Raw genomic sequence first — 141,334 nt, 5'->3', positions numbered from 1 at the left:
ATTCTATTTTTAGACTGGAAGATGGCTATAAATATCTGATTCATGCAATCCTTTTTTTTAATATATTTTTTATGTATGAACACTACCTATTTTCAGGCATGAAATAAGAACACTTTGACCCACTTATTGACCATTTATGAACACTTGACCCAAAGTAGATTCACACTATCTCCATTATCCACCACGTGCAAAATAAATCCTTATTCATGTGAGAATATTCATCTTGTGAGTTTTCTAAAGAGCTATGATAATTTGACTCTTTTTTTTCATACGCTCTCTTCATAGAATTATAGATTTTTTGCTTCGGGATATTCAAGAAAAAGATTTATGGTTCTGTAACTATCAGGTTAGGTAGCGTACAAAGTGCATATGAAAAAAGAGTTAGAAAATCACAATTCTTTTCTTTGAATGTGTAATCGGTGGAACATGAATCCAAATATTACTATATAGAGCGCATCCTGACGTGAAAGTGTGTAGGAATCATATATGCTTTTCATCAAGATACAAGTCAAAAAACATCTATGGTTCTTATAATTTCACGTCAAGATGTGCGATATGAAATACAATCTTGAGGTCACCCCAGCACGATTCTACTTTATATTCTCCTAAAGGTTAAAAAACTTTTTTAAGACCTTACTTTTTTAATTTCATAACATAAGTATTGATGCAAAACTATTTATTTTCAAATGATTGGAGTTCTCCCCACTTTTATTCACTTAAAATGTTACAAAAGATTATTTTAATAATGAATAACAATGATCATAAAATGTTCCACATTGTTAAAGGTTATAAATATCATTTTAGAAATTTGTATCACTATGCATGCAAGAAATAGGGAACAGGTCTTTTCAGCACATTTTTCTTGGAGAGCTATTATTATCACACCAAAATTTACTAATACCATACTAATTCTTATATAAATCATCAATAAATTGCCCATAATTAGTGTGGCGTTAGTAAAAATTGGTGTGAAAATAACAACACTCTTTTCTTGTTAGTGGTTTAGCAAGAAAGTATTTTTCTTAAAAATAGATGTTCTTATAAAAGTATTATTAATATTTTATACTAAGAATATATAGTTGCCTGTAATTCCAATTATGGCCATTTCCGATCTTACCCTTACAAGTCTTTGACTTTCTATTTGACCCATTCTCATTGTTTATGGCGGCAATGACGCTTATGTTGAAAGAAACGCCAGTGAAAGACGTTAAAAGGGGTAGAAGAGTCCAAGTTTGATGCGCTTCCCCACATAAAACGTTAGGACTCCCAACTCGCAAATCTCAATGACAGACGCTTTCTTACTTCTTAAGAGTAAAGATATGTTGTAGTTCCAAATACAAAGAACTTGATGTTAACCTATTTAATATCAATATTAGACTTGATAATAATAATAAAAAATCATAGTTGACTGTTAATGGGTTTTGATCATTTTTCTTTGATTCTTCAGTATTGGCCATTCAACCCAAAAAAAAAAATCCCAAACCCAATGGGTAGAAAATCTTATGATCGGGTGGAATGGAAAATTGTGCTATATATCTAATTTTAGAATTATCTAATTTTTTGGGGGAAACCAGGGAGTATCCCCACCTTTGGTGAGACTAATCTCTCTGTGCCTCACACACCTACTCATCTAATCACGTGTCACGACAAGTAAGTAGTCACATTTATGTGGAGGGACATTTAGAGATTCAAAGTCACGACTAGAAAGTAAATCCAATCGTTTCTTACCATCTTAGCTAACCCTTAGTTGGTCCTCTCCAAATTTTTGTTAATATTAAACCCTTGTGTTTTCAAATTGAAAATATGCCTCTTGACCTACATCTTCTTTGAGAGACTAACCTAAATGATCTAAATACCTTCATCCTCAGCCTCTAGCCCAAAATCTCTCGATTTTCTTTAAAAAATCATTCTCCTTCAACCTTGCGATAAATTTTTTTTAAAACTCTCATCTTCAACTTCATAATTAAAACCTCAAGAGAAAGATAGGATTTTTGGAGAATAAGAAAGTTAAATGATTTTTGGATAAAAAAATCAATGATTTTCTACAAGACAAACTAGATCGAATAGGCTCTTGAGTTTGAATCCCCCCTTTTATCCCAAATTACCGAGTCCATGTAAGGAGATAAATGCACGTGTCCTGAGGATTAGTTAGGTACTCTTAAGAGACCTGGACACCTCGGTTAAAAAAATAAAAAGATTGAATAACTTAAAAATATTTTATCCTAGATGTTATTATCATGAAGATGACAAATTTTTTAAGAAAAAAATAAGTTATTTTGATAATAGGTTAACCCTTAGGGATTGGCTCACTGGCAATTTCGGGCTGATAAGTGGTTAATGCCCGTTGGTTATGAGTTTGATATCCAATATGAACATTAATTCCTTAAGGGCCACCCCGCAAGGGTTGGCCCCTAGGGTGCACCCTCACTTACCTAATGCGTGTGATGTGCGGGCATTGCATGTGCCCGGAACTAATCTTTGGAGAATCGTGTTGCAATCACCTCAACGGGGGGACACCTTAACGTGGTGCAACGTGCATGTCTACATATGTATTTTACTTGTATCTCAAAGAAAATATATCTATAGGCATGTGCGTACCACTACGTCAAGATGTAGGCCTGTCAACGGATATGTATCCGATCGGATAGTACTATATCCGAATTCGAATCCGAAAAAAAATAATACTATCCGAATTCGAATTCGAATCCGAAAAATATATCGAATATCCAATAATATCCGATCCGATAAAAATCGTACAACATACCATCGTCCTCAATCCGTCGGAGTTCACACAGTCGAAATTCGAACCCACATATTTCCTCTTAAAAAATCAGTCTGACTGGTTCAAATCAGATCAGAGAGAGAGAGAGAGTGTGTGTGTGTGTGTGTGTACCTGATGCTCACCGGCCGAAAAAGACAATGGGTATGGAGTTCGATCAAAATCCATCGATTCCGTCAACTGGTTCAGGTTTTAGCGTTTAAGTTGTTTGGAGAAGATAAAGTTCTAAAAATAATATTTTGTTGTATAACATTAATACACATCACCATATATATACATATGTAAAAATTTTGTTGTAAAACATAAATACATAATATATGTATTATATCGGAGCGGATATTATCGAATCGGATATCGCAATATCCGAATTCGTATCCGAAACGCATTCAAATTTTAAAATGACATCCGAATCCGATATCCGAAAATTTTAAATAATATTCAATTTTTCGAATTCGAATTTTAACTATCCATTGACACCCCTATCAAGATGTTCCCTGTGTGTCCTCCAGTAAAGTCACTCCAGCATTAATCTTTCCATTAATACCTAGAAAAAGAATGGGCAGGTAAAAAAAAAAACTAATGAGCAGGTAAACATTGATCAAAACATAATGTCTGTTTCATTAAATTTGTTAACCTGCCACGTGCTCCTTCGAGATTGAATTCGAGAATAAACAGCTAAAAAGAAGAACAGTGAACTGTCTTTCCATTTTTGGCCTGGGGTGGTCTGACCTATTAACTGATAAATAATACCAAAAAAAAGGCAACAAATGGGATGTTTATGAAGGTGGACACGTGTGGGTTAGGTTATAGTGTTGTCCGACTACTCTTTAATAGTTTTGTTTCCTAACAGCTCTCTCTCTCTCTTTTTCTTTTTTTATAATATTAAAAAATTATTTTCCTATTATATACTATTATGAGGAGATCTACTACTATGAAATTTGAAATAACTCGTCATATTGAGGAGTTCGTTATACTCGGAGACAAAAGTATAAATGCGATATATGGAGTTGTTTAATACGACATATCATGTGTAAGTGTAGCCAATTCTTGTTATGTAGTAATGCCAATGAGGTTTTACATTGACGAGTGAAGAAACACTAATCAATATTGTAAAACCTTTGAACAATTGCTGAGGCTATTTTTAAAAGAGAAACACTCTTATTAGTTTGTTGTATTGTACATCTTCCGAAAAAACTTTGAACTTGCAGAGCCGTTTCAAAGTTTTAAAGAAAGTGTCCAAAGATCGTATATTCCCAAGGTGGAGGATTGAAACCCTTCTCCCACATCTTACGAGTGTGGCTTACGTGATACATGTTGAGAGGAAGCAGATCCTCTATAGCACAACTATCTTTTAACACCCATGTAGCAACGCTTGCATGCTTAAAAGAGTGCCACATCAGTGATACAGTAAAATCCCACTCTTAAAAAATTGAGGTTTTCTTTCCTTGTTTTTTTACATGAAAAACAAAATGGAGAAATAAAATTATCAAATAGTTTACAAAATGCCAGTTGTATTATAACCTACTAAACATATGGCCCACGTACATTGATGAATGTTTGTGATTTATTATGTATAAATGACTTAAATAACAATAATGCATCTGAACAGCATGATAATGCCTTTCTTTTAATTATTTTATTTCATTTTTGTAGTCAGGGACTATCCCCACCTCTTGGGAGTCCGACTTTGAAGCGGGCAATTTTACAGTCCGTCGTTATAAGACAATTGGCAATTTATTTCACATCCCCTACATTTTTGCCAAAATTTGAAATACCTCTTTAGCAATGTCACGTGTAATCCAATGGAGAGGGTTCCTTAAAATTTTTGAAACGCACTACCCACTTCAAAGTTTTTCCCCCTTTTGGTGAGACTAATTTCCCTAGGCCTACACGCATGTCCCACTCTATCACGTGTCATGACGGGTAAGCAGTCATATTTTTGTGAAGGGGGATATAGAGACTTGAAGTCACAAGTCACTTCTTACCATCTCAAAGACTAAATTTTGTTTAGAAATAATTAATAAAAAGATTAAGTTCATTCACGAGTGATAGTGAAATAAATCATGTTATCTCATTTTCTCTGATGAGAGAGAAAAAATTTCTCATACATGTGTAAATTTCATGAAAAGAAATATGAAAAGGCTCCCACACTCACCTTCCAGAATGTCTTCATGTCGTTCGCCCTACAAAAAATAAAAATCATCAATGTAGTTGGACTACATTTGTTAGTAGGCCATGCAGATATGTGAATCAAAAAGATAAAGAGGGTAGGTGCCAACTAGCTTAGTTGGTAAAGCCTTCGGATGATGATAATAGAGGGTTTGAGTTCAAATCCCACCATCATCGAGTAAATGAACTCATTAAAAACGTGCTTATCTATAAATAAATAAATAAATAATATATACATATATAGCACGATAATTCATTCAAGCTATCCTACTCATAATTTAAAACTCGTCGGGTCTGGTCAATAAAACCAACCAGTTGAATGTCGAGTCAACCAAGAAATCATTGAGTCAAATCGTTAAATTGATTTAATCAACTCAAAATGTATCAAGTCGTATTAGATTCAAACTTAATCTTATTGAGTTTTCTAATTTTCTTAACTATGATCCTAATATGAAATAAACAATGGAGCGAAAATTCACTCTTTTGCATAAAATGACCTTGGCCATAACAAAATAATAAAATTGGGTAGGGCTGTCACTGAATCAAGATTGATTTGGTATCGATTTTATATAGACTGGATTAGACCCTAAAATAATTTGATAAACATTGGATCAGACTTTTATCTAATCAAATTTTCATTGAATCTCAATAGCAGGATCCAAACCTGATCTAGGAACAATTGGATCAGGTCAAATCCAATTTGATAAAACAAAATCAAAATAAACTTCATAACATAGAATTTATAATTAATTTATAAATAGGTCATGTTGACAAAAAGCCTGAAGCATGAATCACAGACTCACGATTGAGGCTAACAGGCTAATTTTCCAACGAATTATGCTACAATGACCTCAATAAGGACACACAAGCAACACCTTGACATGTCGGTGTGCGCATGTTGTAGATGTGTTTTACTGATATCTCGAGAAAAAAAAAAAAGCATCTAAAGGGATGAGCGTGCCACCATATCAAAATGTCCCCTCACTGAGTTCACTCAAGCATTAATCTTTTCGAAATATATGTATTAAGTTCTATTTTGGTATCATATGAATTGGGGTGGTCTGAGTAAAAATTGAAGTGGCAATAGAATGTCTTTTTTCAAATATGCATCATTTAAGATTTCTTACCAAGAAAATTATCCTATCAGGAACTTTTAAAGCACACCAGATCTAATGCATTGCGATTTAATTTTTTTTTTAATTGGGTAAAATGGTCTGCCACGCATTTAATGCGACATATCTAATCTATCCAAATAAAGTAGACCACAGCCGTACCAATTATGTTTTTTTAATTCTGCTTTGGGTAATTTAAATATTTCCCTCTGGTTTTGATGAATATTTGACATGCCCCTGTGTTTTCAAACTAATGATATTTTTTTTGACAAGAATACCCTCATCTTCAACTTCTAGATAATCCTTTATTTTTCTCTTCAACCTTTGACTTTGACAACAAGAATCTCATTTGTTTTTTTCTTAATAATACTAATAAATGTGAAGAAAATAAATGAATCTTAATGGTCCAACGTTGAAGGTAATAGATTTTTTGAGAATGATAATCCAGATGTGAATTTTATATCAAACACTTGGTGTCACTTAAAACGAATCATATTTCTTTATTTGATTGTGTTCATGGCTAAGTTTTTTTTTTATTGAAAATGAATTCATATCAGTCTTCATTATATCTATTGGATCATATTCTTTTCGAATTTTGTTACACTCTTTTAGGATCTTTAATTTGCATATTTCTTCTATTAGGAATTATAATTAATCATCATTGAACATATTTACATCTTTTTATTTGTCTTTTCCTTTCTTAAAGTGTCGATTTGCTTTCTAATTTCTAAAAAAAAAAAAATTTTAAATGTACAGAAAAAATTCAAACAAGGGATCTGAGCATTCATGAATCTCTTAAAGTCAAGGTCAAACATGACAGCAATCTAAAAGTGTTTGAAAGCCAAGACTTTGTTAGTAGTAATCGAGGGTTAGAAAAGACCCCAATATAAGAAGTACAATCTCATATATATTTTTTCTTTTCTTTTGTCGTCCAAAATTCTTACAAGTTTAACACCTATATGATTTATGTCTATAATACCTCTAAAATTAAGAAGACTAGCCAAGTAATTTGTTGACCTAACGATTTCTCCGTAAATCACCAAGGTAGCAAATTCAACAAATTTATGTGTGAAGCGAATGAACCAGTGGCATGACACGTCATGTGTATTGAAAAAATAATAATAAAATAAAGAACTTAAATGTCTAGTCTAAAATTTTTTCTCTATCAATCAATCACTTTTGCTCATTTACTACACATGGAGTCATGCCATTGGTTCATCGGCTAATCACATAAATTTTGACATAATAAATCTTTATTTAAAAAAAAAAAAAAATAGCATTGAAAGAGTGATCTCCTCTCCTTATCTCCTTCAAGCACTTGATCATTATCTTGACTTAAATGCTCTCATTCGTATATCTCGTCTTTAGGAGAAAAGAAGCTTTCAATGGAGATTGGAGACAATGGTCAAGGGGTATTATTCCATGAGTTTGAAAATATAAGGGTATCTAAACTAATATTCAAAACATAGAGGTTTATGTGTAAATCATCGCTCTCTACTCTTTAGACTCTACCGTAGTACCGTTGCTCTCTGACGCTCATAGCGAATTCATTTACTTCCTCGAGATATGAAACTTTTTAAAAATGTAAAAAATAGCCCAACGGTCTTCGGTATGATCTACGAACCATCTACATGTCTGCAACAACGCCTTTCCTTTATTTCCTCGAATTTCCCCAAACACATCTTCTATACATCCAACGATCTGAAATCATTGAGGACCATAAACGGCCCACAACGGCCGACAAATTTTTTTAAAAGAAAAAATGTCGTAAAATACTTGTCCTCTACAGACCGTGTTCAATTGCCACGTTCTAGCCTCCGTTGCCAAGCTGGATGTGGTCCCCACCTCCTTCATCTCTTTACACAGAAAGTCAGAGAGAGATCAGCTTCTCAGCCTCTCTACATTTTCACGCAATTTTGAATTTTCCAACAAAACAATTTCGTCTTTTTCTCCATAAATTTCTCACAAACAGAGAAATTTCTCACTTTCTCACCTCCTTCATCTCTCACAGATTGAGAGAGAGGGGGAGAGAGAGAGAGAGAGAGAGAGAGAGAGAGATCAGCTCCTCAGCCTCTCTTCATTTTCACACACTTTTCAATTTTCCAACGAAGCAATTTCGTCTTTTTCTCTATAAATTTCTCACTTTCTCTTTCAAAAAAAAAAAAAATTTCTCTTAAAATCCGCACCCAACATTTTGAATTTTATAGTTAAAAAATAAAAAATAAAAATTTTGCTATAATTTTTCCCGCATTACCTTATTAAACCCATACAATTTCTCTCTCTGTCTCTGTCCCTCTCTCTCTGTTTCTGTTTCATTTGGTGATGGATTCCATATGGTGCATGGTAGCATCAGCCACACCTTACATTCTCTCTCTACTGGTTTTTCTTCTTCTCTTAGAACAGATCTCTTACATCAAGAAGAAAAGCTCTCTACCTGGTCCTCCTCTGGTCCTCCCTTTCTTTGGTAACGTTCTCTCTCTTGTTCGAAACCCTACACATTTCTGGGAATCTCAAGCGATTACTGCAAAATCAACCGATTTAGGCGTCTCCGCCAACTACATCATAGGCCGCTTCATCGTTTTCATCCAAAACACAGAGCTTTGTCACAAGGTCTTTGCTAACGTACGCCCTGATGCGTTTCACCTTATCGGACACCCATTTGGGAAAAAGCTGTTTGGAGAGCACAATCTCATCTACAAGTTTGGTCAAGAACACAAAGATCTACGCCGTCGGATCGCTCCTAACTTCACTCCCAAAGCTTTGTCGACCTATACGGCGTTGCAGCAGAAGATCATACTTCAGCACTTGAAGAAATGGGAGACTTTATCTTCAATAAATCGATCTGAACCGTTGGCTCTTCGTTTTCTTTGTCGCGACATGAATCTGGAGACTTCTCAAACAGTCTTCGTTGGTCCTTATTTGAGAGCTCAAGCTCGCGAAGATTTCAACAGAGATTACAACCTGTTTAATGTTGGATTGATGAAATTGCCTATCGATCTACCTGGATTTGCTTTCCGGAAGGCGAGATTAGCTGTGGATGATTTAGTGAAAAATTTAGCAATCTGTGCTGCAGAGAGCAAATCGAAAATGAAATCAGGCAATGAACCGTCTTGTCTGATAGATTTTTGGATGCAAGAGACATTGAGAGAGATCAAAGCGTCGTCAGATTCCGGCGAAAAACTTCCGTCATATCCCACCGAAATTGAGGTCGGAGGACACCTTTTCGATTTCCTTTTCGCCGCGCAAGACGCATCGACGTCGTCTTTGCTTTGGGCGGTGACACTCTTAGATCTCCATCCAGACGTTCTGAAGAAAGTTCGACAAGAGGTGTCAGAGATATGGCAACCGGAATCTGACACACTCATAACGGCTGACCAATTGCGGAAGATGAAGTACACTGAAGCTGTAGCCAGAGAGATTATACGATACCGGGCGCCGGCAACGCTCGTACCACACATCGCCGGTGAAGATTTTCCATTGACGGAATCTTACACTATTCCTAAAGGAACGATCGTTTTCCCATCAGTGTTCGAGTCGTCATTTCAGGGGTTCACTGAACCGGAACGGTTCGACCCGGACCGATTTTCGGAAGAGAGACAAGAAGACCAGCTATACAAAAGGAACTTCTTAGCTTTCGGAGCTGGGGCCCACCAATGCGTAGGACAACGTTACGCACTTAATCACCTCGTGCTTTTCATGGCGATGTTCACATCTTTGCTTGATTTCAAAAGACATAGAACGGACGGCTGTGATGACATCGCTTACGTCCCCACGATCTGCCCAAAAGATGATTGTTTAGTTTACATCTCGAGGAAGTGTTCTCGTTTCCCTTCCTTGACGTAAGTAAAAAAAAAAGCAAGCTTTCCGTTTCGAGATGACGGAAAATTTATTGGTAGATGAAATGACGGAAATGCCCTTGTGTGTGTTGTTGTATAGATTTTGAGGATTCTTTGTCAGTGATTTTGTTGCTTCATTGTATTGTTGGGCGGGAAACAAGGTGGGTTGACTGGGTTCTGAATAAATTGGGTTTTTTTTTTATTTATTATTTATTTATTTAAATTAAATAATATTTTTATTTTTAAAAGTTGGCATTGTTTCCAAGGATTTTTGTCTGTGTATTTGCATGTGGGAGGGGACCGTTAAATATGACGGTAGTCTGACACAATCCAACGGTGACACATAAAGGTACGTATCAATTGAAGATTCGCCGTTATTAGAGATCACGTTAACTTAAATGTCTTAGTTTAACGACAAACGAAGACTAGTGACACGTGGGGACCTCATAGGTGTAAAAAGGAAATTTCTAGTATCCAATGATATTGAACGTTTGAGATTTGATGGATAACTTCTCATCTCAGCCGTCGTTCGTTGGATCTTAGAAAAATCTATATAGAAAAGACGGGATCAGTTTCAAAAAAAATATATATATTTTTAATATAAAGGAACGGTTGAGATGAGAAGAGAACACCTAAAGGAAATGATCTGTAGGACGCCATTATTTTACTATACATCGTGTAAAGCAACCGAAATTCAATTTCAGTGGAAATTCTCTTTCTTTATTTGTTTTGACTAGTCAATGCTGTTAGTTTTGACCTTTGAATGTCGCCTACCAAATGGTCAACGTAGAAAATAGACTTTTTACGATAGTGATTGAAATTTTTTACGGTTTTACCCTTCCAACTTTAGCTCACCATCTGAAACAACAAGATGATGGTGATATTAGCTAAATGAAAAGATGTAACAAAAAAACGTACAATGAAAATGATGATTTTTATAGTATAATGAGAGGTCCCCTACTCGTACCTTTTTATTCTTTTTCATTAAAAAAATTTGAATAAAAAAAAGTATTGAAAGCTCACTCCCAAGTCTCTCTGTCCTTACTTAAAAATAAATAAATATATATTTTCAGTTCTATAAATAATTATTTCCTCTCTAGAGTTAGAGATTAAATTATGGGCACAAGACAAAATTGCCGTCTAAACATGTACATATATACATGGCATGTGTGCTACAAAACTTTTAAGACACAATTTACATTTTATACTAAAAACATTTGATGCAAGAACAATTCAATAGAAATTGAAACTTAACATAAACTCTTTAAATAAGAAACTTTATTTATTTATTATTATTTTTTTCTATAGTGGGGTGATGCAATCAAAAGTCTCACAAGGTAATTGACCTCTTTGAGTATCATATCTCACTCTAATCCTTTAGGAACATACGTCTTTAATTAGTATGGCTGCTTACACCATGAGCTTCTAGTTATCTTTCAAGGTTTATCTTTTACTCTTTTCTATAATTTCTTGCATGTAAAGGTGAGATCTGATTCTAAGGTGATTGTTAAATGTATCGACAACATTTTTTGATCCCCCCTTGAACTGTTCTTAAGAAGTCAAAAAGATCCAACACACTATGCAACAGTTCAGTTCACGGAAGTAGACATTGATTTATGTTTTAGAGAGAGCAACAAGATTGCAGATTTTCCTCCCACATTGCTTTAACACATCTTTGTTGTTTCTTTTATCTTCAAATGATTTCCCTTTTAAACTAAAAGAAAGGATGTTATTGGGCACTCCTATGCTAGAATGTAACCCTTTAGGGCTGTCTGGTTGAGGGTTTGTCCAACCCTCTCTTAATTTATAATAAAAATAATAAATAAATAAAACAATAAACCCACACATACTAGATAAGTAGGGATAACTCTTCACGGGTTTTCGATGTTTTATATATTAATAACAATAAAAATGTGCTTTCTATTTTGAGAACTTCTAACATGGGACCTACTTTGAGGGTTGGGACGTTAGATGTAATTTAAGGTGCCTTAAGATAGAGTCGATCCTTATTGGATGGTCACATGGGCATGGCATTATTCACTTTACATGAACATCCAATTCATTACATACCACATGCACGTATCATCCCCCACGTATTGTTCACAATGCTTAGTGTTCCAAATTATTACATTACAATGGGGAGCTCATCACTCTATCCATACATTAGCTAACAATTTAATTAGTCACACAATTATTAGGATAACCTCATCACCCATGTTTGTGGTCTGACCAGATCCATTCATATTTTTGTAATAAAATCAATTTGATTAATACATAACTAGTTGTTTTTGTGAGTATTTATTTTTATCATTATAAATAAGAATAATTTTGGAAAAAGAATATTTTTAAATTTTTTTTTAATAAATATGCAAATATTATTAGGTATAATAATTGTTTTACGCCCCCTCTGACATACACTCCAATCATAGAATTATAAACCATTTGCCACGGGATACATAAAATAAAAAAAAAAAAAAAAAAAAAAGAGTATCCCAAGACAAATAATCTATAATCCTATGGTGGGGGAGTCAGTTTATCACGACTCTATTATTTACTTCTTACCTATATATCCATTGAGAAAATTTAAGGAAAAAATAACTAATACACTTACATAAAATGAACAAAATAAGCAACCCAATTTGAATGAAAATTCTTCTGTTTTTTTTTTTCTTTATTTTTTTACAATAGTCAATGTCGTGACTTTTGACTTTTGACTTTGAATGTCGCTTCCTAAATGGTCGACTTAAAAATTGACTTTACTAACGTGATTACGGTTTTACCCTCTAATCCTTTCTCGCTGGCTCCATCATAATGAACAAATGATGGTCATCTCGAACACGTAACTACCTAAATGAAGGAGAATTATAAAGAAAAAAGTACTACAATGATAGGCTCAGTTTGAGAGGATCAAAATCTTCATTTTTATCATCAGGTCCAGTACTTTTCAATCTACAATTTTTAAATCATTTTTTTTTTTTTTTTGAAATAAAATTATAAAAATTTTGGTTCCCCCTCTCCCCACCCTTAACCGTACACTGAGATTTTTTTTTTTTTTCTCTTTTTCATTAAAAAATAATATTTTAATTATATAATAAATTTTTAAAAAATTAATTATTTTAATCGAAACTTACAAAATATCAATTGATTCCACTTGATTTTTAAAATATCATTCGAGACATTTTATTTATCTCGTGAGATTATGCGAATGTTAAGACATAGTGTATATCTGTATCATAGCAAGACCAAGATGAAATGATTCGGACAATTCATCTGAGTCTCGAGTGAGATTTAAAACCATGCTCCTAAAGTCGAAAGTTATTAAAGACAGATATTTAATATTTTAAAATTTATAAATAACTGTCTATTTACTCTCCAAAGTGAGAGAGATTAAATTAAGCGTGGACCGTCCACACACATGTACACATGCGTAGGGCATATGCATGTGAGTTACAACGCTTCAAAACTTTCATCGTTGGACCTACTTGTACTGCATCTTTGGTACAACTTAAGCTGCCTTAAAAGGTGGAACCCATATCCTCATTGGATGCTAGATCGTGAAAGGTGCATGGTAGGAGCGTACGACATGGAGACATGATCGTCCAGTCTATTATACATATTTGTACATTTTATCTCCACTGATTTCACACAGTACCTTCTGCTCCAAATGGTTACACAACAATGGAGACATCTCATTAATATGTATCCACACATTATGTCACAATTTAATTATTAGGACAACTCATCACCCACATTATATTACTATACAAATTCCAAACAATTACACTACAGTAACGACACTTTATCACCCATGTTTGTGGATATATTAAAGTTTTATAAAGAGTCGACTTGAAAAATGCCTAGTGCTTATCACTCACTTGATGTGCCATGTACACAAACCCATTTAACTTTTTCTGCGGGATATACAAGAAAAAAAAATCTATGGTTCTGTACACATGCCACATCAAGAGTGGTTTTTTTCGAGTCAATTTACCATTAGTATTTTTAAAATTCAGATCGAACTAGAGTTCTAACGAGGCCCATTTGTATTTTGTAATAAAATTAATTTGGTTAAAGAACCGCCAGTTTTTTTTTTTTTTTTTTGACTTTTATCAAGAAGAACTACTTCTAACCCAAATCTATGGAGCAAACTGAATGAAAGTAGAAGGGGAAAAAAAGAATAGGGAAGGTAACAATTTAGATCTTTGCCTTAGAGAGAAAAAAAAGAGAGGATCTTTGGGAGAAATAAGAGTCTAGAAAAATTAATTAGTGCACAATACCTTCTCCCTTTATAATAGTGAAAGATATGACATGATGAGGATGACAAATAAATGAAGTAAAGAATGAAAGGAAATCTGTTAAACTAAAGTTAAAGAAACCAAAACTAAATTGTTTGTTCTAGTTCATCAATTTACTGGTAGGATGAAAGCAAAGCTTGTCAACCACTAATATTGAACTCTTGAGGATCTTAAAAGTTTGTGAAGAATCACATTTATAGTCAGATAAAGGATTTCCATAGCTCTGAAAATTTATCTTCTCAACTTGCATGATTGTATTATATGTAGTGTGTTTACAACTCACCATAAATTACAAAAAGGATATATACTAGGCCTATGTTACTTCAATTCCTCATCGACCAATTTGGGAAAGACCACATTTCTTGTGGAATACGTGAGATGTAGCCTCGATGTGTTACCCTGTAACAGGTTTTGATGAACATGAACTTTCTTGTCTACCCTATTTATGATTTTCAGTCACCTTAACAAAACTTGCCATGAGCGGGTTAGATTTTTCATGTCAGTTATCTTTCTGACCAACAATGAACTTGGCAATGAAGAAGCCGATCGTATCAAGTGGGGATGATGGATCAAACCTCTGAACTAGTTCTTCCTCTCCGGGTCGTAACCACTCCCTGTGAAATCAACCATTACAATTTATTAATCAATACTACTAAACAAAATAATTAGTTTCTGATGAGAAAAGCATGGGATTGATTCACAAGACGAAAGTTGAAAATTTAATACTTGAAAAAAAAAAAAAAAAATACAGATCACAGCCTAATGCTATTTTGATGCAACACACACTGCTAATAGATAAAGCCCATAAGACAGTTTTTCCTTCCTACTAACCCGAAGAGGACAGGATTTGCCAACCAAGGTTTAAAATCTTGTTTCACTACTATGTTTTTGGTTAGGAGAAAAACCAAGACTCTCAACCGAAACATTCAATATTTTGGGCCCAATCCAAAATATTCCCCAAACGTTCAATGTTTTGGCATCAATGCTCCATTCCGGTCTTGGACAAAACCAGTTGTTCCACCAAAATATTTCAAGACAATTTGAAATATTTCTGAAAATTTCTGTCTCGGGGTCAATATTTTATCCCAGTGTTGGCTGAAAATGGAATGTACTACCAAAATGACATGAAATTTTGAATCATGCTTCCAACTGCACTAGTTATAAAGGAATCAAATAAAGCGAGACCAATTCAATCACACCACATAATGGGAAAGGAAATAACTTCAATTATATATTAATGAATAAGGCTTTTAAGAGAAGGGGTGCACTAGTTGCTACAGGCAAGGACATGGTGACCACAGATTGATGTTCCACAACTTCAAAAGTTAACTCCTAATAAGGAAATACGTGCCCGAGTCGTTTGACAAACAAGGATGCTTAACTATCAAGAACAAGAGAATTTTGTCATCCCAGCCATGAGAGCAAGGATTTCTTCACTGGCATGTAGGAAGTAACGTTCTTCTAGAGTGAAATGCGTATTAATCAGGAACAAATGGTCTCTACAGTTGATTTAAATACAATAGTTACATCAATTTGGGTAGACAGAAGGCAATAGGCATACAAAATAAACCACTCAAATACAGGGAAATATGCATACCAATGCTGATAATTAAAGCATATTTGTGATAGCTGTGCCTGTGCTGCTGATGCTTACTTCAAAGGGTCATAGCTAAATGTTCGCTACTGTCTCTCAAATAGGAAGGGAATCATGGATTATTTTGTTCAAATGGGATTTGCCTTTGCTTTCAAGCAAACTCAGTGCCAATGAAACAGCATATTTTACAAATAAAAACATATATACAACTCTTAATAAATCACCGATGGAAAGAAGAAACAAGGCAACACTTCAGTTAACTGTCAAATAAAACTTAAAATATTCAAGCCCACTAAATGGAGAAATATACTTACTCTGTGTATTTCCCGTCTAACAATTCGCAACAACCAACAAGACCAGGCCCTCCAATTCGCGGGCTCTGGAATGTATCACATATATGCAGTCAACAATTTGAAAGTCAGAATAATTAACATTATAATTGGTAGATTTTTGAAGAGGCTGTCAAAAGTTTTCAAAGGATTTATTGATGGCTGCTTTGGCATCCATGGGCTTTAGAATTTAAAAAAAAAAAGGGTATATGAAGTGCAAGTTTAGTAACAGCACCACAGAGGGGAAGGAACAGTAAAAAAATGATGTCCACGAAATAGCCCGAAGTTACATTAGCTCTATTATCTGTAAGGACGGAAAGATTGAGGATGATGTTAACTATAGAATTAGGAGTTGGATGGTTAAAATGGAGGTGTACTTTTGGAGTGCTATGTATGAGTTATAGAGCTGAATGTTGGGAAATCAATGAAAGCATGTATACATTTTTTTCATAATTGACAACATGTGCATAGATTGAGCGTAGCAGAGATGAGGATGCGAAGATGGATGAGTGGAAAAATAAAGAAAGATAAAACTAGAAATGAAAGTGTTCAGTAAAATGTAGGACTAGCCCGAATAGGTGATAAACTAAGGGAAAGTCGATTCAGATGGTTTTGTCATGTGCAACAACAATGAAGTACAGCCGCGGTTAGAAGGCATGTGCAAGACCAGAATGAACATGGATTGATGCAGTGCAAGTTAATATCAACAAACTATAATTAACAAAGGAGATGGGGCTTCAGATAGAATTGAATGGAGGAACAAGAGTCATTCAGCAGACCTGAAGTTTTTAGATAAGGCCTTGATGATGATTATATTGTCAAAATAGCATTTTAACTTCTTATAATTTTCAACTGAAACAACAATATATTAGACTTCTAATTTCTGATGAACAATTGAGAAATAATGTAGAACATAAACCAACAGTGAGATCTTTACCTGTGGAGCTAATGAGAGGAACTTATATTTATCCAAAGCATAACGAACAAGTGCCTCATTCTCTCCAGGGTTTATTGTACATCTGAAAGCATAAGAATCGTCAATGTCAAAAATTCCACTGAGTTTCTTCCGACTTTTTTATTATTATTAGGAAGACCAATTCCATTAAAGTAAGTGAACAGTCCACCAAAAAATGGGGAAAAGGCATGAAGACCAGGACAATTTCTATAGATGATCCTACATAATCACAATGGTAACATCCCCCTCAATCTATCCATCCTTACGGATTATCAAGATAACATGAATGCTTGTCTTACAGAATTCCTCGCATAAGCAAAAACTAGCTCGCATAAGCAAAAACTAGCCCTACTAACTATAGAAAATAACTAAATTTCTATTTCGGAAGTTAAAAAACTAAGAGTATTAACAGAACCATGAGATAACACATAAAAGGATACATCCACGTCATTTCATTTACATTGGTTGTGACAACATATCATTATAGGGAACTGGCATTCCAGTAATGCTGAATACTTTGTAAAAAAAAATCTTAATCAGAGTAGATGAAAGATCAATAGAAAAGCACTCAAGGCATACTTACGTGGAATACACAAGGACTCCACCAGGGCGAACTAGCTGCACAGCTTGGTCGAACATATTCCTTTGATACTTTCCGTGGCTTCTTAAAGATTGCACTGTTTCCTGGCACAAAACATAACAATGCCATTTCCAGAGAGGAACATAAAATACAAGAAGGCCATGGATGCATGTAAGTAATGGATAAGAAACTACAAAGTACAATCAGTAACTACAGTAAACTGAAGGTCGAAAAAAAATGGCATTAACATTGGAATTTAAGATTTACAAGAGCACAAGGCCAGGTGAACATAGAAACATTAGGCATGATTTTCAAGATGAAAAGAACATAGTAACAATGGCCATTTGCCCATAAATTCACAAGTACACAAAGTGCTTGTATGCAGATGAATGCATGTAACAGAATAGATGCATCAACAACAAAACGATCCAGATATCCTTCTCATTTCTAAATGCCATATTTTACTATGCCCACATAAGAGTGAAGGTAATGAAATAATCCAAGTTTAACAGTGAATAAAGGTGATCCAAGGAGTATGAAATTCAAACATGTATTTAGACAAATGCACCAAGAATGCTACAAACGGCCTTACCTCTCCAGCAAATAGTCGAGGTCTCAAACCAAGAGCAGAACAGGGAGCATCAAGAAGAACACGATCAAAACTATCAGGAGAAAAGCCCTTTGAATTTTCAACCCTACCAGCAATGCAGTGATTTCTTCCTGGTCCATTTCTCAATCTTCGGGTATTTTTCCTGATGTCAGCTTTGCTGAGATAAGTTCTTTGATTTGATTGTTCATTGATAGCTGAAATGATGAGTTTCTTAGACATGAAACACTTCTTGCAAAGGGTGACAACACATCAAAATGACCCTAATAACCATGCAAGAAAACTAACTCCAAAACATAAATTCTTTTATCGCTCCAATAAATAAGAAAAAACAATTTGTTAAATACATTTCTTTCTGCTGAAAAGTTCTCGTTTTGTTTGTAGGATGTTGAAGGGACTGTAATGGCCCTAGAGATCATGGAGATCACTTTCTGAAGGTAAGAAGTTAAGGATAATAGTATTGCATAACTATTTTAATTGAGTTTCTCTTATAACAAATCTCCCACTCCCAATCCCCACCCCAAATTTATGTTCACTTGAGTTGATGCAATCCATCACTCATGAGACAGAAAAAAGAAAAATGACATTCTGCTTATTTATGGATTATTTGTATCCTCCACTCGCGTCAAAATGAAGCTGAGTCAAATACTCATTAAGGCATCATTATACAGGTCTGCTCAAAGACTCTACTAGTAGAATTCAACATAGGCTAAACCTCAGAGGATAGAGGCTCAACGAAATTCAACAATAGATTGGAGATTAATCCAAGACTAGAGTGACAGATCATAATGCCAGCCAAAAGAATAGGATTCAGAAACCTACCAGACATTGGATTACCAAAGTACCACCTTCACCCCCCCCCCCCCCCCTCTTTTTTTTTTGATAGGTAAAGGTATATTTCTATTGAGATCATAAGCAATGTTCAGAAACTTGGAAGAGCCGTTATTGAGATTGTGAGACCCTTTAAATAATACTTCCTTGGCTAGCTCCCCTAACTAGAGTAAAAAAATAAATAATATCCACTAACAGTATCGGTAAGAAGGCCTTTATTACATCTCTTTTGTTTTCTGGACACAAAATTCCTAACCATAGATCATGCTTGATAAAACATCAAATGAAGAGCACTAAAAGGGATACATAGCACTTGCTTGTCATACAAGCATAATCAAGGTTGCCTTGTCGGCACTGCATTACCATCACAGCAAGTAGCTGGCAAGGCAACATCTTTTTCAATATTTAAACAATTTAAGTGCATAAATAGCACTCCAGTTGAGAAGCAAGCTTTACCTACCAGTTTCCTTATAAGGGTGGATCTCTTTTGTAGTAATAGTAGACATATCTGCCAAAGGGAATTTGTTTGAACCCGAACTCTCAAAAGACACACCTAGTGTTTCCTTACTGCAACACTGAGTGTCAAGATCAATTGATTCATTCCTTCGAGAAACTGCCTTAAGAGCATCAAGCTTATATGCAGTTATGCAAGTTAAGCCCATCTCTACAACCAACTTTTTAATATCCAGCACCTAAAATAAATTAAAGATCAAGTAAACTAATCAAAGTCCATATAACAAAACGAAGAAGAAAAGATGCTGAATACAAATTTGATTTTCACATTACAAAAAATCTTTTTTAATGCTTTTGTTACAAAAGCAACCTTACAGGATGGTCTCTAAGATGCTTTGAAGTGGTGTCTAGGTTAAGAATAAACATGAGGATGAGTGTTTTGATAGCTGTGGCCTTGTGGAAGAGGATATGCAAGTATTGTTATGAGTTGGCAAACCTCCTTCTCATGATCTTGGCCTTCCTGTGGAGATCCATTCTGTCTCGAGAAAAATTTGTGATCCGGTATTTGAAATTGAAAGAGGATTTTTCTTTTGTTTGGGGACGAATAACATTGATTAAAAGCACACTAGCAGGTATCGAAATTTGTTCTCTCTTTTCAACATCTCAGCCTCAGTGGCCAACTTGCTATGTATTAGAACTATGTTACCTGGTTGATTAGTTCTGTTCGGTTCAATTCAGTTTTGTGGTTCATAGATCGCCACTCTAGAATGAACCCAGATCATAGGGGTAGGGAGAGAATTCGTTTCCCAATTCACTTAGTTAACTTACATACACCACAATGATAGAATATATATAAACAAAACAAATGTAATGATCCAAATTCTAAGTATAAAATATATAAACAATAATTAAAAATATAATATATATCGCACATTGAAATTCTAAAATGAAAATAAATTATACATATAATCCAAAAATAGAATCACACCTAAAAACATTACTTCATCAAGTCAAAGTGTCATAGTAATAAAACTAACCATCCAGTATTCATGGTTCTAAAAACATGCACAAAGGTAAATGATTTCGGCTTTGGAGATTTTTTTTCGCAGCTAGATGTGGAATACTGGATGTGTTATTCACGATCTATGTTCAATCTATTCGGTATCAGAGGTTGATCAGATCTAAACACCTCATCTTTTTCACATCTTATTCTCATTAATATGATGAGGGGATCTAATGTACCACCATGAAGAATAAATGAAATTTTACAATCAAGCTTCTAGAAATGTTGTGTACCTTGTTGTGAGATCTATCAATTGCAATAATCTCTCCCTCATCCTTCATAAGGATTGCAATTGCAGTTGTTTTCCCTCCTGGAGCAGCACACATGTCCAATATCCGCTCTCCTGGTTGGGGATCTAAAATATGCAATAAATTTAGAAAAGAAAATATATGTTATGCATACAGAAGAATCACGGATGAAGCAACAGCCATAACGGAAAGCACTTGAAAGAACTAACTTATGCAGCAAAATATTCCACTTATCAGACATCTGGTAATGATCACTCGTTCTCAAAAGGTACACAGCTGGTGGTGGATTTTCCCCACGCCAGACTGGTTGAGTGCGAGTAAATAATTTGGTCCAAAAGTATAGGATTCATCTAGCCATTTCAAATGTGGGAGCTTTAACAGGAAAGAACTTAGAGCTAGTGGCTACAAGCTTTGCATGTAAAATGAGTACCAACAAAGGAGATGGCTAACATAAATAGTCCACATGAACTCCAAGTTAGATTATGAGAAACCATTGAAAATTTCAAGACGACATAGATGAACTAATTCAAAGAAGTCCTAACAAAAAGAGGATATTCATAGGAAGAAACTTACATGAAAACATAGGGAGATAGGTAAATAACATGATAAGGTAACACAAAATATTGCTTTAGAGAAAGAAATTATATGGATCTAGAGATCCTTGAATTGGCAATGCCATACTATCTTAAATAAAGGCAAATTGCTGTGTTTGTCTCCGTTATTAGGTATCCTAATCTTGGCGTAAGATACTTTTTCCACTAATTTTGTGTTTGTCTCACAAAAATATTAATTTAACGGATCCAATATAAGAATTGTGTAACTTAAAAATCCTATAAAACTAGGAAAATGGAATTCACCAAAAGATTAGGATTCCCCTTTCCCACGCTTGTCCCTTCTCACATCTCTCAAATTATAACAAAAGCCCTATTATAACTAAAAGGAGAACCATTTTTCTTACAACCTTGGTAAGATCTCAAATCTTTTTAGATTTCATGGAAAACTCAGATTTAAAATCATATTTTAAAAAGAAAACCAATTTTGGGCTTCATCCAAGGTGTTGAAAATGGATAGCTACCAAACTCTCAAATTCATAAGTAAAATTCAATGGTGTAAAATAACTTCTTCTTTTTTTTTTTAATGTATTTTTTCAAAGTTCTTAAAATTTTGTCCTCTCCATCCCTATGCTATTGGATCATGTTTTTGAATGCCAAAATGTGAGCTCACGTTATGATCTAAAATCTTATAGTTTGACTCAACTGAAAATGATAATCTATTATAGCTAAAGTAATTAATCAACATTATATTGGGTTTTATGTTATTTTAGGTTCCTTAAATATGAAATGTAAAAGAAAAAATATACAAAGAGTAAGAATAAAATTGTTTTACAAAACAAAAAAACATTTATTGAGAAAATAATGAAAATCCTGTAACAATTTTAGCTTTTTTTTTAGGCATGTAGAAAAGAGTAAAAAGGGGACCAAAAAAACTTATTTGTTAAAATTTTATTTCATGATATATATTTTGGATTTAAAATTTAATATAAAATACATATTTAAATAATTTATTGCATTAGAGTAGACTTTCATTGATATCCGACAAACAACATGTAGACTAATTCCATGCCAAGATTAATGTTGGACAAACAATTTTGAAGCTAATTTGGCCAAGGTTTACTATCACAGGGTGAAGGAAAATCCAATTCAGGACACATAAAATGTAATTTGACGCAACCAAGCATACCCTATATGATCAGACCAATCCAGGAGGATTTTGCATGGTAACTCATAACAAGGTACCAACTTAGCTAAGTTGGTAAGGCTTGTGGAGTGTTAATGCCATGAGCTAGGTTCAAAACCTATTGAACCCGCCTTCACCTCTGCCGACCAACTAACCCTTGCTTGCTTAGCCAAAAAAAAAAAAAAAAACTCATGAACAATCTACTAACTACAGTTAATTCATCAAAAATAAATGGCCTTTCATCAAGTGGGCTCAGATCTTTTGCAAATGTACAAATATATGTTACAGTTGAAACTCATGGTGACAATATCCATTTTTTTGACTGATTATTTCCACTGGCCTAATGTAATATTATCACACTTTTATCTTATTAATTTCACAACCAATTGTATACAAATTCGGATATTATTTATTAGTTCAATATTTCCCCTTTTCAGATTTTCCCAGCTTATTGTCTAAAGTGTGAAGTGATCTCATATTCTATGCCACTATCTAATCTAGCAATTAAAAAAAAATTCATTATGTCCAATGTTACAGCTACAAAAATGAACGGTAACCCACAACTACAGAGTACAAACTATAAAGTACTACAATGAATGAGGAAAACTAAACAAGCTGCAATAGATACCTAAGGCATGTGCGGTGATAATGCTGGGCAAGTTTTGAAGAAATATTTCTCCCTCAAGCACATCTGGAAACAAAACCATAAAGTAGAACAGTTTATACTTTCACAAGAGTATATATCATACATGGAGTTAAATATTATAAAGTGGACACAAAATGAATATGAGTTGCAAATCCCAAGACAAAAGAACGTAGAGGTGAATAGAAATGGTAACTGGGGGAAATGAAACTCTTATATAACTGCTTTAAAGTACTTAGAACGAATAACAAGAAGGAAAATAACAATGTAACTTCAAACAGTAATAAGACTCAAAAAATCATTACCATCACCACTCAGAATTTTTACTCGATCATTAAAGTTTAAGTAAAAAAGCTACCTCCAACTATTTGTTTATGAGAACTATATAAGGATAATAAACATAAGATACTAATACTCCAGTGAGAAATACTAAAATGGAAATAGTAGATATACGTGGTTAGCTGATTATGCACTCAATCAAACTATCTCAAGGAAATTAAGACATCAAAAAATTAAATTTCCATTTGCCAATTGCAAAGCGGTAGAATAAGATTAAGAAAAGGAAAGAAATATACCATGAAAGGAAGGCAGGTTAAATACTCTGTTTGTCATTTCCACAGCAATCCCGTGAGAAGCACGAAAGATCCCAGCCCTTGACATCATTGAGGTTCCTTGGCCAATATATAAGCCACTTCTTACAAAATAATGAGGATCTGCATTATCATAGCTTCAGTCAGCAGTAAGCATATAAAAAAAATCACAATTACATGGGGGGTGGGGGGGCAGTTAACTATGGTGCTAAAAATTGGATCTCAACAGATGAATCCATAAAAATAAAAGCATATAAAAATTATGTAAAGAACACGTCGTAGGATCATAATTAGTTCAAATAATATATAAGCGACTTCTTGTAATGAACTATGTCTCTCTGCCCAATCAAGATCTCTAGAGGGGCAAAGCAGATCGAGATTAAATAGTTAATACACAAATGAAGTTCATTCATAGAATGTTACACTCCAATCACAAGTCCTCACAATAGGCACTCGGCTCTTTTTAACAAATGAAAGACCTAATTACAAAATGGTCCGAAGATCTAAATTAGTTTACGATAATTGTTGTTAAATGGTTGTAATAAAAATACAACTACTTGCCTGTCTCCAATCCATGTAGAACAATCCCACGTGTTATACCAACACCCCATCCATTATCAAGACCAGGTTGCTCGACAGCAACAGAAACTGCCACTGTGTCCCCTTTCTCAACGTGAGCACTGCAAGCCAATACACCAGGAACAAATACCTACAGACCACCATGGCAAAAAAGAATGTTTTGTCAGCATTATTTCATTTGTCTACATTATGGCCTGCTTCGTATGCCACAAATTATTTGTAAATGCAAATAATTTTCTGAAATCAATATTATTGGTGCTTGGTAACACAATGCAAATGATTTGCATTGCAAAAAATGTGCATGAATCACCTAATTTGCAAAATTACAACGAAAATTTTTATTGCAAAAAGAGATTTTCCAATGGTTACCAAGCAAAGTAGATCATTCATGGCAAACCATTTGCATTGCAAATTATGGAAATTGAAACATTCAAAATAAGTAACATATAATACCTGAGCACCTCGAAGAACTGCCTCGGCACATTTGCGACTCACAATTATCTCCTTTGGAGACTGGTCACCGTACTCAATTACATGAGGTCCCGAACCTTTAACAAATAAAACATAGTCCAATCCAGGCAACTTGCACTTGTTAACAGGAATACTTGGCAAACTTTCAACAAATAATCGCTCGGCAGCATTAGTATATCGATCTGAAAGCTGTTTCAGATTAAGTTCTTTTGAAAAGCTTCCCTGAAGCTTGTCCATATCAACTTCGGCAAAACTGCCATTACTACTTCCATTTAAGCTTTTGCCATCAAAATCACTTTTGGGCTCTTTTTCTTGTAGAATGGTTAATAGCTTCTCAATTACAGCATCACTCGTCGTCTTTAGAGTGTTCACGCGAACACAAGAGTAAGAAGATGGACGCCTAACCAAATCAAATAATTCCAAAAAAAAATTTAAAAATACAATAAGAGAACTTAGAAAATTTAAATTGAATTTTTTTAAAACATCAAGGAATCCTCTCAAATTCAATTGTTTAATTAATCATTTTTATATCAATTAAATAAAGGACCCTCTTAAACAAAAATATTGATAGAGAGAGAGAGAGAGTACGTTAGGGCTTTGGAGATTCTGGAGAAATGGTCGGATCCATATGCTTTGATGAAGTATTCTTGGACTTGAGGGTTCCATTGTAAGGTAGGGTTGTAGCTGTACCGCTCTGAATGATCCATCTGCAAAGAAAAATATTTTCTTCCTTTTTCAATTACAGAATAACAGAAAATTTGAACAAAATAACAGAAGATGAAAACGACCACCTTGTGTTTGTAGAGTTGGTTGAGAGAGGCGAACAAGTTGGTTCGGATGCTTTTGAGTAAATCCCTCGCTTTTTTCATTCAAAGCAGCCAAATACTCAACAGTCCAGAGTCAACAGCAAAATTATACCAAAACTGAGGTAAACGCTTGCATTAACTGCTTACTTATCAGCTGTTGGACATTTGGAGGGTATTTTCGAACGAAAAAAAATAATGCAAAAATGTCACTAAAAAAGTAGATGATGGACTGTGAAAGTTAGCAATGGTTTGGGTATGTTCAATTAATTTTCCTATTTAATTTGTTGAGATTCAATCTAAGATAATTAATTAATTTCAATAATCAAGGTCCTTTTACCCTTCAAAGAGAAATCCCGAGAATCTAGATGCAATTATCCTCCTATCCTCAAGTTTGTTGAGATTATCCAATGCAATTGACTTTAAACACCCTTCGACTTTGGACAAATTGCATGACATTACTATTATTTTCATTGGATTTTGACCATCTTCAAATGATATGGACACCCTTACCCCTTTAGAAGAATTCTTTAAAATCTTCTGAGCATTTACACTCCTATTTATTGATTATCATGATTGACAAGAATCAAAATGGTAAAAATAACCATCAACAATTTTTTATATTGAAGATAAACAAAGTCATTTTTTAAAGTTCTGTTGAAATTAAGTTGCACTTGCAGAACATGAACCTTTACATCCTCAAGGGTCTCTCAAAGGCTTATAAATAAAGAACATCTCTAATGCAAATGTGAGAAGTGGTCTATTTTCCTAAAATTCTATCAGATTCTCTTCTTGAGATGTTTTAAAGTCCCAAAACTCTATCCAAATATCTCCTTGATTACTTTGAAGCTTTAGGGGGGGAAAAAAAAAGGAATAAGACCAAGGTGGGGTTACTTTGAGTATGTTTGGTAATACTTCTAAAGTTTGAATTCTGAAGTCTAAAGTATAATTTCTGTTTTCTAAAATTTGGTTATGGAAAAGTTGTTTGCTTGTCATTTTAAAAACTTCTGGTTACAGACATAATGGTCATTTTGATAATATTATCCTTTTGTAATTCTAATAAATTGTTAACCGAGAAAACATAACATATTATGCATAATGAAACCATCAACACATTTCATTTTGATTTATAATAAATCAAATACCTTAAAAGTATTATTTTCAATTTGAATTTATACTTGAAAAATTATATTCCAACAAGGTAATACTCAAACAATAAACAATCATGCATTTTTTTAATTGATTTGCAATCTGATCACGTAAAGTGATCATATCAACTTGAACTTGTGGTGAGAACATTTCATTATAACCTATGAATAGCAACGAGCCATGATCAACTTTTGACGAATTTTTTTCCAAAATATGTATGGTCAATCTTCATTTTTTCTTGATTTTGACATAATATCAAATACCTAATACATACTTGTGTGTCACATATAATGTTATTGTCCTTGTCAAGTAAACCACAATTTGAGAGCTTATTAGTAATGGTTCATAGGTTTTACAATAAGAAACATCTTCATCATCCATGAAATAGATAATTCTGAGCTATTCCTATGATAGACACTAGTATCATATGATTTTAAAAATCATCAAAGACTAATATGACTATCCTAATAATCTCAATTATTTTTTCTTGAAACACCCAAATCAACAAAATCTAAATCTCATACACTCAAAAAATCCTAAAGATTTGTAAATTACAAGTATACGATCGAAATTACATATATGAAACATATGATATAAGAAGAAAAATAGATGTATATTAATGGATGAACATGATAAATCAAAGATATAAAGAGATCTTACTGTGTTAATTTCGAAGTAAAAAATATAGGATTTTCAAACATGAAACAAGAGAAAGGAGAGAGACATTGACAACATGTCGTAAAGGAATGAAAGGTAGAAGAGAAAGGAGAACTATAAAAATTAAAAATAAGGATTTTAGGATTTGTATAAAGAATGAATAAGTGATAAAAATTAGTGTTTTACGGATGGTATTTTAGGAATAAAAAATAAATTTAGAATCAAGAAGTTTCATCCAACATCCCCCCATTGCTGAACCAAAACTTCTGAATTTTGGTTCTTAATTCTGGAATCTGAATAAAAACAAATGACAATAAAAGCTTCTGAAGTCTGAATTTTAAAGGTGGACGACCTCCATTCAGACTTTAGAAACGTTACCAAACACATATTTTAATTTTTTGTTTTTGTTTACTTGCATACCCTCAATCCATCTTCTATCCCTTTTACTTTTTTAACTTTATCTTCAAGTATTAATTCATTGTAGTCATATAGTATAATATTTAATTTCCATTAACAAGTATGGGTTGAGAGTTAATCCTTTTGTGGGAAAATCCTTACCATCTATATGTTCATATAAGTTTCTTGAAAGCATTTGCTTACTCATCATTTCATACCATGTATTCACGTAGTAAAATATTTATTACATTGGCGAGTATGGATTAGGAGATAATCCCTTTATGGGAGGACTCTCACTATCTATAAGTCTAAATTTAAGTTTCTTTCAAGTAGCATTCATCATGTAGTGTAAACATTCTTGAGTGATAATGGTGGTTAAAGATTAATTCCTCCATGTAAGGTAATTTCCCCCTCTAAATTCATAATAAGTTTCGTAGGGAATATTTGCATGCATTCACCTTTGCACCACTCATTGATGCATCCATATAAGGTGAATGTTCCAAAGATGCTCTCTGATTAATGGAAAACTTTTTAGAACAACATTAACAAAATAACAAGCTCACATGAAGCACATTCCCAAGCAAGAGTCAAAAGAGTGATATCGTTATGGATTGACACTCCCAACTCAAAACAAACAAAAACAACCTAACTAATGTGAACACCTCGTGACACATACACACACTTGCACCCACTTCATGCATATATATATATATATATATATATATATATATATATATATATATATATATATATATATATATATTCATCATCATTAGCATACTAACTAAAAAATCTTAATAAAATGGTCTTAGTTTTCACTTTTGGCCAATACCATGGTATCCACCAACTTGATGGTAAGATAGGGTGCGTAAAATTTTACCTGTATTGCAACTGAACCTATAGGTTAAGATCAGATTTAAGTCGCCAACTGTTGAAACTGTTTGAATGGAAACTGTAGACACCCCAATTTGAACGTGCCACTACTCGAAAAGGCCCAAAAATACAGATTTTCCAAATAAATGGGCCAACGGGCCTTAAAGGCCCAAGTCATTGAAAAGTGACATTTTGACCAAATCGAGGCCCCTAAGACCTCTCAATGGTTTAGGAGACTACAAAAAGGACTCGCCCTACCTTACGCTTTCCCAATATTCACCGCTCCGCTTCCAAAATCAAAAACGTCAAATTTTCGATAAAATTCACCAACGGCCCTAAAAAGCCCAAATTGCCAACACGTGGCATCTCGATCAAACCAATGATTTCAAAATTTTCAAAAAAATAAATAAAATTAAAAAACGATACTTGGGACGCCTACCACCTCCTATACCTTCCACCGCTCCATCTCCGAATCCAAAAAAATCTAAACCCACCTAAGGCCCATAAATCCTTAATTCTTCAAAATCCATTTTTCTCACCCCCCTAACCTAAACTCAATCCCACATCACTTAAAAATTCAATACCAATCTACACCCTCAAAATCCATTCCAAAATAACCCCCAACCAATTCCTAAAATCCAAAACCGTTTCATAACCCAAGCCCAAAACACTCCAAAACCCCTAAGCCCAAATCCATATCTAATCCATATCCAATTCATATCCAACCCACAACCCTAACCCATCAACCACTACCCACATCAACTAATCACCATCTTGATAATCAAAGATGACAAATGTCATCACCCCATCTCACATCCCTCACCCAACTACCTACCCCATTAATTTACTTTAAATCCCACCTATCCACACATCAACCCATCACCTTTTCTCTCAAATCAAACACATCTACCCACACCCCTAACCTATACCTCCCCTAATCTACCATCATCATTCCCTACAAAACCCATATCTACAACCTAAACCTACACCATCCTCTCAAGTCAAACACTTAACCTCTCCCATCAACCTATCTCAACCCTTCATTTCCACCCACTTTGAGACATGACATCATCTCCCTCACCCTCCCAAAATATCATCAACCACCTCTTTAAATCCTCCATTCTCTTAAATCAAATATCATTTAATCACAACCACCATCTTAAACTCACCTCACCAAACACTCTACCCAAATGGGTTGGATAGGATCCAAACCATTTTGGTCAAAATTCACCCATTTAACCCCTCTTCCCTAAATACCCTCCAATCTCCTTTAAATTACACCCATTTCTCTCTCAAACTCATAACCATTCTATCATTTTTCTTCACTTCACCCCATTATATCCCTAAAATAACTCTTCAACATCTATAAATACCTTCCTCCTCTTCCCAAAAATGGCCCCAACTTCTCACTACAAAAATTCTCCCCCCAACTCTTACTACTAACCATTATTCATAATTCTCACCATAAAAATACTCCCAATGCTTTCCTCAAGTTTCACAAAAAAAAAAATCACATATTACACTCATCTCTCTCATCATCTCTTCTCTATTCCTTCAACCAAAAAAGGAGTTGTATTTTTTTAAAATACTAAGGACTCAAGAAGACTCAAAGAAGAAGAAGAAAAGAAGAAAGAATATACAAGGTGGGTTCAAGGCAACCTCCCCCTCTCTCTCTACCCTTTCCTCCTCCCTCTTCTATTATCCCCTCTCATTTTCTCAAGGCAAAGGTTTATAAAGATCATCTTCTTCAATGAGATGATCCTATAATCAAGCCAAAAGTAAATCCCTATTTAGGGTACAAATGCACAACACGTGTCACATCGTTTTTCGTATTTTTTAAATCAAAATGACTGAGTTGAGTTGAGGTTACCACTATTTAGTGGGGAGAAAAGGGTGCCTAACACCTTCCATTTTCTTCAACCGAGCCGCTTACCCGAATCTTAAGGGTTGATTTATCTTTATCCATCGAGAGTTACCACGAGCTCAAAATGGTAATTTTTCAAAATATACATCGGGTGACCATTCACACCTACTTACAACATGAATGGTGACGACTCCAAACCATTGTAGATGTGATCTTCGTAATGAAGAAATCCCGTGTCTACAGAAACAACTAGTAAAATATATATATATATTTTTGTGGTATCTATTCATGCCTTAAAACTCTTTGAATGGTGACAACTCCCAAATCTTAGTAGAATCGAGGTCTAGACCACTACACTGTCAATATGTATAATTTCTATAAAAATTAATTAGATTATTTGCCATATAATTCATAAGTTGTTAAATATAGGCATAAAAATACGGTTTGTCCAACCCTTAAAAGCTAAAACCATAGTTTTAAAACTCAACTAGATTGGGATGTCTATTGAATGTCGAGTAAAATCAACAACTTCTTATTCAACTTGAATAAGTAAAATAAAAATATTCTACATTCATAAATACTTTAAAAAACTTTTAATATTTTAAAATAAATTAAAAGATTAATTTTTGTTCCCCAATAAGTATTATGTATCATCGAATAACTTGACTGAGTTATTGACCTTACTAGGTGCATTTTCAAGTTAACTTAATTGAGTTGACTCGATGAATTGTCATTTTGGTGCCAAGATATTTTGAAAAGGATACGAAAGCCTCATCTTCTCTTTAAGTCGTGGCTCGATTACATATTGGTAGTTTAGTGCTTCAACAAGAATTTAGTCAAATGTCCTCTACATCCAACAACAAGTATGATGCACCACGCATGGCTTTTTTTGGGCGTTTGTACAAATTTCGGGGGCATTTTCATATTTAAAAAATGTGTGTTTTGTCCTCGGATGCCATGTATATTTCAAGTTCAGAAATCCTAAAACTTGTATTGTATTTTTGCACTTTTCATCAATAAAGAATTATCATTATTGCCCGTGGACATAAACAATTTTATCGAACCACGTAAATCTCTTTGTGTTATTTGTTTTAATATTCATAGAATACCATCTTGATCGGTTAAAGGGATCTTTTCTGCAACAAGACGTTAGCACAAAAATCAAAGTGAATTTCATAGTTACTCTAGCACGACTATAGTTAGTTTCTCATTCAACTATTCTTATTTATTTGGGTGAATCTCCATCTCGAATCTGATACATTGTTCATTTTAATTCCCAACGTTTTCAAGTGAATTCGTCACTTTTATAATATATGGATGCATTGATAAAATACTACTGATTTTATCACATCAACAATCGTACTGGTAAATTATCAACAAATTCATTAATTATAAAAGTGACGAATTCACTAGAGAAACATGTTTTGGAAATTAAAATGTATAATGTACCGAAATCGGAATTTTGACATAAGTTGCGGACGTTTTGGGGAATGTGTCTATTTATTTTAAGAGATCTACTATTGCCACACCAACTTTTGCTAACACCACCCTAACTATGTAGGAATTGGTGTGTCATTAACAAAAATTGGTGTGGTAATAACAGTTCACTTGTTTTACTTCTCAGGTTCATTCGATCAAAGAAGAAGAAGAAGAGGCGCAGACACACCAGCAAAACAATGGTGTCGCAGCACGGGATAAAGCTTGCTGTGAATCTCATCTCATCTCACTTTGGCCATCTTGTCTCTGTAATAATTCTCTCACCTCTCTATCCACACCATTAATTCAATCTTATTTGTTTTATTTATGTTTCTCGCAATCTTTCATGTTTAATCTAGAAAGTATGCGAGTGTCTGCTACGCAAAGGAACCCTAACCCTAACAGAAATATCTCGGTACACCGAAATTCCTTCTCAACAAGTAAAAAACTATCTACTCGTCTTAATCCAACACAATTGCGTCCAAGCTTTCGCAATCCAACAAGAAGGTATTTTAGTTTTATTATCCTACATCACAACCATTAATTCTAATCTCAAAAAAATTACATATCACTTATTGATGATTGTTGTATTTAGGTGGTTTCGGAGTCCAGCCAAGGGTTGTAACTCAGTACACAGTTGTCTTCGAAAACATTCTTCATCGTTTGAGGTTTTCCAAATTCTTAGTTATCGTATCCAAAGCACTCGGCAAAGAGGTCAGTTTTAATTTTCTTTATTTATTTATTTATTTTTTTAATTTTGTTTGTTATGGATTGAGAAAAGATTGGGTTTTTAATTTTGTATTATTTTTCTTCAGTGTGTGGAACTTCTCGAGGGTTTACTTCAACACGGTAGGCTTACTTTGGAGCAAATTATTTTGCGAGCAATATCGAACAAAAATGAAGGTTTGGATATTTTTCATCTTGGTTTTGGTTTTGTTATGTGATCATAGATTGTAATTTGAAGCAATTGTAGGATTATTGGTTGAAGTGCATTGATATTAGTCTGAACATCCTAATGTTTTAAGTCGATTTTTTTTTTTTCAGGGAATTCTGCTTTCCAAGACGCTTTAAGAACAAGCTTTGTTAAACTTGTTAATGCACGTTATGTGGAACGCTGCCCAGCTGCTGAGCCCTTTCTTGCACCACCATCCGAAGATGAAACTCCTTCGGCTGGAAAACGGGGTGCTAAGTCAGCTAAGGTATGCTCCCTCTCTGTATCTCTCATGTAAGGTTTCTTTAATGTTGAAAAAAAAAAACAGGTTGTTGGTTGTTTGTTGATAATTTGCAAAAAAAAAAAAAAAAATGAGATTCCAAGATGAGAAAAAGTCATAGAGCTATTTCCTAGTGTAATGGGTAACTAAGCTCCAAATCAGTTGGTCAAGTACAAATTAGAATGGTTAGATTACTATGTTTGCACCGGCTGATTTTGACTAAAAACTCTAACTATGCAAAAGCAATGACCTTTATCGTAGGAATAGAAACCTATAATCCTCAGGATGCTGATTGAATCATTCATCAACCAATCCGGATGATCCTATCTGATCTTGTGATCCCACAATGTGATAATAAAGGCACAATGAAGTTCGAGTTAGGACAAATTAAACTGAGTTAAGTCATGAAACAACTCAGAAGCCTAGTGACCGACTAAGACCCAAGTTGGCCTCGAGTAAGGTTGAGTCTGGTTTGATTCCAATCACCGTTGGTATTTTGGCTTCGACAAATTGGTTTAAGCATCTTGACTGGGGATTGTCCGACCACAATATCCTCATTTCAATGGGGTGTTTGTTCTATTGGAGTAAAGCTTTAAAGAATTTGAGGGAGTCTTCTTTGAGGATTTATTATATAGATGGGATCATTTATGTGATGGCAACCATTAGGGTTCTTGTAACTATGAGTTGGGACTTCTGTTTTCTGTCTCTTCTTTTGTTTTCTTTTTTGCTCTATGTACTTTCTTTGTAGGTTGTTCTATCGATCACCTGTTTTCTAATAAAATAAATCGCTTACCTGTATAAAAAAAAGGATCCCCATTTTGTTGTGGAGGGAGATTCAAATAATTAATTATCTTGGGGTTTTTGTTCTAGAATGCATTAGACACTAACAGTTGATAAAAATTAAAACCCTTATGACGAGGAAATTTCCTAGCTGAAGAGGTGTATTCATACTAGGTGTTGAGCATGTATCCTCTAATTTGATAGAAAAAATGCCAGTTTCCGCTATACCTTTTGTTCTTTTTTCTCCCTTAGTTAAGAATTGGTAACTTCGCCTATCAGGGAGGAAAAATATTCATAAATATGTTGGTTTTGTTTCACAAGTCTGATAAGTTAGATTTATGGAATCACAAGTATTTGAGGCAAAGCTCTAATTCATAGAGGATATGTTCATAATTCAACACCTTTTTGTGGAGATATTTTGAACAATTGCTTATTGTTAGCTTGTTTCATTTTATATGCATGTTTTTCAACTTTGAATAGTTGTCCAAACCTCAAACACAGAACTGATATGTTTCCCTGCCTTCTTTAATGCCATAGTTGATTGAGGAAAGAGTGACTGTAGAACAGCGAGCTACTACAGCTGCAACTCCTTTGGAAGCTGAAAGATTTTCAATTACAACAGACACTGGGACTGATGTTACCTCTGAAGCTAAAAGCGGTGGGGATCCTCCTCCCACAACTGTTGGGGAAAAGGTTAGTGCGGTTGATTTTTATTGGGTTTATTTGCTTCAATAATATACTGATTTTAAAACATTCTTATTTCTTTTATAGCGCAAACATGAAACATTGGAGATGGATAGCAAAGTCATGGCTACGATATGTGAGAAAGAAGTTCTTTGGCGTGCCAATTTTGAGGAGTTCGTTCGTCTTCTTCGGATTAAGGTTTGTTTTCATCTGGCTTATTCCTGAGTTTTTTCTCAAGAAGGTGAAGAACAAAGACAGTGTGTACTTTATTGCATGCCATTTTGATTCTTGGTGACACAATAGAAATATAACATGCATTAGCTTTCCTGGGGAGAACTTTGTGCATTGTTTTTTGAAGACTCGGCAAGGGATTTATGGATTTTTACAGACATACAGTATATAGTGTTAAGTATGAATTGGGCCTATACATTTGCTAGACCCCCTTAGTTTGATTTTTTTTGTGAAATGGCAACATTATAGGAATTCATTTTTGGGCATTTCAATATAAGCATATCAGTACAGGTTACAAGTCCAATTCTTCAAATAAAACACGTGGCATCCACTGGTGGGCATTCAAGTAACAAGTCTAAAATGTTGAAAAAAGAGTTACAGTGTATGCATTCCAATACTGTATGAATTCAACTGTAAAGGGATCATTAAACTCTGCTTTTACAATATTGGAATAACAGATTACAACCAGAAGAAATTACTCAACTAAAAAAGTCAGCCTTTGATGTCTCTTGGCATGAAAAGGATCTTTTTTTCTTTTTTCTAACTGAACTATATAAACTGCACAAGTCACAACCTTTTGCTTCAACTGAACTATATAGAAACCAGATTACTTGAAGCTTCTGTTTTTCTTTCTGAGATCTTTGTGTGCAATTTTTTGGTAGTTTCTGCCTTGGATAATAATTTATTTAAAAAGAAGTCAACTGTTTATATGTCGTCTTATTCTCTTTGTTTCTCTCTTATGCTGTCTCATTTCGCTGTGGACTTGTTTCAGTTCTTTTGGTTTAATTATTTCTTCTTCTTTTTTGGGGTTTTTTTTTTATTATCTATTATCTTCTAAGTCATGCCACTTGAAATATTCTGATATAGATATAAATCTCTCTGTACTTTCTAGGCTTGTGTTACGAATGTGAGATCACGATTAGATGACAATGCTGGAATTGTCTTGAATGCTATGCTGGAGGCAACAAGAAGAGTAGAGAAAAAAAATAAAACAGAGTATTCAGGTGACTATATAGTTGGAAGAGTTATGTACTTAATTATTTATACTATATAGTAGTATTTATAATAATATTGTATTATGTATACACAATTTTGAAAGAGTATATAACTAGAGTTACTAATACCTATAATCGAACGCTGTTCAAAATTGCTCATAACACCTTTTTTGATGTTCATTTTACATTCTTGCTTTGAGAGGTTGGGTTTCAGGGGTGCGTAGTGAATAACCTTGCTATTTATTTATTTATTTAATATTTTGTTTCTCATTTTTATTATTTCAGTTCTCTTTGCCTCTTCCATACATTCTGTTAGATTTATTTTATTTCTTGACGGATCTGTAATTTTCAGCTCCATTGTCAATGGATGCCATTTTAGAAGAGGTGATGAAAAGCGAAGAAGGCCGTAGTATGACCGTAGAACATGTTAGAGCCGCCCTTAGCCAATTAGGTTGCCATCCCAATGCAAGAGGAACAGAGTCATATAGTGTTGGTACTCATTTTCTTGTTTTCAATTACTTTTGCTTCTCAAAAAATAAAATGAGTAGTGTGGTATTACTTTGTAAAATGTATTTCTATTGGTACATGTTCCCTTCTCACCCTTAAACTAAAAATGTGTATGTTACTTCCTCTATAGATATAAAGAGCATCATTGAAATGGCTCAAAATGAAGAGGTATTTAATTTGGTGACTTTTCTTTTTGTTGTTTTGAATTCAATAAGAATTCAATTTTTTTCTTTTAATCGTGGAATCACCAAATGCAATTATAATTAACCATCCTATGCTGCAGGTGGAATCAACTGTGCTAAAAAGATATGGAAGGGATGCGTATAGGATGTTCAGATTACTTTCAAAGGCTGGTAGGCTAGTTTTGACCGATCAGGTAATGACTTTTTTTATCGTTCTTTGGGTGTGGGGGTGGCATTATCATTTTCCTGTGGAAGACATCTCATTAGTCAACTGAAGATTGTAAACATATGATTCTTTACCTTCAATGGATGTTGACCAAGACCAACTTCTGATGCGTTTCATCTGGTCATGGTTTGGTTGCGGTTTATCAGCCAAAGGAATAGAGGCATGGGTAACTGTTGTCATTGATATTTCATCTCTTGCTGGACGGAGAGAGTACGCCTTTTTCCCTATTGGAAAGCTTGAGCAAATAGTAGTACCCTATATTTCTTATTTAGAATGTTTCATATTATGATAATTTAAAAAAAATAAAAAAAATCATGTTCTTCAAAGAATTTAGTTGCATTAATTAATGAGAATTTGGTATAGGAAGTGTTGATCAAGTGTAGTCATTCTTGTAGATTTCAGATACAGCATTCGTGGACAAGAAGGAAGCACTAAAAATTTTGTATAATCTTTGGAAGGATGACTATTTGTATAAGGAGGTAAAGTGTCTTTAGCTTCGTCTTCTTTGTTTTTTGGTGGCTAAGCTTGCTGGAATGTTGCAGTTTACATTGAGGAATGATGTAGCCATACATTTTGCTGTTGTCTCTATAAATCTAGAAGATATAAATTTATACTCATATACGAAAACAATACGATGTTGGCATTTGTAAATCTTGGAAGTCGTCTTGATTCTTGATTACAGTGAGGGATACAAAAATAATTCTCTCATTCATTATTTGTTAGTTATTCAAATTTGCAATGCAAGTTTTTATTGGAACCTCTGGATTTCCCTAATCACTACATTAATTAGCTTAGGTGAAGTTACACTATCATGATTGTCGTAAGAATGGAATGGCCTAAAAGAGCTCTTGCGTAGTGCTAATCTAAGAATACCCGAAGTTCTTCGTGGAGCTAGAGGCTAGAGCAAAAAAAGCAAATTCCTCATTCATAAACAAATCATTGTGCAAATTTTTCATTCGCATACAAATCAATTGCCTAGAGTACGCAATGCCAAATATTTATAACAAAAAACATTGAAAGCATGGCTTAAGCCAAAGCACTCTAAACTAAAGCTAATCTGAATGGTCAAACTATCCCTAAATTCCCTATAAAAATCAAATTACCGAAATAACCTTAAGACCTCTACCTAAAGTAAACCTTTACTTTGATGGGAACTTAATTTAAGAAATACTACTGATAAGGAAAATCTTTTCAAGTACACATACTACATTGTTTAGTTATGATTCCATGTGCAGGGAGGAATAATCTTAAGTTTGTTATAGCTTCAGATTGTCACATCTTTAAGCCTCCATGACAAAGGCGTTATGAGTTTTTTTTCCCACATCATTAATGTCGAGGTATCAAGATTATCTTCATCATTAATGTAGTGCATTAAGTTTAGTATTTGGTGGCATACCAGCCACTGGATGATACAGTGCAGTATACATAGAAATGGCCAAAATTAAAATTCCTAAAATCGTTAGCCAGCATACTTATTTTATTAAATGGTTTAGTATTCAGAAAAAAATAACAGTAGCACAATTAATTGGCATCATTCAATTACTTTGACATCGAACCATACTTGTATCGACCTAACTTAGAACCATGCTCAAGTACTTTAAAGAAGATTCTGGATATCACACTTAGGAAGTGGTGCTTTTCAGTGGAGGGGCCTTTGGGCATTTTTCCCCCGAAAGGAAATTTTTGGACACTTTCATATGAAGGTTCAAGCATTCGAATTTTAAATGAAATGTGGATTGTGGACCATTACACTGCATCATCATGATATTAGTAAAAAAACCAATGTCCTATATTTCAAAGTTGCAGATATTTAGTAATGCTATATTTTGTTGTACTATTGTAATTTTTATCACAAGAAGCCATTGTTCATATGCGGAATACAAGGGAGAAAAAAGAGAGCCAATATTCTTATGCTTTCATAAAAGCAAAAGAGAATAATTATTTTATCATACTTGATTCCCTCGTATTGTGATGCTTTCATCATTTTGTTACCTATCACATTCACTATTATGGAATATGACTATGTTGAAGAATTTGCCTGGCAGTTCTCAAGGGCCACTATGATCTGCAAATAACATACCCACCTTTGAATTTTATATATGTTTCGTAGCTGTTGTGATCCTCTTGCCCGTGTATGTCATCAAATCAGAAATATATGGTGTAACTGTCAAAACCTTTACACAAACAAGAACATAGGGTTGTAAATGCATACATCCACCTTTGTTGACCTCGTTCAAGAGATTTTGTTTGCGATAGATATTAATCTTGTCGTGTTTCTGCAACAAAGAGATCATATGGTTACATATATTTTGAAATATCCCTTAACCTTCAATTGATTATCATATTTTAATTAATTGTGCCTTCACTTATAATATTTGGTCAATTTTTCTTGATATTTTCCGTATTAATTGGGTCTTCCCTCGTAAGTTCTCCTCATTATTAGAAGGGTGGACCAGTAATCATTTCCACACCAGAAAAAGGTTCCTGTGGGATATGCTTCCAGCGACTGTTGCTTGGGGGGTTTGGAACGAGAGAAATAATAGGGTGTTCAACAGCAAGTCCAGAAGTTCTCAAGCAAGTTTTTTGGAGATCCTGGGCCTGTTATATCTTTGGTCCAAGCAGAATATAGATTTCCAGGGGATTACTTATGATGATTTTATTTTTAGATGAAACTCTTTATATTATCACTGATGATGTATTTTTCTTTTCTTTGTTGCTTTCTGTGAGGCTTTCTCGGCCTCCATGTTTCCTGTATCCCCCCTTCTTTTTCAAATTATTATACTTTTTCAAAAAAAAAGATTATCTCACATATTTACTTGACTATGCCTCATCTGTAATTGTTGGTGCTAAGTTTCTTTTTTTTAATATATAAATATAATGTTGTTTCAATTTTCCATGCAGAAAATTGTTTTACATGGATCCACGCAAGTACCGCTTTTAATGTGGAAGGTGAATAAACATTCTCTCAGGGAACGTATTCTAGATGAAATGTACCATGCTGCCCTAAATTTGAGTCAACGGATGGTTCATGAGCTTGAACAAGAACACGAGGTTTGTTACTTGTGGACAACCTGGCTTATTATGCATCCTTTTTTTTTTTTAAATGATTTTAACTGGCTGTCTTGCGGCTTTTGATTCATTTTCCAAGTATAATGGAGATTGTACAACTTTCAATACCCTATGCTATGGAGGAAAAGTTTCCTATTTAAGGGTCTTTCTCATTCACGTGGATATGAACAAATTTCATTGAAAATAATAACCAACAACCAAGCTAACTTTGATCGGTCAATATGATTTTGCATAGAGCATTATATTTCTACTAACACAGACCCACTTGATAGCATCAAAATTTTGTTAGGAGAGGTTACTTGTGTTGATCATTGTTATGATAATCAGGATATTTTTAGGTTAGTGCTTTGACAATGAGATAGGAAAAAGTGTTGTATTCTCAGTTGTATTTTCCTCTGGGCATTACGAAACAGAGGGATGTATATTGACAATATCAATATTAAAATTGTGATCAATACATGTGCAGTTAATATGTTGGGATGCGATTTTTCCTGTAAAATTTAGACAAGTCAAAGTTATTTCAACAGCTTATGTTGGCATCGTTTGTAGCCGTAGTTTTTCCCTTCATTCTGTATTTGGTGGAACAAACAACCTCATTTGTGTGGTTCATCATGTTAACTAATGAGATTATTTTCTTCTTGGTCGTCAATGATTTTATATAGTCTATAGATTGATTAAGAAGCCGCAGACAAAACCTAAACTGTTTTCGTTTGTCTCATAAGCAGTAGACTTTTATCAGGATTTTTCTACCTAGCATGTCGCTCTCACTTTGAAATCCTGCTTTTGGTCATAAAATTGTTCCATTTCTAGTTATTGATAATGCTTCCAACTGCTTCCGGTTACTGAGGATAGACTTTCAAAGTTTAGTATTGTAAATAGTGTGAATTGTCTGGGTTAAGGTGACATACTCGATTCCTGGTGCAGATAAGTCGGAGTTTATAATCCTTTCGTGTCGAGAAATACTCTTGATTTTTCATTGGTCACATGGTGTTTAATGTCATCATCTTGTTGAAAACAATTATTATCTGTATTAGTGGATTATTTCCAAATTACCAGTAATCAAATGCTAGTGCAACTCTTGCAGATTCTGGTGGATAAACGGGTTGGAGCTCAAGGAAAAAGATTTGATCGCATAAAAAAAGTCAAGATACTCTTGGAATCATCCTTGATGAAGCTTGATGATGCTCTTATGCTCTTCCATGATTTTTAAGCATTTGGCTGATAAATTTTATTCAGGTAGGAAAGTAATTCATGAAAATTTCCCAACTTGGAAGTATCATTTTCAATGTCATTTCAAATTCCGATTGTGGATTCAGGTTCCAAAATTTTTTTCCCCTTTTGTAATGTTCCACTGGAACATTCCAGTTGGGAATGTTCAATGTCATTTTGAATATGTCATTTCCAATGAAACATTCAATGTTTTGGGAATGTTTTGTTTTTTTACCTGACTGAAACATTGCCTCGAAAAAAGATTGCAAACCTTTGGTGCATTTTTGAGAGGGACACTGAAATGGACCGCTATTCATTAAAATGTAATTCTTTTATTTTGAGATATATGTCCTACAAAGGTGAATGCGATCCATTCATTAATCATTTCCTTAGCCAATTTCATTGTTTTTCTTTTCCTGTTCCACAGATTCATGACATCGTTGGAGCTTTAGATACAGGAACTGTGCTTACGGCTCCCCATTCCTTGGAGGAACCATGATTTTGAATCAGACTTGTGGGTTTCATTTTTGTAAGACATTTTTATCAAAAATTAATAATTGAAGTGATATTTATTAAAAACTTGCAAAGTTTAACTAATCTGGATATTTATTTGATTTCTTGTAACAGGGACGAGATGGCTTGGTCAAAAGGCAAAAACAATCTTATCTTATATAAACTTATATAACTTGTAATCCTGTTTTTTTTTTTCTTCATGTGAGGTGGATTATAGTTCAATCATATTTAATTTAATTTAATAATTTTGATTGGGAAAATTGTGTTAGATCTCTTTGGGTTTGAAGGGCATGCCACCTTGTCTAGATTCAGATTGTCTGGAGCTATAATATTTCTACGAAAATTTTGATGGGAAGATTTTTATTTATTTATTATTATTTAGGATTTTCAGTCACTCATTTAGGGTTTTCTAAAATCTACACTCTCTTTTACTGTCGCTCCTTTATTGTTTGTCTCTCATGTTAAACCCCCTATTCCTTCTCTCCTTTCTCCCAATTTGCATCCGTTAAATCTATCCAACTCTCTCTTTAATACTTACGGGGAGTGAGAACAAGTGTTCTCACTTGGGCAGCGAGTGTTGCAGCAACCTGGCCTCTGAGAACCATCTATCTTTTGGTATGATAATTTCTATGTTAATTAATTGTATTGTATTAATGGGAAGTACGAAGATTTTTGAAGCTTACAGTCCAATGTGCAAAAAATCCGGTCCTCGTGTCACCTTAAAAGAACAAGACTCTCCTGATGATTCCAACCACAAATGTTTTTAGTGGTTTAAGAAATTTTGAAATTAACTTGAGCTCCATAGTATCCTAAATCACTGCTCGTACTAATCGTTGCAAACTAAACAGTAAACTGACATTCCTGTAGTCAATTACTTAAACATAATCGAATGTGTGATAGTGATAAAATAATTAAAATAAGACATAAGAAGAAATTTACTTGATAAAAAGGTAACTTACGTGGTAACCAGGGAAATCTGGGGTAAGAGGATGATTAGTTGTTGCATTTCTTTTCGAAAATAATTTAGCTCTTATTAGATCTTCCTTTGTTGTCCTAATTGGTACCATCCCATTCAGGCAACCTCCATCCTCGAGCATTACTTTGAAACATTGATCCATCGATGATTCTTCACATATTAATCCTTCGGGTAGTGACGTAGGTCTCATCTATATGCATATGGATAATGAAGTTAATAAATCCCAACTATTGGATTTCACATTTTAATGGTTGGATTGTGTATTTGTTTATGAGTTTCTTTTCATGAATCTATGTGTAGACACCCCAATTTGCACGAATCAGTTAGGAAGATCCAAATTTCCTCGAATTGATTCCGATTTAGAACTCAAGATTTTCGACGGACCCACATTGCTATTTTGCATCATTTTCATGCATACATGCATCATGTCATATAGTTTGCATACTCAACCTTGTCCCTAACCCACTCCAAATTCGTATTCATTCTCCATTAACCGATCCATCAACCATACCCTCACCATGGTCCGCTCCCTAACCAACCTAAGCCCAAAACCCAATGCCATTCTAAACCCAATCATCATGGTCCACTCCCTAACCAACCTAAGCCCAAAACCCAATGCCATTCTAAATCCCTAACCTAAATCTATTTTCTAGCCCAACCTAAGCCCAAGACAAAATCCAAATCCAAGCCCAACACCAAGCCCACTCCAAGTCCATTCTCTCACCCCTTCATAAGATGACACATGTTGATACCTCATAAGCCCCCAATGCCCAATGCATCACCTAATTGGAGGGTCAACTTCCTTTTTGTGTAAACTCAAGAATGCCCTTCTCAAAAGGTTTAGTCAAACCAAAAAGATTGTTTGGTCTTTAGTAATAATCCATAAAGGTGAGGGAATTTCTCATTATGCCCTCAAAAGGTGGGAATCTTCAAGTACATACATGGAGTTCTCCCATTGGTCCATTTCAAAAATATACTTCTACCCTTGCTTTATGAGTTATTTACAAATGAACCAAAGTCTACTTTTCACCTACCACTTCACCTTTACACATGTCATCCTCCTATTCACCCTCCCAAATGTGCTTTTGTTTTCCCATTGGTCCATTTCAAAGCTACACTTCCACCCTTGCTTTATGAGTTATTTACAAATAAACCAAGATCTACTTTTTACCTACCACTCCACCTTTACACATGTCACTCCCCCATTCATCCTCCCAAAAGTACTTTTGTTCTCTCACATCTATTTACCAAAAAACCAAGGATCAAAGCATGCTTTTAGGGTTTCTTCACAAATGTCATCTTTACCCTCATACAAATGGAAAATCCAAAAAGAAATAACCTAAATCTCATGTCCATTTTCTTTATTTTTAGGGTTGGACCACTTTATCCTTAAAAGTTCTCCAAAAACTCTATAAATACCCTCATTTTCTATGATCAACTCATGCTCTCAAGCTCCCATCTCTCAACCTAAAACTCTACAAAAATTCCTATTCATTCTCCCATCTTCTAAACTTCAACTCAACCCTCAACCATCTCATTCATCTCTCAAGCCTACTCTTCAAGGTTCAAGTTCATCAAGGGACAAGGTAGGGTTTAACATGTAGTCTATCTATTTCAAAGCTTGCATCTTCTTCTTCTAACCTTCTACTTTATTTTATTTTTAGAAAACCTTAGGATGTAATGCATACCCTCTCCCATCCCCGGTAGATTGGACTAAGGTTCGATCGAAAGGATGGGGGTTGAAGCCCTTTTCACCTCAATCTCATGCATCATAGTGTACACAATGCACACACTCACTTATGCATGGCAATGATGAAGAAATGTGTCACCCTCTTGATGGGGTGAAACACTAAGTTTCTAGCCATGCATACATGCATCATGGTTGTGACTTCAAGGGAACTCCATTATGGAATCTCTCTAAGAGTTCAAACCAACATTCATTTCATAAATTTAATGTGATTATATGGGTCATTCTCTTCCATAGAATGTCCCTAATGTCACATTGAAATCAAAATCCCTTGTTTAGGGAACATTCCACTTAATGCACACACCACTCTTACCATACATTCTCATGCATTTTAATATTTGTTTTCTTGAGTTTTTTCTTACAAAATAAAATGGCCAAGCAAGGTAACCACCTTTGGTGGAGAGGATGGGGTGCCTAACACCTTCCCCATCCTCTAACCGGACCTCCTTACCTAGATCTTAGGTAGACCGTGCCCTTTCCAACATATGAGAGTCACTACAATGCCATGAAAAAAATGATTTTCAAAATGATCAATTCGGGTGCCCATTCACACCCATTTCTAAAAAAGAATGGTGGCGACTCCAAGCAAGGTAGCATTGAGGTTCATGGCGAACATTTCATGTCTACACTATGGATATAAGGGTAAACTGTGAGATTCTTTGAGTAAAAAATTCCAGTTGAAATGGATTAAATGAAAAAAGAAAAGAAAAAAGTGATTTGGGACATGTTTTGGTGAAGATTTGAGATGCCACCCTTTGTTTTTTAACTGACGATATGCCCCTTGACACATCAGTCTTCTATTGTAGAGATTAATGACAGATGACTCATATGCCCTCATCTTGAACCTCTAGCCAAAAATAGTTGATTTTCTTTCAAAAACTTTGCTTCTTCAAACTCTTCAACCACTATGGAAATTACTTTTAATGCATTGAACCTCATCTTCAATGCGTTGTCTTTGTTAAAAAAACAGGTGCAATCGAACCAAGAAAACGAATAAAAAAACAAACACAAGACAAGATGCAATCACACAAAGAAACACAGAGATTTTACGTAGTTCCCTCAAGATTGAGGTATGTCCACGGTTCACACCGATTCCACTACGAAGAGAAAACTCGCAGTTACATATTACAACCTTTCACCAAAAACGAGAAATATAAATACCCCAGGAAACCTAATTAGGATTTTACATAAAATTAGTGAAATTAAAAAAAATCCCTTGGGAAAAATATGTAATAAGAATTAGGTTTCTTCAGGAGAACACTATAATTGACTTCATTAAAACTATGATTATTGTTACAAAAAAGATTGTAGATAGAACAACCGTGGTGGAGCTTTGTTTGTATTTTACAACTGTACTTTACAGTAAAAAACATATACAGTAATTCCAGCAAATTAGTAACAAATGTCACAAGGTGAGTTGAGCTAATCTAATTTGTGGGCGCTGATTTCCTCATCAGATTAGTCCAAAATGCATAATTGAAGGGCCATATTTTGGACTTGGCAATCAAAATTGTATATTTAATCTTCTTCCAATTTCCTTCAAATAGAGCTTGACATCGAAGGATTCTTCAACATGTACTTCACCACACATATTCAGAGCACTTCATTGTGTCATTATATGTAACTTCCACTCCTCGAAAAAGTAAATTCTGTAAATGTTTAGAGTAGTGACACACGCCCTTTCATGGGTGGTATACCTTTGGGCATGTTTTAGTATGCGCTACACCACTCCATGCCTTTCAAGTTGCCCTCCCCGGACTCACCTCCTTCAGGTGTTAAGCTCCCCTTGACGTCTGTACCCATCTCATTAACGTCCCAATGGTTGGCCAGTGATGCTAGGATTCTCATTTCTGGGACTTGTGAAATACTAAACCGATCTTCTTTAAGCTCCTTTGAATTGCACCCCGCGGTTTTGATTTTGTTTCCCTTCTTATTTTCATCACTACTGCAGATACCGTTGTGGTTGGATGCAAATATTGCTGATTCAGAGCTAGTGATGGAATCATTATCGTCTCTATGGATTTGATAATCAGATTGCCTATTCTTCACTTTTCTAGGCTCCCAAGTTTGGGAAACTTCACTTCCTGGGTGATGGACCCATAACCCAGTCCGTTCTTTCCCTTCAATTTTGATTGGTTCAAATTTATCTGCCATTTTTTTAGCCTTTCCTAATGTTACAGTTGAATCGGAGACATTCTGATGAGTCCCACGTGGAATGGAGTTTATGCTTTCTTTCCCGTTTGTTAGTGCCTTGTCATGCATATGTTCTCCACCCTGTTTGAATACTCTCATGTTCAGGTCAAACTCTTAATTGAATATTTTTAAGTAAAAAAATACAAATTGATGTACCTTTCCATTTCCATCAACGTCAACGACAGTTACTGCTAGATGCAGTCTTCCCATTTTAATGTTTAAAAGAGGCAACCACATATCATGCCTTTGTCCACCCCTTAGTTTTCTGATGTTTATGGAACAGTTCCTGTCAATATGGTGGGAATATTTAGTAAATTTAGATGATTCAAACTTTCAAAAACAAGTTTAGAAGAGCATGAATTTGCAAAATTAAGCATCGAAGAATACACATCAAGAGTCACAATTTTGAAAATGAAGATGATCATCGTCTTCACTATTGAAGCCTTATCACAGATTTGAAAATTAATATACACATCAATAGAACCTGAAGTAAACCTTGATATGGTAAAATGAAATCCATATATAGTATTCATGAGAGTTGGAAACAAACCCAAGGGTATCATCAACAAAGTGGTCTTTGTCAAGAACGTCAAGAGCTAGCATGTTAGGTGACTCCCATGTGCAGATAGGGATCTTGAATTCCTCCTGCCATTTTGGAGCCAAAGTTTTCTTCTGAATTTTTGTCCGGAAATTGTAAGAACCAAGTTTTCCTTTTACATAGGGATCGGCCAATCCTGAAAGATAGCATTAACCCAAATTAATGAGATATTTTTATGCTAAAACTCTCCTAGACAATTTGGTAAATCTCTAGTTCTGGTGAAACCAACCATTTAAATCTGCCGGTTTCATGTTGGCTGCTTCAATGATTTCCACTTTAGCATAAGCAATAGGGTCTTTTTCATCCACCGAGAACCAATTTGCTGAAAATTTTTAAATGTCATATAATAAATAAAATTTCATTAACCAAAAAAAAAAAAAAAGGATTACTTCAAAGAATGCATGCATGTACCTATATATTCCACATTCTGAAGAATGTAATAAATGTCTCTTATCTAGTTTAAATGAATGTCTTCCATTACGTTATGTGTTTGGACTAAAATTTCTTCAGAACTTGGGCCATCTTCATTGTCATCAACAAAGCATTATCCAATTTGGGGTCAGCTGAATGAATCCTGCTCCTCCATTCAAATTCAATGCTGTTAAAGCCATGTATTCTGCTTTGACATGGTTATGTACAAATTAACACATTTTGTATGATTATTACGCATGGTGTATTCCGTCTTCCATAACGCTATTAAGTTTTTTTTTTGTTGATTATTGTGGGTATCCCAACCCTTCGGGTGAGACTACTCCCACGGTCACACACACCGCCCCCTCAGAAACCCTAACACTATTAAGTTACTAAACACAATCTATGTAAAAAGGACACAACGCTTAAGGATGTTTTCCATGTCGAAGACATGTCAACACATGGACACACTCCGACACATTTCCTAATGTACAAGGTGGTGTCATCCTTTGTTTTAACAGTTTTCTTTAAATAATAATTAAAAATAAATTATGAAAGATGGTTGGTGCAATCCATCCTCCATACAGTGATTTATTAAGTTGTTAGATGTGACCATGGTTTGGTATTGGAAATCTACTTATATTAGGTTATGGTGCATACAAAAGTTTATTTTACGTTGTCATATATTTCTTTTGTTAAACTTTCCAGTTTCGATAAAAGTAAAATACAATACATGTTTGTTTGATGTGTTTGAATTACAGGTTTCTAGAAGGCACATCATCAAATACAATGTATCTGTGGCAGATGCCAACACATGTGTCTGATATATTGAAAATTAAATTGGGCTCTTGATCAATTATTAAAAGAACAAAAGATGATATTGTTGAAAGTACTCAGTTCCGCCAAAAGTTCAGAATTGGCATGCCTCTTGTCGTACAAGGACATAAATGTATGACCCTCTCAGAGACTAATGGGAGGATTTCAAAACATGATGTAACATGATTCAATCCAAATAATGACAATTAGACACTAATATTCATCCAAGGATACATTTCTACTAAATATAACCAGCCAATGTGCTATATACTTCAATAATTTACGTATTAAACTAATTGAGCATTTTTTCATCATACTTTACCTGTCGGTGCTGAATCAAATTTTTCCACATCAACAACCAGCATATTGGGCTGCACGGTAATGGATGTTATATTAAGAAAAATATAATTGGGTATGGATATTAATTGGTTTTTATGTGAAAATTCGTTTAGTATAGGATGAACAACTAAACTAAAACTAACCTCAACCAGTGTCTGTTCAAAAGCAACAGCCAGAAGCTTATCCTGGTCAAAGTATAAAAAAGTAAAGTAAATAAGAATTGAATAGATGGCTGAGTGCCTCATAAAATAAGAAAGATGGATCCAAGTCCTGACTAGGACCATATGTTACATAAACTCACCAGCCATCCTGCAATTCCAGGAAATTCAGTAACATCAAGTCCATGGCTGAAGATAGGTTTTACTGTCATCTGAAAGTATGGTGATTCAACAAAGCATACTCGCAAACGCCCAATGAAAGGCCATCCACGAAGAAACTTCACACCCACCAAGACCTAGAAGAGAGAATGCCAAATAGAATGCTCTAAGTTACTCTTCGACAAGTAAATTCCTTTATCTTCTTAACTGCACGAATGCTTGCGGATGGGTAAGAATCACATTATAATTTATTTATTTTTTCGAATTATACTAAAGAAGTACTAAAAATGAATTGGATCTTCCCCATGAATCAAATGGTCTGTGGAATTGTTTCTATTTGAAATGATGTAAACCAAGAGTCTCTTTCTGTTTCTCCATGATCATATATAGTACTTTCTGTTAATAAATGAAGAATTCTTACATAATACCAAAAAGCTTGATCCTGAAACATAAATCAATCTCAACTGAATAATCCAATCAATGTATGTACCTTCCCTTCGACATGCATTCCTGTCAAATGCAGCTTTGTCCAAATGCCAAATCCCAATCTTTTCCTTAGCTTCACAGCAAGTATTGCACTCATATCATCCGCAGCAAGAAAATTCATCCCCAACTCCATGACCTGTAATAAATTTAGGAATACATAGTTTAAAATATTGTATCGATTGAATGTTTCGGTTAATGAAAAAACCGATACGGTATCGGTCGATACATTCTATACATACCCGATACATTCCCATAACATTCAATGTTTTGACATCAATGTTTTGTATTGGTCTTGGTCGATACTGATACATTCTGATACATTTCAATATTTTAAAGCAGGGGAATACATACCAAGTGGTCATCATCAGAAGATTGAGCAAGAACCCTTATCTCTGTGAACATAGGCGGATTCCTTCCCAAGTACAGTCGCTCAACTATTGCTTGGTCCTGCACATACCAATTACAGAATAAGAAATAAATATTTCAAAAATGGATAGCAAAATTACCTAATCAAAGCTTGAAGTAAATTCTTATATCTATACATCCATATATGTACACATACATACATATATACATATAACTTACAATCGGCCAAGTCACTCCATATATACCTAACTTTCTGCACCATCATCAACTAGCCGCTTTTGGTGTATTGGTTAGGTTCGTAGCAAATGGTACCAAAACCAGCATCACGTCTCGGAAGGGTGACCGTGGGGACCCATAAATAAGGGTACTAGAGTGAAAGCCACCACATAGTGGGCCTTACAGACGTTACTAGAACAGGCTACTTGGGCCCCCCAAAAGAATGGTACTAGAGAGAAAGCCACCCTAGAGTGGACCACCACGGACATTGCCAGCAAAGCGTGGTGGTGTGTTACAAACCCAAAAGATAATGGCTTAATTTTTAGCTTTTTTACCACTTAACTCATATCATCCTAATGCAAGTAAACCAGAACAATATGGCACGAAGTGTTATAACACGGTAAAAGACATGGTTATGTTGACAACAACACAAAAGCAATACCCAATGGTGAAGTCTGATAGGAATTCTCTTATATCGGAAAAATAGTTAGCATTAAGTGACTATAGAAACAGAATACATGTATAGAGGTTGAAGACATACAGCAGTCCAGGGTTTGTACTTCTCCAAGAACCACGGTACGATAGGGAGGAGAAACTTTTGTGATACAATCTGTTCCATAAATATAGGCCACATCGTCTCGGCCGCGTGGTTCAACCACCGTACTGATTCTGAATCAGAAAGTAACTGAAAGAAACAACAAAGCCATCACACAAGAAATCCTCAAATCTCTAATTTTTTTTTTCTTTTTTAGACCAAACTAAGAACATTACCCTTCTCTGATTTGCTTGTTTTCTTTCTTCGAATCGTATTTTCTTCCGTAACCTTAGAATGTAACATTCATGAACCTAATTACAAGAAAGCAAATTAATTCGAATTGGTTTCCATTAAACTTCTAATTTAAAAGTTTAAGTACATAAACAATCAAACATAATTAGGCCTTACCAGATATAGATAGATTAAGGAGATCAAGTAGAAGATAGGATGGAAACAATTGAAAGAAGATGAGATCCAAAGTGAAGTGATCACGATGACGACATGATGAATGATCGATACTTCTGTTATATCCATCTCTGTCAATTTTAAACGCGATTCCTCTAGAAAAAAAACACATTAACAAATTTCAATCACAAAAATCTCTGAAACTTCAACGTACGTGAAATTAATCAAAATGATTTAATGTGAAAGAGAAATCTATCTTATATCTGGAAACACAATTTACGATCTAAGAAGCTTTCATGATTTAGAAAATCCACATTTGAAGATAAATAAAATAGAAGAAATCAGACCAAACTACAAAGTGAAATCAAATACCGTAAGTTTGTAATTCCTCGAAGTTGGAAAAAAGCAAATAGAATGAAAAACTAAAAGAATTTGTCAAACAAATGAAAGTTACGCATGAAATTAAAATTCCCTAATGTGAACACGTTTTTCCAAATTAAGTAATATTTATTCTTTAGAGAGCTGACCTTTTTATGGAAAAAGTCCATTGTTGAGGAGGAGAAAATCCAGAGAGAAGGGAAGAAAACAGCTGACTAACGGTTGGGATGATGTGGACTACACGTGGCGGAATAATATGCGTGTCTCTGTATAAAAATTCGTTTTTTGGGTAACTTAAACCGTTAATTAACGTTTTTAAGGATGCAGAGGGGGAAGGAGGATGTTTGCTGTTAGATGTTAAATCAAGAACCAGAATAATCTGACACGTATGGGTTGATGCGGTTAATGAGACACGTGGAAGACTGAAGTTGATAAAACAACTTAATACCTTCAATTTTTTTTACAGCGAATCCCTCCTATCTCGCGAAGTTGGATAACTGAAGGAAGAGAGAAGAGCAAACATTAGGAAAAGATATCGGTTGGTTAGAAGGGTAAAGCGGTTGTCTCATGTGTAGTTGGATAACTGAAGTATCGGTTCGAAAAGATAGCGATCGCATTTTAAAAAATATATGTAAAAGGGACAAACTATATATATATAATAAAATGGCGAATAACGCTGATCCACGCACTAACCCACTTGTGAGGGGCAAATACTTTGAAGTGATCGGCACATTCCAGACCCTTTCTTTAAAATAACAAGTGACATCTTATGTTCTCTGAATATATGAGTGCAATTTTAGATAATCTGACACGCCCACGTGGCATACTGTCTTACACCCCTAGCGTGGCATGTGCCACAAGAGCCCACAACCATAGATTTTTTTTTTTCATTGGGCACATATTTATTGAGATGTGCAATTGTGTATCCCATGGATAATCTGATATGCCCACGTGGCATACTGCCTTACACCCCGAACATGGCATGTGCAACGAGGCTCACAATCATAGATTTTTTTTCATCGGATCCACAATTGCACATAAGGATGTGCAATTGTGTATCCCAAGAAAGAAATCTATGATTCTTGTATATATCACATTAGGAGTGTATGGGAGAGTATACTACGTGAGGGTGTTATCACGACTCTTTTGGAGACCTTATGTTTTCAAATTGCCAGCATAGCCCTTGAACTCGATTTTCTCTAATGGACCCCCCACAACTAGACATCTTTAATATCATCAGAGAATACAGAGGTTAACAAGACAAATAAGCATTTGAGGATACTTTTGGTAGAAATTTTTGTAAGACTTTATTTTTTAAGAAAAATAAAATTTGTAGGTGTAATTAATGCATCTTAACATGTGCTCTCAATGCACATGTTAACAAAAACCCCTTAGATATTCACGAAATGTACAAGGTTAATGGAGGGCCACGAGTCATGCGTGGAAGAGGGTTCTAACAAAATTCAAAGTCTCACTCATTCTAAGATACGCCTTTATTGTTAGTTTGTCAATAAATGTATTTATCATCATAATTGAGATCTTATCCTATTGATTTAAGGTTAATTAAATTAATCCTATTTGTTTAAAAAGTCGTGCTATGCTTCTTGGGTTGGACATTGGATTCAACACTGAGCTGACCTAACAATGCACAGATAACAATAGATTTATTTCCTTGAGATGTGCAAGTTAAACAATCAACGGTTCAACACTGGATTCAACTTAGTGTCCAATGCAGGCAGTCAAGTATTTTCTTATTTAGATTAATGATAAATTGACTCAAAATTCACATGCTTGACATGGTAGGTGCATATAATCATAAATCTTTTTCTTAGGGATACACAACGAAAAAGATCTACGATTTTGTGCACATGCCACATCAAGTGAGTCAATTTTAAGTTAGTTTATAGTGACTCATTTTTTAAAATCCAATTTTATGAGTAACATCTTCTATTATTGAGAGTTGAAGGTGTGTTCACATTTGCTTTTAATATCTCAATCCATATTCTTTTGTGCCTTATTGTTCTTTTGGAGCCTTCAACTTATATATGCTCAATCTATTGATATGATGCTTCGTGATGATTCAACATTGGACATAAAAGCATAGTTGGTGTTACAATTGTTATAGAGAATTCTATCTTTTATTTAATTGGATGCACCGATTAGATAACACACTAGAAGCTACTTCTATTTTAATAATCCAACTATGTTTTTATAAACAATATTTTGATTAGGATTCATGTAGGAGATTGCGGATATTTACATCGATTTTCAACCTGATACAACACTCTTTTATCTCGGCTCGGGATAGGCAATGTAAATAAAATACTATAGAGATAAGTGAAAAAATATAAATGATCTAATTTTAATTAATGAAATTATAAAAATATCCTAAGTACTTTATACAACAATATGCACATAAATTTAGAAAATACCCCTATTTTTTTGTAATTTGAATAATTTAGTTGATGATGGGTATTTTTTATAATCCCAATGTGAAGGTTACTATACCTTTGGATATGGATATTTTTTGTAAATTCATATGTATATATATATATATATATATATATATATATATATATATATATATATATATATATATATATATATATATATATAGGGAGCGGTTCGACAGCCTTAAAGTTTGCCAAGTTTGGTGCCAAACATTTTTTGTAAGTCATTTTTGATGGGGTTAGAAGTTTTGGAATAGGCTGCATTTTTGTGAGGATGATCTCTACGATGAAGAGATCATCCTCATAAAAAATCAGCTCATTTTGAAACTTTAACCCTAGTTTACAAGTTGAACAATCGTGGACTGTCCAATTTTTATAAATCACTTTTAATGGGGTTAGAAGTTTTGGAATATGCCGATTTTTGGTGAGGATGATATCCTCATCATAGAGATCATATTCACAAAAAATCAGCTCAATCCAAAATTTCTAACCCATATTTTAAAATTTTATTAAAAACGAAAGTTTTTACATATGTTTTCTCATATGGCCCTTGAACTTGACCCATATATACATATATACATATATATCTATATAGGGTCCCGTTCGGCACCCTAAGTTTTACCACACACTTTAACAAATGCGTTTTGTCTTACATGGGTTAGAAGTTTCGGAATGAGCTGATTTTTGGTGAGGATGATCTCTATGGTGAGGAGATCATCCTCACCAAAAATCAGCTCATTCCAAAATTTCTAACCCCATCAAAATTGATTTACAAAAAATGGACGGTCCACAATTTTTCAACGTGTAAACATGGGGCTAAACATTTCGGAATGGGCTGATTTTTGGGGAGGATGATCTTCTAATCATAGAGATCATCCTCACCAAAAATCAGCTCATTCCAAAACTTCTAACCCATGTAGGACAAAAAACGTTTGTTAAAGTGTGTGGTAAAACTTAGGGTGCTGAACATTTCCCATCTATATATATATATATATATATATATATATATATATATATATATATATATATAGGGGACGGTTCAGCAGCCCTAAAGTTTGCCAAGTTTGGTGCCAAACATTTTTCAAAATATGGGTTAGAAGCTTTGGAATGAGCTGATTTTTTGTGAGGATGATCTCTATGATGAGGAGATCATCCTCACCAAAATCAGCCTATTCCAAAACTTCTAACCCCATCAAAAGTGATTTACCAAAATTGGACGGTCCACAATTCTTCAACTTGTAAACTAGGGTTAGAAATTTCAAAATGAGCTGATTTTTGGTGAGGATGATCTCTTCACCGTAGAGATCATCCTCACAAAAAATCAGCCTATTCCAAAACTTCTAACCCCATCAAAAGTGATTTACAAAAAATGTTTGGCACCAAACTTGGCAAACTTTAGGGCTGCCGAACCGCTCCCATATATATATATATATATATATATATATATATATATATATATATATATATATATAATGTTTGCCAAATATTGTGCCAAACATTTTTCAAAACATGGGTTGGAAGCTTTTGAACGAGCTGATTTTTTGTGATGATGATCTCTATGATGAGGAGATCATCCTCACCAAAAATCAGCCTATTCCAAAACTTCTAACCCCATCAAAAGTGATTTACAAAAATTGGACGGTCCACAATTCTTCAACTTGTAAACTAGGGTTAGAAGTTTCAAAATGAGCTGATTTTTGGTGAGGATGATCTCTTCACTGTAGAGATCACCCTCACAAAAAATCAGCCTATTCTAAAACTTTTAACCTCATCAAAAGTGATTTACAAAAAATGTTTGGCAAACTTTAGGGCTATCGAATCGCTCCCTATATATATATATATATTAATGTAGAAATTATTAAGGGCATATTTGTAATTTGAATAATGTTGATGAGGTTGAATAAGTTAAAATTGTTTCTACTTTTCATTTTAACTAGAAATCACAACAAAAATTTGTACTTAAAATATCAACAAACCAGAAAAAAATAAAATTGGAAGACATTTCCCAATTGTTACTAAGCAATATTAAATTTTCCATCACAAATCATTTGCAAACACAAATTATTTGTAGTGTATCAAGTCTGTCGAAAAGTGCAAATTTTATTCACCTTTCACAACTATAGTGGCTAAGAGCAACTCTAATGCAAATAGACATATCTACTAGGCATTTTATCGTGAAGAGTGATTTTGCCTATTTAAGGGATCTTCACTCCAATTATACTTAGCCAAAATGACTCTCTTCAAATTCATTATACTTAGCCAAAATGACTCTCTTCAAATTCAGTTACAATAAAATATTTCACAATTGTCATCGTTTTTTATCGTCAATAAGTAGAGAGAGAGAGAGAGAAACATACTCTCTTCTTTTGCCTCTCCCAGTGTTTTATCTTTTCAAAATATTTCCAATTAAAGAGTTAGGCAGTGTTTGTTTGCGCTATTTTTTTGCGTTTATTACTGAAAAAAATTAAATTCAACACTTTTCGTCAAAATAGTGCGTTTGTTTACTCTATATTTTCAACGTTTATTGTTGAAAATAAGTGAAAAAAATTCAGCACTATTTTGATACTGAAAAAAAGTGCTGAAGCGGTAGGCACTTTGCTTTTTTGGACACGAACAAGTATCCCCTTCATTTTTTTGAGCACAGACAAGTATGTCATTATACTTAAAAGGATATTACCTCTTATATCCCATGGATAAGTATATAAGTACCCCACAAATTAATAAACCCACACCATGGCTAAATTATTTTGTTTTATATGGGTTAAAAGTTTTGGAATAAGTTGATTTTTGATGAGGATGATCTCTACAATGAGGAGATCATCCTAATAAAAAAATCAGCCCATCCTAAAATTTCTAACCCTATCAAAACAAGTTCAAGAACCGTAAATCATCCATTAAAAAAAAAAACTATTTTTGACGAGTTAGAAATTTCAAAATGGACTGATTTTTGGTGAGGATGATCTCTAGACTATATAAACCATCATTACTAAAAATTTGCTCATTCCAAAAACTTTAACCCAAATAAAACAAAAACAATTGGCTCTAATGTGGGTTGTCTTTATTAATTCATAGGGTGCTTTTATAATTATACATCCTTTATATTATTCGAAAATTATTCATCCAAAATTAAGTTCTTTTAATGTTGATTTCAAATTTTGGTGACTTGTATGACATTATTATTTTTAATTTGAAATTTGTGAGTTTTTATAAATAGAAATTATTATTTATAAATTGAAGATTTGAGTATAATTTATTATTTAAAAATAAATTGTATTTTAATTTTATAAGAAATAATATATTTTATTGTGTTTGATAAGAAATAAGTATTTGAAACATACAAACAATGTATAATATGATTGTAAGGGTAACAAAAACAATTTACTAGCTTCAGCAACGTGTAACAAACATGATTCAACATTTAAATAAACAACTTTTTCAGCACTTAAATTTAGCGCTTATAAGTTTCAATGCTTAATGCTATTTAACACTTATTTTTTTCAATTTAACAAATAACACCTTAGAGTTGGAGTGTGTGGGAATGCTTTTAGAGGATTTTAGCATTGTAAAATGGTAGTTTGGGAGAAGATATGGAGCCCGAGCCTTAGTGCATTGAAGTTGCTCTAATGAGGTTGTACGACCTAATTAATTTCATTTTGTGAAGTTTTCTGCACTTAATGCTTTTTAATTCATTAATTGCCATCAAGACTGTAAAAACTTTATTTTAATTTGGGAATTGATAATAAGTTTTAAAAAGAAGTGATTTTCTTACTTCAAACGAGGGCTTAGCTATGTTTTAAAACTCGTTGATTAAATTTCGTGTTGACTCCGTAAAAAAATCGAATCAACTCGGATTACAAGCTACCCTATGCCCCTCTGATTCTCTCTCTCTCTCGTGGAAAGAATTCCTTCAAAACAAGTTTGGAAGGTTCGGACTCTTTAGGATTCAGGTTGTTCTTATTCATCTCATCTTCCTTTTATTTTTTAAGATTAGTTATTTTCTTTTTATTGATGCGAGAAATATAAGATAAAGCCCTAGATTTTGTTCAATTTGTTGTTTTCTTTGGAGTTGTTCATTGGAGAATCAAAGCAATTTGTTATCGATTTTCTTACTGCCGATATGAGATTCAAGTGAGCGTCTTAACGATTGTAGATTTCTGATTCTATCTTATTTTAAGAAATTTTTTATTCTGTTATGGTTTTTTTAGCTATGGATTTCGTTATTTTTATTGGGTTCTGGCCTAATAAAGGGTAGTTTTGTGAGTGGTGGCTTTGATTGATACGTAACAGCTTGATATTGATTTCTTGAATTAGGGTTTTGAGTTTCTTAGCTGTTTCTCTGGTGAATTTTTCTGAAGCATTTAAGGATTCGAGCAATGGAGAGCTGTTTGTGATAGAATTTGCAAAATCAAAGATTTTTCAGAATTATTGTTTTCGTTTTGAGCCTTAATTCTCTATCTAGAGACTTGATAATTGAAAATTTTGAGTGTTTTTAGTGTTGGCTTTGTGATGAGCTGAGTTTGTTAGATTTTGTGTTTATGCACCAAAGAAAGGATTTTATTGAAGCTTGATATAAGTTGGGCTTTTGATAAGTGCATTTCTCTTCTCACGTCCCTAATTGGTGAAGGTTTGAAAAAAAATATAAATGCATATAGACAGCATTATTGGTGAGGAAGATTGAATTTGGGAGTGAAATATATTGTATGAAGTTTATTCATTGAAGAAAACAAGAAGAAAAACATCTCCTTACAATCCATCGGACAGTGGAACAATGAAACAGAAGGGTCGTCGTAAGAATATTTCTTTGGAGATCCCCTTCTTTGCCTTCAGACGCTTTTATTGGTCTTTTTAATGATGTTGAGACCTCTACAATTAAAAAGTCTCATGGCTAAAGGGTGAAGATGTGTACCCCAAGATGGCTTTTTGTCATCTACATATGGCCTGTTCTATGTGGAGGCTAATAAGTTGTGTCGCAGATGTTAGTCTCAAAATAGCATTTTATATGTCGTGAATTTATAACAAAATCACTTGTGGGGTCTATTCATATTATAATGGTTTGGTAATATCGGGCTTAGACCCATAGCTCAGTTGGTTTGACACATTGCAAAACAAATTTGAGGTCTTGGCCTCATGGGTTCAAGTCCAGCTTACCCATAAAAAAATTGGTGTGGTAATATCACAGCCGTTTATTAGTTTGGTTAGGGTTAAATGTAGTTGATCAGAAGAGGTAAGGAGTTGAGTGAGGTGGTTTTTTGGACATGTAGATGAAATGAATATTTTGGATCTCTCGTTTTCCAAGTTTTTTCTTCAATTTTGTGTGTTTCTGGGACTAGTGAGAATCCTCTCTATTAGTTTTTCTAATTTCTCTAGATGTTTAGGGATGCAAGGTTCCAATCACAAATGCTGTTACTCAATGAATCATATATGTTGTTGTGGATGGATTATAATGAAGGGCGTCATTATTACTAACTACATCACGATTCTTCAAACCATGTTTTGTTTTCCATTTTATGTTATTTTAATTTTCTTTTCTGATTCGAGAAAACAAATCAATAGTTGCTCTCCTTTGCCTTATTTAATCTTGAACTTTTGGTTCCTTCATACAAATTCCTTTTTTCAACAGTATTTATCATTCCGTATATAATTCTTTTACAATTTTGTTTTACAGTGAGGGGTAATGTCTTCATTGCCTCCATTGGATGATTCCCAACTCATCTACCAAAAGAAAAGAAGAAAAAGTTCTGGTTAATCTTTTTGATTAGAAATCCCAAACACATGGAGCAACCAATGGAACCGTTCTTGGATCTGCCAGGAACTTCAGATGCCTCAAACCAAAATGACTCGCCCAATGTCAGTCGGGTGCGGAAGCTACTGCTCCGTCGGATGCTGGTGGGTGTCAATGATGGCAGGTTTTTCGTGGGTGCCTTCCACTGCATTGACAAGCAAGGCAACATCATCCTCCAAGATGCGGTGGAGTACCGCAGCACCCGACGCTCCTCTCCTTCCCCAATGGAGCAAAGGTGCCTTGGCCTCATTCTCATCCCTTCATCGTGCAGATCATCTTGCCATGTGGACTGCTCCCTCGAAGAACAGTTGTCTCTCATGTCAATCCAGAAATAGAATTGTCATCCTCATTTACATTTTCTTTCTTATTTTTCCAATGATGTCAAGCATTGTTATGTTGGAGGTTTATCAGAGGGGTAGCCTCTCTAATCTCTGCACTCATTCATAAGGCGCTGAAGCCCGCTTTTATTATGATTCCTAGTAGTTTTTAGTAGATATAATTTGTTCCTATTTTAGTGGGATATTGATTATGTTGACACCCCTATCCCTCCTTGAAGTAAAACAACTTTAGTTTTTGAGTAGGCATAAATAGTGAAATATCATGTACTCCCATCTACTTCATGACAATTTTAGCATATGTTAGGGGGAATGCATATGTTTTCTAAGTAATGATATTATGGAGGGCATGTGGGTAAAATTAATTCTTATGCAAGTTTTTTTTTAATATTTATGACGAGGGTGTCCAGACTTATGCGGATGAGCCATGCACGGAAACCAAGGCATATGGGACTCTCCTTTGGGCACGTGCCACGCTCACACATCACATGCACTAGGTAAGTGAGGGAACGCCCTCATGTGTGGCCCTGAGGAAACATTGCTCATATTGTTTGAACACAAAACCTACAGACTTCACTACTTAGTGGATTCGAAACTTCCATTGAGCCACCCCCTTGGGGTAAATTTTTTTTAGAAGGGTATCCCCACATCTCTTATGAGATATGGACGAATCCTTACGATTGTATGTCCTGACTTCACATGAGTTTCTTGACATACAACAAGGTAAGTCAAGGGACCATTCAATTAAATCCTTGTCGTAAGTTTTACCTCTTGACCAATCCCTCGGAGGTAAGAATAGTCTTTATAATTGATTTAAGGAATTGTTCTAAAATTTTATTTTAGGATTGTATTATGACATTATTTCTATAAATTACATAACACTATCTTGAATGATGGTATTATCATGAGTTTGTAGTTAGGGGATAATTTTGGAAAATACAAAGATAATGTTACTCTCTTGGGTTTTAATGAAAATTAGGGATATCCCATGAACTCTCAAACTAATGTCATAAATCTTCATCAATGAGACAGATAGACAAGTCAAACGTATTTGGACGAGATTCATTCTTGATCGAGACGGCTCAAATGTATGGTTGTAACAAACGCCACATCAGGAGAGTATTTTGAGAATGTCACGTGGGAGTCAGAAAATCATTACTCCATTTTGAATTTTGATGGTGGTAGTAGCTCACCAATTACCAAACTAATCTTCCACGTGGCATTGTGTAAGAGGTGGGGTCAAGATGTACTCCAGCTGGTATTTATATCAATCTTAGCTGTAAGATTGTGATTTGTGACGCTAGCAACCCGCGAACAAGTCTGAAAATCGATTGAAAAAAGAAAAACCCTAACCATATTGTTTTTTAAAATGTCGAAGATGAGCGAAGAAGAGAAGAACAGAGGCATCGTGATCGATCATCAGCATCAGTACGGAACGTTCCAAGGTCCTCCTCCAGGCTATTCTCAGCCGTCGATTGGATTCCCTCAACCGGTCCCACCACCTGGTACCTCTGCAACTTCTGCTCCTCCTCACTACCCCTATGGCTACCAAGCTGTTCAAGGTAACAGCAAGGATCTCTCTCTCTTAACTTTCAATTTTTAACATTTAATCTTGACTTTTCCAATTCTCCTTACATATGTTGTTTTTCTATGAAATTGAGATCTACACAAAACATCTTAATTATATTTTACTTATATAAAAAAATGAAATTGAAATTGAAATCTGTCTACAAAATATGATAATTATCTATAACTAGTTTTATTTTGATGTTAATTACTTTATAAAAATCGAAGAGCTCTAACAACTTAAAGACTTGCATACCTAGGTTTTGCACAAATCTGGATAAAGGTTGATCGATCTAATTCTAATACTATAAGACTCATAAAGTCATAATTTTACTATCTTCTAAAGCAATATGTGTTGTAATAATTGAAAGATTAATTCCCTAAATTAACTAAAATTGTTGCTTTCTCCAACTACTAGAGTTTCTGTATCTTTTTTATTTTAAAGGGTATAGGGTTATTAGTGGTTAGCGAATGAAGTTGGGTTCAAGGGGTTTGAATCTAGGACATGGAAACAACACTCCACATGTCTTACCACTTAGCTAAGTTGGCACTTCTAGAGTTTCTGTATCTTTGGGAAGAGGTATGTATGTATTGGTTGTTGTGGAGTTTGCAACTTCTTCATTTCATACTTCTACATCAACACTTCTTTCCCTCTAAAGAGTCGATAGGCCAATTAAAATTCTCTCTTTGATGACGTTCCTCTAGATTGGTCACGTGGATATTATCAACTGCGTACCTCATGTCTTACAATACTGTATTGTAGTTTTTCCTTATGAATTGGATTTTTCAAATTCTTTTAAATATTTTATTTATCAAGAAGATTGTGACTAGTGTGAGAGAAAATGGAGAGGTGATGGATGAGTTTTCAATTACAATTGGTTTACATAAAGGATTAGTTTTGAGTCTGTATTTGTTAGCTCTAGTTATAAATGGAGCAAAACCTTATATTCAAGGGCATGTACCTTGGTATATGTTATTTGTAGATTATGTAGTATTAGTTGAATGGACTAGAAGGGTAGTTAAACACAAAACTAGAATTGTGGATGGGTGGTTGGTGTCCAAGGGTTCCAGAATAAGTAGAACCAAGATCAAGTACGTATAGTCGAAATTTAACATATAAGGAAACATAATTTAAATTGTTGCTATTAGTTGTTATGAAGTAGAAAACAATGACTACTAGTCATGTATGTTAAATGGAATTATTAATGTTATATTTTTTTACTCACAAATGATGTGTGTTAGTTTATGAACTTGAAAGAAGGTTCCTATAAATAATTCTTATTTTTTTGTTGTTGTTGGTTTTATATATATATATTTTTGTGTGCATTGATCATTTGTTTTTATGTATTATTTTGGTGGTGTTCAAGGTTACGCAATTGCTGAAGGAAGGCCCATAAGAGAGCGTCGTCTTCCTTGTTGTGGTTGTGGTATTGGCTGGTTTCTGTAAGTTCACATCATAATATCTTCACTCTTTTTTTTTTTTTGCCCCTTAAATTAATACAAAACTGTCTAGATTTTAACCTAGTTTCCAGAGGGGGAGTTTGGTTGTGTCTCTCTTAGAAAAATAATGGTTCTTAGATACACCTTTTTGGAAAATCATTTGTAGAAAAAAAAAAAAATAGAAGGAAAAAAACAGTATATGCTTCATACTTTTGATCCCTAAATTTGGTATAGGACCACCCATATCATTTGTTTCTTCTTTTTCTTCTAATGAGGGTGGAAAAGTAGGAAAAAACACTATACGTATGCTTCATGCTTTTATCCCTAAATTTTGTATAGGACCACCCTTACCAAGTTTTTTTTTCTCTCTTCTTTTTAAACGAGGTTGCAACATCTTTTTGTCTACCCAATAAATATTATTCGATTCCCAAATATACATAATCTGGTGAAAGATGCTCCTCATTCCTCAATGCTTTGAAGTGCTCCTTCCTATTGGCATTGTTATTAGTCTTCTTTGCATATGCCTGAACCACGTCAAACAACTTTCCTTCCTTCATTCTATGATTTTGTGTTTTTGAAGAGCTATTTGGGCCTGGGTCATGTAATTCATGCCAATGGTTCTTTTGAAGTTTCTAGATGGATGTAAACTACTTATTGTATTTTGAATTTATATGTCATTGTATGGATTTCGATTTGGATAAATTCCTTATCATTGTTACGATACAATGTTGAGTACATTTTGGTGTAATTTGATGTTCAGTCATTAGACGGTGCACAAGACTAAATGAAGAATCAACTTTTCCTCATCTGACATGTGATGGAGGTGACAGTCTTTTTTTCGGGAGTTTTCATTCCCCTTGATAACTGAGAAAGTTGAAGCTTGTACATCATCCGACACTTGAAAATAAATCAATATGTTCCCCTCTTCCCCCACCTCCTCCTCGGTAACTTCTATTAAAAATTTGCAAAGAAAATACTCTTTCATATACGCAACATAATTCCAAATTCAATCTATTTCTCTCTTTATTTTAATTTTTTTTCCTAAAGTAATAAGTAAAATCATATTTATAATAAAAAAGAACATGAATCATATTTACAACACACATACATGCTGGCTTTTGCAAATACTTGATAAAGGATGAAATGTGGAACTTATAGGCAGAGACTACATTGATGTGGAATGAAGTAGTAGCTAAAGGCATTAAAAGAACTGTGAGAGAATTACTTGGGGAGTCTGAGAAAATATCACACATATTGAAAGATAGTGGTGAAATGATGATGTCCACCCTAAGTCTTTCCAAACAATTAGAACAGGAGAAGTCTTAAAACAGAGTGTTAAGTGAAGCTAAGCACGAACCATATGATAGTCTATATTACAAATTGGGTATTAAAGAATGCAAAAAAGATGTTTACAAACTGGCGCAAATTAGAGAAAGGAAAACTAAAGACCTAAATAATTTTAGGTGCATTAAAAGAAAATGTGAAAGAGTCTTGGTAAGAGATGAAGAAATTAAGGAAAGATGGCAGGGTTATTTTTAGAAAAAAGTTCTCAAGCTGTCATAACCATCCATCATTGAGTTCTCTTTTGTACTACAAAAAAATATGTAATTGTCTAGATTAGAATATGTTGATGATCAAATGATCACAGCCATCCAATTTGTTTTCCCTTTTCCCAGACTGTTTGCTATGGTAGTATAACTAGTTATAATGTATCTTCTTGAAATATCAATGAATGTTACCTCTAGGTTTTGGAATATTCCCATAGATTCCAAAGCACTTTAATGGCTTGGTGGTTGTTAAACTGATGATCACATAATGGTTGTGTTTTGCAAGGTTTGTAATTGGTTTCTTTCTTGCTGCCATTCCCTGGTATGTTGGAGCTTTCATTATTCTTTGTGCCAGAATTGATTATCGTGAGAAACCAGGTCTTATAGCATGCACTATTGCTGTAAGTATTCCTCATCCACTATTTCATTGGAATTTTATAATGGAGATTAGCTGACGATTTTTATTTTGGCTTGCATAAGTTTTTTTTCTTCCAACTTTGATACTGCTATTGCTAACTTTGGGTTATTGTTCATTGTGAGTGTACATGGATTAACCTGCTCCAAGCATAACCTTTTCCAACTACAAAATCTATCCTTGGTGCATTATGATTTATTGTAGTGGATTTTTGTCTCACCATTTCTAAGCATCTTCAGTTTCTATTATACCAAAAAAAAAATCATCAGCTGATCTCATATGTACTAGAACATAATCTACTGCATTGAAATCCTTTTGCAATGCTTTTTGATCATTAAAAATGAAGTTTTGAAATCCATAATTATACTTATAAAAAAGGAAAAAAAAAGCTTTATCGATTTGTTTTTAGAGCTGCTATTGGCACCCCAAATTTTACTTATTACACCCCAATTTCTTAAATAATTTATCACACCCCAATTAAAGATTAAAACACACTCTTCAACCATTACAAAGGTATGGCTCAAATTATAATCTCAACATTATAACACTTGTTCAAACAATTTCAGTAGTTGTTTACAGTTATGATTAGGCTCATATAAAGTCTTCGACCCAAAAAATAGAAATATAGCAAAAATATGAGAGAGAGCTTCTATTGGCACCCTATCTTTTACTTATTCTCAACCATTTAGTTATTTTCTTTATTTTTAATTGGGGTGTAATAAGTAAAAGTTGGGGTGCCAATAGCATCTCTTATTATTATTATTTTTTTAAATATAGGTCTTTGTGTTTGGGTGGGGTTACGTTTGGCCAACTAAATATGGCAGTTTTGCAGAGCTGAACTTTTAATCTTTTTTCTAACCTTGTTTGGTACAAAATGCCATTTGTATCATTCTTTGTCTTTTGGTGTGCTCTTTCCTCAATTAAAAGAATTGACGGGCTCATTTGATTGCAAGGAAACAAGGGATATGTTAGCCACAGTTTGAACCATTTTTTTTACACTCTCAAGTGTGTGCACCCCCACCTGAAAAATGAATGGTCGTCGTCACTTCAGGATGAGGCTATTATGCTAATCCGCATAATCCCATTCTCCTCCTGCACAGCCAAATTCAGACTTTAATACTCAATTTATGATTAAAATTCAAGTTACATTGAGATCATTGATAACTAAGTTAACTTTTCATTATGTTTATAGTTTTTATCTGTAAAAGTAATTTTTTTTTACTTGCAATTGCTTGATTCCTTGTGCTCAGGCTGTTCTCGCTGCAATAGCTATTATTATTGGTGCAACGAAGGAGAATGATATTTGGTGATCTGTGTGTAGTGGGTCGTACAATGTTGTTTATGCAGCCTCTACGTATACAAAAAATAAGTCAGGCTGGTGTTATTTATTGAACAACCTTGTGCAGATTTATGTTTACATGTCTTTTTTTTTCTTTTTTCCAAATATGTTCTGTGTAAACTTGTAAGTGATTATAAAGTTTTTTAGAGTGCTTGTATTGAAATTCATTATCGTTGTTTATGAACATAGTTGAATTAACTGAATACATTTCTTTAGACACAATTAAATAGAGGAAAAATATTTGATGAATAGTCTTTAAGCTTTTTGTATTCTTCGAATTAGGGCCAATGCAAAATGGAATATAGATAGATTTTAATATAGATCTAAAACATTAATGGACAAAACACGAAAATACCTCTGAAGGAAATTATCCTTTAAAACCTAAATGAATGGTGATTAAAAGAAGTTGAGATTTTGGCACGACATCGGTGATGTGTATAGGGTGAGAGGTGGGACTCCCCTCTCTCATATAAGATTCAGGGAATGAAGGGCTTTGCCACCCAATTAATAAATTGTCTACTAACCAAAACCAGAGTAGAGGATATTGTACCTCAGAATCAACTTTGATATAAATTCTTTACAAAATCGTTTATTTTTAAATGATACAACACAAAACGGCTATAACCATTGAAATTTTGCTCTGTTTATTGAGATTCAAGAAATTTCACCAGTAGATTATATATTCTCACGTGAAGACGTGTGATTCTCATGTGCTCATACGAAAGAAACTGGATGTTTTTGAATCCTCTCCAAAGTACATTGAATGAGCAACGAACGTAGAGATCTCGGATAGAATTGATATTTTTATATCAAATATATGTTAATAAAACAGCTTTTGACAATCCCCATAATTTTAGTCCACGCTTTTAGAATTGGGATACATTCGATTATAATTCACGAAATCTTGACAATCTTTCCATCTCTCAAGTATATGTTTCAACAAGAATTACAGAGGTCTATTTGTTTTATTTTGTCATTCATCGTATCATTTAAAGAAAAAATAAATTGTAGATGCAATTTTTTTATACTACTACATCAATAAATCATTAAAATAATTGAAAAATATGAAAAAGAGAAAGAATACATAAGATTTTTTACGTGATTTGACAGATGTGCCTACGTCCATGAATTCTAAGAGTCATTCCACTATAATCCCTATTTTTTTTGTATGAATATTCCTTTTACATCATAGTCTTAAGATATCCTCTCTTGTATCCTTATTTTATTTTTTCTCTCCTTTTTCCCTATTTTACAATGATTTTTTGCCCTTTTAATAGAAAAAATCCTCAACCCCTATTCAAAGAAATCTAATCCTACTTAGATTACTATTTTCATAGTCACTTCTATTCAAATACAATAATTATCAAAAATTGAAGAATTCTCTTAAATTGAGATTCTTCCTATTTAGATAGAATTCCATACAAATAGTGTCACATGTCCATCTCGAGATTCTCATGGATTAGCGCAACATGAACGATTCAGATGGAGAGGTGATTTTATCCTTTTACAATTTTTCAATGTAAAAAAAAAAAAAAAAAAGTACCAATGGTTGAATCTTTAGGCAATTCATTTGTACAATCTTTGCTTATAGATATCCTAAGTGGATTTTTGAGTTATAAATCATGACAAATAACACCATATAAAAACTAATGATCCTTGACTCCAAAGAATAACGGATGAAAAAACACATGATCTTCGAGATAAGTATCTTTGAGATTTGTGTTATCAAGATACTCATCAATCTCAACCATTGGATTTTGTGTTTAAACGGTTGGGATCATGTGTTTTTTTTAGGAGTCAACGGATCCTAACCCATAACTAAAATGGTAACAAGGTTTACCAAAGCTCGATTAAGAAAAATTAAATCCAAAATTGGGTATAAGCAAACTTGAAGCAGCCAAACAGGTCCTAGGGTTTCGTGTTTTCGTCCCAAAAGAGCAACATACACTCTCGTGCATATATAAACGAAACGAAACCACTGTCATTTCTTTCCCGCTTGAGAGAGGAGTAGGGTTTTAGGGTTTTGAAATCTTACCTCTCTTTGCAGAAATGGTTACTTTCAGGGTATGTCTCTCTGTCTCTCTCTCATCTATTACTGATCTTTTTATGTATTTAGGGTTTGTTACATTGTCACCCAAATCCAAGCTTTCCAGATTTCCTACTCTTTTTCCTGTTATTTTGCTTATAATTATTTCTCCCTAATCGTGTTTTTTGGGGATTTTTTGGATCCAGTTTCACCAGTACCAGGTTGTTGGGAGAGCTCTCCCTTCTGAAACAGATGAGCATCCAAAGATCTACCGTATGAAACTTTGGGCCACGAACGAGGTTCGTGCCAAATCAAAATTTTGGTAAGGAATTTAAAATCGGAATTCTAAGATTCATGTTTGGCATTATCTCTGAAATTTTGCAAGATCTTTTTTCTATTTGGATTGTGTTTTTTTGTTGATTTGGGATTAAGTATTTAATAGCTCTGATACGAAAAATTATTTCAATCTTAATTGGGTTTTTTAAGTTTGATTATCTGTTTTGTTGTTTGGTTTGATTTCGGAATTTGATCTAACCAGGTATTTCTTGAGGAAGCTCAAGAAAGTCAAGAAGAGCAATGGACAAGTTCTGGCAATCAATGAGGTGCCCTTCTGCCTCCAATTGGGAATTAAATTGCATAATTTGTTATTGGTTTCTTTGCGTCAAGCTTTTGAAAAATTTGAGATTTTTTTTTTATATATTGATTTTCAGCAATTTCAAAATTTCCTACATTTCACTTCAAAACCTTACCCAAACTTGAATGGGTCTGGAGATACGAAACCATTTTCTGTATTAGAGTGTCGATGTTTATTTCATCAAAAGTTTTACAGCTAAGCTAGAGTGTCTTATGGCTTGTCGTTGATGGGTTCATGTGCAAGCATGGTTTTAAAACTCATTTTGACATCTCGTCTCATCCATGAATGAGACCAAGTCGTCTCTGACAAGTTTTCCGATACTTTTTAGTCGTCTCGTTCAACAATGAGAAAAATAAACCATGGTTTTAAATCTCGTCTGATATGTTTAACCTTGTCCATCCATCTTGTTGGTGGACAATACCGAAACGTTTTGGACGGGTCGTCTCGGCCTTGGATGAGAATTAAAACCATGTGTACAAGTAATCAATAATCACCTATGTGCTAAATTCGGTTTACAATTGTGCAATATTCCATATTTGATGGAAAAAGTCCACCGTTCTTGACTGTTTCCCTTCCTGTCTATCTACGTTAAGAATCTCCTAAAACCATAGAAATGATCTGAAAAAGTGATATAATTAATTTCTGAATTGTATGCTTTAAATATGTTTCAAACATTTTATGATTATCAGCTTGGGATCTTTAACTAAAAAATGAAATCATTCAATAATAATTAGATTACGCAACCATGAAAATGCATGTTTCCATTATTGATAAGATATATACATGGTCCTGTTTGTGCTTGCAAGTTTCTTCCAAGTGTGTATTGAACATCATAACAAGCTTTTAAAGGATATTTTGCCTACTCACTATGATTACTTTCAAATTTTAGTAAGTCTGGCTTTCTCTTCTGATTTGGATTATGCATTCAGATTTTTGAGAAGAATCCAACCAAGATCAAGAATTACGGGATTTGGTTGCGGTATCAGAGCCGAACTGGGTATCACAACATGTACAAGGAATACCGTGATACCACTCTTAATGGTGGCGTCGAACAGATGTACAATGAGATGGCTTCACGCCATAGGGTGAGGTCTCCATGCATCCAAATTATCAAAACGGCCACCATCCCTGCCAAGCTTTGCAAAAGGGAAAGCACCAAGCAATTTCACAAGAAGGACATCAAATTTCCCTTGGTCTTCAAGAAGGTTAGGCCCCCAACTAGGAAGCTCAAAACCACTTACAAGGCTTCAAGGCCTAACCTGTTCAAATAACTCTGCTCGTTAGTGCTTGTGACTCCTTCTCTCATTGCTCATTTAGGATAGTTGAATGAGCTGAGATGGGATCAATTTTAAGAAATTTTGTGATTCTTGTTAGAAACTTCTATGTTGATTGGTACTACCTTTCTGTTCTGCTAGATTTATATGATTTGAGATTCAGGGGATTTAACTTTGAGGCTTTGAAATATCTGAATTTATTCTATATTAGTAATTTGATTTAAATTTGCTGCTATTGAAGTGCCTAGTCATTTTTGTTTTGGGGTTCAATCCTTTTGAAGTGCTTGACATGATTTCAGTTGTGCTTTAGTGTTTAGTTGCTGCACAGTTGCCTTCTATACCACCTCAAATCTTTCCTGAGGTAGTCTTCCTTTGCTTTGATGAATCAACAGATATTTATCGTGTCTGTTAGTCACTTTTGATGTGGTTTGACCATGTATAAACTTAACGAATTTGGGCATCTTCTGTGCAATTGTTCGACTTTTAGTTATTTTTCTTACGTTGTGCTGTGGCTATCCTCTAAGCAACGGAGAGGAAATACTGGTACCAGAGTCCCTCAAGGATTGGGCCTTTTCTCGCTTGCATGCTATGTAAGCCCCTGCCAAATTGGCTCGGCACTTCGTTAGATTTTTGCTGACACTCCCACCCAAAATTTTTGTTTGAAGCACAAAAAGTTCAAAATTGTGGCTAATTTTACCTAGGACTGTCAATGGGTCCAGCCAGGCCCGAAATCCGGCCCGTTCTGATCTGATCACTTTGGGTCTGGATCGATGTTTTGGATTCCCGTAAGGTTTCAGTCCAATATCTTATTGGATCAGATGATCTGGATCAACCATGTTCCGATCCAATAGTACGTTAGAAAGTATATTAATTTTATTATATATTATATATTTGTTGAGATGTATAAGGTTTACTTAGATTTTGTATCTAAAATCAGGTTTTGCCCTATCCGGACCCAATCCAATTGTTAATGGATCAGATCAATATTGACATTCGTTAAAAACTTGATCTGATAAGGGTTCAATCCGATGCTCATTGGATCAGTTCCAGGTCCGATCCTTTTTGAATTGGTACCAAATTGACACCAACCCGATCTGGACCAATCCATTGGCAGGTCTAATTTTACCATCATGTGGAGAGTTACTGTCTGATCATGCTCTGTCAGCTTTCATCATGCAAATTATTCAATCTTGAGGGTATATAGGTTCGGTTGTTTGCTTTATATTTCGACTGGTCAAACGCCAATGTCTTAGAGAGAAAAAGAAGAGGGAAAAGGAGAACATGGAAAGAGAGAGAGAGGGGTCCAATGTTCCTCCATTCAATTTGCCTAAAGCTAGATTTCTTTTAATTCAAGTAATGGATTGTTTGTTAGGGCTTTTTCTGATTTTTATTTTTTTTGGGTTTTGAGCCAAAAAAGTTGGAAAAATCACGTTTGTTGATAATGGCTTTTACTTCAACAATTTTGCGGGACGTCCAGATTGCTTTTGTACGAGAGCCACTAATAGAATTCAACATTGAAAAACGTATGGGGTGAAATCATCAATTCACCCCTCATTCTTCTTAACTCATCGATTAAATAATAAAATCAATTCGACCACTCTCTAATACTTTTTCTACAACTTTTTCTTCAGTTTCTATAACAAATAAGATTCTTCTATAAGCAACTTCTCAGACTTAAACTCTGAGCTTCCTCTTCTTCTAGACACAAAATCTTGAAGTAAAAGTCGAAATCTACCGCAAATAGACCTTAAGTATTTGAATCCATTCTTAGTAATTTAATCATCTTTTTTGTTTTTTGTCTTTTGCTCATTTAGAATCCTCCACTTGCACATTCCTTTTGACATGGGAATGTAACACTAACTAAAGATTGAATTAGTTAGACTTTGTTGCACACTTCTAGACTTTGTGTTTAGTCAATTGGGTAACACTCATTTTTTTTTTTTATGATCCATTGACAATGTGGTGTTTGATAATAAGCCACTTGGGTAGTGTTTTTTCAAAATCAGATTTGATCAAAGCTCTTTATTTTGTAAAGAGGATTTCTAATAGCGTACAAACTTCAACTTCAATTTATTCGCATCAATGTGTTTTGTAAGCCTCGTTCTCTCTCATCCCTTTTCGCCTTCCTTTACCCTTCTTTCTCCCCTTATTGGAGATGCTCTCTTTGTGCCTCCCAAGAATTCTAAAGTGACACCATCCTAATTCTAACCATTCATTCCCTTTCAACTTTTTTCAAATCCATCATTGCCCTCTCTCTTTTTCTTTTCTTAAATTATCCTTACTTTCTTCGAACAAATCAAATACTAATCCTAGTAAACTTTTTTTGGGCCATTAATGTTGACAATGGACTCATAATTGAAGGATCATAGGAAGCTGAAGATTATGTACCACTTACAATAGTGAAAGAGTGATTTAAAAAAAAAAAGGTTTTTAAGGTTGGGATTTGGATTTGGGACTGAGAGTGAAAATTTAAGTTTTTGGTTTTAGTTGAAGAGGGAAGAAATTGGGTATCATAATAAAAAATTAGAAAAATATTATCTCTACATCCTTGAAATCCATTTAGATTGTAAAAAAGTCTTTCGTGTTGGGTGTGGTCGCATCCAAAAGCTTGGACTAGTGAAGTACCGAGAGCTAAGATGGAAGAAGAAGAAGAAAATTTAATCTTATGAGAATTTCACAATCAGTTTCTTGAGAAATTTGATTAAGAAGTATTTATTAAAATGTATCAAGAACTCAAGATAATTAAATTGGAGAAGTTTGCATCAAGTTTGTAGTCTGTGTAAAAATTCCTTAGGTCAAACTTATTTTGGAAGGTTTTTAATACTTTGGACTCGGCCTAGGCAAAAATGAAGTGTCTACATATATGATTTTATATTTTTAAAATTTTTTGAACATTGATAATTTGAAAATAAGGCATGCGTTCGGATCAGATCGATTTTGGATTAAGGATGAAATGAAACAGATCTGATTCAGTTAATATATTCATGAATTTGATTGGATTGGGTACATGTTCAAATTTTTTTGGATCGATATTGAAGTGGTATTGATCCAGTATCGGACCGATCCGTTGTCAGCCCTAATAAAAACAACTAAGTATTTTGTAAAAAATGTTGAATTAGCCAAATATATTTTGATATTTATAGAATTTGCTATATACTCAATTTTATAACTATTTATTTAAAATGATTATATATGTTTCACTATCACATTTGCTATTTACTTATTTACCCTTCATGTGAATTTACATTCAACTCAAGAGCATAAAGGTGTATTCATCAAATTGTTTGGTCTTATATTATATTAGATATTTAAAAGAAAATAATTAAGATATTGGATATATGATCATTTTTGTAAATATTATAAAAATGTAACTGATATACATAGTTGTTTTAGTAATTTCCTCCTAAAATTTGTGATAAGGTTTTGACTATGATGATGATTTTTCAATCACGAGATTTTTGTTTGATTCTCTTATTATTTGGATTAGTAATTGAGTTTGATTCTCTTATCATTTGGATTGGTAATCAAGGCCTTACAACTTGTGGTTTAAATGCATCCTTTGATTGAGACCAAAGATGATTCCAAGACCAACATTCAAAATGATTTTTCGAAAATGACCAAAATCAAAATGATTTCGTTTCTAAGTTGGAGGTTGTTAGAGAGTATCTATCTACACTATTCCATCCTTTTTATGTTCTTTTTTCCTTTCTCTTGTCAAAAGCCAACCACTTGACTATCCTTCAAAAGCATTCACTTTAAATACTTAAAAAGTATTATAAAAGATAGTTAAGAAAGTTGATTAGGGTGTTAATGGATCAAATTTGATTTGGACATCCATCGATCCAGAATTAAAATTTATTATGTCAATGGTTCTGATTTATTGTTTTTTTACAAGACTAAAACGGATGGACGTAAACATAAACGAATACATCGAAGCTCCAATTGAATAAATTGACAAATTAATTATCAATTTTCCAATAGATCAACAAATAGGATAAATTTTTTTACCTTTTAACCTCAACATTTTATCTTCTTCAACTTATACATCTCAAGAACAAGATAGGATTTTTACAGAGGTTGAGAGGCGTTTTTCGGAAGAAACTCAAAAATGTCATTTGTATAATCTTTGAAATTTTCTCGAATTTTTTTTTTTTTTTTTTTTTTTTTTCCGTTTTGTTGGATTTATCTGAATTATCCAAACTTAGTCACTATGTGAAGAACTAGCCTTACATAGTCTTATCGATGTTTGTCTTTATTAGAGGATCCATCATAATCTTGGTTAAACACCTCGGCTCACATTCCAATGGATTATTCGTCCATAAATCCTATGAATTGTAATCATAATTAGTTATTATTCTAATCAGAGGTTTAAATTCTTGTTTTAATACAATATTTCAAAAAAAGAAAAAAAAAAAAAAAAACAATTGAAACCGTTTCGACCAAAACATTTGATGTTCTAATCTGATATCGAACGCAATTTTTACCAAAATATCCCAACGTGGGAGGGAGACAGAAGTGACATTTTTATTTTTATTTTTACAGTATGTCACCATAAGATCTCTTTGAACATATGATTTCAAATGAATTAAAATAGGGAGATTCATTCATTGAAGATCATGATTTCATAGTGGACATTGCTGTTGTAACCACATGTGACATGTCACCAAAATGAGAATTGGCATCATTAAGGTTTAGGTGTTGGGTGAGGAGAAAAGGGATCCACCAGATAAAGGGAGAGGATCGACGTGAGATCCTATAAAGCCAATAAAATTTTGCTGTCTCAATGCAACAACAAATGGGGTACTCACAAGCTAAGAAACAACCAGTTGTAGCCCACAAAATTATGTGGACCCACCTTGCATTTATAGGTGTGGAACCTGATGTCATCATGGTTTTAAAACTTGTATGATTCGTCTCGTCGTCGTCTACTAATGAGACGGATTGACAAGTCGTCTCTAATCTGAAGTGTCTCTTAAAAGTTAGTTGGTTGTGTCATTTTTAAATGAGATGACTTAGATAAATTAAAAAACTCGTCCGAGATGAATCGGTCTTGTTCATGGACAAGACGTTAAAACAAAATTTAAAACCATGGATGGGGAACTTCAAGCCTTTCACAAATCTTGAACGAGATGAAAGAACATTGCTGTTCAAGTCAAGCTTACTTTTATTTTAATACGTATCATGTAATTGATTTAGAGTCAGAGGGTTATTGGTCTACAAGGATCCTAACCCTAATTTGTTAGATTTTTGTTTTTTTGTTTTTGTTTTTTTTACCAGGAGAAACCATGCAATTCTTATGGTGGTTCTATTTATTTGCCTGATATTTAGATTTTTCATCTAAATTCATATGTTGTGGTTTATTTCTTGTTGTTTCTCTTTCAATTAATTTTACTACAAGGTGGCATGTACAAAATACATGGGCCTATATGTGATTTAAAGCATTGATTGGAGGGTGAGTGAATATTACATGGTAAAAAAGATAATTTTGTAGTTTTGAAAATTATTTTAGAATAGTGGGAGGCACTTTCTTAGTTTGACTAAAATGATCTTAATTATATTAAGTTTAAAGATAAAAGTTGGAGCATTTATGGGATTCAAAATTTGGTGGAGATCTAGAATCACTCTTACTAGGCCTTCTCTCATTATAATAGTAAAGATATCCTAGGATTATAGGTTACAAACATTCCAACAAGAAGCGTCCTATGACCAAAATATGAAAGTACTGAATATGAATCGAAATAAATGGTATAGTTAGGAGATGTCTAGACTAATAAGAAGAAAAAGGTCCTTTTCCATAGCATAGGAAAAGAACCCAACTAGGCTATCTGATTGGTCCATGCAACAGTTCAGGGACAATGCTCCGAAGGCAAAAATTCTTAGGTATATATATATATATGCATTTTTGGATTAGGGTTTTATGATAATTTTTTCTCTGTGATCAATGTTCCTTGTGGTTAAGAGAGACATAGATTTGAGAGCTTGTAATCTTTTTAGTTGATAGTAGATTGATCTCTTGCTCCTTCATAGACATAGGCAATTTACTGAAATACACAGATTTTGTATTCTTTGTGTGATTGATTTTTCATTTTCTCTATTGGTCCTAAGTTCTTGATCTTGCGATTCGATCGTCTGCATCGATACAAAGGTGGGCCATATATATACAGCTAATGACTCTCTCTTTCGGATTAAGATTTGTCGGTTCCAAATGAAAATGATGATTTTGAAGAAATGAAGTGCATGGATTGATTGCGGTGGGGGGCCACAGGGGAGCTTTTGTTCAAAATGTGTAGATATTTCACCACCAAAAGTTGCATGAGCTACGTTGTCTTGGTCCACCTGTCTATCATACTCTTTTATATAAATATCAAATGTACCTTTCACCTATTTTTAATTAATAACATTATGTGAGAGCTTTTTACTTAGGAAATAGTTAATGCTTTCAGCTTCATTATATAATATCAAATGATCCACAATGACAAATAATGAGACCAAATAAGTACAACTGATGCAAGATAATAGAGATAATGCAACATAGAAAGTAAGGACAATGCAGATGTTGTAGTGTTGAACGCAGTGTCCAAGAAAGTCAATTTAGGATGACTCAAAAATTAATGTAATTGGATGCATGAGATTCATTAAATCATTATCAATGTATCTCTATCGGGATCATGATCTTGGTACTTTATTTTTTCGTGGGTAGATTCCTAACTTGTTCATTTGCCACCTCTTCCCATCATCATCACCTTCTCTCTCTCCACTTTATTTTATTTTTTATGTTATTTTTATAAAAGAGTCATGATAATCTGACTCCCCCACATGGCATACTCAAAATATTCTCCTAACGTGGCATGTGTGAGAATCATAGACTTTATTCTTCAAGATACACAACTGCACATCCCCATAAATATATGCAGTTGTGTACCCCAGTGAAAGAAAATCTATGATTCTGGCACATCCCACGCCAGAGAGTATTTTGAGTATGCCATGTGGGGGTGTCAATTTATCATTTCTTAATAAAATCCTCCCTTTTCTATATCTCTTCAAATCTCTATCTTCTCCATACTTTAATAAAGCACTCTAATCCTTACATCCTCACAATCTCTTACTTTTATTTAAGGTAAATTGCACTTTCACCCCGTGTAGTTTGGCATAGTTCCATGTTGGCAATTGCACTTACACTTCCCTTTCACACATGGTGTTAAAATTTAGATGTTATTTTACTATTTTACCCCCTCATTTTTTTTTTTTTTAAAGTTAAACTTTAAAACTACATAAATGTATCCTTCTAAGCATGCACAAGTGAATCTATTTTTTAACAAGAATATTTTTGTTTACTAAAAAAATAGATTTTAAAAAGGGTAAAATGATCTTTATAGAAAGTAAAAGTCAGAACTCTTTTGTTGATGGCAAGTAGATAAAAAGGGTGTAAGTGAACCCATTAGATAACTATAAGGGAGGTAAGTGCAATTGTTAAAATGTTAGGGGATCAACATGGAATTATGTCAAATCATAGGGAGCCAAAGTGTAATTAACCCTTTTATTTATTTATTTAAATAAGACTCTTGAATGGTAATTTTTTATTAAATAAGATCCTACATTATATGTTCTTGGGCAAGATTATTAATTTAGGTCCATTTGGCCAATTAGTTAAAGAATCAAGAACAAGTAAGGTGTCCCGAACGACATTTGTTGGGACGTGTTGGTTGGAGTTTAAAACATATTAGACTCCTAACCAAGTCACTTTTTACATGCCACGCAGGTCAATATATTTAATCACCAATTAAAGCATGCCAGATAGGCACCATATGTTGCTATAGGTACAAGACACCGTTATGTGATGGATCGCGACTCTTTGTTAAAAAGAATACATAGTGTTGATTAATATACTTCTAGAGCAGTAGATCACCTCCTGTATAGTAAAAATAGTGTAGCAATTCTAAGTGTAGTAAAAATAGCGTGATTCTAGGTAGCCATGGGATATTGAGTTGAATAATGATTGGCATTCTTATTTTATGTAAAGAGAGCACACACTCCTGTTGTCTCTACTATTAAGAAGATTGGTTTAAAAAAAAAGGAACAAATACAAAATGCACGAATAAAATTACCTTCTATAATCATTAATACATGAAAAACAGATTTTTTAAAAATGAAATTTGTATATTTTCGAATGCAACTAATGAATTAAAAAAGAAGTCAAATTCAATATCAACCAAATGCTAGAAAATCTGAAACTTCACCCATAAACATCGAAAAAATCAAATGAGGATCATTCATAATCACATAAAAATCCACCTCAAACAATTTTTTTTAGAAACCATGTACCATCCCCCTTTCATTTCACCTCGACTCGATGCACAACTGAATTAGGAGCCTAAGTATAGACCAACCTATTATATTAATATGAATCATGGCCGAACATTTGTACATAATTTTGAAATATGATTAATAGGGATAATTGGTATATATCATCACCATTCTCCAGTGGCAATGGATTCACTGGATAATCTTAGGGTCGCATAATTTTTTTTTGAATTATTTGTTCAATTCATACGAAAATTGTTCGTTAGTTTCATTAATTCATAACTTTTTACAAATTGTAAAATTGAGGTTGAATGGATTTTTTTCAAAAATCTTTTTCATATATGGTATCCACAAATTATTCATGAATTATTCGAGAAATTTACAATGGGTACTCCACTCATATTTTATATATTTGTTTGTCTGCATATATATGGTGCACTACTTCCAAGTCCCAACTATGAAATGTAGTGGAAATGCAGAAGATAACATTGACTTCCATGCCCCACTGTGCCTTCACTTTACATATCTTTTCAAATATTTCTCTCCATTAAAACTCTGACCTTCTTCTGCTCTGCAACTCCACATTCTTCTCCATAAACCCCAAAAGTCTGTAAAAAGTGAACCTCATATGGCTTAAATTTCAACAGTCCCCACATCTTTTCTTACTCCAAAATTTCTCACCAACCGCTTGATTAGACTCCATCCAATACCCACTGTGAGTAATCCGAAACTTTTATTGTATTCTCAAATCCCTCCATTTTGGCTTCTTTTAAAAAAGTCCAGTTTCTTGAAGATTGGACATAAAGAACTTTTCCTAACCTCCCTTCAAAGGGGTCTGCTTGCTTTCCATTCATGAAAAAAATATATTTAAAAGGGTCTATCTGTATGCTGGGTAAGAAGAATAATTAAGGTGATGAAATTTTAGGAGAGAGAGAGAGAGAGAGAGAGAGAGAGAGAGAGAGAGAGAGAGAGAGAGAGGTTTTTATTATATGGGTATGTTTATTTATTGAAGAAAATCATCAGCCAGTCTGTTTGTCTATGAAGAATACCATACATCCATCATTTGTCATTGGAATTTAAAGCTTCAACAGCATAGAAAGTTTTGCTTAGAAATTGGATTGAGTTATCCTTGTTTTAGTAGAAAGCGAAAGAATGCAAGTTCTTAGGAAGTTGGTAGCTTTCTTATTTTCTATGAGTTTTGTTGTTCTTGTGCTTCTTCCAATTGTACACTCATCTCAAGAACAGATGAAACCAGTTCACAGTCACAGCAGCACCAAACACAAAATTCAAAAGGTATGCCATTGCTTCAAAACTTTTCTTCTAAATCCATGACCTCAAATGGTGATTTTTACCAATTTTTTTTTCATGTAGAACTGATCTTTTGTTCTTCTTTATGTTGAACATAAAAATATTGTTTAATTTGGCAAATTTTTTAGCAAATTATGTCTGTGATTAATAGCTACTTGAACACAACTAATTTTCTGATTTATTTACAGTTGAACCCTCAACTTTCATTTGAAATTATACTGCATGGGTTTCTTCTTTGGGCTTCAATGGGATTCTTAATGCCTATTGGGATCCTTATAATTAGAATGTCCAATAGAGAGGAATGTGGAAGAAGGCTTAAGGTTCTCTTCTATTTCCATGTTACTTTACAGGTGAGTTCAAGCTCTCTTTCTTCCTCTTCTGTCTTCTGTTGCACTACCCATATCTCTTCAATATTGAAAACCAACAATGTGGTCATCCATCATTGTTTTCTTGCTTGGTTTAGATGCCTTTAAGAGGCACATAAAGATATCATTGACATCTTGAACTTTGTTTAATAGATTTTGATACCTACTTTAAACTTTTAATGATGATGAAGAGAAATTAAAGTATATGTTTCCTGCTTTTAGAAATATTATAAGCCACCTACCTTTTGATAATAGGCAACTAATACCAATTTAATCTAGGAAAATGCTGGAATGACACAGGGTATTTACTGCGATTCTCACAAGTCTGACGTGGGATGTGCACATAACCATAGATGTGTTTCCTCGCGATACGAGTAAAAACCATCTACGGTTATGTATGCATCTCCACGTCAGAATTGTGAGAATCACAGTAATTCTGTGTCACCCCAGCACTATCAGCCTTTGAGTTGGTTATTCAGATTATCATTAAGACTTGGAGAGCAAGAAAGGACAGTGATAACTAAATATATAATGAGATGAAACCCATAGTTGGTCGGTTTGTTACTCGAGAATTTGCATATGTTGAGTTATCCTCTTGCCCTTAATGATCAGAGGCTTTGATACCACGAAAAAAATAGAAAGTTACTATGTCATTGGACTTAATACATGAATGCTAAGTAGGTTTAATTAGAAAAAGAGTAGACTACGTTTTTCACTGCATTTCACACTGTGCTGACGAGGAGGTACAGACATAGCCATAGATGCTTTTCACTTGTATCTCGAGGAAACACATCTATGGCCACCACATCAATGCAGTGTGAAACACAGTGAAAAACAAAGTCCCTCTAGGATTTTCCATAGAGAAATTATTAAGTAGAAGAAAATTACAACCAACTAGGTATTGTTTTTTTCCTATAGTTAGAAAAACCTAATTGATATTAGAAGTTAGAACCTTAATTAGACCATATTAATAATGGGTCAAAATCCATAGACTTGTAAACGAAGAATCACGAAATCCAACTGTCACGGGATGAAACTTTATCCTGAACATACATCATATATCATCCCAACTGTTGGAATTTATATGTTTAAACGTTCGTGATTTTGTGTTTCTTTATGAGTCGTTTCCGTATTTTAAACTAAACCTTGAATATTTTCAAGTACTTTATAAAATTTCTTCCACTTTCAATTTAATAGGTAAGTGGGTAACATATATTATATTATCTTAATTTAATATTATAGAACTTATATCATTATCTTTTTCAAATGTACTATTGTTACTATAAAATGGTTGACACAGATCAATTTAATTTCCAATTCTCTATGTACTCATGGAGGGAGTGTGTTTGATCATTTGCAGACACTTACAGTTCTTCTTGCTACAGCTGGAGCAGTTATTTCCATCAAAAACTTTGAAAACGCCTTTGATAACAACCATCAAAAGATAGGACTAGTCCTTTATAGTGTCTTATGGGTGCAAGCCATAATTGCATTTCGCAGGCCTCAAAGGTAAATCAAGTTCAGTGTCTTTATTTTGAATTTATTCCTCTTAAGGATTTTAGTTCCTGTTTGGTTTGAAATATGTAATTTAAAAATAATAATAATATTTACATATAAAAATATTTAATTTATCGCCCAATATATAAACTTAGAAAGTTTATCTTAAAAAGAAATTTAATTTTTTCTTTCTTATTTTTTAAGAAATCTTGATAATCTGACTACCCCCACATGGCAAACTCAATCGACTACCCTGACGTGACAAGTTCCGCAACCATAGATCTGCACTCCTTGGGATACATGGTTGTGTATCTCGAGGAAGCTGTGTATCCCGAGGAGCACGGATCTAGGGTTCCGAACTTGTCACGTCATGTAGTCGATTGAGTATGCCACGTGAGGTAGTCAGATTATCACGACTCTTTTAAGAAATACCAAAATAGTAGAAATTTCTTCTAATATATAAGGTAATATTTTTTGTGAAAACATTTTCTAGACATAAATGGGTAAATTGGTATGAGTCCAAATATGATCCGATGACAATTGAATTGGGTCCAGATTAGCTAAAATCCAATTTGATAAAGAGTCGCAATAACCTGACTCAAAAAACAGCCACTTGAAATTCGCTTATTGATGTGGCATGTGAATAGAACCATAGATCTTTTTCTTCGGGATACACAAGAAAAAGATCTATGGTACCATACATACATCCATGTCAGCGAGTGAATTTTGAATTACTTTTTTCAAGTAAGTTTATTATTAGTCTTTGATAAATTATCTAGGGTGATTCATAAAAAAATGACTTATTTAAAAACACATGATCCCAATCATATATACAAGAAATCCAACAATTAATTGGGATTTATGCATATCTCAATAAGTCAAATCTCGGATATACTTATCCAAACTCTATGATTTTGTTTTTACATGGTCGGGATTGTGAGTTTTTTTTGTGAGTCATCGAGTCATCTGAAGTTGCTTTTGAACTGTCAATATCATTTTATTAGAAATTGTTTTTAGTTAAATTTTTTTTTCCTACAGAGGGAGTAAAGGAAGAAGTATGTGGTTTTTTGCACATTGGATGCTTGGGACTGGACTTTCAATATTGGGAGTGATTAGCATTTATACAGGCTTACAAGCTTATCAAAGAAAGACATCTACAAGTGTTTGGCTTTGGACTGTTCTTTTCACTGCTGAGATCTGTCTCATTATTTTCCTCTATCTTTTCCAAGACAAATGGGACTATATTTTAAAGCAAGGAGTGACCTTAGGGAATGAACCACCCACACCCACACCCACATCCACCACAGCGACAGCCACAGCCACATCCACACCCACAATGGTACCCATTGATACAAGGGACCATCAGAAGGACTTCAATAATGTGCCGTGTTGAAGAGCTAGCTATATCTATATGTGCTTTATAAGGACTGATTTTTAAGTATTTCAACTACTAACAAAGGGATTTGTTTGTTTTTTTGTTGTTTTTGTTTTCCATCCTTATTATAAGCTTCTCTCCTTGGGTTTCTTTCCTCAATTTAACATAAGAGATTGGATTTCTTGTAATTAATATTACCAAACTAAGAATATTTTTCATGGAGAATTAAAAAAATTTCTAATAATATTTTGATCAGCTGGGGATGTTGAGTTTAATCCCACATCGGACACAAATTGCCTTGTCTCTCTCCTTATAAGATCTTGGACCTTACCCACTCATAGTCAATTGGTTTTGGGTTGGATCACCAAATTTAACATGGTATCAGATTGGGCTTGTCTCTCTTCCATGTCACTCTATTCATATTTTCACATGCTTTGGCTCAGTCTAACCAACACATACTGGGGCATGTTGAGTTTAGTTCGACATCAAACACAAATTACCTAGTCTCTCTTCTTATAAGATTTTGGGCCTCTCCACTCATAACTGATTGATTTTGAGTTGGACCGCCAAATTTATCAGGAGATGATATTTTACCACCATGGATAACAAGATTTTTTTTTATAATTTATCTGAATGTATTTAAATTTTATGAGAATGGCATTCAATTATGTATCTAGAATGTTATATCTACTTGAGCCCTATAAAAGAGAGTACGAAACAAATAGTATATCTAGGAGTCGTGCTAGAGTGACCTCAAGATTGTACCTCATATTGCACTTTCTTAATGTGAAAGTGCTTAGGGAACCATAGATGCTTTTTCACAGGTATCTCGATGAAAAACATCTATGGTTCATATACACTTTCACATCAGGAAAGTGTCGTATGGGATACAATCTTGAAGTCACTTCATAATTATTCTATATCTGCCTTTGTGACTATTGCAAGCTTAAATGACAATCCATTTGGTGACTCCAAAGTGGCCCAAAGAATCACCAACATATTGGATGAAATTCATGGAGAAATTCTTAGTTTGCAAGCACTAGCTCTCGATGCGACTTCATTCAAACATAGATGATATTCAAGAGATTGAAACAAATGTGGTAGTTATTAGATATATCAAAACAAGTATATATGATCCTACAACCAAAAAAATCAAACAGCAACAGATAAATGTTTGCTTGAATTTAACAAGAACAAACAAAATACCAATTAATGACTAAAAAAATATTTTTTACATTTTCTTTTCATTGGCTCACGAATCCATCAATTCTCACGTAATCATTTTGTAAGCAATGTTTTTTCTTTTTTCGGTTTAATCCAAAAATTAACTTATAATAACTTATTTGGTTCCAAAATCATAAATAATAAATAAAGACTTTTCTAACCTCAACCCAAGGTTCAGACTCTCCATCAAACAAACGATTGAGATAAAAAGAAATTACATATACTTTTTAAAGATAATTATCGACCTTTGATTAATGCCTATTTTTTCTAAAGATACAATTTTTCTTGGGAATCCCTTGCATCTCAATTAATCGTTTGATGAAGAGCCTGAGTCCTGATCTCGAGGCAGCTAGTATTTTAAAAATTCAAATATAATCAATTATAGGGCTCATTAGAAATTATCAATGTCTTCCAACCAACCCCTAATATAGCCAAATTGGTTATTGGTTAGAACCGACGAACTTTGGGATGTTTTTAAGAGTGTGTTTGGTAACCCTTATGAAGTTTGAATGGAAGTAGTCCACCCATGGTTTTAAAACTCATTTTGAAGTCTCATCTCGTCCATGAACAAGATTGAGTTGTCTCGGACTAGACATTTGATTTATTTGAGTCGTCTTGGATGACATTTAGAACAATACCTTCCAATAAGAACAAAATATGCCTCTTAGATGATTGGTCAACTCGTCTCGTTGGTGGAAGATATTGAGACGAATCGGACGAGTCATCTTGATCTCAAATGAGATTTAAAATCATGGGTCCCCCTTTAAAATTCAGACTTCCGAAGTTTTATTTTCGTTTGTTCGTTTCAAATTTCATACATCAAAACCAAATTTCATAAGTTTTGAACCAATGATGGGGGGACGTTGGATGAAAATTTTGAAGTTTGATTTCTAGTTTCCAGACTTCAAAAGTGTAACCAAACATAACCTAACTCTTGAATCGTCTGGAATCGGTTGACCGAGTCAAACCAGACATGTACCGATCCGATCCGAAAAATCCAGGTTTTCAAATCACGTTTCTTAGCAATCTGGACTCTGGGAGAAGAAAAAACTCAAAAACCCCAAATTATCGTTTCTGTATTTTTTTTCTTCTTTCGAATTCTAGTGTGTTTTTTAGAGAGGAGAGGAGGAGAAGCAGAAGAAGGATTCCAATCGATGGAGGGAGAGGAGAAGACGAAGAAGAAGAGAGTAGTTGTGGTGGAATCTCTAGGATGGTTGACGGAATCAACGATTATGCCGAAGAAGCACAAAGCCATCGAAGGTGTTGGACCTTCCTCCATTCTCGAACTCAAAGCTCAGCTCTACAAGACCCAAGAAGAGGCCAAGAAGTCCAGGGATTTGGCCCCAGACATCGATTTCCACCGAGCCAAGAAGAAGATCGTTCCCCATGATGTCTTCGCTCACAAGAATTCTGGAGTGGAAAATCGCGCTCACAAGTAGATTTCTTCTTTCTTTCTTTCTTCAATTTTGCTGCCTAATTGATGTATGAGAGCGCCTTTCGATTCGTAAATTTAGGTTAAATCACAAGAATTCTGGAGTCGAAAATCGTGCTCACAAGTAGATTTCTTCTTTCTTTCTTTCTTCAATTTTGCTGCCTAATTGATGTATGAGAGCGCCTTTCGATTCGTAAATTTAGGTTAAATCACAAGAATTCTGGAGTCGAAAATCGTGCTCACAAGTAGATTTCTTCTTTCTTTCTTTCTTCAATTTTGCTGCCTAATTGATGTATGAGAGCGCCTTTCGATTCGTAAATTTAGGTTAAATAAATGTATGCCCTTTTGTTGATAATTTCGTTTTGTTGGAAATTCTGAATTAGGGTTTTGATTTATTTGGAGATATTAGAGAAGGGTTCATGATGTGCCGATGTGCAACACTCTACTTGGATTGATTCACAAATCACTTTTGATAGAACCCTTTGTGTCAATTTAAGAAATAATGGATAATTAGGATTAATAGGAGGAAACCCTAGTATCAGGAAATACTAAACCTAGATAATAACTCTTTCAATCGCTTCAATATCTCCAAAAGAACTCGGTTCAAAGCCTCTGCTTGTCCATTGCCTTGCAGATATATAAAATTAGGTTACTTTTAGTGTTTATTTTGTTCCCGTTGTTTAATATTGTTTATTTAATGTATGAAGAATTTGATTTACCACCTATATTTGATTCATATATGTTGATAACTAATACTATTCTATTATCTGAAGAGAGGTTTGTAGTTAAAATGGACAACAAAAAAAGATTTTTAGTACACCTTGCATTATTCATGGACCTACCACTCTCTTGTTTAAATTCGTTAAAACATCTGATTCGAAGGCTTTTAACCGTAACTTATTTAGAATAATCGTTACTTTTAGGTGATTTATTTGATTCTGAATCTCAATCTCATCTTATATCTTGTGACTGTATAATTTGATCTTTGTGTGGTTGCTGTTACCGAATTGATACATAATAATCTAAGATTTGTTTTTTTGCTAATTATAAATGCAGGGACAAGCTTGAGCTGAAAGCTGTAAATGATGGATCTGTTAGCTATGCGGCATTAGAGAGGAAGGCCGAAATATATGATAAGCTAGTTAGGGGGGAAATTCCTGATGAGGAAGACAAGGAGAAATACTGTGTGGATTTTTTTCAGAAGGGCCTCGATCAGGATGAATCTGAACGGACACCTCTGGGGGGTGATGCTCCTCCAGGAATATCACCGGAGAATGAAAACGATGATTTTGATGCTTCTATGCCCCTCAATGCAAAACCATGGGGACCTGGACGGATGTCTGGCATGGTGGACAATGATGAACACAAGCGCTTTGTTAGGTATGTCCTATTCTGGTACATTCTTTTTGTTTTTAAATTATTATTTTAAACGTGAGATTCATTAAAACAAAAATGAAGATACAAGGAGGTTGAGGAGGCCTAGTTTGTACCAGCAAACGAAAGGCACAAACCGAGAAAACAAACGTTTCTGTGGTGGGTCTCTAAATGCAATCTTCTATCTTAAGATACAATCTTTAAAGAACGAATCAAAATACATTAAACAGCTTACACCATTAGAACGAAAGACCAATACTGATTTTGATATATGCCTTAATATTGGTTAAGAGTTAAATGATAGATCAACAACTTGTTTGCTTGGTTGAAGCTTTCTTGAGCTGAATCTTATATATATTTAACATTAATGGATAGAGAAAGAGGAAGACCTAAAGGAGTGTGGCTTAGTGAGAGTGGGTATGAATGGAATTGCAATAACAAAAGACATGGCTTTAAACAGTATTTTGAATGGAGGAACAAGATTCATTCAGACCTCAATTTTTTGGGATAAGGCTTCGCTAATAATGATGATTTAACGTTGAGGAATACTGCTCTTATTTGCAACTTTCCTCTGCTGGTCATGTGTCAAACAGATGGGGGCACATTGAGACAATCTTGATTTATCTCTTTTTTGTATTTTCAGCTCATGTGCTTTAGCTTCAATAACATAAGTCGTGGCTCCATACAGAATTGAATGAAGGAACACAATTCCATTAGCCAATCCTAAATCTTTGGTATTAGGTTTTGATGACAATGAGTCATATATGCATGGATATGTTATGTTAAAGAGTTATTAGACTTAATGAAGTCTGTGTGCTACACTTGTATCTATCTTGAATGTTTTGGTGGTGGTTTCTTTCAGGGAAGTTCATGAAGAGGTAAATCAAGCGAGGGAAAAAGCCTCTGTACTCAAGTCACGTCGACAAGAACAAGCCACAGCTCGCAGAGAGAAACTAAAGCAGGCCTATCTTCGGAAGCAGTTAGAGAAATTGAAAACCGCTGCTAAAACGGAAGGATCCTAGTAACCGATCCCATAGTGATTGTTTTCTCTGCCAAGATAGATAGGTATGGGCCGTCATATTTGACGGTTTCATGTCGTTCGTGTTCTGAAACATGATCAATTATCTATTGGAAGATGAGGGAGTATGGGTACCATTTAAAACTCAACTGAGTTGAAAGGAGTGGAGGGGGGAGTCGTGTTTTTTTTTTTTTTTCCTTTTAAGAGAAAGTTAGTTGAGATTGTTTTGGGCCACGGTCAACAAGCCAATTACAGTAAAAGCATATATGAACTCACTCTTAATAATAGAATATTTAGCTTTGGTGCAAGTGGAATGGAGGAAAATGATTCGATTAGACCACCCCAAATTATTCTTTTTGTAAATATTTGTGATTGATATTGTTTGAGATTTTATGATCGATGTAATAATCCAATTTATAGCAGACCTAAATCAATTATTTTTAAAATCGAATTACCCATATTTGTAAATTTGGCTTAAATCAATTTGAGAGGGATTGACTCGGTAGAATTGGATTGAATTGGTTGGTTTAAACCATCATTGTAGGTGGCCCATGGGCCCAACTCATCGATGGATCAATAATCAGACAGGCCAGTTATTCATGATGGGCCATCTGAGACTAGTGGTTAGACATTTGAATCTCAACCTCTATTTGATCTTTTTGGGCGGTTGGTGGATAGCAATTTCTGACCGTCTATAAAAGCTGATAACATTTCCATATGGATTGATCATGCCGTTGGACCCACCTTGCTAGTGGATCTATTTGGATCCAGCTAGGTATACACACTAAGCAGCTCCAGATTTTAAATGACCCAAATACCCTTCTCTTACTTTTCACAGAAAACACGAACTTATAAGTCTTTTTTGCCCTTGAAAGGTAGTAAAAAGGAAGAAGAAGAAGAAGAATGTTAACATCCAAGCCATTGATGGTTCTCGATGTTTAAATTGGGTATCTCGAGGAATATCTTAATGCCTAGACCTTGGACCGACGCTGCTTCTTGTCCACCATAGGTAGATATTATCATTTCTCCATTTAAAAAAGTACAACATGTTTCAAATATGACCGTTGAGAGAGCTATTTTTTCAGGCGTTTTCAAATATTTATTTATCTGAAGGCTACATCAGTTATAAATCTGCATCGAATTCGAATCAGAATATTAAAAAGTTTTTAAAAACAAAAGCAATCTCTTTTATCTTCTTCTCCCCCCACTACTACTACTACACCCACCATTTATATTTCTTGACCGTTGCTTCTCTCTCTCTCTCTCTCTGCTTTTTCTCTCTCTTCTGATTTTCATTTGTGAGAACATGCAAAGAACACAAACAAAAGGAGAAGAAGCAGAGGTGGGTTCATGGCAAAGCGCACTGTAGAAAATATAACAGAGGAAGAGAAGGCTCATCATCCCTACGCTTTCCATGTCTCTGGACCTCGAAACGTTTCTTCCCCGAATTGGAGAGATCTCATCAGTTCTAGCTGGTAAAATACCCATCTCTAAATTTATTTATTTTTTCTATTTTTTTAATGTTTAAGTGTTTCGGCTTTTAAGTAGAATACTGGGTCTCTAAATATTTTATATTTTTAGGGATTTTAAGTGGGTCTCTGAGAATCTATCGGTTTAATTCGTGGTACCAAGTTTAGATTCAGTTTCAGACATTTAAGTGATCAAATTAGATTTATTTCGAAACTCTGGACAATAACACAGAATCCTGTTGTTTGACTTCTGATTTCAATTGCTTTATGAGAAAGTTATTACATTTTGGACTTCGATTTGGTGGAGTTGCTTTGGGGCCATGGTAGAAACACAGAGAAGATAACAGAAACAGAAAATAGAACAAAAGTTCAAGTTTCGACCTTGGGGGTTTTCTAGTGTGTTACTGTGTTCATGATAAGGTAACCATTTGTAGTCTTTCCAATCAAGAATTTAAACTAATACCATAGATCAGACGGATGATATTAAATCATCTAAGTGGGTCTATTCTGCTGTACCATATAATCCTAAATGGGACCCATTAGATCGTATGAGGGTGCCTCCATGTTTACCACAAAGAGATTGGTTAAACTGTAACTAGGCTAAAACCAGTACCATTGATCTATTAGATTGTGTAGAGTAAATTTGTTGTTATAGGGATTTCAGTTGAATTGGGGACTTTCATTTTACCTTTTTTCCCCCTAAATGTTTGTCGTTCTTTTGTATATTAATTCGGTTTCCACGATCCCTTGAATGTCTTTCCATAACTTTTCACATTTTACTTCCAATTACTTAATTGGGCTTATAGGAAGGATGGAAATTATCGAAGAACAGTGATAGCTTGCTTCATTCAAGCAGTATACCTACTTGAACTCGACAGACAAGAGAGCAAAACAGAAGAAACTGCTCTTGCTCCAAAATGGTGGAAGCCTTTCAAATACAAGTTGGCACAAACCTTAGTAGATGAAAGAGATGGATCCATATTCGGAGCATTACTAGAATGGGACCGATCTGCAGCTCTGGCTGACTTCATACTGATGAGACCTAGTGGTGCACCGAGGGCTGTTCTAGCACTCAGAGGAACATTACTCAAGAGCCCAACAATTAGAAGAGACATAGAGGACGATCTTCGTTTTCTAACATGGGAAAGCTTGAAGGGGTCTGTTAGATTTAACGGAGCTCTGGAGGCACTGAAATCGGCAGTAAACCAATATGGGAGTTGCAATGTATGTATTGCGGGTCATTCATTAGGGGCTGGATTTGCTCTTCAAGTGGGCAAAGAGTTGGCGAAACAAGGAGTATTTGTTGAGACACATTTGTTCAACCCGCCTTCTGTTTCACTAGCTATGAGTTTGAGAAACATTGGAGAGAAAGCTGGGTTTGTTTGGAAGAGATTCAAATCAATGTTGCCTTCAAGTTCCGAGAATCAAACTAACAACGATGAATCTGAGAAGAATTTTAACGGAGTTGATAAGAGGTTTGAGGAAATTAAGAAATGGGTTCCTCATCTATATGTGAACAACAGTGATTACATTTGTTGCTATTATACTGATCCGGCTGTGGAAGGTGACACCTCCCATGTTAGTACCAGCAATGCTTCTTCTGGTAAGGAGAACAACGATCCGGCTCAAGGGCAAGTGGCAGCAAAGCTGTTTGTGAAGTCGAAGGGCAAACAAAAGTTTCTTGAGGCTCACGGGTTGGAGCAGTGGTGGTCCGATGATTTGGAACTCCAACTTGCTCTCCATAATAGCAAGCTCATACATAAACAGCTTAAATCCTTATACAGCCTCCCACCACCAACATCTCAGGACAAGCGGCCTCGATAACAACTGCTTTGTTCCATATAGTTGCTATGTAACTCATCTTGAGTGCAATTGTTTCAAGACCATCGACAACTGCACGGTTTCTTCTTGCTTCATAAAAACCCATTCAAGGAAGTCTTGATGTGGAGATGTTTTGTTTACTTTCATGCATTGTTTTCGATTACCTCACTGGGTTTTTCTTTTTTCAAATATAAACATTTGTGATTTGAAGTGTGATTCTCAACAAGAATGAAATTCAAATTCATAAAACTTGGTTTATTATTGTTGTTGATATAATGTTGTAGCTCTTCAATTTGCAATTTGAGTCCATTAAATAAAGGTGTTCTTCATCTCCTTATTGAATTAAAGTCCATTTTTTCTCAAGATTATGGTTTCAGTTTTATAAGAAGAGTTCTTTTGGGTCTTGGGTGAGCCTAGAAAAAGGATTTGGGCCTTGGGCTTGAGATAATATTTCTTACATCGACTGCTAGAAGTACCATTAAAAGTTGATGGTTTATTTGTAGAATAATGCTGAAGTGACCTTAAGATTGGACAATGTGAAAAAAAATCCTATATTTAACAGTCCAAGGCTGTCGAATTTTGTAAAATTTGACGGACTAAGGCGTCAAAATTTTCATTGTCAAATTTTATTTTTTAACGGATCAAAATCATCAAATTAATGGAGGATGGGAGAAATTTGATGGCTCTAAGCCGTCGAATTGAGGAACATAAAAAATTTCAATGGTCATGACCAGTCGAAATTCGGTTTCTAAAATTTGTGGGCTTTGTTGGCCTGTCGAATTTTCACTTCAAATTTTTAAGTTTTCACATAGTATTGTACCTCATATCGCACATCCTGACGTCAAATATCGGTCCAAAAACATTTATGATTCCTACACACTTTCACATCAGGTTGTGCGATATGAGGTACAATATTGAGGTCACCCCAACACAACTCTTATTTGAAGGTCTAGCAAAGGGCGGGAGTGTCAGTAAGAGAATATTCATGGATCAATGGGTCACGGATATGAATTACGATTAAATATATCCAGAACCAACTCTGATAGATTTTGATTTCGGATTCAGAATTCATTTTGTGCCTATAATCGGAAACAAAACAAGATGATACTATTTTAATTTTTAACATTTGTTTCATGAACTTTTGTGGGAAAACTCATGTTGTTTAGTATCACAAATGTATTTGCGGATAAACAGAAGATTCTGCAATCTAAAAATCAATTTCATATTTCGAAAATGAGATTTTTTTTTACTTTGATAAGAGAAAAGAAAAATATTAATTATTAACTAAAATGGGTTTAGTGGACCTCCAATTTTTTTTTTTCTGTTTTTGGAGATTGTTTTCTTAGAATGCGTGCTCTATAGCGAAATCACTCTCGGTAGTTTTTCTCATAAAAATGAGAAAAATTTAAAAAAATGCGACTCCGCTGGGGATCGAACCCAGAATCTCTGGTTTCGTAGACCAGCGCCTTATCCATTGGGCCACGGAGTCCTAGTTGTTGAATGATATTTTATAAATTATAAAAAACGTACATTAAAAAATGTTGCAATCTTTTGCTCACATAAAATCAACCTAATTGATTGGTTGGTTGTAACTGTCACATTTAAGTGCTTTTAATTTTAATGATGAGTTTAATAAAGAGGTACGTGAATCTGTTATATATAGAGGAAGAAGATGAAAAATTATTAATGTAAATTGAAGTTGCCAAAAATATTTAAGCCAATGGTCTTACCCAACTGATCCGTATCAAACGAGTTTTCAAAGATCTAAAATCCACTTTTGTCAATATTACTAGAGTGATCACGATGATATCCACACCTTAGAGTTCTAAGATATTAGATAAAAATTAAAAGAATACCCCAAAAATCAAGAGAAAAGATAAGAGAGATAGAGGAAACTCATGATAATTAATGTACTTCTCTCATACGTCGTCAACATCTTTTTATAGAGGTTGAGTTGGATGACACAAATTTTAGTGCAACGGCTTGCAATCTTCTTTGTCTTTGGGACTCTCATTCCCAATAGGAATCATTTGGTTGTATGCAACGACCTGCAATCTTCTTTGTCTCTGGGACTCTCATCCCCAATAGAAATCATACGATTAATAAGCAATTTTTGTTAATTTTTCTTTTAAAAACAAAAATTTGATATGCAGATCAATGTATAGTATATTTTGGATTTTTGACGAAAAATTTATTATTTTCTTTTTCATTGAATATTTGAACAAAGAAGAAGAAGGAAGCACATTTCAAACCTAGAAATTTCAAGTGCCAATATGCACACTAGTCATTAGATTTAATGAAGGAACGTTTCATCATCATCATTGAAGCCTTATTCCAAAGATTTGGAACCAATTAAATGAATTACGTTCCTCCATTCAATTCTTACACACAGATCCATGCACATCTTTTGTTATTCGAAAATGTGTTCATATCCACATTCACATATGCAACAACAAGTACAATAATAAATTTATTAGAAGCATGATTACAAGCAATAGACATCACAGTTTATGTAAGATGATTTGAGCTCCATATTGGGGTTTAAGAGTTATAATGGTGCAAGGAGCATGGGCATAGGTGGCTGAAAGTTCGAAAGAGAAATGTTGTAGAATCATGGATAGAGCCATCTTTGCTTCTATCATAGCGAAGCTTTGACCAATACATATTCTTGGGCCCCAACCAAATGGGATGAATGAGATTTGATTCTTTGTCGCTTTCGAAATTCCTTCAGAGAATCTCTCTGGATTGAATTCTTCGGCATCTTCACCCCACAGTTCACGATCATGATGAATGAGGAGTGTAGGAATTGAAAGTTGTACCCCGGGTGGTAGAGTGAACTCACCTACTTTCATCTTCTTGTATGTTTTTCGAGTCAACATAACCCCGGGTGGATATAGTCTTAGAACTTCGAAAAGAATCATTTGAACCTGAAAAGTAAAAGGTGTTAGTTTTTTTGTTTTTTTTCCTTTAGAGAATTGTGTTAACATCTAAGGGGATGTTTGGTTCGGATTGTAACAATTTATTATGATCCTAGATTCAAATTTTGGATTGTTCAAATCAAATTTTGGAATCTAGATACAAAATCTGAACCAAATGCCCCACAAGTATGACGAATATCCCCGTACACATATATCGGGTTCCGCTCCATAGTCAACGTTAGGGAGCCAACACCTTTGTCCTATATGGCTTAAAAGTTTCAGATTGCGCTGATTTTTCATGAGGATGATCTCTATGACAAGGAGATCATCCTCACAAAAGATCAGCCCAATCTGAAACATCATCTACACCACATGTCAAACTGGTGTTGGACTGTGACCAATTGCTAATTTGGATCAAAAGGGTTACGTCAAGAAAAAAAAAAAAATCAAAGGAATATGTACTTACAATTTTTAGGTGGTTTAATCCATCAAAATCTGGTTTGTTGTTCCCAAAGACTTGGAAGACCTCCTTCCTTGCTCGAAGTTGCCACTCTGGATGCATGCTCAGCACAACCATTGTCCACGTAAGCAAACTTGAAGTTGTTTCCATTCCAGCAAAGTAGAATAGCTTGCACTCCCCTATAACCTCTTTAATACTCATTCCTACCTTCTTATTAGAGTTTCCATGTTCTTCAATCTCCTTAAAATTAGATTCCATTAGCAAACCCAATAAGTCATCTTTATTGACTTTTCCAAATTTTATAGCTTTCTCTCTCTTATTAATTATACCCCTCAACAAACCTTCTACTTCTTTGGAGATTTCCTTCATCCTATTGTTTCTTTTTGTGGGTAAAAACCTGCAAATAAATGATTTGTGGAATCACTTCTATAAGAATCATGATTGAAGCATCCATTATTTATTGATTGTGTTATGGGGAGTGTTTTATTTATTTATTAAATTTGGTCTAGAAGAAGCACTTCGAATTCCTATGGGGGCATTTGTTGAAAATAGATTTTGCCTACATTTTGGTCATCATATTAAAATCCAAGAAATATTTGGGTCATGAAATTCCCATAGAAGTCAAATTCAAAAGCTGGTCCAAGTAGCTTTGCTTTTGGATTCTGATTTCTACAGGAACCTAGAATCTGAGTACATAAAAAATGACGATTTGACTTCAAAAAGTGCTTTTGAAGGATGAAAAGCTAAAATGTAACTCGTTAATCGTAATACTAAACAATATTTAAGTCATTAAATTTGGAGGGTACAATTGGGAATATGGCGCATACCAAAAACCTGGGATGTACATTGATTGAGTGACCTCGGAAGCAAGCTCGGCTTGTTCATTTTGGAGTTGGAATATTCGTCTCCCTTCTTCGTAGCTACTACCGAATGCTGTTCGAGAGATAACATCTCCAGTTAAGTTTTGGAGTTCAGGCCACACATCCAATTCATAGGACCCATCGGGTGCAACCAACTCTTGCCATCTTGTAACCAACTCGCTACAACTTGTATAAAATGCAGGTAACATTCGCTATAACAAACATTGACGAAAATAACAAAGCAATATCAGATTCCTAATAACTAAAACAAATAATGTCAATGGATTGGATTCATATCTACTAACTAATTTGGATATGGATCCATGATTTGGGTAATAAGGATCCTATTTGACCATCTATTGGATCGGATTCTGTTCAACCATGTCTCCATTTGATAATGATAAGTTTGGGTGGTCCAATTCAAAACTAATTGGCAATGAGTAGAGAGGCCTAGGAGTTTATAAGGAGAGAGACAACACAATAAGTATCTGATATGAGACTAAACTAAACACGTCACCGCGCGTGTGGACTAGACTGAGCCAAAGCACATAGAGATATGAATTGTGTGATGTGGAGAAGAGAAATACCTACTTTGATACCATGATAAATTTGGGAGTCCAACTCAAAACCAATTGACAATAAGTGGAGAAGCCCCTGAGCTTATAAGGAGAGAGACGTGGCAATGAGTGTCTGCTATGGGACTAAACTCAACAAATAAAATTAGGGAAAATATGTCAACTATATACTTTGTTTAAATATACGAAGTTTATTTATATTTTTATATGTCAAAACCATTTGATCTGATTTGGACCCAATCCAATTGTTATCAAATTGGATTTGGATCCTAATTTTAATATTTAAATAAAAAAAAACTCGATCTGACAAAGGTTCAGTGTGATTCTTATCGGATCAGTTTTGGGTTCAATCCATACATATAATTCGCAGATCCAATCCAATCCGGACATGATCCATTGACAACCTCTAGTATGGGTATACGTCATGGACGAGTTTTAAAATCATGGTTAATACATCTTCAGGGGGTGAGGTGTTATCGAATATAAATGTTTGGAAAATAAATCGTAATAGAAAATAACCTTGAGCTTTTGAAGATGGAAGGCTGGATTAATGATCCTTCTGTGTTTGGCCCATTGTTCACCCTCATAATTTGCAAGCCCAAATGCTAACAAATTGATTAGTGGGTTTAATTTAGGTTTGGTAAAGTGGCCAAACTTATTAGACATGATTTCCTTTATGAGTTCTGGATCCATAATGTTCAACCTTGGAGTTGCACCAAACCAAGTTACAGAGATTTTCCCTGCATTTGTTTAATCAATAATTAATAACTTCACTTTTATAAGGATTCATCAAAATAACTCATCATTTAAAATAAATTCTAAGAAAACATCATCATCACATCCTTATCCTAAATATTTGAGGAAGCTCAAAAATCAAGTAAGAGGGATAGATTAAAGAGTTATTGATTTTTCTACCAAATTGATTAATCATCATTTTTTTCGATATTCCAAACCATCTCAATTGACTTTCTCTCATAGTATCACCTATTAGATCTCTTACATTTTTTTTTTTTTCTCAAATGTGTTCATTTTCAAGAAAATAAATTCTTAGAAAATATCTGGCCTTAAATATTAAATAATAATAATAATTTGGCTTATCTAAATTAAGCATTAGAGGTAGGAAGACTATGGTTTTTAAGGGAGGATATAAAAGATTAAGGAAGGGGCTGAAGATAAGGTCATTTAAGTCATTTTATTATTAGTTTCTCATGGAAGACTGAAGTCAACACCTATTGTTAACACAAAATATTAGTCAAAACCCAGAGGGGTCCCTCAAAATTACCATTTTAGTACTAAGTTACCTGGATTAGAAGAAAACAAACATACATGCACTCACAAAAGAAGAAAAAGAAGAAGAAGAAGAAGAAAATATACCATAAATCTTGATAGTTTGATGAAGGAAGGGGAGGACACGTGGAACAATATCATGAGAAAGGTTGATGGGATTAGATCTAGCTTCCTTCATCATAGTTGAGTTCTGTTTGAGATTACCATAGAAGAAGTTGTATGGAGGACCAGTGATGCCTTGGTGTCTTAGGTTCCTCTCAATCTTCATGGGTTCCCACCATATCCAGTACAAAGCTTTCAAGGCCCATAAAATCACAAAAACAGCCACACAGACTAGAATCAAAACCAACATAAACTCTCCCATTAACGGACACAGACACAAACACAAACACAAAGACATGGAGACAAGGACACACAAAGCTCGGTTTTAAAGAAACACAAAACACGAGAGTTTCTTCTTTTTCAATAATCTAAATAAAAAAAAAGGCAGCCGTTTACTTGAAAAAGAATAAAGACAAAAGAGTGAGATAAGCAGAAACTGCCAAGACAGATACTACTGATAATTATAATAATAAAATAATATATATAATGATTATTATCGTTAGGGACCGAATACTTGTGATCATCACAGCCAAGTTGCATCCAAACCCCAAAACAAAAATGATCATTTTTTTTTTTAAATTTCTATATTACCCATACTTATCCCACTACAAGTGGGAGACCTTTCATCTATTCAACAAAATTCTCTATATTTTTGTTGTAACAATGCCAAGGAATGAAGAAGAAGAGGACTTAAACTTGGGATATTAACGAAAAAGTGATCGACTTTTGATGAATTTACAATTTTGGCTTATTGTTCACTTTAATTACCAAAACGTGAACGATAACGAATTTGGAAGTTTTTAAAGTAACTATTTTGCAAGTTTGAATCACAATTTCACTTTAAACCTACGAATGGTCACTTCATTTTGAATCTTTTTTTTTTTAACGAAAATGTATTTGTTCACACTTTGATAATAAAAACGAATAATGACCAGGAATCATAAATAACTCGTTTTCAGCTCATGAATTGGTGATTCACTCTTTAAACTTTCAATGGAGTGTGACTTAAAAAAAAAGGGTGAATTACCATGTCATGAGTTAAAAATGAGTTATTTGTCATTCCGGTTCACTATTCATTTTTATTATCACAACGTGAACAATCACATTTTCGTTCAAATTTTTTTTAAAACAAAGTGACTATTTTGCAGGTTCAAAGTGAAATTATCACTTCAAACTTGCAAAATAGTCACTTTGAAAATCTCTAAATTCGTTATTGTTCACATTTTGGTAATTAAAGGGAATAGTGAGCCAGAATGGTAAATTCGACAAAAGTTGATCACTTTTTTCATAAATATCTCTAAAAAAATACTTTCTTTTGAAAAGAAGATTTAGAGGTATTTATGAAAAGTGATCAACTTTTGACGATTTTACAAAATTGTCACTTTAAAATTGTCGAATTCGTTGCTCGTTTACGTTTTGACAGAAGTGTAAATTCGTCAAAAGTTGATCATGAAACAGTAATTTACCCCCAAGATTTAAGCTTGTAAAGAAAGAATGCAACTTTAAAGAAAATAATGTAATACTAGATTGATTTATATCGAGAGATCCTATTGCCACACCAACTTTTGCTAACGCCATCCCAATTCACATCTAAATCACTAAAGAATTAATACACATTTGGGGCATTAGCAAAAGTTGGTATGGTAATAGAATCCATATTTAAATTTAAGAAGAGAAAGAAGTGCAAATTTTTTTTTTTTTTTTTTTTTGGGGGGGGGGGGGGGGGAGTGCAATTATATAAATGAAGTACAAGAAGAATACCATATTTATCAAAAAGTTGGACTTTAGATGACGGTTTTATGAAAAATAGCCATCTATTTCTTATTCACAAGTGTCATGAAATGTCATTTTTGTAATAGTGATCTACAAGTACTCCCTACCTCCTCTATTATTAATATTAGTATTAGTAGTGTTATTATTATAATTATTGTGTAAGCATAGTTCGGAAGTTCTAAAGATGCACGTATGTATCCAAAGAGATGGAGTGAAATTCCCACAAATGCCAGACTAAAAGTATTACAAGACTTAAATCAAAATTAATTGTGTTTTTTGAAAAATCATTATTTTAATTTTAAAAATTTGACGATTTTTAAAAAAATCATGATTTAATTGACAACTATTACAATTGTGACTTAATCACGAATTAAAAAAAAAAAAAAACAAACAAAATTACAGATTTTTGTCACTATGGATAAATCCTACCCTCACCTTGAAATTACCCATCAAATCAAACTTTCAAAAAATTATTAAGACAATGATCTAGATTCATCCTAGGTATGCATGATATATCATTTATTTCAACCATAGGATTTTATATATATTTTTAATCCAAATTTCATCACTTTATAATTTTTACTATTATAATGAGAGAAAGGGGAGTAGAAATGATTCAACACTAAAATTTAGATCTCACAAATGTCATAAATGTGTTTTCTCGTGATATGAGCAAAAATCATCTACGATTATGTATGCATCTCCACGTCAAAATTGTGAGAATCACAGTAAATCCTGTGTCACCCTAGCACGACTCAAAAATAAATACAAAGTAGTGTCATTTTGCTAAAATACTAAGAAAATTGCAATCCTAATTAATCATGTTCGTTATTTTTCAAAAATATAAAAATATCTTTTTTTTATTATATAATATTAAAAAAAAAAAAAAAAAAAACTCCTCATACATGTGCATTTAGCACATGCCACCTTATAATAATAATAATAATAGATATAAGTGCTAAAGTCAGAGAGGAAATGATACAGTAAATATAGAATAAACCCCTACACATTTATCAAATCAAATAGTAGCTATAAATGTCGCTACTTGTTTTTCTTTTTTGCAAGTCAACGAGGTTCATCATCAATTCGGGGACATACCCTATAACTTATAGCCGAGGAATCAAAAGTTAAGACACAAACTGACAAAAGATGTCTTAATTTAAAAAAAAAAAAATTTCTTTCAAACTTTTACTGTAAAAGAAGACGAATGGTCAAATAAATAATCTATTCGAGTCACAGCGATAGCTACGGTGTTTATTGATTGGTAATGAAGAGCTTGGAAGTCTAATAAATTATTTATTTGGAAGTCTTCATGGATTAAATAACAATTAATGAATGACCCATTTGTCCTTCCCATGGTGCTTGAAATTCCTTTTGTGATATTTTTTCAATAGACTTTTCCCCTTTTTTCTCTTTTCATTGTTTTCGTAATTTGATTAGGGTTTTTATTTTTCATAAATTAGATATCTTCTATTTCGGATGAAATGTCAAATTCGAGAAGACAAAACAACTTCAATTTGTGACAAACAAAAAAAGAAAGATATCTTGATAGAAGGATTTCTTTTTAAATAGTCCTTCAATTCAATTTTGAGTGATATTTTAACAGAATTATTTCTTAATGGTCACTCATTAGTGTCGAGCTCACCATTTTTTATTTATCGAGTTCAACATTTTTACTATTGAACTTGACATAGTAAAACCCACTATTTTTCATTTTTTGAGATTTTTTGACTAAAATACACGAAAAGATTGATTAAAAACTTGGCATAACAACTTCTCTAAATGAAACCCAAAAAAATCATCTTTGATTGATTTTCATCCAAAAATGAAATAAAAAAAATTGAAAAAACCTAATTTTTTACATACAAAATGCTTGAAAATGACTTCTTCATTCTCAAATCCTTTTTGTCAGAATGAAGCCTGCAAAACTCGATTGAGCAAAAGGTTAAAGTAGAGTGCATTTTGATCATTTTTGTTAGACGCATGGAAGACTCTAAATTACCCGCATTATTGAAGGAGTTATTGCACCCTTTTGCAGTAAGTACACTGATTCGCATCCAGCGTTCTCTTAATTGGTTTGAGTACTGACCTCCTTGATGTGCATGGCAGTGCAGAGACAGTAAAAAATGCAGCGTTCACTTTATTTTAGTTAGCTTATTTAGAATTTTACCAGTTATCAATCCACATGGAGATGAGCACCACCACTTGTGACCTTTTTATGAGCTTTGAAATATAAAGACCTCATAGGCTTCTGTCAACTACATACAACAAAATTGAACAAAACCAGTTTGTAAAATTAATTCCCCAAGTCCTAAAAATAAATAACAAGTCGTTTTTGCTCAATTTCATTAAAAAAATTGCGCTAAAGAAAACAATAAGGGTAGAGAAAGAACAAGTAAACCAGCCTCAGAAAAATTAAATATGGGAAAAGCAAGATTATTATCGGTTATTCTTCCATGATCACAGGCAATTGGATGATCATCAAGGCTTAAATGCCGAAAACACCACGACGGAGTTGTGTCCTCCAAACCCAAAGGAATTTGAAATGGCTGCAAATAGTAAAAATAAAATAAAATAAAAGTTAATTTCTTGTTATATATACTTGCTTTCAAATTATTGAAAATGAAAAGGAAGGGGACTTGGCTTCTCACCAACATTCACTTCATGCTGCTGCTTTTCATTTGCTACGGTATTGAACTCAACAGCAGGCTCAGGATCCTGCAGTCATGGTAGCAAAAGATTGAGAACCAAATCATTTTGGCAAAATAATCAAATTCAACCCTGAAACTGAAATTGATGAATGAAAATAGAAAAGTTCTTATGAATTCCTTTATAACTGAATTTTCTTATGAATAATGATTTTCTGACCCCCTCCCCCCTATGCCTCAGGATACATAACTGCACATATTTATGGGGATGTACAGTTGTGTATCTCGAGGGAAAAAATCTATGGTTCAAGCCCATGCCACTTCAGGGGGTGTCAGCTTTTCTTATTTATATATTCACGGGTGGGTTAGTATGTCAATGTATCTTGAACTGCTTTCTTAGGAGTGATACATACAAACTGGTTGATAGTAGGATGCAACCACCCTGTAGTTATGGCTTTGACTGTGGCAATTGCTTCTAGACCCCCAGATGCACCGAGGCAGTGTCCTATCATAGACTGAAGACAAACAAAAGTTATAAGAAGCTATTAAAAGAAAAAAAAAATCCCCATCCAATCCACTAGAGCAGTATAACAATATAAAATCATGGGGAATTCCATATATCCATAATTCTTCTCAGGAGTGATGGGGTTTTCCTTACCTGTGGGAGCTGAGGATGGAACCAAAGGGGCCCTTTGATTCCACCATCTCAACCTCCCGAGTGGCAAGTTTTAATCTGCTATGTGGTCAAAAGAGGCACTTCTAATTTACCTGTTTTTTTTTTTTTTTTTCTGTTCTAAAGTTCAATGGCTGGAGAAAAAGTTAAACACAAGGTAGGTTATAGTCATGATAAGAAGTACACTATCTACGTGGCCGCCAATTTAGAGTATTGGTTATCATAAGGATGGGCATGGATTGGTCATGTCAACCCTCCACATGAGAGAGCGAGAGAGAGAGATTCACCTTGGTTCCATTCATTTTGATCTCGGAAGTGTTCTTAAACACCTTTTTGATAGCATTCACCTCAGCCAGGTCACCAGCCAGTGTGGACGTCGCATGTGCATTGATGTAGTTAACCTGGAAGAAAGGTAGTCACTTCATTTGCTTTAACATGAACTGGTCATATTCGGAGGCAATTCCATTCGTCTTGGTAAACATAATAATCCATAATAGAGGTAGACAAAAAACATGTGTGCATGCGGACCCAAAATGGCAAAATCAAAATTTACTCCCAAAGAATAAAAGCAGAATGAAAACATGAAAGTTGATGTTCCCTAAATCAACTTAACAAAGTTGTCCAAGACATCCATCTCTACTGAAAATTTTGACCAGAAATCATGAGTCAGGATTGAGTACTCCATAGAGGCAATACGCAGAACAAAAACTTGAAAGTATTAAAGCAGGATTGGATACTTCTATAATCAATCATGAATAGATGGCAGCCCCTGTGGGATGGGTCCACCAATCCATGTAAAAAAAGGACCATCCAATCAAAAGTTTACGCATGAAGTATGAAAATAGAAGAAACTCTTGAAAAGTTGATGTTCCCTAAAAACAACTCCACAAAGAGTTCCAAACCTTCCATTTCTACCGATGTTTTTGACCAGGAATCAGGACTCAGGATTGAAAGCTTCTATTATCAATCCTGAGCTTTGACAGTATGAAAGCAGAAAGAAAACTTGAAACTACGAAAGCAGGATTGAGTACTCTTATTTACAAGTCCCGAGTTTATAAAAGTGAGGATGTCGGAATTATTTCTTCCTTCTAGCAGTAGTAGTTCCACACTTTGAATGGAGATGATGATCATGGTCTAAGGCCACACATCTTTTATGCAATGATGCAAACTTGCAAAAACTTGTATAAGTCAGCATCAACCCATGACATTTCATACCATCAGATATGGAATTGATAAAAGAGAAATCAAAGAAAGCAGCAAGCAAGACCAACCATAAGGTTAATGAAAGCATACACAATAAGTTAACAAGAAGGGAAGAGGAGAAAACAGTACTCATAAAGTTGCACAAACATGAGGGAGAAATAAAGGGAAAACTACAAGCTTTTTTCATGTTATATGCATCAAGGATGACAAGCTTTTGTAATACTAGAATGGTAACCTATACAATAAGTTAAGAAGAAGCAAAAGAAGGTACATGGTTTTAGCGTCTATTCCAATAGTTAATTAAGGGGACAATGGGAAATTATCATCCTCATCATCAGCAAGTAAACCAAGAGAGATTTATTTTATGATATGAAATATGAACATTCCGGAAACAATATGTCCAGGAAGAAAGTAATTCACATCAGCAATAAGTCTATAACTAAGTACAAATAATAATAATAATAAGTCTATAACCGAGTCTACGTAGTACAAGAAGATTGCTTAAAAGTAAAAAAAAAAAGAGTACCTCCTCTGGCGACACACCAGCATCTACAAGGCTACTTTCAATACATGATGAGACACCCAGTCCATCAGCTCTGGGATCTGTCATATGATAGGCATCACAGTTAACTGCACCTCCTAAGTATTCAGCAATAATTGGTGCACCACGTTTCATTGCATGTTCCAAGCTCTCCATTACCTAGTACAAAAATTACCACACCTTCATAAACATCAGGATGTGAGACTTTGGGTAATAACATAACATTCCTCATCATAGGATCAATATGATGCGTTAGATTAAAGATTTAAAAGACGAATTCCACTGTTTACTTGCAATCATGTAGCACCATGATTTATAAAAATCAAAACTAAGGGGTAAGTACCAAAAATGGGCTGGCTCGCAAGCTTCTGAAGCATAAGTCTCATGGTTATACTAGTGGTGGGTATCAATAGATCTGGTGGAGGACACATAACTGTATAACCAGACCAGATTTAAGTAATACTTGGGTCTAAAAAGTGTATCTCAAACCCAAATAAGCAGCTTCAGACATGTGGGGTAAGGGGGTCGCACCCATACACTTCCCCCAGGTAAAATTAGTAAAAGAATAAGAGGAATAAAAAAGAAAAGGTAAAATGAGAGTTACAAAAAAAATGATGAAATTTCTATAATGTCCCAAGCAGTTAACAAGACGCTATTCGAATGAAGTTCCAAGACAGCAAATGTTTATAGAATGGCTGATTTTGGTTCGCAAGAATTGCACATCCTGTAGAAAAATTGCCTTCTAGGAAGTAAATTTTCTTTGAAATAAATTATCAGGAATTTGTTTTGTGTTGTTGTGGTTGTTGTTTATATATATATATATATATATATCGTTGTTGTTTTATGGGTATTCTTGTACTTTGGACGAGTGCAAGAGATGGATGGAAAACTTTTTTTTTGTTACAACCGAAACTCATTAGCAACCTATTGCCTAAAACCATAGTTGACCCATAGTAAATTCTACCAAAACCATCAGACCCAATCTGTTTTATACACCAAAAAGGGATCGAGTCGGGCTACATTATTGCTTGGAACCTTGGGGAACCATCTCTACATAAATGGAATGGGCTTTTTCGGATCTGATTGGAACTAAGGTGAATCCGTAACCAATCCAGTTCTGAGGTGGGTAAATATCTCCCAAAGCATATCTGACCGATCATCCAATTTTTGTAGGTAAAACAATTTCAATTAAAAGGAGAGAAGAAGATACAACCAAGACGAAAACTTATATGGAGGTTGACGAGACCTGCCAAGGAGAAAAATGACACAAAATCCAACGGAACAAACAAGATAAAACAACTCAATGAAAAGCCAAAAAGCCTGACTCTCCTAAAACAAAATAAAACAAACGCTAATTATGATATCAGTGAATCCTGTCCAAAAACAATGTCCTTAAGAAGAGGGCCATTGAACCCCTCATTTAACCTAAACCATAAAAACATGTTAGCTCTAATATTCAAAATTGACCCATCTTCCAACCACCGGAAAATATGTGTTCATGCCAGATTTTGGTTTAAGCACGACCTCTACGCCCTAGGGAACAATATTGGAGAGTAACTCAACCTTCCAAATCAATGAACAGAATTAAGTGGGCAGTGATGGAAAGTCAGTTTCTATTATCCTAAACCATCTGACAAGTCGGTTTTCAAATTCTACCACTTTATTTTTACTGAACAGCAGGAAAAGTAAGTTTTCCAGGAAAACTTTTTTGACTTCACCTTGACACCCAGTTCCTGCAGATGAAATCCAGCCAACATTGCAGTTAAAATTCAATAAGATAAGCACGTTCCAGTAATAAGAAAATAAACAATTATAGATTTTAAGCAGTTAAAATTTTGAAATGACCATCAATGCAACACCGCATACTCCCTGACGTCACAACTTGAGGCTATAATTGAGTGAATGACTAGAAATTCAAGGAACATAGGCTATGCCTTATCTGAAGTCCCTCAAAGAAGAGTGTGATGCAATGGGGATAGGCGTCCACTGCTACCAGAATCATTCCCAGTATCACATTTTAAAAGGGAACATAAGAAATAAAGCAGACAAACAAGGACCAGTTGCTTTCTCGAGAGCAACACTTCAATCAAAAGGTTTGACGATCAAGTGATGGTATCAACACGCACTAGAAAACAAGGACCAAATATAGCATCACTACTTAACAAGGACCAAATATAGCATCACTACTTATCCAAAAAATTAAATAAATATGATTGCACCACTAACACAACAGTCTCTTCTGAAACGTACCAATACTCCGGCACCTTCACCCATAACAAAGCCATCTCGACCTTTGTCCCATGGCCTTGAAGCAGTTTGAGGATCATCATTTCTCTGCGATAAAGCTCTACATGCAACAAAACCCCCAATGCCAATGGGAATGATTGCAGCTTCAGTTCCACCAGCAATCATTAAATCAGCTTCTCCTCGTCGAATGTGATTTGCAGCAGCATAGAAGCAATAGTTTGAGGTAGCACACGCAGTTGAAATCGAATAATTTGGACCCATTAGGCCAAGTTCAATTCCAAGCAATGCAGAGCCCATGTTTGTTATGGCATAAGGAATGAAAAATGGAGTTATTTTCCTGTGACCTTTCTCTATTAGAGCCTGAACACCGTCAGAAAACACTGTAAGACCACCCATGCCTGTTCCAACAAGTACACCAGCCCTTTCCTTGTCAATCTGTAAATAACAAAAGCAGCTATTGTAGTGAGGTGAAAAAGAGGTCCATGGAATTATCAGATAAAGACAAGAAAAAAAAAAAGGATGGTCCATGGACAATCAACAGAGCATGAGAGACATGTTGTTTAAATCAATGATAAAACATAAAGATATATTAAAAAAAAATCACAGGTACTAATGCTTCAATGCTTGAGCCAGTATTTTTTTTATCTTTTGTAAGATAGCCATTTAGAAAACTGATAAAATCAAAGAACATTATAAACACAAGAAAATATATCACCATCAGAGACTTTAGTTGCACGAATATACCAACATGCCTTTTTTCTGGTGTGGATAAGCATTGGGCTTGATAGACCGCTGCCAGAACTTGACGAAAAAAAACAGTTACAATCTATTATACATACACCCACTAGCATCACCAGAAATCCCAGTAGAAATCCAATTTAGGAAAATCTGGTGAAAACAAGATTTTAACTTCAATAATTGCATTTCAAAAAGGAGGCAAGGTTGTCCTCAACCTTGTTTATCTCCCTCCTAAATAGTCATTGAGGATAACATGTCATCTATTAGCTTCCATTTCAACCATTCCCCTATCACGACAATTGACTCGAAGCTTTTAACCCAAGAGTCTGTCTAGTCACTACTTGACAAAGAGCAACCTCCAATATATTATTGTCTTTTCCTCCAAAGGTAGGATTGTTTGGAAGTTCCTTGCCTCCACAATTTTGTGAAGTTCAAAATAAAGAAACAGGGAAGTACTTGAAGGAAGGACAAGAAGGTTCATGACATCACCATATACATCAAAGCACGTTCTTGTATCAACAAACTAGAATCTCTAGGGATTGTAATGTTTTTTTTTTGGTTGTTGAGAATTTTGCTTTTAAATGTGGCCTCGTAATAATTGGATAGGATAACCTCTTTTTGGACTTTGCTTCATCTTATAGTTGTTTTTGAGGATTTTATTTTGGATAGAATTTTAACAGCTAATAAGTGCATCAACCCCAGATTTCATACTGATTCTTAAGGAATCCTTTGCAAGTTCAACAATAAAACGTCATGTCAGTTGGAGCTTCAAGGACCATATTTTGAGCACGATTGATTTGTTCTCAGATGAAGAAAATGGATAATGGTTAACGTTTCTACAACTTAGTTCACAGTTTTGGCAAATGGTTGTCCAATAGGTTTCTTCAAACTCTTTAAGCATTTGAGACAACGGGATATCTCCCTTTGTTTCTTTCTATCAGTAGTGGAAGCCTTGAGTAGAATGATCGGTGAGGTTGAATAATGGGATACATTGTCAAGTTTCAAGTGAGCCAATTGGGTCCCTCAATATCTCATCTTTCTGACTACTATCTCTCATCATCATGGATGCATCGACAGAGCCAATGCGTTATGTGAGATTTATCCTTAAAAGTTTTATAGTGTCTAAATTATGTATTACTTGGCACAAGGTTACATTTTCTATTTACTAGGTTTGGAGGAGATAAGTTGGGTCTTTGGGGCACCACCGAAGTGGGAAATACCTTCTATTGACTTAGGTTGTCAACGGGGGGCATCCCATACTTAAAGATAAATGGGATCTGGTTGCAAAAAGAATGGATAGATGGCTTGCTTCTTGGAAAATAATCCACATGTACAGATGGGAAAGATCACATTCTTGAAGAGCAATATCTATAAATTGACGATATATGCTATATACACTTAGTGTGAGAATTCAGCACTTTTCTTGGAATTTTCATCAATTTAAACTATACATAACAGAAAATGGGAGATGATTAGCCAATACTTTGTTTGAGAAGACAACTCCTCTTGGGATCACCAAATAAGGAAGAAATTTGAATGACTGTGAAATCAATCCTTTGTCTCAGTTTGCTCAATAGAATTAATGGTGTTTCTTTGCATGCATCTTTTCCAGACATTAGGCTTCGAAAGTGGTGCTCAAAAGGAAGGATCCTGGTTATCTCATTTGAAGCCATCAGTTTCCCCTAAGTTCAGATCAATTTTAGTGAATCTGTTCGCTTATCTTTTAAAAAATGAGATCTTTTTTTCTTTATGTAATTGATCTACACGAAGAAACAAGTTAATTATTCCACCGTTCCATCAAATAAAAACTGAAAATCACAGCTGAAATGAAATATAAATTGTTCAAATGTATCCAAATGCTGCCATTTCAGAAAAATCACACACAAAGATAACATGCAAACTAAAAACCAAACATGAACTCGGATCTGAATCAACAAAGGAACAATGTTCCAAAGTGAATTATTGAAGAAAGAGAGAGAAGAAGAAGAAGAACCTTCGAGAGGTTATCGGCACCGAGAGCTGCGTCTTCGAGGGCCTTCTTGCCTGCAACAAGGCAGTAACGGAGGCAATCGTCGAGGCGACGATCATTCTTTCCATCAATGTAGCCTTGAGAGGTGAATCCCCTGATCTGACCAGCAAATCGAGTGGGGAATTTGGAGGCATCAAAGCGATCGATGAGACTGATACCACTCTCACCAGAGAGGAGACGATCGTAATAGGTATCAACATCATTGCCAAAAACAGATACCAATCCCATACCAGTGATGACCACTCGTTTCTTGGGATCTTTCTCTCTCTTTGGAGCTGTTGTTGTTGTTGTTGTTGCAGAACAGGTGATGTTCTTGAGATTGGTTCTGCATCTAGGGTTGTTGGGAAGAAGAACAAGAGGAGATCTTCTGCGGAGAGGTTCTAAAGGGGAGACTCGTAGCGATGGAGATTGGATTTGGAGAGTTTGCATGTTTTTTCTTGTGTTCTTCGCCTCCCTCTCTTGAGCTGATTCTTCTCTCTCTTATTGTTGGCTGTGGTTTATACTCGTTGGACAAGTTAATTTGATTTCAGACTAATAAAAGTGAGATTTGATACCGACATCAGTACCGTTAGTTCAGATCCTCTACTTCATAGTATTACATGCACGCGGATTTCGTACGCGGATGACGTGGCAAAGGCACAGAAGTGCGATGTGAGGTTCCAAATTGAGGTCACTCCAACACAATTCATAACAAAATTCTAATTCGATGTCCTGTTCATTTTAATTTAAAAAAAAAATGCTAAAGTAACATTAAAATTGACATTGATTCTCACATTGTTGATATGAATGTATGTACGACGATGAATATTTTTCATTGAGATACGAATAAAAAGCATTTATGATTATGTATGCACCTCCACATCAGTAATGTGAGAATCAATGTCAATTGAGATTTACTTGAGCACGACTCTTTCCAAAAATATATTTTTCAGTGAATTTATCACTTTTATAAATAATGATCTTATTGATAAATTACCAATGAAATTGCAAGTAATGTTGAAGTCAGATATCATCAAATTTTTAATGACATGTTTGTTGGTATTTTATCAACGAGATCATTGCTTATATAAGTGATGAACTTGTTAATAAATTAAGATTTTTAAAGATTACAACAATAGAGATAGATTTTCCACTCAAAGTTTGATTTACTTTTTTATATGTTTTGTGTGAAATTACCATTGAACATAATGCTCAAGACAAGCTCATGAACAATTGACACAAATTTTGCATTCAATGTCTGTAAGTTTTATTTTATTTTTTTATACAATTTTTTAGGTTCTTGTCTGTGTCAATTAGGTATCAAAAGCTTATGAAAGCATCTCAGAGTTATTAATGCTCATAATTCTGATGTGATTGGTGTTCACACTATGAAATTCAATCGATAGAATCTCTTTTACCCTTCACAAAAAATCGTATTCTTTTTGTAATTTTGGTCTGCCTTGATGATAGGCCTGATAGGGTCCAATTGACATGTCAACATTGGACTATTGACACAAACAAAAATTGAAAAAGAAAATTTGGTTGCTCGTATTTTAAACCATGTTTAAAATGAAGGATGTGTTTGTTTTCTAAGACTATGTGAATTGCTACTATATCACAAAATTCTCATTAAAACCTTCGGAGATACAAAAATGAAGAAAATCAAGAATGAGGGAGAATGAAGCAGAGGGCAAAGGAAAGAAGAAGCGACAAAGAAAGTTAGAGGAATGGGTTTTATAGGTAGGTACACTTATCGAAGGATGTATCCTTATCAAGTTTTATAATTTAGGAATCTGCACTCGTAAAAGATGTGCATTTACAGGAAATGGTAGGTGCAAGAAGAACTACTTTGTACCCTTAAAGGTCAAAACTCCTTATTCTAGTTATATTAATATAATTATAATTTTTAAAAAATATATTTCTATTTAGAAAATATATTCATTATAAACACCCCAATTTGAATGGCTCTACTTGAAAAATATCCAAAAAAAGTGTTTTTCTATCAAAAAATTATTAACAGGCCTAAGGGTCCAAATATTCAAAATTAGGTATTTTTATTTGAATCAAAGATCCTAATACCCTTAAAGGTCTCATGGACCTACAATAAACTCACCACATTCTCAAACTGTGACCACTCTAATCTCGAACCCACTATCAAGTTTTTGACTTATTTCTAAGCCCACTTAGAACCCACCGATCCATAATCACCATAAGCCTCATGTTAAAGCAAACCTAAATCCAACCTAACTCCTAAGCACAATAATCCCAAATCAATTTCAAGACAACTCAACCTAAACCACTACCTAATTCTAAGCCCAACACACATGAAAGTCCCCTATTTAAGCCTAAAATCATACTCATGATTATAACCAATCATCATAAAAATCAATGATCATTAATGAGGAACATTTGTTACCATTACAACCCACCTCCCTAAATCCATCTACCCAACCTCATTATCATTATCAAAAACTAATCAACCTACATCCCATGTCATAACTTATCACCATCATTCTCTCCAAACCCTTATCACAACTAATCTCCTCACCCATTCTCCTTAATCAACTCACTTAACACACACACCCATACCTATTTTGTCATGTGTCATCATCTCCTCCACTTTATCAAAATATCAACAACCACCCCTTCTTACATAATCATTCTTCTAATCAACACTTATACCCCTTAACATCACCTAACACTCAACCTATATGAGTTGAAAAATCAAACCCACTTGGATAAAAAATAACCCACTTACACCATTTTCCATATCTACCCATCCCTTAATCTCAAATTCCCTACATCCCACTTACAAATCTCATGTCATTCTCCATCATTTCTCACTTTCACCACATCGTACCCCTAAAAGTCACCTAAAGATCTTATTAAACCCTCATTCTCTCACAAAACCACTCTCATCACTCAATTCTCATATCTCCCAACTTTAAAAATTCTCTCAACTCCCAACTCTCTCTCAATCTCCTAACCCTTCCTTAACTTTCTAAAATTACTTTTATTACAACCTTAAGCTATACACCAAAATATTATTCATTTTCACCATCAAAGTTCAAAGGTTCAAAGTCAAAGAAGTTCACATCTTGAATCAAGAAGAAAACTCAAAGAAGAAGAAGAACAGGATAGGGTAAGGACAATAAAAAAAAAGGGAAACAACATTAACTATTTCATTTTCCCTCTTCCATTTTTTCCTTTTTTACTTATCCCCTCTCCTCTTTTATTTTATTTTTATAACAACCCTAGGATGTAGTGGATACCTACACCCAGTAGATTGGACTTCGATTCGGTCGAAAGAATATGAGTTGAAGACATTTTCAAAATAATATTTCTTAAAAAAATCCCTTCACCTTTGCACTCACAACAAAAACTTTTTGAGACTAAGGCTTTGGGCCATTTTCTTATGAAAATAAGCTTTTGACCAAAGAGTCCACATTTTTCAAAAGTATCCAAAGGCATGTATCATATAAGGGTTCTCCCTCAATAAGGAAGCCTTTATTGGTTTAAGTAGAAATTGAAGTCCTCATACTCAAGGGCACAAAATCAAATTCTTTTGACTTTTTATTCATTTCTTGAAGAACGACTGAATCTAAGGTTACCGCTTATGGTGGAGGGAATAAGGTGTCTAACACTTTCCCTATTCTCTAAAATGGACCCCCCTTACTTAAATTTTAGGTAGATCAATGTTCTTTATTCATACAAAAATCACTACAAACAAAAATGAATTTTCAAAACTATTTTTCGGATGCTCATTTATACCCTTTTTCAAAAAAGAATGATGCTAACTCCAAATCTAAGTATTAGAAATCTTTGAACTCAAAAATCTCATGTTTACAATCATATTACGACAATTGCATCCTTTTTAGGGTTTAGGAGGTGAAAGAATAAAAATAATAAATTTCAAAGGGTATTATTGAAAAAAGAGAATAACTATATAGAGAATTGTAGGGTATTTTTAAAAAGGAGTAGAAGAGAAAAGACAATAAAGTTGGGGAGAGGGGATATTCTTAAAAATGAAAAGAAAAAATACAAGGAGGATGAACAATCGTCCTCGAGATACTTCATTTATGGGGGTCTAAATCGTGAGACAAATAAGTAGGGTCTATTATGTGTTTTATTTTACAGACTAGAGTTTACCGTGCCATAATGAGGAAAGATAGAAAAGTTAGAAAGAGGAAAGATAATAAATTGGATGAATATTATTAGAAAGTTGCTATTGCCCCACCAATTTTACTAACGCCACACCAACTATGTGCAATTTTTTGGTGATTTATATAAGAATTAGTGTGGCATTACTAAAAGTTGGTGTGACAATAGAAACTCTTTATTATTAAGGAAAAGGGGTGAGGGAAGGAGAGAAAAGACAATAAAGCTGAAGGGTTAAAGAAGAAAAACAATGAAATCACAAATTGTGAAAATAGATTGAAAGCTACATCTAAATTTTAAAATTTATAAATGTATTGCTTTCCATTTTTCATTCACATTCATAAATCGTTAGAATGGATGGTAATCACAGTTGAACAATTTAGGTTAATTAAAAGTTATGAGAAAAGAATACCTTAAATTTGACTTTATGTGAGGGAAAATTTAGAAAGAACGATTTATTATCTAGACTAAGTTACCAACAAAATTTAAGAGATATGTAGAAAGAAGTCTCTCATAGTTCATTAAGTAATTTTCCCTTATTGTAATCTCTTCTTGATATAAAATAATAATTTTTGGAAAAATTACTTAATGCAGCCTAAGTTTTTCAGTGATTGCGATCCATTTAAATGATTTGTGAAGGTGGATGATGAATGGAGAACGAAACACTCATAATTTTGAATATTTATATGTAATTTTCAATCTATTTCAGCGATTGTGACAACGAATCATGAACGGAGAATGACATACTCGTAATTTTGAAAATTTAGTTGTAATGGTTGATCTGAGTATCTGTTTTACGATTATAATATATGCATTTTGGATATTTCAAGAAGATCTATCGAATGTCAAAAATCTAAAATTTACATCATCAAGGTCTAGCTATCAAATTATATGTATTACACAAATATTATTCTCATTCTCAAACTATTAAAAATACATTACAAGAAGTTATATATATTTTGTTTGCATCAACCCAAAAGGTTTCATAGCAGCTAGACCAAACTGCCAAAATCTCTAAAGTTTCTTGGGAGCTAAACTTTTTGAAAAAAAAGAAGAAAAAACTACAAAACCAACCTTTAATCTACCTCATATCCCTTTGTTCCCGTGGAACCTCTCTTTCCTCCCTCTCTAAATACCCAGCAGAGAACGATGACAGCATTTCGACATGAGATTTATATTCTAGCATGAATGAATCCTACCTGTAACCCCTTCAGCTGTAGAACGGCTACGAGTTGGCAGACCTAATGAATTGGCAATGCTTCTGACCTCTATTGTCATCCCAACCACGTCGTTGAGCTTGTTCACTGCTGAACCAATGCCCTGTTTGTTCAAAGGAAAAAAAAAAAAATGCCTATCTTAATCATCTCTAATAAGAGGGGTCATGTCGGAAAGATTCAAAATCTTGTCTCAAGGACCATTTCTTGGTCATTAGGAAAAAAGTACTCAAAAAAAAAAAAAAAAACAAAAAACAAAAAAAACCGAAACTATCTCGACCGAGCCATTCTGAGACGAACCAAAGAAATGTTCAATTTTCATGGTTAATGTTTCATTCCAGTCACGGCCAAAACCAGAATTTCTTGGCCGAAACATTATAAGATATGGAAAGAAACTTGTAAACCATGCATATCGGGACATCTAACCAACTATAGCTGATTCAAAGGAGCTAAAGAAACATTCTTGAATCACAAGGTTATCTAGATTACGTACCACACCGGCTGCTCCTGCTGCAAGGGCCAATGGTGCCGTAACTGCACTTAGTCCAGATGAACACATAACAGGAATTTTGACTGCCCGTGAGATAGAATATGCAGCTGCGAGTGTTGGGGTTGCCTAGCCATCACCAATAGAATGAACTTAATTTCTTAGTTGACATAAACTGAAATTTTATCCTTTTTTCTTTTGGTACAAAGAATTTTATCCTGCTAATTATCAAGGAAGCAAGATTTTTCAGATCATGATTCATGACATCCAAGAAGTTCAACTTTGTGTTCATTGCATTAGAAAGAAATGAGATGAATTTAATGCTTTTATGAACAATTTATCTGTATTCTTTTGGTTTTAACCATTTCTTATCATATGGATCTGCCAACTTTCTCAAGCATACACACACACACACACACACACACACACACACACACACATATATATATATATATCTATATATATATATATATATATATATATAATATATATATATATATATATATATATATTTATGAATGTGTATATACATGGGGAATACTAACATCTAATACAAGCATTGAATTTTAGCAATCTCCATTACCTTGTTTTTCTCATAAAAGCCCCTAAAAAGATTTGTTTTTTTTGCTCTTTAATAGCAAAAAACAAGAACTTTATCATCATTGTATGATGACATTTTTGTATGTATTACAAAGCATCAAAAAATTATTTATGAAAATTACATCAGACAATTGCAATAAAGCCCTTGCTTATTACCATCGATGACAAAAATGATTGCTTTTTTAGGTTTTTATGGAAAAAAAAAGTATTGAAGGTTGCTCTATATGTAAATAAGGAACTAATTTTCAATCAAAGGTTGAACACTCTAAGCAAAATAAATCTCCATACAACTAATCTCTAGTGAAAGACATCTAAATTAATTCATTTGACTGTGAAGTACCTTTTCAATCAAACCGAGAACACCAGATTTCGAAGGATTAGAACACTTTCCTCCTTCAGTTTGGATAATGTCAACACCTTCCTGTTCCAGCAACTCTGCTAGATTGATCTGTTGGTTGATTTAACAGTCAACTAGAAAGCCAGCAAAAGGTACCAAGATGGATATATATGTAAACTCTTAAGAAAGGGTGATGGAATAACCTGATCAGGGAGGCTTAATGTATGAGGTACAGTGACAGATAGTGCAATAGATGGAAGAATCCTTTTCGTCTCCTTTGTTAGATTTAGTATCTGAAAAACAACAAGAGATCGAAACATAAAGAGAAAAGCTTCTCTGAACATTGGGTTTACTACGAACTACTAAAGAGAGAGACGTCTCGTGTTGTATGTTTGTAAGTCTGTAAGAGTTAGGTACATAGTAATTAAGAAGATATCGAACATGTTAGACATCCTAGGCAACTTCGACAATGGAGATCCCAAATAATTAATAGAAGGTATGCCCATTTTATCTTATATAGCAAACTAAAGTAAAAAAGTAAAAATCTTTCTTGTGATTATTGAAAGAATTAGTTCCGAGTGCCGACTGTCCAACCCAATACCTGCTCTGGAGAGAAAACAATTCCCATCTCATAAAATGAGTCGTAGTTCCCAATCTCTACCTGCAAAATTTTATTAACTACGTGAGTATAAATCAGCACGGGTGCCAGATATTTTTCATTTTGAAATGTAGGGAAACAAGTTTGTGATACTAACCATTAAAGCACCCGCTTCGACAGCAGCGGGAAACATCTCTGGATCTACAGAAGAAACACATATCTGCAAAATAGAAACACTCCAATCATATATAAGTGTCAATCGAACTACAACTTCAACGATATCTTCGGAGCTCATCCACATCTCAGTAAGAATACATAATTCATGAATGTGCAAGAATGGTGAGTGTTTCTAGAAACCATAAGATTATCCTAAAATATTAACTAATCATATTATTGCAAAAATTCTTGAGCTCATGGACAATTTTTCCAACTAGGTACCCAATTTAGACATATTTACAAACTCGGACAACTTTCTTACATAATATAGAAAATCAAGAACCTACTTGTTTACTTCTCTCATGTCTCACTCTAATGCACCAGTGTCACACATGTTTGTTCTAATTTGAGTGACGTTGAGCTAAAATGCAAACATGATATTGTAAGTAATGGCCATGATAGAATATTGCCTCTTCAAACCAAGTTTATCTCACTAATAATCAACATCCAGTTATAAAGAAAAGAGAGAGTACCAGAAGAGACGTTAAGTTGACAGCAAGCTTTACCAACTCTGGATCACAAGCTATATCCACATGAGTTGCTCCACCCTGTCATATGTTCTATACGATGTTAGAGATGATCATAATAGTTAAACACAAGATTGGTTACACTGAATAATAAAAACAATGTAAATTTTTTATAGCAGAAAACGAGGGCTCTTCGCCTGCAATGAAGGTAAATCAAACTCCCTACCAGCTTAGTCAAGAGAAATTGGAGTTCAGGCCCCTTGACTCTCATGATCGATTGGTCTAAAAGGTTACGGCATGATAAAGAAAGGAGCTTTTCAATCAGTCACGTAGACTTCTTCTCCAACCCCAGCAGGAGTGTTAACAGATAATAAGTAACGAAAGGTTTTCGATTCATATCACCTAGATATAACATTGTAAGTAGGCATCATGGGAATGTAAAGCTCAAGTGTGGTTATTTCCAATATAAAGATCGGAGAAATTTATCTTCTAGAGCATCAATAAGTTGCTCGTTTTTACAGTTATATATCTTCTAGAGCATCTCTTAAAGTAAGATTTTTCAAATTTCATCCGCCTTAATAGATTAATTATGAAAATTAGTGAGTAGGGTCAGTTGAATGAATGTTATTCCTCCATTCAACTCTATGCAAAGTTCTGCCTTATGTTAGTTCAAGTGCGTTCATATCCGCTCTCACGACCTCAATCCACGACCTTAATTGCTGAAAATGTTCCTCAACTTGCTGGTAACTGAGGACAAAACTTATTAAATTCCTACAATCAAAATGTGTCACATTCTGTCTCTACCCCCAAAGAGATAAATTCTGAAAACAAGGAGTCTTTACAGAATTGTAGAAGAATTTAAGGTATAGCTCCAAATTATGTCGTTTGTTAGTTGTTGTGTTTGGATTGAGCGAAATGGAGAGAAGAGAAGAGAAAATAAATGAGTATCTCTCCATTTCTCTTGTTTGGATTGTTAAGTGAGGAGCATGGATTCAAAACTCGTCCAAGACTAAGACGAATTGCCCGAGTCATCTTGGTAACAGACATGGATGAGACAGACAAGTGATTTTTTCGGACGAGATTTAAAACCCCACGTTTATTTTTCAAAATTTTGAATGAGACGTTTCAAACGTATCAGAAAACTCGTCTGAGATGACTCGGTATTTGGCATGGACGAGATGAGACGTGGAACTGAGTTTTAAAACCATGGTGGGGAGAGAAGAAGAGAAAAACAAAAATTTGAGTTTTCTTTCTCTCCAAAAGTGGAGAGAAGAGGAGAGAAACCCTTTTAAATTTTTTTATAATTCCAACTCTGCCCCTAGATCTCTTTTAAGATATTTTAAAATTCCAAAACTGTCCCAATTTCTCTCCCATCAATCCAAATGTGGTGGAGAGAAATTGAGTTTCTCTTCTCTCAATGGGTTTTTCTTCTCTCCAGTTCTCTCAATCCAAACAAAGCGTGTTCATATCTGTTCTCACTACCTGAATCAATGACCTTAATTCCTATTGCATGAACCCATACCCTTTTAAAATATTTTATAATTCCAACTCTGCCCCTAGATCTCTTTTAAGGTTGTGGGTTCACACAACAGAAATTAAAGTCATAAATTGAGGTAGTGAGAACAGATATGAACACACTTTGTTTGGATTGAGAGAACAAGAGAGAAGAAAAACCCATTAAGTGAAGAGAAGAGACACTATTTAGTGTGGTGGTACTCTACGACCCCCAAAGAGATATGGGCTTAATTTTCCGCATCACTAATGCCAAGGTACTTTTGGGTGTACTAGTTGGGTTTATATCACTATAAATAGAAGTTATCCACGATGTATCGGAACAATGTTTAGAACTGATTTAATTAATGGAGCTTGTTATCGTGGGCACGGTAAAGGCATGACCATGGTACACCAATGTGAAGTGTGGGTAGCAAGTGTGGAGTGTTGGTTTGAGCTAAAACTACTTAGTTTCTAGTATCTACAACAGATGAAGTATGGGGTTTTGAAGAAAAATAAATTACACCAACCTTGTCTGCAGCTGTAACAACAGAGGTAACATTCTCTCTATCAAAATTCTGCAAGCCTGAAATTATCTGTAAAGATAAAGAAGTAAGAGAGTTGATAAAGATTGAAATAAATGAGGGAAATTAGTTGGTTTCTGTGTTAGTTTTGTACCTTGAGAGCTCTTCCTTGGTGGAAATTCTTTAATACTGATTCCTTGGTAGAAGAAAGTAAAGCTTTTGTAGTAAAAGAAGAACTTTTAATAGTACGGAAATGGCGGTTTGAAGGTAGGAGACATTCACGTAGAGGATTTTGATTGTGTTGGAGAGTTGAATGAAGAGGGGATGTAATGGATAATAAGCAGAGCGAGGAAGAACCCATCTCTCTCTTTCTGTTGGAGGGAAGAGATAAGAAGAGGTTTATAACCACCCCACCCACTCACAGATACGGAGTTCACTCGCCTGAGTCATCTAGTTTTAGATGAGATAAGCCATTCAATTCGTTTTAAATTATTTATTAATATATATGTTTACAGTTAAATATTTTTATAAAATAAGTTGTCTTAAAAGAGGTAATTCACAGTATCATGTTTTGAGATAATATTTCATTAAAAGTTAATTATTTTTATTAAAACTAAATTTATTCAACAAGTTTATGATGTTAGCTGAAAATTTCAAAATATTGGACAAGTCATGTAGGATCTCTACTGAGTCAATGTGATAGCCGATTCTCATTGAAAATTTTAATCTTGCCACTGTTACTTGTTCACAAATGATACCAAGATGACTTAGACGAGTCATCTTGATATTGAATGATTTTAAATCATCTAAACTGGGATTAAGTTGACTTGTTTGAAATCATCATTTAGAAGTTTTCATAATTTATTTGTCTTTGCCATCATATCGAGGGAAACCTATATTAATTTCTGTTTAAGTTGTAAAAGTGCCTTTGTATAATATTTTTATTATTATACCAGGAGAGGTGGAGTCCTATTCAAAATCAATTGGCAATGCATGGAGAGGCCTAGAGACAAGGCAATGAGTGTTATTTTTAAATTATAAAATGCCCTTGTATTATACTTTTATTATTATAACGAGAGAAGTGGGGGTTTAACTCAAAATCAATTGATAATGAGTGGAAAGGTCAAGAGCTTATAAGGAAAGAAACAAGACAATGATTGACCCTCGCACCACAGTTTATAAGGAGAGAGACAAGACAATGAGTATTTGTATGGGCCAAAAAATGAGAAGATATGAATTGGATGACGTGGAGGAGAGAAATGTCCGTTCTAATGCATTATAAATTTGAGAGTCTAACTCAAAATCAATTGGCATTGAGTGGAGAGACCCAAGAGTTTATAATGAGAGAGACAAGGCAATGAGTGTACGATGTGGGACTAAACTCAACAGTCTTTAACTATAGTTAGTTAGAGAAAAATCAAGGGTTTTGGCTAAGTCTTGACTATAAGGGTGTTTAGGTATTTTTTCATCTGTCTCTCAGATAAGATTGCGGTCAAGTAGTATATCATCATTTGAAAACATAGGTGTTGTCTCAAATATGCATTATTTATATTTTAAAATTTGGCATTTTTAACGGTTAGTACTTGTTATTGTTATAATGACATTATCTTATTCGTAAATAAATATATATACATCCTGATCCCATACTTATACTATAATACAAAAGTCTAAGCAAAGAAGGTGAAAGGCACCATGGAAAAGGCAGAGTTCAGACAACAAGTGCTTCTCAAACACTTGAACACCTCTCAGACCTCTTCTTCAGCAGATTTATTAGATTTCCAAGTAATATATAATAAATCTTTTTTCTTCTTTTTCGCTGGAAATATATATATATATGTGTGTGTGTGTGTGTGTGTATTATTATCTTATAAAACTAATCTCCCTCTCTTTCTCTCTCAATTGGGGGACTCACCAGGCTTGCTCTTCTTCTAGTATTCCTCTTACCCATGATGGAGCTTCAGTCGATGTTGTGATTGTGGCGTGAGTTTTGCCAAATTAAATTTTTTTTTTTTTTTGGTTGAGTCTTCCTGTATGTATAGAAACTAATTTTTTTATCTTATAAATGCTATTTGGATTTGACAGAGCTTGTAGGACACCAATTTGCAAGGCCAATCAAGGCTCTTTCAAGGATACCCATGCTGATGATTTACTTCAACATGTCCTCAAGGTATAAATAAATAAATAAACACACCAATCAAGGTTTAAAATCATATTCTGTTCCATTTTTTTGGTTTTTAAAAAAAGAAAGAAAGAAATGGAACTTGAAACATTCCAAGAATTCCAACAAATTGGTTTTTATTGTTAAGGAAAGTTGAATGGTTAAAGAAAATGGACTGTTAAGGAAAGTTGAATGGTTAAGGAAAGTGGACTGAATCATATCTCTTGGATTACCAATGATTCAGCCCACAGATATGTTGCTTAATTTCAGCACCAAATTAGTGTGAATCACATTCTAAACATAGAAAATCCAGCTGGTTGTATCAATCAAAAAGATGTGGTCTGTAATCTCTTATGTGAATAAATACAAAGCCTTCTTCTCTGAATAAGTCAGAGAAGAAGAGCACAATTCTCTCCCTTTATATTATTAACTTTCACATGGTATCAGAGCTCTCACGCTCTGCGCAATATTTCAGCCATGGCGACTTCTATTTCCTCCATCATTCCGACTAACATCCATCAATATCTTCCAACCAAATTATCACCAACAAACTACCTCGTATGGCGATCACAATTTTTGCCATTGCTAAAAGGATATGACTTGATGGGGTTTGTGGATGGATCAAATCTATGTCCATCTAAATTTACAGATACAAACTCTCTAGACATCAATCCTGAATTCATGGCATGGCATCGTCAAGACCAACTGCTATTAAGTTGGATCATTTCCTCATTAACAGAATCTGTTGTTGCTCAAGTCGTAGGACTTACCACATCTCGAGAAGTGTGGGATCATCTTGCTACAACGTTTGCTGGCCATTCAAAGGCACGAATCATGCAACTTCGAATGCAACTCCATCAAATGAAGAAGGGCAGTGACACAATGTCAGAATATCTCTTAAAGGCTAAAACTATTGCAGATCAACTAGCCATGGCAGCTAGACCAGTTGATGATGAAGATTACATTTTGTATGTTCTTGGTGGACTAGGTCCAGAATATGCACCATTTGTGACATCTGTCACCACTTGTGATGCCCAAATTCGAATCTCTGATCTACAAGGTCTTCTTCTAAGTGAAGAAATCCGTATCAATGATGCCATAACAGATCAAAACAACATTAGTATTAATGCTGCTGTTAAAACTTCGTTTCCACCAAACCGTGGGAAACAAGATTTCAAAGGAAGAGGGCGCAATCAACATCGTGGTCGTGGACGAGGCCAACACTATGGACGTGGTACACCATTACCACCTTTCAATCAAAACAATGGTCGACCCCTATGCCAAGTTTGTAATCGGGTTGGTCACACTGCTTTACAGTGCCATCACCGATTTAATCATGCCTTTCTTCCAGATAATGGCACTCCACCAACTGCCCTATATGCAGCCCCAAATGCAACATCATCTCATGCCCTTTATGCTTCCCAGAATTATCCTCATGAGGTTTGGTATCCAGATTCTGGGGCCACAAACCATATCACTTCTGAACTCAGCAATCTCAATGTTCACACTGATTATAATGGTAAAGAGATGGTGAAAGTTGGAAATGGAACAGGTTTGGACATACATCATATTGGACACTCTAATTTGCCTACAAAGTCCTTTAATTTTCATCTTAAAGATATGCTACATGTTCCTGCAATAACCAAAAACTTATTATCTGTTTCTCGTTTTACTCAAGATAATAACGTATTTTTTGAATTTCATCCTTCTCATTTCACCATCAAGGATCGATGTTCGGGGAAGATACTCCATCAAGGACCGAGTAACAACGGGCTTTATCAATTCGTCCCTCACCATGAAAACACGCATAAAGCAGCTCTTATTGGCGAGAGGCAATCTCTTGAACAATGGCATAATCGGCTTGGTCACCCAGCATTTCGTACTATTCGTCAGATTCTCAACAAACATGGTCTTCCACTCATTTCAGATAAAGGGCCAAGAGTATGTGTAGCATGTCAACTGGGCAAATCTAACAAACTTTCCTTAACATTTATCAATAAAAATATTAGATTTGATTCATAAAGAAATATAGAAAACTGTTTTTAAAATGTTTGAAATAAAAGATTGTACTTTTTCACATCAATACTCATTAGAAATGGTTCAATACAACCATAGGCACCTTGAAACATTGCATTTGATACATATATAATGTTGAAAAAGTCTTTTTATTTGATTAAATGAATCTTACTAGTTACAAAAATTGTTTAATACTTAATTGAGTATTGAAACGTTGCATTGGATTTGTTTTAATGTGTTTCATGGAAACATTCAAATTTCAGTAAAATATTTTTGGGTATCTACCGATATGTTTTTCAATACATTCTGAAATATTATGGTACATTTGAAACTTCAAAACATATGACAGTGTTTCACAGAAACATTCAAATTTCAACGAAATAATTTTCGTGTTCGTACTGATATCTCTTGCAAAACATTCTTAAATATATGATACATTTGAAATTTCAAAATATCTCCGTGTTTTGTTCTAGTATATGTCAGCACAAAATTTTTCAGCCGAAATATTCTGGAGTTGAACGAAACTTTGAACCATGGCATTAATCAGAAATTGCCAATCGAATAACATTTCTCTATTAAACTTACAACTCTTTAATAGATTCACAGTTACTGTAATTTTGGGTTTCATTTGATTTGCCCATTATTTGATTGATGGGTAACTTTTAGTCTCCCTCCTTTTTCTTTCCCTCTTGATCATTTAAAAGACAACATAGTAACTAAACAACACAATATGTCAAGAGACAACAATGGCTCTATATGCAAAATGAAATAGGAGCTTGTCTCATGTCCTTAGTTGGGAAGACTATCAGTTAGCCTCTAGAGAGAGAAGACTCCTAATTAATGAAGAAACGATAATAAGAAAATGTGCATGATCATTCATCGCCATTGTCAAACCCTTGTCCAAAATTCTTTTGGGTTGGATGAACGAAGCCTATTCCTCCATTCAATTATGTCTAAAGCCATGTCTTCTGTTAATTCAAGTTTGCTCATTTCCACTCTCGCTACCACAACCCACATCATTTTGGGTCTTCCTTTCGCTTTTTAGAACCTTCGACGTGCACATTCCTTCTAACTGAATCTGTTACCAAATAAAGCCTCTCTAGTGTTGTCCTTCTGTTAACTTTAATTTCTTAATATCTGCTCTCTCTACCTCAATTCATGTTATTTTTGAATTGTTATGAAGCGATCTATAATGGGATCCATTGTAGGATTTTATGATTGTCGTACATGTTTCCTAACTGAACATGTGCATGATACCGAGTGCTTTCTTATGAGCTACTCTAATTTCAAGTAGTTGAGGTGATCTGTTTATAACTCTGTCACTTTCCAGGTCGTGTTGGACAAAACTGGCACCAACCCACATGAGATTGGTGACATAGTCGTTGGGAATGTGCTTGCTCCAGGCTTCAGCAGAGGAGTGGAGTGCCGTATGTCTGCCTTCTATGCTGGTTTTCCAGGTCTTCTCACACCCAACTAACCAAAAACCGTAATAAGAGTGAGTAAATAAACATGTGTGTATATCCTTATTGATAGTCTTTCTTTCAGATACCGTGCCAATCAAGACAGTGAACCGGCAATGTGCTTCTGGGCTTCAAGCAGTAGCTGATGTAGCAGCTGCAATAAAATCTGGTTTTTATGACATCGGTCAGAGAATTTGGTTCCAATTGGAGATATTGAGTAGTGGTTATGATTTTACTCTGAGATTCATCTGATCATATGGGTTTTTGTTTTTATATTTGTAGGCATAGCAGCAGGAGTTGAATCCATGTCACTTGATCGTGGGATTCATAAACATACTTTCAATCCTCAGGTATTTCTGACTAATCTTCCTTGTTTATTGAATAGAGTTTTCAAATTCTATTCTGACCTTACTTTCTTTAACTAAGTTTTCTTTGGCAGGTTAAAATCAGGCCAAACCAAAATGCTAAAGATTGCTTAATTCCCATGGGTATCACTTCAGATACTGTCGCTGAGCAGTATGGAGTTTCACGTCTAGATCAAGATAAAGCAGCCGTAAGTTCCTCCTATGATGCTAAACTTGCAGTTTTGTTTTGTTCCCTTAAGGGTGGGCTATTGCTGTTCTAAATTTCAAAGCCAGAACCACATATCAGTCCTTGGAAGAGGTGACTGGGGGAAAGGGCTATCTTGCAGTTCAGAAAGAAGGGTATCAGAGTGAAAGTCACCACAGAGTAGACCATTGTGGGAGTCAGTGAAAGGGGCGATCTTGGGAGGGAGTGCAAAAGAAGGGTACCATAGTGAATAGGGCCACAATGTGGGTCGGTGTGGATGTCACCCCAAGAGATAATGGCTTAAATTTCCCACCAACATTGCCTAGGTGTATTTGTTAGGTTCTTATCAGTTAAGGGTTTTCCTATTCTTGTCTTTCTTTAATAATTGTCACGCTCTTTGGTCTGTTTAAACTCATTAGGCTACTTTGGGCTCTTGCATGATACGCCTCTTTCCTTCTCATTTCAGCTTTTATCTCATAAAAATGCTGCTAAAGCTGCTGCGTCGGGAAAATTTGACAATGAGATTGTACCTGTACAAACAAATGTATGACTCTCTTATTTGATGTCCTGATTAACAAACATTATATTTTCAGTAAAATAAATGCTAATGTTGGGATTTATGGCAGGTTATTGATAATAAAAATGGTACTATTAAATCTCTCATCGTTTCAGTTGATGATGGGATTCGGCCTGATTCTTCACTTTCTATCTTAGCTAAGCTGAAACCTGCATTTAGGAGTGATGGAACTACCACTGCAGGTGAAATTTACTTAATTTTATTCCCGTGGTTTACATCTGGACTGACAATTCAAGAACGAAACATGTTAGTATAAGCCCATTTACCTAAGCTCAACATGATTAAATTAATATTGGAATTTTTATTTATTTTTGGCTTTGGCACTAATTTCAGGGAATTCAAGTCAAGTAAGTGATGGTGCGGCAGCTATCTTGCTCATGAGAAAAGAAGTTGCGCTTCAGAGATGCTTGCCAATACTAGGAATTTTCAGGTGCTTATTCTGTGTATTATCTTTTAGGCTATTTTGGTACCTGATGGTTGTTGTGGTTTGTGGAGCCTGCTAGTACTGGTCAACATGGAGGTACTGTAAATCAAGCCATGTTTTCATGTTGTTCGAGCTTGGTGGTGACCTCACTAGGGGTTCAGGGGTGAAGCCCCCAAAAGAAACCTTCCCAAGGGTATTTTCGTAATTTCACTATTCTTATGTAAAACCCTAGTTAGGTTTCCTAGGGTATTTTTATTTCTCGTTTTTGGTGAAAGGGTGTGATCTGTAACTGCGAGTTTTCTCTTCATAGTGGAATCGGTGTGATCAGTGGACGTACCTCAATCTTGAGGGAACCATGTAAAATTCTGTGTTTGTGTGCGTGATTTGTGTTTTGTTTCGATTCGTTTCTTGGTTTGATTGTTCCTCTTTTTCTCAACAATGGTGACTTGGATTCTGGTACAGGAGTTTTTCTGTTGTTGGAGTTAAACCAGCAGTCATGGGCATTGGTCCTGCATTTGCAATACCAACTGCTGTTGATGCTGCCAAGCTGAAGCTTAATGATATTGATCTTTTTGAGATAAATGAGGTAATATTATATACTGACACAAACTTATCAAACATATATAAAGATTTGGGTTCAAAACCCATTGCAATTATTTATCAAATGGAGGTAATTTAGTGTGCCACTTGGTAGTTGGGATTCCAAACCCCTGAACAAATGGCTTATGATGGTGGGGAAAAAATTAGGTACCATCAATGGTTAGAAGAATGTACTTTTTATTCTTTCAAAATTTTACGTAAAATGGTTAGAAATATAAGATCACATCTTTGCCAGAGTTTTTTATACATTAATTCACCTACACACCGAAGTCTGATGATGGCATCCATAAGGCTTAATTATTGAAATATTTAAAAGAGCAAGAGGAAGGCCAGAAAGAACATGGATTGGATTATTGAGAGAGGATATGAAACATACATGGCTAAAACAATTGACAAACTTATGGAGTAATACTGGGGGAATGAAATACTATTTACAGTTTATATATGATGGTAAAATGGCCACTGCAGTTTGTTTAATTCACTTGAGTTCCATTTAATCTAAGGCTTTAAGTCTTGCATTGTGAACAGGCATTTGCATCACAATATGTGTATTGTGTTCATAAGCTAGGTCTAAATGCAGAGAAGGTTAACGTTAATGGAGGAGCAATTGCTCTTGGTCACCCTGTTGGAGCCACAGGTGCGTGAGATTTCCACGTTCGGTTAATGTATTTTAATTATGTTAAAATCTGCTTTGACATGGATATTGAAAATTTTAAGCATCTGTTTCCACAAAATATATTACAAAACCCAAGTCTAGTTAATTAGTATTGGAAATCTACATGGACATAGACGTGCTAGTTTTGTATCTATATAAACAGTAGTCTTACCCGCTAAAACTGTGTGCAAGGCATACTCATTTGTTTATTATGGTTGTCTTAGTCAATAAAACTAAGAGCTCAATAGTTTTCTTGGTTAGTAAAAGATAGTAACCCCCATTAGATATGTTAAATATGGAATTTTCGTTGTGCTTAGATATGTCCAAAGAAATCTCCTTTACTTCAAGAAGCAATGTTCATAAAATGAGCATAGCAGAGATGATGATGGAGAAATGGATGAGTGGAAAAATTAAGAAAATAAGGCTTTGATAGTGATGATGACGACGGGAAACTACGTACTTTTCGATATTTGGTTCTCTTATTATTTCCCCTTCCTGTATTTTGTAGCATAAATAAACGTATCCATGTATAACAGGAGCTCGTTGTGTTGCAACATTATTGCACGAAATGAAGCGACGTGGTACAAGTTGTAGATATGGAGTTGTTTCTATGTGCATGGGTAAGTGTAGAAATTCTCATGCTTACAATTTTCTGCTTAACAGATGACATTTTTTAAAAACTTATGAAACTTCAGGGAGTGGAATGGGAGGAGCAGCGGTTTTCGAGTCCATGTAGGCATGTAGCAGTAACAGTGGTGAAGTAAGTTTCCTTGACCATATGTAGAAGAGGTTTGTACAACCATCTCCGATTGGATTGTGATCTTGTTCATGAGACTAAGATCGAGTTTTATTGAATCACAGAAATAATGTTGTTGTAAATTCAGTTCATTTCGTGTGATGCTCCAACTATCTTCAAGAACCGTTTATGCACCTCAAGATTTGGACAACTTTATCATGATTTAGCAACCAAATATCTACAAATAATCTAACAATTTGAAGGCATGATGTGCCTCCATGTCTGTCTGCACCTACATTTGTATTCTTACTATTTTCTGAAGTCTTTTCCTAACGTGACACAATGGATGGGTTTGGTGCAGATCTTATGATGCACAATAAAATTACTCTTCGAATCAGTGCAATTTAGATCTCCTGAACCAATCCTAGCATTAGGATATGCACTTTTTGAGGCCATGAGTGAAGTATTATCATGGTTTTAAATCTCATCGGGGACTGAGACGACTGATCCGATACGTCTTGGTATTGTCCACTAATGAGACGGATAGACAAATCAAACATATCGGACGAGATTTAAAACTACAGCTAATTTTTTCTCATTGTTGAACGAGACGACTCAAACATATCTGAAAACTCGTCCGTGATGACTTGGTCTCGTTCATGGATGAGACGAGATGTCAAAATGAGTACTATTTGACTCATCTATGAAACGAGTTTGGAGATGATTAACCCAACATGGTATATTTCGAAGTTTACTCATATGAGACTCAGAGTAACTCGGTGAGTTATTTCATACCAACTCCAAATTCAACCCATTCGAGTCGAATAGGGCGTGTTCCGAGTCAACTTGACGAGTTTTTAAACTATAATCATGAGAAGGAGCGAGTCATAAGTCATAACTGGATTAACTGCCACCTCTGTTCATGACAACCATTGTAACAAGAGCAAGCGCGTACCTTTGGAATGGGTTGATGAAGAAGCAAGTAGCTGATGGAGCTTACAGTGATGCCTTCCTAACCCTCTCTCGCATGCTTTGTGCTTCAATCCAACTCGATAACTTCACCTTCCCAATCTCTCTCAAAGCTTGCACCTTACACCACCCGCTCTCTTCTTCTTCTTTTACTTCTACTTCTACAGAGGAATCATTATTGTTGTTGAAACAGGGACAACAGGTTCACGCCCTTGTCATCCTTCTTGGTTTTCAATGGGATGTCTACAGTGCCAACGCTCTAATCTCTATGTACTGTGGAAATGGTCATCTTGAATTCGGATCACAAGTGTTCGACGAAATGCCCCACAGAAACACCGTAAGCTGGAATTCTATCATAGCTGGATTTATCCGCAATGAACTCCCCCACACAGCTATCTCCTACTTCTCCAGGATGATGACGCTTCTACCCTTTGAGGAGCAGCCTGACTCGGTCACCATGTGTACTGTACTCCATGCCCATGCACGTATAGGAGGACTTGCTTCTCTTCGGGGTGGACGGGCAGTACATGCTCACTTTATAAGACGTCAATCTCAAATTGCAACAATTTCAATGAGACCCTTTGTAGAGAATGCGTTGATCAACATGTATTTAGAGTCCTCGTGTCTAGTCTGGGCCGAGAAAGTCTTTCATGGAATGTCGATGAGTTCGAGGGATATCGTCTCTTGGACCACCATGATCAACGGATACATGGCTTACAAGCTAAAACATTTGGCACTTGTGACATTTCGATCTATGCTGCGTCATGAGAGAAAATCAGACCTCGATCCAGTTACACTGACCACAGTGATGCCTGCTCTCATGTCTCTTAGACAGGGGAAAGAGATGCATTGTTTTGCTCTCAAGTACGGGTATGACTACTCTAATGCTTTTGTCGCCACTTCATTGATTCATATGTATGCTGAGTTAGGAACCATAGAGTGTGCAGCCAAACAATTCAGTAGAGTTCAGGAGAGAAATGTGGTGGTGTGGACTGCCATGATAACAGCCTATGCCAAGCATGGGCGGTGTGAGGATTCTTTGCGACTATTCAATGAGATGCGAAAGCAAACTCGTGTGATTCCGAACCATCTAACTTTCATGGGTGTCCTTATCGCGTGCACCCATGCGGGTCTTGTGGACCAAGCCCAAGATTTTTTCAACTGCATGACCCAAGAGTACAGTTTAATGCCCGACATGTATCACTATGCTGCTATGGTCGATGTGTTGGGTCGAGCTGGAAGGCTAAGAGAGGCCTTTGAGTTCATTAAGGCTATGCCAGTGGAGCCAAGTGCACCCATTTGGGGATCTCTGTTGGCTTCTTGTGGTATCCACCAAGATGTGGAGTTGGGACATGAGGTGGCCAAGATCATACTGGGAGTGGAACCAGACAATCCAGGGAATTTCGTGCTCTTGTCCAACATGTTGGCCCAAGATAGGAGATGGGATGATGCCAGTGTGGTTAGAGAGACCATGAAGCATTGTGGGCTCAAAAAGGTACCCGGCTACAGCTCGGTCCATGTTCTCCAAGCAAACCATTAAATTCAAAACAAAGGAACTAGTCATGAACCTGTGAAATGATCAACAATGGAGTTTCCTTCCAAAAATTCAATTTTGTTTTACGACATGCCTTCACATGCTTGCATAGCCCATATCAATTATGATGGTGAAATTCGACATACTTTGGATCGTTGATGAGGCTTCCATGAGAATGGAGCACAACTTGATATAACTTATACAACAGCTGAGACATTGCTTGAAGGCCGTGTTTTGAAAGAAATAATCTCTCCCATCATGAATTCTCAAAGCTGCGATTTTGAACACCCTATTACTAAACTTTCACTTCCAAAAGGTAATTTTACTATCCCTTCTTGAGCTTGACGCTAGACTCTTGTAGCTCTTTGAAAGGAGGGAAGAACGAATTTTTTTTGGACTATTCAGATAACAAGCGTGCTTTTGAAGTTGGAATCATTTGTGGAACTTTTGACATCAGTCAATCTAAGAAACAGAGGGCAATCCAAGAGAAGAAACAAGGTTCATGGTAAGGGTCCACAGGTTGAGCATTGAAGAAGCACACGAGAATAAAGAAGAGAAGCTTGTTTTGGAGAAACTTCATGTTGTACCTCAGACTGGTACAGATTCGAGACATATTTAATATTGGGTCATCTCTGTCTCTACTCTTCTTCGTTGCCTCACAACACTCACAAAGACCTCAGTTATAAAGTGAACTTCTACTATCATCATTTTTAGAAATTCATTGCTACTTACGGGGCTCTTTCTTCTAATTCCCAGTGGCTTTTAGATAACGCTCTATGTTTGAACAGACTTCAAGAAGAAGTACTTCACCATCACATACTACCATTTATGGTCTTCTAAGGCTTGCTTAATTGCCATGGGTATCACTTAAGATATTGTGGTTGAGCAGTATGGGGTATTGCGTCTTGATCAGGATAAATATACAATAATTTCATCCCATTGCTTGTGATGCTAATCTCCCGGGTAGTTTTTATGTTACATTGGTGTCAATTTGACAAATAAAGAGTTTTCTTGTTCTCATCTTTTCCCTATAAATGTAAAGCTCTTTGGGATATTTGATTTGTTGTGTCCACACTCGCATCCAGTGATGGTGATGTATATATATATATATATACTTCGAACTAAGTTTCACCTTTAAATTTTAATAAAGGAGGTTCTGGGTTCAACCTAAGTCGAGTAATTTCTTAAAAGACAATTCTCTTTTGCTAAGGCAAAAATAAAATACTGTGAATGAATACAGCGGTGCACTGCACTTTGTGCAGAATACAAATATTACAGCCATATATTCAAGTTGTGAAAAAAATTCTATTTAGTGAATAATAATGAATTCTTAAGCTTGTGTACAAAACAAATGAGTTTAGAAGTGTGAGTGAGAAATATAGCACAATCCTCCATTAGCTTCTGTTCTATCTGTTTGAATAATGAATCAAAGGCTGTTATATAGATCTGAGAGGTCGTAGTCAGAAATGCGGATCTCCTGCTCACTTGGAAAAATGCAATGATCATAGATGGTAAATGGGTCGATCTCTAAAAGCCAGGAATCAAGCGCCTGATACAACAAAGCATCAGTCGGCTGTGAAGTCTGTAACGCTGTAAAAGCAGTAAGCGGTGACAATGCCTGAATCCCCAACTCTGGTGAGCCAACATGCGATTCAACACTAATTTCTGCCTCTCCATGGTCTTCAATCTCAATATTTGGGACTTTATCAAACAGTTTCTGCATTGGAGGGGGTGAGGAGGGTATGGGTTTACTTCCATTACCAGTTAAATCTTGAACAAGCCTTTTAAAACTTGAAGAGTCAGTAATGTAAACCTTGGGCCTTAACGCCTTAGACAAACTATCTGCTTGTTTCCTATCATTTTTACATATTTTATGTGATGCTCGACTTACTCGTTTCTCCATAATTAACAAATCAAACAGCTTTGTAATTCCCTCCTTCCTCTGCCTAAGCGGAGGATACAAAGTACTTTTAATATATCAAAGCTAGATCAAGTAAAGTTAAAATGGGTATGAGATAAGGTGATCAAACAAGCTAAAAAGATTCTGAAAGTGAAGTTGGTTCACAATTACCTTGGGAAATAGGAGTCCAAGCACACTCACCAACCCAATTGTTAATTTCCATTCAACCCATCCAGTCAACTAAATGCTTTTACTTGTATTTTACCTCAATAAGATGTAGTTATTTGTCTATTTATGAATGTTGATTACTGGACTTTGCGTAGAAGTATAATTTACTGAAATTACAGATAGTAAGTTTCAGCATGAAAAGACTTTGAAAATATTATCCTAAAATATTTGAGCCTTGTTTGGGAATGCAATGCATTCTTCAGCACATTCTTTGGACACACTTTTGGAAGCACTTTTTTTTTTTGTAATTGGTTATTTGGTAACAAAGTTTTGAAAATATTAAATATTATAGACTTTTTGGCCCTTAAACGTGAAAAAAAAAATTCAGAACAATAACAAATTTGACGGTTTTAAAGTGTCTATTTCGCAGGTTTAAAGTGATTATTTTCAATTAATCACTTTAAACATGCAAAATTATCATTTAAAAAACCTCCGAATTCGTTATCACTCATGTTTGATAATTAATATGAATAGTGAGCCGAAATGGTCAATTTGTCAAAATTTGATCACTTTTCGTAAATATCCCTGTTTTATATTCATTAAAAGAAATTAAATCATTATACTGTACAGTACTTTGGGATGAAATTGAAGAAAAGTGAAAAATAAATAGAATAAGTGTGCTTACGTCAGTGCTTACGTATGATATAGAAGTCAGTAGGAGATTAAAGTTCGTTGTGCCTTGGTGTATCCGAATCATATATGATCGCTCCTCAACTCAACTATCAGGACAATCAGTCGTGTGGAATGCTAAATAACACGTGGCAACCTGTAAACCTTTCGATCTTTGGATACAGTTTTTTATTCTAGGCCCATCAGTACACATTTGTTCTCACGTGTTTGGTTCGTGTCGCCACTCGTTTGTCATGATGAGGAAATTTATTGCCAGAAAACTTTCTTCTTCTTCTTCGCTGTATAGAAATTGATACACTATTCTGACCCACCTATCTGTTTGGCCCAATCATTATATAGTAATTATTTTCTTTATCGAGTTCTTTCTGCCACGTCGCACTTTGAAGGAAAAGTAGAAGTTTGTTAGTGTAGCAAAATTGCTCTCCAGGGATATAGCTCCTACATGGAGACAAATCATACCGACATAATGGCATTTTGGTAGTTTATTTGAAGGAGATGGATAATTTCAATTTCTGTTGGACTTAAGTGCCATCCTCTCTCTCTCTCTCTCTCTTTCTGTGTGTGGGAGTCGTCTATGTGAGTGTGCGAAGAGCTTCAAATATAATTTCAGAAGCAAAATTAGAAAAATAATACGAAAAGAGGAAGAAAAAAGAATGGGAGAATTTTTAATGTTTTGGGTTTTAGGAATTGGTGCTGTTATGGTGATTATGTGGGCCTGGAAAGCGCTGTATATCTTGTGGTGGAGGCCAATGAAGCTGGAGAAGTACCTGAGACAGCAAGGCATCAAGGGTCCTCCCTACAAGTTATTCTATGGGAACCAAAAAGAGACAGTAAGGATGATGAAGGAAGCACAATCAAAGCCCATCAACCTTTCCCATGATATAGTGCCACGTCTCCTCCCTTTCATTGATCAAACAGTCAAGAATTATGGTATGTTTTGCAGTAAATTTAATTTTATATTGTTGGTAATTTTTTGCTTATGTTAATAATTAATTGATTTTAATTAAATCGTAATATTTCTTTTATTATTATTATTATTATTATTATTATTATTATTATTATTATTATTGAAAGAATGTTCATGTTCATGTTCATATCTATCTGTTAAGTGTATATTTTCCTCCACTCTCGGGTGTGTCATGCCCTAATTAAGTCCCGTGACACTCCTATATTCATAATTCTCCCATTATCTAATAGATCGGTCTTTTAGAATAGTTGATTTGTTAACACTATCCACGTTCTTTTGAATCTTCCTCTCGCTTTTCCACATTCCAAGGGGATGTTTATTGTTTATTATAAGTGTAATGGCAAAAGAGTGTATTCTTCACACTTATTATGGGGGTTCTTTTTCTTGATTTGATCCTTGTTCTGTAAAATGAAACGGAGTGACCTTGCACATTACACTCTAACGATCAAGTCATAATTAAAATGAATTTCAATAGAGTTCTTGGACTCAAACATTACGTACCTTTGTCCTTTGCAAGCCTATTTTTGTATCTATAACTAGGATCCGTTGATTATGGAACTGATTTGGAAAGTTTCTAATGATTGTGAGGTGATTTATTGCTATTGTACACTTTTGATTTGGTAGTTGATATTTTGCTCTCATATATGAATGCTGACTTGTAACTGTTTGCATGCTCAAAATTTTATATGGGTCATGTGGGCAAATCAATTCCTTGGATTCTTTTCGGTCATCCCATTTTCTTACCTTCCATCTACTGGGAGGGGATCCTTTGTAGGACTCTTTCCTGAAGTTCTCTGTAGTGAATTTTAAATATTACAGAATTAAAAAGGTTGAAAAGAAAAATCAACACGTTAGGAATGTGAGGATCATGGTGAAGATCAGATTAAAAAAAATAATAATAATAAAATAATTTTCTAAGCATGATCTAAGGTTTTGAAAATGGTTAGCTCATGGACTCTAGTGTTTTAACGACTGAATTTGTGCGTCTTTAGGACGTGGCATTCCCTCAACAGTTGAAATCCACTGCAAGGAACTACAGAGAATCCGCTCCTTCGTCTACCATATTCTATGTGGTATAGTTTAACATTGCATTCTTCATACCCACGACATAGCGACACATGTTTGCACTACGGGCAAACTGAAAAATTCAATAAGAAAAGACAACGGGCCAAGGCCCAGAAATTTTAAAAATTGAATTGCGATGCCCTGGGGATTTTTTAATTTTTGGTGTTCCCCATATTCAACGGCTTAGTCATCAAATTTCTCCCATCCTCCATTAATTTGAAGGTTTTGGACTACCAAAAAAAAATAAAAATTCGACGTCTTGATCCGTCAAATTTTATGAAATTTGACGGTCTTGGGTCATCAAATACAGGCTTTTCACATTGTGTTGCTTTCGATTGGATGGGACTCTTTTTTAGCCACACACTTATTTAATCATTTTCTAACATTTCAATGAAAAGTTTGTCACTATTCAATTGTTTCCACAATGTCTATATAATTTTGCTGAAAAACATAGTAGTTTCACATTGGGTCATTTTTTTTCCAAAAAATGTTTCCTTTCTTGGGAGGTTGAGATATACCCGACATCAAAATTTAATGCTTGCAAATAGTTTATAGAGCAAGACCAAAAACATCCTGAATAATATATATTAGAGATATTTTAATGGTTCTTTTGACTTATTTACAAAACATGGATTGGAACCTAACGATTTCTTTAAATTATTTCAAATAACAATTGAATTTACTAATGAATGCAGGTAAGATGTCTGTTACATGGAATGGAGCAACTCCAAGGGTGAACATAATGGACCCAGATCTCATAAAGGATGTTCTTTCTAACAAGTTTGGTCACTTTGCTAAGCCCCCCAAAAACCCACTCACAGGGTTGTTAACATCTGGTTTATTAAACTATGAGGGTGAACAATGGGCCAAACATAGAAGAATAATAAATCCAGCCTTTCATCTAGAGAAGTTGAAGGTTTCTCTCTACTATGATCTTCTTCTCAAACATTTAAATGCAAGAAACACCTTTGAAAGGCTTATAATATTACAACACTGAATCAAATTTATATTTTTCATGAAGAAATAGAAAAAAAAAAAAGTACAATTGTATATATGCAAATTTAGCATGAAAAATTTACTTGAAATAATATTGTATCACTTTTGGTGTTAATTTGTCCTTATAGTACTACTATGTATTTTTTGTTGTTGCTGGTTATAGCGGATGTTACCTGCATTTGATACTAGTTGTAGCGAGTTGGTGGGTAGATGGAAGAAGTTGGTTGTGGCCGAGGGATCGTATGAACTAGATGTGTGGCCTGAACTCCAAAACTTAACTGGAGATGTCATCTCTCGAACAGCATTCGGTAGCAGTTATGAAGAAGGGAGACGAATATTCCAACTCCAAAATGAACTAGCTGTGCTTGTTATGCAGGTCTTCCAATCCATATACATCCCAGGAATCAGGTATGATTTAAGCTTTTTATTAGCACTCCAATATATTATAAATATACCCCACTTAAAAAAAAAATGTTTTTTTAGGTAAGGAAAAAACCTAAAAACACACCACTAGAAAAGGATTCGAACCTGATAATTTTGATGTACTCTCCGGGTTTTGGGAAAATAACAAAAGCCCTAGATTTATTTCCCCCAAGACATGTAGTCTAATTGTCTTCAAATATTCGAAGAGTTTTTGTTTTTGTTTTTTTAAACCTGTTGAACCTCTTCAAGTTTGTTTTCAATCCATCATCTTCAATCTCTTGGGAAAAATCCCCTGATTTTTCTGTGCAAAAACCTATTTTCTTTTGCCTTCCCTAAAACCCTATCTTGTACTTGAGGTTTGATAGTTGAAGGAGATAGAATCTTTAGTTTGAAGATGAGGGTGAGAAATTTTTACTTTAGAAGTTGAAGACTTTTTTTTTTTTTGGCGAAGGCATTTCATGTAGTCTCTCATGGAAAACCCAAGTCAAGGGGTTTGCAGCATGGGTATCTCTAATTTTCACAAAAAATTGGAAGGATTTTTCAGAATTACCCAACCTTAAATAATTGGTGGTCGTACAACCTTTAAAAATATATAATTTCCCATTTATTGTGTTCCCACAATCAACAAGTCCAGAAATGTCACAGAAATTCCAAAATAATTATAAATTATAGCGTGCACATTATCAATGTATGTTCCTAAAATTACAAAGGTTCTAGGATTTCTTTTGTCTAGATTTCCAAAATAATTCAACATTCATCCTTTGGCTTCTAACCTCATCAACTTAATTCGTTCAACTATACATACAGGTTTCTACCCACAAAGAGAAACATTAGAATGAAGGAGATTGACCGAGAAATCCGAGCTCTATTGAGGTGTATGATCAAAAAGAGAGAGAAGGGTATACAAATTGGAGAGACAAGTAAAAATGACTTATTAGGCCTGCTAATGGAATCTAATATCAAAGAGATTCAAGAACATGGAAACTCTAAGAATGTTGGAATGAGTATCGATGAGGTTATAGCGGAATGTAAGCTGTTCTACTTTGCAGGGCAAGAGACGACATCGGTTTTACTTGTATGGACAATGGTTGTGTTGAGTATGCATCCAGATTGGCAAGCGCGCGCAAGGGAAGAGGTTTTGCAAGTGTTCGGGCAAAGGAAACCGGATTTTGATGGATTAAACCACCTAAAAATTGTGAGTAATATCATGTATATATAATCCTTGCTGTCATTTCTAGAGGCCCAAAGTTCTCATAAATTCCTAAAATCTTCATTAATGCAGGTACCCATGATTTTGTATGAAGTTCTTAGATTATATCCACCTGTGATTATGCTTACACGACATGCTTACAAGAAGATGAAATTGGGAGAAATAACTCTACCATCTGGAGTACACATCTCAATGCCAACACTCCTCATTCATCATGATCGCGAACTTTGGGGTGAAGATGCAGATGAATTCAATCCAGAGAGATTCTCTGATGGAATTTCGAAGGCAACAAAGAATCAAGTCATGTTCATCCCATTTAGTTGGGGCCCAAGAATTTGCATCGGGCAGAACTTTGCGATGATAGAGGCAAAGATGGCTCTATCCATGATTCTACAAAATTTCTCATTCGAGCTCTCAGCCACCTATGCCCATGCTCCATGCATTATGATAACTCTTCAACCTCAACATGGCGCACAGATCATTTTACATAAACTCTAATGTCATTTGCTACCCATGCAAGTAGTAGTGTCTTGGTTTCTCCTACTGTGTTTTTGTGGTTCTCTTTGAGTAGTGTCATTGGGGAGCCAAGACATAAGGTGATGGAATTGGCCTTGGAGCTAGACATTGTTTCCACCAATAAGGTTGTTGGAATTTCATTTCAAAAAAAATCTTTTTAGTTTGCATTTTATATAGTGAGTGTTGATTTTCTTACTCAACCTGACAAGATTTAACAAAACTCACAGACGTTGCACGGGCAAAGAACTGTAGATTTTTTCCCTTGGGATGCACAACCGACCGATTTTGAGATATAGGACACACTGATTTTTTTGCTCACAAGGTTGTAAGCAACTTTTCTCACAACCCGACAATGGCGCATATGACATCATCAGTAGAAAGAAAATTTCTTTCTCCTGCCTGCAGATCATCTGACACAAAATTTTATTTTAAGATTGTTGTTGAGCTCACATGAATTATCACATTGGCAATCTAGCACCATAACCTTTTAGATTTTATGAAAAAATTCATTAAAAAAAAATAGATTAAAAAAAAAAGTTTTTCAAACTTGATCTCAGGAATTGAAAATGGTGGCATCAGATCATGTTTTCAAATGCCACAAGGTGATCCAAGTAGGATATTTCCATTTTCCACTCTGTAGGAGAGAAATTTTCTCTTATTGCTTATCTCATTTGTGTCACATTTCAAACGACTAGTCCTGTGAGCAAAAACTCACTGGCGTTGAAACAACTACAAGCCTGCAATACATAAATCACGTTAGAATGGATAGAAAATTCAAGATTATATTTTTTTAAAAAAAAATTGGCTACGGATACAATTATATTGAAATTTATTAATTAAATGGAAAGAATGTATAGAAGAATTAAGTTAGACCGATAGAGTCGGCGTGACTGCCTTTCACACTTCAGTCACTTCACCATTTTCCTCAAACAAAAGGTAACATTCAATAAAAGGAGTTGTTATAAACTGACTTCCTTCGACACTGCATTCAACATTGTGATGACATGGCAGGATGCAGACAATCATAGATTTATTTCCTCAAGATACATGAAAAGAAATTTATGATTATCACACACTGCCACGTCAGTACAACGTTAACGCAGTGTTGAAGTAAATTCAGCATTAACCAAAAAAAACCCAGTCGACATCATAAAACACTTTCTACGGCATTGTTTATTGTTTATGCAGGGAATTTCTTACCATGCACAACACTCTGTTTGTCTGTCGAGGAAAAATATCTATGATTCTGTGCACACCACCACATCAGCATAGCTCTGGGTACAACCTTAACATCTACGGTTACGAATTTTCTCAAAAAATAAAAATAAAAATAATGGACAGATCTACAATTATATATATTAAAAAGAATAATGCTAAAATGACCTAAGACTTAACCTCATATCACACTTCTTGACGGAAAAGTGTAAGGCGATGGTATTAAGGAGTTGGTTGGGTACAACATGGATGATGTGTGGCCTGAACTCCAAAACTTAAGTGGAGATGCCATCTCTCGAACAGCATTTGATAGTAGATTCGAAGAAGGGAGACAAATATTTCAACTCCAAAATGAATTGATTCTGCTTGTTATGCAAGCCTATCAATGCACATACATCCCAAGAACCAGGTATGATTTAAGCTTTTTATTACCACTCCAGTATATTATAACTACACCCCATTTAAAAGAAAAAAGAAAATCCTTTTATTAATAAGTTCAGTAAATGCCAAAAAATTATAAATTATAATGCACACATTACTAAGTATGTTTTCCTAATATTATATAAGTTTTTAGGGTTTCAATAGTTTAGATTTCTAAAATGATTTCATGTTCATCCTTCACCTTTTAACTTCACCAAGTTCATTCATTCAACAATATAGGTTTCTTCCCACAAAGAGAAACAATAGAATGAAGGAAATTGATAGAGAAATACGAGCAGTATTGAGTGGAATGATCAACGAGAGAGGCAAGGCTATACAAATTGGGGAAGCCGATAAAAATGACTAGTTATTGGGCTTGCTAATGGAATTTAATACTAAAGAGATTCAAGAACATGGAAACTCTAAGAACGTTGGAATGAGCATCAAAGAGGTTATAGATGAATGCAAGGTATTCTAGGGGCCCAAGAAT

At 34.6% G+C, this 141,334-nt stretch overlaps 16 protein-coding genes and 1 non-coding gene across 30 annotated transcripts; 11 read left to right on the top strand and 6 right to left on the bottom strand.

Annotated features, from left to right (window-relative positions):
* Positions 1-7,956: 7,956 nt before the first annotated feature.
* Positions 7,957-10,104, top strand: LOC147392453 (cytochrome P450 710A11-like). The gene has a single exon (XM_086459632.1). It carries the CDS (start codon positions 8,383-8,385, stop codon positions 9,901-9,903), a length of 1,521 nt encoding a protein of 506 aa, XP_086315758.1. The 5' UTR covers positions 7,957-8,382; the 3' UTR covers positions 9,904-10,104.
* Positions 10,105-14,403: 4,299 nt separating this feature from the next.
* Positions 14,404-25,842, bottom strand: LOC147392452 (NOL1/NOP2/sun family protein). Of its 2 annotated transcripts, XM_086459391.1 has the most exons (13): positions 25,663-25,837; positions 25,460-25,578; positions 24,854-25,271; positions 24,383-24,530; positions 23,807-23,944; positions 23,217-23,279; positions 20,837-20,958; positions 19,548-19,779; positions 18,242-18,453; positions 17,653-17,753; positions 17,052-17,133; positions 16,100-16,164; positions 14,404-14,805 (listed from the first exon to the last, which is right to left on the bottom strand). In XM_086459391.1, exons 1-13 carry the CDS (start codon positions 25,738-25,740, stop codon positions 14,691-14,693), a joined length of 1,893 nt encoding a protein of 630 aa, XP_086315517.1. In that variant the 5' UTR covers positions 25,741-25,837; the 3' UTR covers positions 14,404-14,690. The 2 variants fall into 2 exon arrangements, with proteins under 2 accessions (XP_086315517.1, XP_086315518.1); XM_086459392.1 differs by lacking the exon at positions 16,100-16,164 and having other exon boundaries at positions 25,663-25,842.
* Positions 25,843-32,242: 6,400 nt separating this feature from the next.
* LOC147392451 (RNA polymerase III subunit RPC82 family protein) lies at positions 32,243-42,051 on the top strand. Of its 6 annotated transcripts, none has more exons than XM_086458930.1 (16): positions 32,243-32,358; positions 32,449-32,596; positions 32,685-32,803; positions 32,905-32,992; positions 33,134-33,288; positions 34,618-34,773; positions 34,852-34,962; positions 35,888-35,999; positions 36,343-36,483; positions 36,628-36,665; positions 36,781-36,873; positions 37,301-37,384; positions 39,807-39,956; positions 41,059-41,210; positions 41,611-41,697; positions 41,811-42,051. In XM_086458930.1, exons 1-14 carry the CDS (start codon positions 32,290-32,292, stop codon positions 41,182-41,184), a joined length of 1,590 nt encoding a protein of 529 aa, XP_086315056.1. In that variant the 5' UTR covers positions 32,243-32,289; the 3' UTR covers positions 41,185-41,210; positions 41,611-41,697; positions 41,811-42,051. The 6 variants fall into 6 exon arrangements, with proteins under 6 accessions (XP_086315056.1, XP_086315055.1, XP_086315058.1 ...); XM_086458929.1 differs by having other exon boundaries at positions 41,611-41,712; XM_086458932.1 differs by having other exon boundaries at positions 41,059-41,218.
* Positions 42,052-45,620: 3,569 nt separating this feature from the next.
* Positions 45,621-51,779, bottom strand: LOC147392450 (C2 domain-containing protein At1g53590-like). Of its 4 annotated transcripts, none has more exons than XM_086459474.1 (13): positions 51,629-51,779; positions 51,105-51,256; positions 50,933-51,007; positions 50,703-50,846; positions 49,931-50,026; positions 49,584-49,715; positions 49,078-49,230; positions 48,920-48,961; positions 48,760-48,808; positions 47,440-47,532; positions 47,163-47,346; positions 46,769-46,898; positions 45,621-46,693 (listed from the first exon to the last, which is right to left on the bottom strand). In XM_086459474.1, the coding sequence occupies exons 2-13, from the start codon at positions 51,228-51,230 to the stop codon at positions 46,130-46,132; spliced, it is 1,788 nt and encodes a 595-aa protein (XP_086315600.1). In that variant the 5' UTR covers positions 51,231-51,256; positions 51,629-51,779; the 3' UTR covers positions 45,621-46,129. The 4 variants fall into 4 exon arrangements, with proteins under 4 accessions (XP_086315600.1, XP_086315599.1, XP_086315601.1 ...); XM_086459473.1 differs by lacking the exon at positions 51,629-51,779 and adding an exon at positions 51,474-51,596; XM_086459475.1 differs by lacking the exon at positions 51,629-51,779 and adding an exon at positions 51,382-51,402.
* A 5,966-nt stretch (positions 51,780-57,745) lies between these two features.
* Positions 57,746-60,382, top strand: LOC147392449 (Small nuclear ribonucleoprotein family protein). The gene has a single exon (XM_086457258.1). It carries the CDS (start codon positions 59,702-59,704, stop codon positions 60,044-60,046), a length of 345 nt encoding a protein of 114 aa, XP_086313384.1. The 5' UTR covers positions 57,746-59,701; the 3' UTR covers positions 60,047-60,382.
* A 701-nt stretch (positions 60,383-61,083) lies between these two features.
* Positions 61,084-66,520, top strand: LOC147392448 (large ribosomal subunit protein eL20z-like). 2 transcript variants are annotated; one of them, XM_086457257.1, is made up of 5 exons: positions 61,084-61,500; positions 61,579-61,608; positions 62,980-63,055; positions 64,886-65,000; positions 66,265-66,520. In XM_086457257.1, the coding sequence occupies exons 1-5, from the start codon at positions 61,416-61,418 to the stop codon at positions 66,322-66,324; spliced, it is 366 nt and encodes a 121-aa protein (XP_086313383.1). In that variant the 5' UTR covers positions 61,084-61,415; the 3' UTR covers positions 66,325-66,520. The 2 variants fall into 2 exon arrangements, with proteins under 2 accessions (XP_086313383.1, XP_086313382.1); XM_086457256.1 differs by having other exon boundaries at positions 61,102-61,608.
* A 1,737-nt stretch (positions 66,521-68,257) lies between these two features.
* Positions 68,258-70,522, top strand: LOC147392447 (large ribosomal subunit protein eL20-like). Its single transcript, XM_086457255.1, has 4 exons — positions 68,258-68,417; positions 68,586-68,701; positions 68,918-68,981; positions 69,943-70,522. The coding sequence occupies exons 1-4, from the start codon at positions 68,403-68,405 to the stop codon at positions 70,282-70,284; spliced, it is 537 nt and encodes a 178-aa protein (XP_086313381.1). The 5' UTR covers positions 68,258-68,402; the 3' UTR covers positions 70,285-70,522.
* Positions 70,523-79,061: 8,539 nt separating this feature from the next.
* On the top strand, positions 79,062-83,292 carry LOC147392446 (cytochrome b561 domain-containing protein At2g30890-like). The gene is made up of 4 exons (XM_086459381.1): positions 79,062-79,881; positions 80,085-80,246; positions 81,622-81,770; positions 82,797-83,292. The coding sequence occupies exons 1-4, from the start codon at positions 79,741-79,743 to the stop codon at positions 83,149-83,151; spliced, it is 807 nt and encodes a 268-aa protein (XP_086315507.1). The 5' UTR covers positions 79,062-79,740; the 3' UTR covers positions 83,152-83,292.
* A 2,100-nt stretch (positions 83,293-85,392) lies between these two features.
* LOC147392445 (uncharacterized protein At4g18257-like) lies at positions 85,393-88,531 on the top strand. The gene is made up of 3 exons (XM_086458923.1): positions 85,393-85,792; positions 86,846-87,169; positions 88,026-88,531. The coding sequence occupies exons 1-3, from the start codon at positions 85,512-85,514 to the stop codon at positions 88,183-88,185; spliced, it is 765 nt and encodes a 254-aa protein (XP_086315049.1). The 5' UTR covers positions 85,393-85,511; the 3' UTR covers positions 88,186-88,531.
* A 146-nt stretch (positions 88,532-88,677) lies between these two features.
* LOC147392444 (GDSL esterase/lipase At4g10955-like) lies at positions 88,678-91,794 on the top strand. Its single transcript, XM_086458922.1, has 2 exons — positions 88,678-89,656; positions 90,457-91,794. Exons 1-2 carry the CDS (start codon positions 89,532-89,534, stop codon positions 91,472-91,474), a joined length of 1,143 nt encoding a protein of 380 aa, XP_086315048.1. The 5' UTR covers positions 88,678-89,531; the 3' UTR covers positions 91,475-91,794.
* A 1,093-nt stretch (positions 91,795-92,887) lies between these two features.
* On the bottom strand, positions 92,888-92,960 carry TRNAR-ACG (transfer RNA arginine (anticodon ACG)). The gene has a single exon. It is a non-coding gene; the product is annotated as a tRNA-Arg (tRNA).
* A 956-nt stretch (positions 92,961-93,916) lies between these two features.
* On the bottom strand, positions 93,917-98,019 carry LOC147392442 (cytochrome P450 CYP72A616-like). Of its 2 annotated transcripts, XM_086460040.1 has the most exons (5): positions 97,659-98,019; positions 96,804-97,024; positions 95,677-95,921; positions 94,856-95,246; positions 93,917-94,398 (listed from the first exon to the last, which is right to left on the bottom strand). In XM_086460040.1, the coding sequence occupies exons 1-5, from the start codon at positions 97,969-97,971 to the stop codon at positions 93,973-93,975; spliced, it is 1,596 nt and encodes a 531-aa protein (XP_086316166.1). In that variant the 5' UTR covers positions 97,972-98,019; the 3' UTR covers positions 93,917-93,972. The 2 variants fall into 2 exon arrangements, with proteins under 2 accessions (XP_086316166.1, XP_086316167.1); XM_086460041.1 differs by lacking the exon at positions 96,804-97,024.
* A 3,700-nt stretch (positions 98,020-101,719) lies between these two features.
* On the bottom strand, positions 101,720-110,044 carry LOC147392441 (3-oxoacyl-[acyl-carrier-protein] synthase I, chloroplastic-like). Its single transcript, XM_086458248.1, has 7 exons — positions 109,490-110,044; positions 106,762-107,193; positions 104,497-104,670; positions 103,055-103,168; positions 102,508-102,609; positions 102,098-102,164; positions 101,720-101,995 (listed from the first exon to the last, which is right to left on the bottom strand). The coding sequence occupies exons 1-7, from the start codon at positions 109,952-109,954 to the stop codon at positions 101,928-101,930; spliced, it is 1,422 nt and encodes a 473-aa protein (XP_086314374.1). The 5' UTR covers positions 109,955-110,044; the 3' UTR covers positions 101,720-101,927.
* Positions 110,045-114,498: 4,454 nt separating this feature from the next.
* Positions 114,499-119,985, bottom strand: LOC147392440 (uncharacterized protein ycf23-like). Its single transcript, XM_086417314.1, has 9 exons — positions 119,751-119,985; positions 119,603-119,668; positions 117,588-117,662; positions 117,056-117,118; positions 116,902-116,961; positions 116,504-116,593; positions 116,304-116,411; positions 115,370-115,492; positions 114,499-114,982 (listed from the first exon to the last, which is right to left on the bottom strand). Exons 1-9 carry the CDS (start codon positions 119,955-119,957, stop codon positions 114,842-114,844), a joined length of 933 nt encoding a protein of 310 aa, XP_086273440.1. The 5' UTR covers positions 119,958-119,985; the 3' UTR covers positions 114,499-114,841.
* A 1,274-nt stretch (positions 119,986-121,259) lies between these two features.
* On the top strand, positions 121,260-129,058 carry LOC147392439 (3-ketoacyl-CoA thiolase 1, peroxisomal-like). Of its 3 annotated transcripts, XM_086458208.1 has the most exons (14): positions 121,260-121,378; positions 121,512-121,576; positions 121,679-121,763; positions 125,101-125,227; positions 125,316-125,414; positions 125,513-125,580; positions 125,670-125,783; positions 126,246-126,323; positions 126,406-126,538; positions 126,690-126,786; positions 127,243-127,366; positions 127,909-128,017; positions 128,572-128,655; positions 128,731-129,058. In XM_086458208.1, exons 1-14 carry the CDS (start codon positions 121,289-121,291, stop codon positions 128,769-128,771), a joined length of 1,314 nt encoding a protein of 437 aa, XP_086314334.1. In that variant the 5' UTR covers positions 121,260-121,288; the 3' UTR covers positions 128,772-129,058. The 3 variants fall into 3 exon arrangements, with proteins under 3 accessions (XP_086314334.1, XP_086314331.1, XP_086314335.1); XM_086458209.1 differs by lacking the exons at positions 121,260-121,378; positions 121,512-121,576; positions 121,679-121,763 and adding exons at positions 123,171-123,306; positions 123,480-123,695; XM_086458205.1 differs by lacking the exons at positions 121,260-121,378; positions 121,512-121,576; positions 121,679-121,763 and adding an exon at positions 121,901-123,695.
* A 635-nt stretch (positions 129,059-129,693) lies between these two features.
* Positions 129,694-131,280, top strand: LOC147392438 (putative pentatricopeptide repeat-containing protein At3g23330). Its single transcript, XM_086459182.1, has one exon. It carries the CDS (start codon positions 129,694-129,696, stop codon positions 131,278-131,280), a length of 1,587 nt encoding a protein of 528 aa, XP_086315308.1.
* Positions 131,281-134,576: 3,296 nt separating this feature from the next.
* Positions 134,577-139,383, top strand: LOC147392437 (cytochrome P450 CYP72A616-like). Its single transcript, XM_086458210.1, has 5 exons — positions 134,577-134,962; positions 136,760-136,980; positions 137,224-137,468; positions 138,291-138,678; positions 138,766-139,383. The coding sequence occupies exons 1-5, from the start codon at positions 134,686-134,688 to the stop codon at positions 139,189-139,191; spliced, it is 1,557 nt and encodes a 518-aa protein (XP_086314336.1). The 5' UTR covers positions 134,577-134,685; the 3' UTR covers positions 139,192-139,383.
* Positions 139,384-141,334: the final 1,951 nt, after the last annotated feature.

This window comes from Akebia trifoliata, chromosome 11 (genome assembly GCF_017979445.1).
Source record: "Akebia trifoliata isolate Shusen 1 chromosome 11, ASM1797944v1, whole genome shotgun sequence".
NCBI classification, from domain to species: Eukaryota; Viridiplantae; Streptophyta; class Magnoliopsida; order Ranunculales; family Lardizabalaceae; genus Akebia; species Akebia trifoliata.
Note: the sequence above shows the minus strand (reverse complement) of the source record. Positions and strands in the feature narration are given on the sequence as shown.

Bases quoted from the DNA above. Each gene is read 5' to 3' on its own strand.
- LOC147392453 (XM_086459632.1), top strand. From the start codon at position 8,383: ATGGATTCCATATGGTGCATGGTAGCATCAGCCACACCTTACATTCTC.
- LOC147392452 (XM_086459391.1), bottom strand. From the start codon at position 25,740: ATGAAAAAAGCGAGGGATTTACTCAAAAGCATCCGAACCAACTTGTTC. The intron at 23,945-24,382 runs GCAAGTAGTTGT...ATGATAATGCAG, and splicing joins TCTACATGGATTGGAGACAG to ATCCTCATTATTTTGTAAGA. The intron at 20,959-23,216 runs GTATCTATTGCA...TGCATATTTTAG, and splicing joins TATCACCGCACATGCCTTAG to ATCCCCAACCAGGAGAGCGG.
- LOC147392451 (XM_086458930.1), top strand. From the start codon at position 32,290: ATGGTGTCGCAGCACGGGATAAAGCTTGCTGTGAATCTCATCTCATCT. The intron at 32,993-33,133 runs GTTTGGATATTT...TTTTTTTTTCAG, and splicing joins AATATCGAACAAAAATGAAG to GGAATTCTGCTTTCCAAGAC. The intron at 34,774-34,851 runs GTTAGTGCGGTT...TTTCTTTTATAG, and splicing joins CCACAACTGTTGGGGAAAAG to CGCAAACATGAAACATTGGA.
- LOC147392450 (XM_086459474.1), bottom strand. From the start codon at position 51,230: ATGGATATAACAGAAGTATCGATCATTCATCATGTCGTCATCGTGATC. The intron at 49,231-49,583 runs GTACATACATTG...TCTCTCTTCTAG, and splicing joins GAATGCATGTCGAAGGGAAG to GTCTTGGTGGGTGTGAAGTT. The intron at 48,809-48,919 runs GTTAGTTTTAGT...ATTACCGTGCAG, and splicing joins TTGAACAGACACTGGTTGAG to CCCAATATGCTGGTTGTTGA.
- LOC147392449 (XM_086457258.1), top strand. From the start codon at position 59,702: ATGGAGCAACCAATGGAACCGTTCTTGGATCTGCCAGGAACTTCAGAT.
- LOC147392448 (XM_086457256.1), top strand. From the start codon at position 61,416: ATGTCGAAGATGAGCGAAGAAGAGAAGAACAGAGGCATCGTGATCGAT. The intron at 61,609-62,979 runs GTAACAGCAAGG...GTGGTGTTCAAG, and splicing joins TGGCTACCAAGCTGTTCAAG to GTTACGCAATTGCTGAAGGA. The intron at 63,056-64,885 runs GTAAGTTCACAT...GTGTTTTGCAAG, and splicing joins TGTGGTATTGGCTGGTTTCT to GTTTGTAATTGGTTTCTTTC.
- LOC147392447 (XM_086457255.1), top strand. The intron at 68,702-68,917 runs GTAAGGAATTTA...TGATCTAACCAG, and splicing joins CGTGCCAAATCAAAATTTTG to GTATTTCTTGAGGAAGCTCA. The intron at 68,982-69,942 runs GTGCCCTTCTGC...TTATGCATTCAG, and splicing joins AAGTTCTGGCAATCAATGAG to ATTTTTGAGAAGAATCCAAC.
- LOC147392446 (XM_086459381.1), top strand. From the start codon at position 79,741: ATGCAAGTTCTTAGGAAGTTGGTAGCTTTCTTATTTTCTATGAGTTTT. The intron at 79,882-80,084 runs GTATGCCATTGC...ATTTATTTACAG, and splicing joins CCAAACACAAAATTCAAAAG to TTGAACCCTCAACTTTCATT. The intron at 81,771-82,796 runs GTAAATCAAGTT...TTTTTCCTACAG, and splicing joins GCATTTCGCAGGCCTCAAAG to AGGGAGTAAAGGAAGAAGTA.
- LOC147392445 (XM_086458923.1), top strand. From the start codon at position 85,512: ATGGAGGGAGAGGAGAAGACGAAGAAGAAGAGAGTAGTTGTGGTGGAA. The intron at 85,793-86,845 runs GTAGATTTCTTC...TTATAAATGCAG, and splicing joins GTGGAAAATCGCGCTCACAA to GGACAAGCTTGAGCTGAAAG. The intron at 87,170-88,025 runs GTATGTCCTATT...GGTTTCTTTCAG, and splicing joins GAACACAAGCGCTTTGTTAG to GGAAGTTCATGAAGAGGTAA.
- LOC147392444 (XM_086458922.1), top strand. From the start codon at position 89,532: ATGGCAAAGCGCACTGTAGAAAATATAACAGAGGAAGAGAAGGCTCAT. The intron at 89,657-90,456 runs GTAAAATACCCA...TTGGGCTTATAG, and splicing joins GATCTCATCAGTTCTAGCTG to GAAGGATGGAAATTATCGAA.
- LOC147392442 (XM_086460040.1), bottom strand. From the start codon at position 97,971: ATGTCTTTGTGTTTGTGTTTGTGTCTGTGTCCGTTAATGGGAGAGTTT. The intron at 95,247-95,676 runs GTATGCGCCATA...ATTTATTTGCAG, and splicing joins ATGTACATCCCAGGTTTTTG to GTTTTTACCCACAAAAAGAA. The intron at 94,399-94,855 runs GTAAGTACATAT...TTTACTTTTCAG, and splicing joins GATTAAACCACCTAAAAATT to GTTCAAATGATTCTTTTCGA.
- LOC147392441 (XM_086458248.1), bottom strand. From the start codon at position 109,954: ATGCAAACTCTCCAAATCCAATCTCCATCGCTACGAGTCTCCCCTTTA. The intron at 104,671-106,761 runs GTACGTTTCAGA...TTTTTGTACTAG, and splicing joins GTGAAGGTGCCGGAGTATTG to GTAATGGAGAGCTTGGAACA. The intron at 101,996-102,097 runs GTGAGAAGCCAA...TACTATTTGCAG, and splicing joins GCAGCATGAAGTGAATGTTG to CCATTTCAAATTCCTTTGGG.
- LOC147392440 (XM_086417314.1), bottom strand. From the start codon at position 119,957: ATGGGTTCTTCCTCGCTCTGCTTATTATCCATTACATCCCCTCTTCAT. The intron at 119,669-119,750 runs GTACAAAACTAA...TTATCTTTACAG, and splicing joins ACCAAGGAAGAGCTCTCAAG to ATAATTTCAGGCTTGCAGAA. The intron at 117,119-117,587 runs GTACTCTCTCTT...TCTATTTTGCAG, and splicing joins TCAACTTAACGTCTCTTCTG to ATATGTGTTTCTTCTGTAGA.
- LOC147392439 (XM_086458205.1), top strand. From the start codon at position 122,232: ATGGCGACTTCTATTTCCTCCATCATTCCGACTAACATCCATCAATAT. The intron at 126,539-126,689 runs GTGAAATTTACT...CACTAATTTCAG, and splicing joins TGATGGAACTACCACTGCAG to GGAATTCAAGTCAAGTAAGT. The intron at 128,656-128,730 runs GTAAGTGTAGAA...ATGAAACTTCAG, and splicing joins AGTTGTTTCTATGTGCATGG to GGAGTGGAATGGGAGGAGCA.
- LOC147392438 (XM_086459182.1), top strand. From the start codon at position 129,694: ATGACAACCATTGTAACAAGAGCAAGCGCGTACCTTTGGAATGGGTTG.
- LOC147392437 (XM_086458210.1), top strand. From the start codon at position 134,686: ATGGGAGAATTTTTAATGTTTTGGGTTTTAGGAATTGGTGCTGTTATG. The intron at 134,963-136,759 runs GTATGTTTTGCA...TAATGAATGCAG, and splicing joins TCAAACAGTCAAGAATTATG to GTAAGATGTCTGTTACATGG. The intron at 136,981-137,223 runs GTTTCTCTCTAC...TGCTGGTTATAG, and splicing joins TTCATCTAGAGAAGTTGAAG to CGGATGTTACCTGCATTTGA.